This window comes from Malus sylvestris, chromosome 2 (assembly GCF_916048215.2).
Source record: "Malus sylvestris chromosome 2, drMalSylv7.2, whole genome shotgun sequence".
Classification (NCBI taxonomy): domain Eukaryota; kingdom Viridiplantae; phylum Streptophyta; class Magnoliopsida; order Rosales; family Rosaceae; genus Malus; species Malus sylvestris.
This window is the reverse complement of record NC_062261.1, coordinates 12,692,070-12,836,248: the sequence shown is the minus strand read 5'-3', so window position 1 is coordinate 12,836,248 and position 144,179 is coordinate 12,692,070. Positions and strand designations below refer to the sequence as shown.

The 144,179-nt window shown below is 38.0% G+C and overlaps 5 protein-coding genes, 3 long non-coding RNA genes and 2 pseudogenes across 13 annotated transcripts; 2 read left to right on the top strand and 8 right to left on the bottom strand.

Moving 5' to 3' along the window:
* The first annotated feature begins 4,027 nt into the window (after positions 1 to 4,027).
* On the top strand, positions 4,028 to 6,001 carry LOC126613932 (uncharacterized). Its single transcript, XR_007620231.1, has 2 exons — positions 4,028 to 4,174; positions 5,592 to 6,001. It is a non-coding gene; the product is annotated as an uncharacterized LOC126613932 (long non-coding RNA).
* Positions 6,002 to 10,342: 4,341 nt separating this feature from the next.
* LOC126613925 (methyl jasmonate esterase 1-like) lies at positions 10,343 to 12,089 on the bottom strand. Its single transcript, XM_050281539.1, has 3 exons — positions 11,579 to 12,089; positions 10,847 to 10,975; positions 10,343 to 10,752 (listed from the first exon to the last, which is right to left on the bottom strand). Exons 1-3 carry the CDS (start codon positions 12,044 to 12,046, stop codon positions 10,480 to 10,482), a joined length of 870 nt encoding a protein of 289 aa, XP_050137496.1. The 5' UTR covers positions 12,047 to 12,089; the 3' UTR covers positions 10,343 to 10,479.
* A 24,611-nt stretch (positions 12,090 to 36,700) lies between these two features.
* On the bottom strand, positions 36,701 to 38,878 carry LOC126601348 (uncharacterized). Its single transcript, XM_050268043.1, has 3 exons — positions 38,132 to 38,878; positions 36,750 to 37,810; positions 36,701 to 36,705 (listed from the first exon to the last, which is right to left on the bottom strand). The coding sequence occupies exons 2-3, from the start codon at positions 37,804 to 37,806 to the stop codon at positions 36,701 to 36,703; spliced, it is 1,062 nt and encodes a 353-aa protein (XP_050124000.1). The 5' UTR covers positions 37,807 to 37,810; positions 38,132 to 38,878.
* A 1,349-nt stretch (positions 38,879 to 40,227) lies between these two features.
* Positions 40,228 to 41,860, bottom strand: LOC126613928 (methyl jasmonate esterase 1-like). Its single transcript, XM_050281543.1, has 3 exons — positions 41,471 to 41,860; positions 40,637 to 40,756; positions 40,228 to 40,548 (listed from the first exon to the last, which is right to left on the bottom strand). Exons 1-3 carry the CDS (start codon positions 41,813 to 41,815, stop codon positions 40,276 to 40,278), a joined length of 738 nt encoding a protein of 245 aa, XP_050137500.1. The 5' UTR covers positions 41,816 to 41,860; the 3' UTR covers positions 40,228 to 40,275.
* Positions 41,861 to 50,517: 8,657 nt separating this feature from the next.
* Positions 50,518 to 53,300, bottom strand: LOC126613920 (methyl jasmonate esterase 1-like). Its single transcript, XM_050281535.1, has 3 exons — positions 52,659 to 53,300; positions 51,223 to 51,354; positions 50,518 to 51,045 (listed from the first exon to the last, which is right to left on the bottom strand). The coding sequence occupies exons 1-3, from the start codon at positions 53,142 to 53,144 to the stop codon at positions 50,773 to 50,775; spliced, it is 891 nt and encodes a 296-aa protein (XP_050137492.1). The 5' UTR covers positions 53,145 to 53,300; the 3' UTR covers positions 50,518 to 50,772.
* Positions 50,518 to 113,335, bottom strand: LOC126613923 (methyl jasmonate esterase 1-like). Its single transcript, XM_050281537.1, has 4 exons — positions 112,788 to 113,335; positions 112,404 to 112,532; positions 111,919 to 112,227; positions 50,518 to 50,736 (listed from the first exon to the last, which is right to left on the bottom strand). The coding sequence occupies exons 1-3, from the start codon at positions 113,271 to 113,273 to the stop codon at positions 111,955 to 111,957; spliced, it is 888 nt and encodes a 295-aa protein (XP_050137494.1). The 5' UTR covers positions 113,274 to 113,335; the 3' UTR covers positions 50,518 to 50,736; positions 111,919 to 111,954.
* Positions 73,976 to 77,526, bottom strand: LOC126613924 (methyl jasmonate esterase 1-like; annotated as a pseudogene).
* On the bottom strand, positions 97,169 to 98,807 carry LOC126601339 (ethylene receptor-like; annotated as a pseudogene).
* Positions 113,336 to 118,548: 5,213 nt separating the features above from the next.
* On the top strand, positions 118,549 to 121,862 carry LOC126613930 (uncharacterized). Of its 6 annotated transcripts, none has more exons than XR_007620227.1 (3): positions 118,549 to 118,649; positions 119,054 to 119,094; positions 120,712 to 121,862. It is a non-coding gene; the product is annotated as an uncharacterized LOC126613930 (long non-coding RNA). The 6 variants fall into 6 exon arrangements; XR_007620230.1 differs by having other exon boundaries at positions 118,988 to 119,094; XR_007620229.1 differs by having other exon boundaries at positions 118,938 to 119,094.
* A 9,055-nt stretch (positions 121,863 to 130,917) lies between these two features.
* LOC126613933 (uncharacterized) lies at positions 130,918 to 134,128 on the bottom strand. Its single transcript, XR_007620232.1, has 3 exons — positions 134,019 to 134,128; positions 133,348 to 133,369; positions 130,918 to 131,020 (listed from the first exon to the last, which is right to left on the bottom strand). It is a non-coding gene; the product is annotated as an uncharacterized LOC126613933 (long non-coding RNA).
* Between the last annotated feature and the right edge of the window lie 10,051 nt (positions 134,129 to 144,179).

Sequence of the window (144,179 nt, the reverse complement as noted above, 5' to 3'; positions counted from 1 at the left end):
TAGGTTTAATGGGATTAAGTCGGACTCACTCCGACTGACTCCCTTATTAGAAGTTCTTAGCCAAACCCCCCAAATATGCCAGGACTACTAAGACCCCCACGTTGCTTCGTATGACTTGCCCAAACCTTGTGCCTCGTTCCAACTTACAAGATCTCAATCCTCGAAAATAAGGATTTTTTTCATCTGGGTTCAGCGATTTGGGGTCTTCCACCATCTAGGTCTTTTGGTATCTCAAATCGCACACATACATACATCTCTCTCTCAGAAACGCCCTTAATTTTCACTTACCAACCACCCCGCTTTCGCTGATTCTTCCCCTACCAGTCGCGTTTCGTCATGGGAATTTAATTTTCTATTCTCATTTTCAGCGGACCATGATCTAAATCTGCTACGCTAGACAAGGTGAGCAATTATTTGGCATTGGGGATTTTGAAAGGTGTTTGGTTGGTGAGAAAATTGAAAGAGAAAATAAAAGAAAATGGAATGGCAATTAGTAAGAACTGGGGAATTACATGAAAGGAAATGGGATTTTGAAAGGTGTTTCGTTGGTTGATTTTTTGCAAACAAGATTCCATGAAAGCAACATATGTTCAGGCCAAGCTTGCTGAAGGAAACCATCAAGAGGCAGAGAGGATTGAGACGGATGGAGAAAAAAGGGGAAGTGGTGAGGCAGAGAAGACAGAGCATTCTAAAAAAAAGGTTTCTAGAAGAAAAAAAGAGGAAGAATTAATATCAATATTCTAGATATGCTTTAAAATAATATAATTTTTGAGTTTTGTTAATTATCCTGCTTCTTAGTCCAACACTGCACTAAATGCTTCACTAAACTAGTCCAGCTTAGTCTAGTCTACGCCAGTCTAGCTTACTCCTTGAAGCTAGTCCAGTCCGAAACAGTCCGATGCAACAAATGCACCCTTAGTGTTTGTCCTGGCTTGGGAGCCCGAGGATTTTCTCAGTGGTGGGTTTTGCCTCGTTAAATCCTACATCATGTGTGCACTTTTTATTTATCGTTTTAATTACATATCAGTATGATAGTTTAATATGTGATGTGAATGTAGATTTAATTTGAGAACAGAAAATTGAATTGGATTTTTAATTGGAACCTATTCACCCCCCTCTAGGTTAAACTAGTACCCATCCTAGAACTTTCAATTGGTATCAGAGCAGGTCACTAAAAATATTTAGTGAGATCTGTGGGTAGTCTAGGATGAATCGTGCTATAGGTTTAGTTTCTCATCCACCACATTTTGATGGTGACAGCTATGCTGCATGGAAGGCGAAAATGAAATCGTTTTTGTGGGCTCAAGGTGACAAGGTGTGGCTTGCTAGGTTGGAAACCGCACACACTCAAACAAGAAAACCTGTGACATACAAAAGATATACGTTGCTGAAAATGAAAGCATTTATCTATAAAAGCAAGCAACAAAAAAACAACCAGGTTTTCGAAATTCTACTTCTCCCCCTAAATATAAGCTTCCTACTTCTCCCCCTTTTTGTCTAGAAAGGTCAAAGGCCTTAGAGGTAGCCATCAGGTGCAGTCAGCAGAAGATAAGTGGAACATAACAAAATGTGATGGAGAAAGATTTCCTTTCTGTGAACTAGAACCTCTTTGGAAGAATAAAAGTGGGGACAAAATCGGGAAGGAAAAGAATACAAGTGCAATAGTAAAAAAAAGAAACATGAAAAGAAATGCATCTTTCATATTGTTAAGCTCCCCCTAAACAAATGCTTTAAAAATAATGAAATGAAGCACACAAATGATATGATTTTTTTTTTTTTTTGAATTGTATGAGAAGCATATAATTGTTCCAACAAGAATGAAAGAGTGCAAAACACATGTAGTTCTGAATCCTCATTCACGATCTAACATTGTCCCTAAAACATAACATGTATGAGTATAGTTGCAAGTATAGCCGAAAGTTGATACTACACAAATGTAATTAAGTCTTACATGACCAACTTAATTTAAACCCTTAAGCTCACAAGATATATGCTCGAATTTTCATTCAAAGTGTTTGGGGGTAAGTGTATACGCTCAAAAGATCTTTACATGAATGCTCTACCATAGGCTTGCAAATTGATCTCATCTCCACAAATAAAAAATTATCTTCTTTGGATCAAGTAGGCCTTTGTTAAGGGTGTAATGGGGCTTCGGGTACTGGGTTAAAGAAATGAAGGATATAGGAAACACAAAGTCTAAGAAACTAATAGAGTAGTTGGAAATGAAACCAAGAGAAGAATACAACAATTAACAAAGCAACTTGGCAGTAAATTGAGTGGTTGGATGAACAACATATAACTGCACAGTTGATTTCTGATGATTCTTCCTTTTCATTTACAATGACACACTTGATTTCTTATAATGTTGGCAACTCACTTGTGATTCATAGTGACTTCTTTTCCTCTTTTCCTCTTTTGCTCTTCATTTGTAGTTGGCTTTCTTCACAAAATTTGCATCTTCAACTTTTAAATAACCTTGAACTCTCTCATTTGAAAAACGTACTCTACTAGCTTCTTAGTAGGGTGGGGAATTTTTAATATAAGAGGCTAGGATAGGAAAATGTAGGTTTAAGAACAAAAGGCTTACATAAAGGCTCAAAATCGCTAACTAGGGGAAAAAATACAAGGCACTGACATATATGGCAATGGTGGTAAGTCCTAATGTCTACTATCGTCTCCAAAATAGAATAATATATGATACAAAGTTTTGAGAGGTCTCAAAGCAAGTTCTAGAGAAGCAAAACACATAAGATCGCACACATGGAAAAAAATAAGAGTATTAAAAATGTACACACTATATTTAGGCACAAAAGTTCTCATGGGTGCGGATTTTACTCAAGTTAAGCATGTTCAACTCATTAACATTGATATATTATCAACAAGAGGCTATTGTCCACAATAGGGTCAAACATATCATGCTAGGGTCATGTTATCAAGTAAACAAAGGTAGAACTCATATGAAATCATACTTTTCAATTTCACCTCACACAATTATTATTATTTTTTTCATAATTGATTGATTTTCAAAATCATTTCATTTCATATATTATGCATGATCGCGTTAATATCTTGCAAAGTTCGAGGAGACAGAAATTGACGGCCGCGTTAGTGTTGTGTCATTTCCATAGTGTTGTGTCATTTCCACTCGAAGGCTGAAGAGAGATCGAGTAGCAAAGCGTGGAGATAAACTGCCTACTAGTATGCGTGTCTAGTTGATGAGTTTTGTAAGTCTTTATGTACTTATTTCTCTTAGTGTTTGTCCTGGCTTGGGAGCCTGAGGATTTTCCCAGTGGTGGGTTTTGCCTCGTTAAATCCTACATCATGTGTGCACTTTTTATTTATCGTTTTCACTGCATATGAGTATGATAGTTTGATATGTGATGTGAATGTGGATTTAATTTGAGAACTGAAAATTGAATTGGATTTTTAAATTGAAACCTATTCACCCCCCCTTCTAGGTTAAACTAGTACCCATCCTAGAACTTTCAATAGGTACATCACAATGAAAGACGTGTATTAACTGATTGTATCTCAGGTTTATGTATATATAGGAAATGTAAAAACTATCATTTAGTTTTTAGTGTGTTATATATTTCAAGGAATTAATGCTGAAAGCAAAAATGAACTGTGATTATGAGACAAACTTAATAGCCAAGAACAAAAAACAAGATAGTAATAATACTTCACAGGTGATGCAGTTGGGGTTTTTTTTTTTTTTTTTAATTATTAGCCATAATTATTATTGACATTATTTAATTTTTTATTCAAGCAAATAAAATAGTGAATGAGATTGATCGAGTATAACAACATATTCTAGGAGAAGTTTTGGTAAAAAAAAAAAAATTAAGAAGATTGGTTAAAGATCGAAAGAAATAATAACTTCGAGGGACAAAATTGACATTTTCTGACATTGCTTCAAGACCCAGCGCATTAGAAGCACACAAAATAGAAAAAACAAGAATGAGTTTATTTGTTTTTTGTAAAGGTGTAAATCGAAACAAGTTGGTGGTCCATACTATGTATTTGCCTACAAATCCTAATAATTCGCCAAATGAAAAAGTTCAGTTGAACATTTTTTGGTTGTTTAATTGGATCCGTTGGAATAAGGTTGGAATGCTGCTGCTCTACCTCATCTCCACCGTAGCTGCCTTCTGGATTTTGTACGTTGGAAAATGTTCTATTCCTGGGCATGTTTGATTTTTATGATGTTTGGTGTGAGGGCATTGGTTGTTTGAATTGATCCTAGCTGATTTTGATTTAATTAATTCTTCAGTGTAATAGTTGATTGAGTTTTATTTTGGAGTTCGGAAAGAGAATTGGGTTGAATGTTACTTTATCTGCCCAAAAGATAAAGTTCTCAAGTTTCGATTTTCATGTATTTGGTTTTTGGTTTAGTGTAAACTTTGCTCAAAAGTCGGATTATGTTGAGGTACGATTTTTTGTATGTTGACTATCGGTTAAATTTTTGTATGTGAAAAACTTCCAAACATTTTCAATGTAAAAAATTTCCTAATTCTCGATGCCAAGAAAGGTTTGGACCCATGTGTCAGTTTTGATAAACCAATGTATTAGTTTTGATAAACCACTCCCTCCTTTTGTGAGAGTATTTCTCACCGCCTCGTGTGAGTAGTCCTCAATTCCATCAATCTGCGTCGCCGCCGTCCCTAGGTGTTGCTAGGGTAGGTGGCAGTCCTATGCCTCTCTTGTCTCTTCTTCCTTTCTTTGCTTTTCTGGTAGCTTGCCATTTTTCCCGTACTTGCCTTTCAAGATCTTCTCCTCCCTTTTCTCTTTTGGCCTTTAATCTTACCATTTTGAGCTCTAATTCCCAATCCTCCTTTTCCTCCATCCTCCCCAACCCATTCCCCTTCAACATCTCTGTCATCCCCTTCTATCTTTTCTTGTTCAATCCTCAATTCTGTTCGGGTACCATCTTTATTTTCCGTGATTTGTCACGGATCTACGGGAGGGTGTGTAGAATTTTAGCTTGGGTGTTTGCACCACCATCCTTGTTGGCCCTTGTTGGTCCTTCCCGATGTTCGCCTTTATTGGCGTTGTTGCTTGTGGGTTCTGTCTTCCTGCGTGCTTCTTTGGTTTCGTGGTTGCGGTACTTGAGATGGTCCTTGGAGGATGTGGCGACTTTGTTCTTCACCACTTTTGGAGTTCTTGATGGCGTGATCCAAGGTGCTCGTGGGAGGCATCAGATTGTGAAGTTCATTTTACAGTTTCTGGTGATCGCAACGGCGATTACAGCTGCAGGAATAGTAGTTTTTTTAGGTTGTCCTTTATTGTTGTTTTATGTGGGCTGGGCTCCAAGGCTTGCCTTGAGGCTTTGTTTTTTGTATGTTTGTGGCCTTTTCTTTTGTTGTAGTTAACTTGTGTGTGGGCCTTTATTGTACTTGTTTTCTTTGGTAATGAAATTTACCATTTGACAAAAAAAAAAAAAAATTAAAAATAAAGGTTTGGACCCAAATTAAATAGTTCGGGCTGGCCAAGGCCCAACGTTCTATTTAAAACGTAAATTGTTGTTGGGTATTTGTTTTATACAGGAATGAACAGTGGCGACCCAAATGATTTGAAAGTGCTTTTGGCAGGGCAAAGATGGCCAACAAAAATGACCTGTTTCACACTGAGGAAGTCTTAACTCATTCAAAGTTCTACAGTGAAATGCACTTTTCCATAGCAAAATCTGTAAATTTGAGAAGATCAAAGCTTAAGTATCCAAGTGGAAGCTCATCCTCTGACAAACACCACATTAACAATTTGGATGGAGGAGAATGAACTGAATTTGAAAGGTTTAATTATGAAGAAAGAAAGCTTGTATAAAAGACAGCAAAGGAATTGGAGAAAATTACACTCAGCTCAAGCAAAAAAAACCTTCTTAAAAGCTTTGTAGCCTACTTTTCAATTATTCCCTTTGTACTTTGAACATTCCCTTGTATTTATAGCTCTGCTACTTCCTTTGTAGTATCGATTTTCTTTATAAAACCCCTTTACTAGTGCATTGCCCGCAACTGCAAGAATTTGCCCGACAGGAGAACAAATAGCTAGAGAGAAGGTCGGAGTCTCGAGGAGATGGCTTGGTTGTTTGGGAAGGTTCTGGCTAAGAGAGAGATTTATATTGAGATCTAATCTCAAGTCAAAACAGCCACATATTTCAAATACATATAATATACATATATATATAAAAACATATGTGTGTATATATATATATATATTATAATTATATTCGGTGCGGTTTGGTATCACCAAACAAATATCGATGTGGTCCTGATCTCTGTATGAAGATTCGATAATTGTTCGATTTCGGATGCTGAATGGTTTGGTATTACTCGGTTTAGTTTTTTTTTTTTTTTTTGAGTCGGTTCAGTACGGTTCAGGTAGGATTCCGTTTTTTAGATTTCTTTTTCCAACCCTAGTTTTCTTGGACCACATTTGAATGACGAAACGCTTCAAGATATTGCAAGGGGAAAAAGAGATTCTTGGATCAATCAATACAAGGATGGGTAGTGCTATTCGCACACCCATTTTTACTTCTCACACACTCATTTCAATTTTTTCAACCTTTGAATCTAATGAATTGAAGATCAATGAAAAAAAATTAACAAAGATGTTTGAATAAAACTTATCCTGAAGTGGTCGAAAACAAAAATGGCGCACACATTGTTTTTCAACCCCAAAAACTGGGCCGGGCCATCCCATCCAGTTTACCACGTAGATCCGTGCGTGGTTGCAAGTGTCCGGGTTGTAAAACTTAGGTTGACATGGCCATGTTTTGGAACTTTTTTTGTCTAGTTTGTAATTAGAGGGTGGGATTTTCGTACATACACATTTGGGGTTGGGGCAGCCTAACTTTCTCACCTTTACTGGGTATTACTTTTCTCTTTGCTTTTATATTTCTGATAAATCGAAATTTTAGTACAGTAAATATTTTGTCTTTGTCGTATAAAGTTTGCGTTTACAATTTCAATTTCTCAATTACATGCTATGATATTCCTTTGCTCATACTTTTGTACTAATCATGTGCGCTTACTCTTCATATGACAAAGATTTCGAAGCACTGCTTTCTTTTCTTCTTATGAATATTCAGGGACCATGTTTTGTTAAATATGCTAAACTGAAACCTTGATCATTATTTTTCCCCTTTTCATAAAAGTAATTTTAGATAGGTTGGCGGTGTCTCAATATGGTAATATATAGGGGATGGAAAAATATTACGTGAGCTAGATCACTTGTTTCCTATCAAGGTCTGGATGAATTAGAACTGAATGGTAAGATGGCGGGGGTTGATGCACACTCTGGCTGTCTACCTCCAACGCAATTTGTCGAGAAGGAGAAAAAGCAAATTCATATATGTCAATCCATATCCTCAAATCCCATGTTATTTCTAGCCCAACCAGGGATTTCAACCACGAAACACACATTTAATTTCACTTAAGAGTTCAGCCCAGAAGCTGTATCACACTTTAATTTACAACCAGAGAGCTCACCATGTAAAATTTCTCCTTTCTGAGGAAGAAACCGTAAATCAGTACACCCAATACTTAAATACCATTGTCATTGCCACTTCTCAATCCACAATCATGAGATTGTACAAAATAGAAGGAAGAGCCAAGTCGAGTAAGAGATCAGGTGATAAATTTGTATAAAACGATGAGATCAGAATAAAATTGTGAGGTGTTACAACCTGTCCCTGATTTTAAGTATTTTAATCTTGAGGGTGTGAAATGACCAAAATACCCCTCAAAGGTTGTGTGTTGATTTTCGTAGACCTAACATTCGTGACACGTATGAGTTATATTTTAGTGTATTCTTATAGTACTCATTGTTGTGATCTTCCTCTTCTTCTTTTTCCCGATTCCCTCTCTTCTTTTCCTCTCACGCTTTCTTCCTTCCCGGAGCCACACACAACCATCACAGTTATTCCCAGCGAGTTTAACCCCATAGAAACCACCATCTTCGTCATCTCCAGCTCACCATGAGTTCAAAGACCCCGTTCTTGCTGGAAAACATGAAGCCTAGCCTCAAACCCTCGACTCCGACAGTGCTCGCGAAATTTTGACAAGGTTCTCTCGTTTGAAGCGTAGATGTGAGCAGTTCCAGAGGCCCTAGAGGACAGTCCCAGCTAGAGGAAGACTTCATTGATGACCATATTTAGTAGTCATAACAGTAATCACATCCGGCGTCGAGGTACATTCCAGCAGCTCTGACATATTCTTACTGAGTATGGTATTTACTCAACTTATTCATATATAAGACTTGTATTTGGGTAATTACGCTTAGAATTCTTTCTCATGCATGTAGTAGAGGTCTGAGACCTATTATGTGAGGCCCTTGGGGGATGTGTTGGAATAAATATGGTAATTTGCAGGTGTTTTAATTTGGGCTTATCCCTATTTTACGAACATTCTGTCAAATTTTCGGTAGGTTTTTTAATAGTTGATAACTTTCATTATGACTTCATGCATATCATTGTTTCGTCACCCATATAGGTGATGGCTAGCACACTTCGGTTTTGGTGTCCACTGGACATCGAGGTCGGGATGTGTCACAACTAGTGTAGTAGTTAGGGTTAGTGTAAAACATAAATATGTTTAGTTGTTCGGTTCAGTCCACTGTCCTAACTTTCGAACTTTAAACCAAACCATTATAATTCGATTCGGTTTGGTCTCTAATTTTATTCATTTTTTTCTCGGTTCAGTATGTTTTATGCTTCTTATCATTTCATACCACTGAAATATATAGTTTACCTTTATTATTCAAACTAGGTTATCCGAACTCATGTTCCTTTTTTTTTTGGCCTGAAAAGATTTTTTTTTGGGGTGGGTGGGTGGAAAACAGATACAAAAAAGCTCAGCCCAATTAAATAAACTAAAACGGGAATCCAAATCCCTAATTTTCGACTGCAAAAAGTAGCGTTCGTCACCGTCACCGCCACGAAAGTCTTGCCAGCAGCAACCTAGATAAAACGACTGAGTGGTGAAAACAAACAAGACATTGCCACACAAAAGTACCAAACGTGCAATCAGAAGCACACCACATCCAGATTTCTTCACCAAAGACGCAGAACCAAAAGATAGTCACTAGATCCAAATCTCATTCATGAATCGTAGTAAATATATACAAACACAATAACACATGGATATAAGGTGGGGCTAATGGGGTATGTAAAAATACCCTTACTTTGGCTGAAGCCACAGTACACCTGGCCTCGATGGAAATCCGGCAAGCCGTTTTCGGGGGAAGAGGGAAGGGGGATAGTGAGGGAGGGAAATAAAGTTGGCAACCATATTCGGCCTGAAGTTTGTAGATCAAAGCAAAGGATGGGGTGGGGATGGTTTATAGGGAAGGGAGGCAGAGAGGAAAAGTGAGGGGAGATGGAGTTTTGGGTTTGGAAAAGAACAGCCAGAGGAGACGGAGGGGTGGAGAAGAGGGACATGAAGTTCAAAAGTGAGACAAACTCACGGGAAAATTTGAGACAAAACTCAAGGAAACTGAGAAAAATCTCAGGGGAAAAATGAAAAAAAAAAAGAGAAAAGAGGATCAAGTGAAAGAAGAAAAAAGAAGAACAAGGAACTTGGACAAGGATAGCTACTGACACCAAAGTCAAAGGCTGAAACCGACGGCAAAAGAGTTTGCAACGTTGAGAAACCAGAGAAAGCGAGAGTCTCACGCGTTTTGTCTTTACTCTTGTCCGATTTTGAATTTCCTTGCAAAGCACTTTGTTGGTTTATAATGCTTTCCAATTACAGCTAATATTGACTTGACTTTTCAAATGTTTGAAACTTGTCCCTACGCCGAGTTGACCCACCAAGTAAATCGATTTCTTTTCGGAGGTTGGAAACTTGTCCTTAGGTAAACTTGAACCCCCCCAACCAAATTGATTTCTGCCTCCTTGAAACGGTGCTGCCAGCTTGACTTGGTGACATTGTTGGGATGAGGAGTCAACTTGATATCCTTTCCAACACAAACTTCTCTGTTTCTTTGATAACTTTTGGCCTCTGTTGGAATATTAATTCTAATGTAGCTTGTACATCGGGGAGATTAAGCCTAACTCTCCACAATACTAAATAAATTATGATCTTCAGTGGTGGCTGTTGTTAGACAGGGCATCACACAAGAAGATTTATTTTTTTTCAAACAGAATTGATAAGAGATTTACATGTAGTATTTCATGTTTTTTTATAGAATGATTACATTAGTGGATTAAATAGTTAGTTATTACGGGAAACAGAAATTAAAAGAGCTCAAATTCACATCATAGTACATAGACAAATTTACATAAAGTACTACATACCTCTTTGGCTAAAGTTCATGGACACGTATAATTCTTCGTACTTGTCACTTGAAAAACAATCTCACTTATTTGGATAATATTATAATACTTGTTTAGTACATTTTTTTGTTGTTACAATGGCGAGAATGAAAATTGACATATTTGAAGCTAGTATGCGTGAATTAGCCATGTCTGTGTAACTGTGTTTATGAATATTTCTCAGCAATATCTTGGAGATGGAAGAACAACTCCACGGGTTTTGATAGCATAACCATGTGATCGGAACCGTTTATCACTTTCACTTCATTTGGCGGATTGTTTTTTATCATGTAATTTTGCACATCCAATACTATCGCATGGTCTTGGCCGGACACAATGAATACTCTAGGAACTGCTCTATATTTCTCTTCCGTGAGCTTTATTACATCATAATTGTAGCGAGGAATAAATCTCACCAACGATAACGCTAGGGTTAAATCCTGCACATTATATAAATCACCAATCAATAGGGTTAAGAGAGCACGGTAGGGTTCTTATCTATTGCAGCGGACACACTTTAAGTTTACGACTTACCTGTGGTGGTGAGCGCTGGTACAAGCTTGTCGCCATGACCTTAGGCCCAAAGAGAAAGGAGGTTGCGGGGTTGTTGGTGCCGTTATCATATCTGAATTGAGAGTCAAGATAATCTAATCTTTTCCTAATCTATACATTTTTCAGAAAAGTATTTGTTAGTTACCTTTATAAATCTCATTCAGTAGGATTCGGAGTAACAACGAACAAGATATGTCTAAAATAAGTTTATTGAAGGGATCTATTGTAGGGCCTAATTCCCAATATATTTCAACGATCAAATTGTCTATCTTTAAGGTCTTCCCTCAAAATTTATCTTAAAAAAAATCACTCAAATCTAAAATTATATTTCAATGATCAAATTGTCTATCTTTCATTAAAGAATTGTATTCATTTATTTTCCTCACCATAATTTGATTGACTTCTTAATGGTTTTGATTTTATTTAATTTTTTTATAAGGATGATATATGAATTATGAACTAAAATATAGACGATTTGGATTATTGAAAAAAAAATTATATAATGGAGAACACAAAGTGTCTCTCATATAAGTTTCTTGAGGGCACCCTTAACAGAGATAGATATTGTTATGCCATAATTATTCATCACATTTCCTGATTCACAAGATACGATAAACAAGGTATAACATATAATCAATTTCAACTCATAGTAGTAAAGCACTACAAAAAAGACAAATAGTGCAACTCAATCTATGTGTGTATGAAATTCATTACCTCTTGATTTATAGTTGAGAAATTGAGAGTAGGACCAGACATGACCCCTGTGACATATACTGCGGCAGCAATTTTACGAGGGAACCTCTCCATGAAAATAGATATGACGGCTCCACCAAAGCTGTGAGCCACAAGGATAACCTTTTCATTTGGTGGTAGAGACACCATGAGCTTTGTCAAAGGCTCGACGTATTCCGATAACGAAGGGAGTTGCTGTACCTGGATCGGGTTGATCCCGGATGCTCCCAAGTCTAGAGCCGTGACATTGTGACCTGAGTTCTTCAGAAGAGTCGCCACCTTGTACCAGCTCCATGCTCCATGACAAGCTCCATGTATCAACACAAAATGTTTTGGACTTTGAGTTTGGTTGTGTATGTTGGAGGGTGGGGATGGGGCTGAGGTGCTACCTTTTGCTAAGCAAATAAATAAAAGGAAAATCGCAAGGAGCTTCTCTGTCATGTTCTCCATTTTCTGTATCACTAATGTTCAATTTCCTTGGTTTGCATCTTTCATCTTACTTTTATATGTAGAATTCGATCAGAAAACAAATAATTGACTCAAAAGTCAAAAATCTCGATTAAACAACTCGTCATTGACTCAAAAGTCAAAAGTCAAAAGCATTAAGTTGAAAAGTATTCCTTTTTTTCTTTTTCTTTTTCTTTTTCTTTTTCTTTTTGTGTCAAAGTTGAAATGTATTCCCAACTCCAATTTGCAAGAAGACTCTTTCCGGAATCCAATTTTTCTCCCGAAACTACCCATCTACCTTCAGCCCTCCCTACCCCTTCGTATCTGTTTCTCTTTGACCAGTTTGCCGACTGGCTTGCACATCGTCCAGCGGCGTTGACTGGCCTCAAGTTGCAGTGTTCGGGATGACTTTTTCGAGGATGAGTTTCGAAGCCGGAGTTGTTGAAGAATGGGTTGTTGTTGGCCAATACCGGATCTGAAACCCATTTGGTGCGACATCTGACATTAGAACGACACTCCGGCATCTGGAATTGAAGCTGCGTGGTGGTGTATCTACTGCTATGGTGGTTATGGGGTGTATGGCGGTGGCTGTGTGGTTGGAGAGAGAGAGAGAGGCGGTGCAGGTTTCACAAGAATGAAAATACAAATTTGGGATGGGGAAGAATGAAAATAGGAAAGGGGGATGGGGAAAATTAATAATAAATCGTATGAAAAAAAATATTAAATCGTATGAAAAAAAATATTAAATCTTTCTCACAAGGAAATACATCATTTTCGGATCTCTTTCACTAAATACATCAATCCAGATCCTTGAAATTTGATCTATAATAACTTTAGCTGTTGAACCAAATTTCAAGAACCCTAATTGGTGGAGTTAGTGGATTTAGTGGAAATGATCCAAAGATGATCCCTTTCCTTCTAACAAAGCTTTAAAAAATATAAAAGAACTAAGTTAGTAAATTATACTAAAAATACAAAAAGATAAATCACTTGGATTAGGGGTATTTAATAATTCGATTAGTTTTCGTTTCAATTCATGTGTTTTAGTAAAAAACTTATATAGATAAATACGATTTCTACTTCAATTCTAAAAAATTTTAGTAAACGGATTATGTAAGATCTCACATCGCCTAGGGGAGTGGATCATGTAAGCCTTTTATGTATATTCTCATCTCTACTTAGCACGAGGCCTTTTGGGAATTCACTGGCTTCGAGTTTCATCGAAACTTTGAAGTTAAGCGAGTTTGTGCGAGAGCAATCGCATGATGGGTAACCCATTGGGAAGCTCTCGTGTGAGTTCCCAGAAACAAAACCGTAAGGGCGTGGTCGAGGCCCAAAGTGAACAATATCGTGTTACGGCAGACTTGAGCCGGGGATGTGGTAGGGGCCCAGACCGGGATGTGACAATTTGGTATCAGAGCCAATCTCTGGCTGGGAGTGTGCCGACAAGGATGTCATGCTCCTAAGGGCGGTGGATTGTAAGATCCCACATCGCCTAGGGGAGTGGATCATATAAGCCTTATATGTATATTCCCATCTCTACCTAGCATGAGGCCTTTTGGAAACTCACTGGCTTCGGGTTTCATCAGAACTCCGAAGTTAAGCGAGTTCGTGCGAAAGCAATCCCATGATGGGTGATCTACTGGGAAGTTCTCGTGTGAGTTCCCAGAAACAAAATCGTGAGAGCGTGGTCGGGGCCCAAAGCGGATAATATCGTGTTACGGTGGAGTCAAGCTTCGGATATGATGGGGGCCCGGGCCGGGATGTGATAATTTGGTATCAGAGTCAATCCCTGGCTGGGAGTGTGCCGACTAGGATGTTGTGCCCCTAAGGGAGGTGGATTGTAAGATCCCACATTGCCTAAGGGAGTGGATCCTATAAGCCTTATATGTATATTCTCATCTCTACCTAGCACGAGGCTTTTTGAGAACTCATTGGCTTCGGGTTCCATCGGAACTTCGAAGTTAAGCAAGTTCACACGAGAGCAATCCCATGATGGGTGACCTACTGGAAGTTCTTACGTGAGTTCCCAAAAACAAAACCGTGAGGGCGTGGTCGGGGCCCAAAGCGAACAATATCATGTTACGACGGAGTCGAGCCCGGGATGTGATGGGGGCTTGGGCCGGGATGTGACAGATTCAACATGATTCTGAATTCACCTCAATTCAATTTCTCAATTCTCTCGTTCTCATTACAGATTGGTACATGAGACATAATATTATCTTCACTTAAACACTTGTGTAATTAATAAGTGTGAACATTTTCTATAAAAAAAACTTGAATATAATTTAAAATAAAAGTAATACAAGTTGTGATTTTTCTTGTTTTTTTATAACATTCCTCGTACATGAACTCCACTGCATTGAATTATATGCAACGAAAATGAAGTATGTTGATGTACAAAATCGGAGGTCTTGGAACAACATAAATCCGACCGTGAATCTGCAAGAAAGTAAAGAACACAAGATGTATTGTGGTTCACCCCAATGTTTGGGCTACGTCTACACTGATATTGTATTTCTCTATTTGTGAGAGGATTGTGAGGGAGAGATAGCTAGAATATGAGAGTGAGGCTTTTCTCTGAATCTCAGAGCTTGAGGATTGTGAGGGTGAGGAAACCCCTTTATAGACTAACGGCTCCTTTCTTTTTTACATATTTACCCCTTCATTTATTACATAATTACATTTGAGTCCCCCGAGTATTTATACGAGATCTAAATACGGAGACTCTAAGTATGGTACAAACAGTAGTCCCCCAAGTCTTCAATCAAAAGAGTCTTTTGGCTGGAGACTTGCAATTCAGTCCATGTGTGGGCTGCAGTAACTAGATGTCGTCTAGAACTGAATACTTGATATGAGGCGGTGCTCAATGTGAAATGATGCTCAATTAGAAGTAGCACATGTTGCGAGACTGCGCGGCTTGTGGCTTATGTTGCCTTGGTTGGCTCGGCTTGTGGCGTTAAAGGTGAGAGGGTCCCTTTTATAGAATAAGGGTTCGCTCCTCAGTACATAAATAATGGGTGCTCTCTAATGATGGTGAAGGAGTCCCTTTTATAGAATAAAGGCTCGCTCCTCAATACATAAGTGATGGGCTAGAGTTAATGCTCGCGGCAAGGTGATTGCTCAGCAGGTGGCGATGCTCTCTAATGATGGTGAGGGAGTGATGCTCGCGGTGAGGCGGTTGCTCAGCAGACGGCGATGCTCTCTAATGATGGTGAGGGAGTCCCTTTTATAAAATAAGGGTTCGCTCATCAGTACATAAATAATGGGCTAGAGTCTCCCAAGTATTTTTCATGAGGTCCAGTTGTGGAAGCCCAATATATGGTACATAGTGTAGTCCACCAAGTCTTCAGTTAATAGAGGTTGTTAGCTGGAGACTTGAAATTCAATCCATGTATGAGACGAAGTGGCATTGTTAGGAGGCGGTATTTGTATACCCTGCACTGAAGCTTTGTAGGTGAAGCTTTGCAAGTGAAGCTTTGAAGCTGGAGTTTTTATAAATGAAGCTTTTTGAAGCTAGAGCTCTGTAAATGAAGCTTTCGAAACTGATTGACATGAGTAATGCTCATGAATGTTTATGCTAATTAACATGAGTGATGCTTATGGGTGTTGACATGAGTGATGCTCATGAATGTTGACATGAATGATGGTCATGAATGTTTATGTATGATTGACATGAGTGTTGCTAATAAATGTTTATGTATGATTGACATGAGTGATGCTCATGTATAATTTTGGAGTACTAGACATACTTTTGATCACCTAGTGGGTGATAATAGTGGCAAGTTGCCGAATAATTTTAGAGTATTAGGCGTACTTTTGATCACCTGGTTGGTGATAATAATGGTAGGGTGCCGAATAAATTTGGAGTACTGGACATACTTTTGATCACCTGGTTGGTGATAATAACGGCCGGCTACCGAATAATTTTTTTGTAGTACTGGACGTACTTTTGATCATCTTGTTGGTGATAATAGCGGCCTGCCGAATAATTTTTTGTAGTACTGGACGTACTTTTGATCACCTGGTTGGTGATAATAGAGAGCCTAGCTCTTTTGGGCATATGGGGCTTTGCCCTTCACATAACATTCCAGCCCATTATTTTAGATTTGCTGGTTTTTTTTTAATTTTTTTTTTTTATGATTACCCTCTGATGGGGTTATACATAGTCTCCGAAAGATAAGAAAAATAAATTACATCATTAAAAAATAAATAAAGCAGTGGTTGGGGAACTACTCTCCCCTTCATGATGAAAGTTTCATCTTTTTCAGCATGTTGATGGACATCTTCTTGTCTAACAGAAAATGGAGACGGGGAACCTTGGTGAGCATCTTCTTATCTTTAATCATGTTATCCCGTGGGATAGTGGAATAGTGGAGCATATTAAAAATGCATCTTTGTAAAAAGCATCTTTGGCTTTTTCTTTGACTCATCACGACTGCTTTTGTTTCCCACTCCATTTCCTACAACTTTCAAAACGTCAAGGCTGGCAGAGCCTATCTGCAGACTTGCTTTTGCTTTTTTCTTTTCACTTTTGTGGGAGTGGTTGAGCTGTCTGATGGTTTGCAATGTTCTCTGAGACTGATCGAGTAGTGGGTTGTTTCATCATCTCTAATGGCTTAGGGAAGTAATAATGATAAAGCAAAATAATAAAGAAAAAAGAAAAAAGGTCTCATCTTTTTTTTTCAGATATTTGAGAACGAATAATGCTCTTTGGTATCGTCACCGCGTGCTCTCCAACTAGATCTGCGCCCATGGATGCTTTCGGGATGCTTCTTATGTGTAAAAAGCTTTCTGGCCATGTTGCCCTGGTTGAAATAAAAAAGGTGCGATAAGCCTCTCATGCAGCCACTGGATTTACAAGAAGGATGTTATTCCTTTTTCCACTTCTCTATATCTCACCCCATTCGTACCCGAATCAAACGCCTTTTATCCACCGAAAAACATGGTGACACCGCAACAAACCGGATATAACCTGGGATTCAGACGAGAGGGAGTGCGTTTGGATAGGAAGATGAAGTGTCTGGAGACCGCAATCTGGAGAGGAATGAGAGAGCTAGAGAAGCTCTCTGCGGCAGTCACGAAGTCAAATCCCCAATTGGGTTTTGCTTCCGAAGACGATTCCGGATCCGGGTCAGAAACCGAGTCCGGTAACCACTCGCCGTCAGCTTCATACTTCACCGTTAAGCCAATCGTCTCCAAGCCCGCGAACAAAGCCCGCGAACAACACTGTTATGCCCAGCAAAAAGACTGCTTCGACAAAGCCTGATGCCGCGCCCAGTTCCAGGTCAAAGCGACCAGCAGAGACTGAGCCCAGCCCAAACAATTCCAAGAAAGGTGTGGCGACGAGTTCGAATGTGGCCCCATTCCTTGAGTTCATCAAGAATGATTTGCAGGTTGATTTGAGCACCGACCAATTAGTTGAGAAGTTGACTTGATAAGATCAGGAGATTGAATAAGAAGCATTAGGCTGGAGAGGATGACGAGGACCCGGTGTTTTCGTAGCCCCATGGGCTTAAATGCTTTGAGTTGTGCAAAAGGATTTGGGGTTCTGAGGTTTAAAAAAGTGAGCTTTGTAGACTGAAGAGAGAGAGAAAAAGAGTTTGTGGTGTTTCGTTTACCCATTTCTAGGTTTCTAGAGAGAGAAAGATGGGACTGAGATTTTGGTTTGGTGTTTCTGCAGATTCACGGTGATAGTGTGAGATTTGATGAAGAAATGAAAGAGAACCGACATTGTTTTTTGTGTCGATTCCCATGGACGGCGCCAAATCTTGATGCATAAAACCTGAGGTCTTGGAACAATGTAAATCCGACCGTGAATCTGCAAGAAAGTAAAGAACACAAAATGTATCATGGTTCACCCCAATTTTTGGGCTACGTCCACACTGATATTGTATTTCTCTGTTTATGAGAGGATTGTGAGGGAGAGATAACTAGAATATGAGAGTGAGGCTTTGCTCTGAATCTCAGAGCTTGAGGATTGTGAGGGTGATGAGGCCCTTTTATAGACTAAGGGCTCCTCCCCTTTTTACATATTTGCCCCTTCATTTATTACATAATTACATTTGAGTCCCCCGAGTATTTATACGATATCTAAATATGGATGCCCTAAGAATGGTACAAACAAAGTAAAAAAGCCCAATGGTTATGTCATGCTCAGCAAAACCTAAAGGGAGAAAGAGTAGCTTAGGACCTAAGGTTTCAAACCTTACAATTGCTAGGATGGACAAAATCCTTGGTATTGGTCAGCACAAGAACTTACAACAGTAAGTGATAAATGAACTTGTTGATGCACAAAATTGGTGAGGACTGTGGTACAACAGAAAGTGTTAAGTTTGTGACCTTCGCTAGATTGCTCCGGTCGCTAGTGTAGATAAGTATGTAAATAGATAGGGACAGGGAAGCAAACACAAGATGTAAGTGGTTCACCCAGATTGGCTACGTCTACGGAGTAGAGGAGTTCTCATTAATTGTGAAGGGTTTACACAAGTACATAGGTTCAAGCTCTCCTTTAGTGAGTACTAATGAATGATTTAGTACAAATGACATTAAGAAATATTGTGGGAGAATGATCTCCTTTTATAGATGAAAGTTTCTAGCTTTGTTCTGACATTGACACATGTCGTGTTGTGATTAGCTTCCGATGTTGATACGTGTCGCGCTATGATTGGCTTCTGATGTCGACACGTGTCGCACTGTGATTGGCATTATGGTTGGAGGGAAACTCTTCTGGGTCCTTGACGGTATAATGTTGACCGATGCTCGATAGTTTCGGGATTGGTCAAGTATGGTACAAACAGTGCTCCCCTAAGTTCCCGAGTAAGGGAAGCTCCTCGGTTGGGGACTTGCAAAATCCAAGCCGCTGAGTAATCACGAAACTTCTAAGTACCGAAGTGTGGTATCGTCTTCACTTGCCTTATCTGTCTCATAGGTAGATATGGCATCTTCTCTGGAAGTACTCTTTCTCCATCCAAGGGTGGTATCTTTAAACGGTGGAAATGAATAAGGTAATGTATAATTTCAGTTGAAGCTTACTTGTAGTTTCAGACTTAGTCAAACGCGATACAAACCAATGTAGTAGGAGTCCCCCAAGTCGTCGAGCTAAGAGATCTGCCAAAAGAGGTGACAGACAAGGTAAGCAATCAGAGCTCCAAGAAATCAGTCCTAGATGAGAAGTTTGATTTCGAGTTCCAGCTGATTGTTCTCATTCTCCCTATCTTGTAGGTAGCATGAAGGATAAAGAGAAGAAAAAGGAGAAGAAATGATATGAGATACTTTAACTTTTGAATAAGTAACTTTCCACAGGCTTATTCTTGAACTGGGCTGGAGGGTTTTCTGGTTTCCTTCAGAGTATAAGGCCGACTCAAGAATTTGAAGGTCAAAACAAGTCCATCAAATCAAGAGTGCGTTCGACCTTGATGATATGAGATACTTTTATTGTTGACAAAGTAATAGATGAATCGACGAATGTTTTGTTGCACTTGTCTCCACATGCTTTCTTGTATCCTTCTCACTTGCCCTATATGTTCTTCAGGCAAGTGTGGTATCTTTTCTGGAATCATAAGATGTTGACAATGAGTACTCGAGAGCAATGTCAGGTAAGTAATCAGGTAAGGAGTTCCAGGTAGTCAGTTCCTGACTGGAAGCTTGATTCTGAATGCTGACTGATTGCTCTCTTTCTCCTTGTCTTACAGGTAAGAATAAGGCTAAAGGAAAAGACAGGGAAAAAACATGATATAGGATACTTTTGCTTTTGAAGAAGTAACTTTCCACAGGCTTATTCTTGAACTGGGTTGGAGGGTTTTCTGGTTTCCTCCAGAGTATAAGGCCGACTCAAGAATTTGAGGGTCAAAGCAAGTCCATCAAATTAAGAGTGCGTTCGACATTGATGAATGAGATACGTTTGCTGTTAACAAAGTAATAGATGAATTGGCCCGTGTTCCGTTACGCTTGTCTCCACATGCTTCCTTGTATCCTTCTCACTTGCCCTATCTGTTCTTCAGGCAAGTGTGGTATCTTTTCTGGAAGCATAAAATGTACGTGGTTCACCCAGATTGGCTACGTCCACGGAGTAGAGGAGTTCTCATTAATTGTGAAGGGTTTACACAAGTACATAGGTTCAAACTCTCCTTTAGTGAGTACTAGTGAATGATTTAGTACAAATGACATTAGGAAATATTGTGGGAGAATGATCTCCTTTTATAGAGGAGAGTTTCTAGCTTTGTTCTGACATTGACACGTGTTGTGTTATGATTGGCCTCATGGTTGGAGGGAAACTCTTCTGGGTCCTTGATGGTATAATGCTGACTGGTGCTCGATAGTTTCGGGATTGGTTAAGTATGGTACAAACAGAACTCACAACAGTAAGTGATAAATGAACTCTTAGGTGGAATTTCTATTGTATTTCTTTTCTTCATATTTTATATTTCAAAAATTTTACAATTTGATGATTATAAAATGCTCCGAAACAATATAATTTTTTTTTTAAATTAGGCAAGCAAAGAGAATTTATCACTAATAAGTCTGTCGTACATATCTCGGTAAGATAATGGGATCCTTGTGATTATATGATATGGGGTCCATGACCAAGGTCTAGTTAGTCCTTCTAAATATTTCTGTTAACAAGACTGATATTTGCTGATTTTGCTCTCAATAGGAGTTTGCGATCGGTGGCACGTAGCTGCATAAATAATTAGATCCACTGTTTCAAAACCGCTATTGTGAAGCCCAAACTAATCCCAAATGTCTTGTACACAATGTGTGGTCTTTTTCTTGAAAAAGACATTATTGCCTCATTAAATGGGCATGATTCACAAACATTCTCACACGCAGTTCAACATCTATGGAGGATCGAGCAATTGATTACGACAATCACCAAGTTCCCTTGCTCGTGGCATGGAAAAGTCAAAGGCATTAACCAAATTCTATTTTTAATACATTCCCAATTGAATATGAACTCAAACAAGTAAGGAATCTTCATCACTATCAATCAAGAATGCTATAAGTATCTCCTAAATAATGTCTTGGAATAATTGTTTCCTCATCCATCCTACGGCTGTCTCACTTTAGCCAATAAAAACCTTGCAACGTACAAGGCAAAACACTACACTTAGGCTAGTCACCTCCCTATAAATACTTTATTGCCACCAACTTTTGGTAAAGCTTTTGCCACACAAACAAGCCCTAAACACTCACTTTTTTCAAAGCTACTGACTTAAGCATCGAAGATCCATTGACCAACTCCTTAATCTCTTGGATATGTGTGGCTTTGGCCATGATCAAATGTGTTGATTGTTTTATAGGTACAAATTTGTCAAGACCGGTGGATTCTTACTGCCACAAATTGGTGCCTTAATTGAGAACCCAATTTAACGCTTGAAGAAAGCTCTCACATTTACTCTTCGAATTTCCTGTTGTGTAGATTTTCTCACACGTTCCTACTCTTAGAATTTCTTTTGTAAGTTCTTTAAATAGCCTTAGGAGAAAGATACAATGGCGGGAAGTTCCTAAACCACAACAAACAGAATCTCATACTTTTAAAGATTCAGACTGGATGGTGGAGATTACGATGTGGTCTCATGGTGTTAGAATACTTCTTAGTTAACACGCAAGGACATAGTATATTCTAATATCCCTGATTATCAAATAATCATTTAGATAGGTATACCACATCTACTCGAATTGTTTCAATCCATAAAGTGAATGCCTAAAACGAGTTGAGAGAGTGCTCTGTTGACACACCCCGACCGAAGTTGAGACATGCTGGCCGTCACGTAAGGGTGACGTAGCCAAGTGCGCAACAGAAGTGATGATAATAATAAGAAAATACGAATAAATAAAAAACCAAAACTAAACTTATCTAACCAAAGATAATATCTAAGTATGTGAAAGTGACCAAGTATAAGTTATACACATATCAGAGCATAGGTAAAACGAAGGTGCAATCGAACTAAGTACTAATTATACAAACAGGGAGAAGATCCCTACTTATCTAGTAGAACATCAGAACTGCCAAGTAGTCATTGTGAGCCACCAAAGATGAAAAGCTACCTAGAACCTGGAAGGGTGCAAAATAGAAGGGTGAGTGGGCAAAACAAAACTTTAGAAAACACATTTCTCTTTCTAAAAGTAATAACCCCTCACTGTAAAACCCGTATAGCTCCTAGAAAATAATACTACATAGGTACAAAAACCAATAACAAGAGTAGCAAAAACTGAAGTATGCCATGTCATAATATCTCAGCAATAATAAATGTAAGCCAGGTGTGAAATCAGTCTAAACTAGCATCGCAGTCGAAGTCACCTAACGTGACTTGTACGACTGGATCTATAGCTCATCAATCTAGGCTAGCACACGAGTCGGAGTCACCTAGTGTGACCTGTACGACATGTTGGGTATAAATATGTATGCTCAAGTGGTATGATCACATGAAAGCTGTGCGATAAATTGCATGTTACTTACGAGTCGGAACCACCTATTGTGGTATGCATGACAGGCTGGCACCAAACTTAGATCCAAGGTAAGCGTGCTGTGCGGTAGATGAACAATCACGTGAAGGCTGGCTCTGGCCCTGAGCATGAGCACTAGTACCGGGGTGTAGCCATGATAAGCTCTAACTAAATGTATGCATACCAATGCAATTACAACCCATTCAATCACATAATACTCACATGAAGCTTACCCGAGTCTCCGCAGCATCACACAATACAATTCACAAGTGTAACAATACATTATTTAAAATGCAACTCATTTACGACATGGTATTCAAAGCACAAATCATTTAAATAAAAAAACGTTCTGGAAACCGTAACATATATATATATATATATATATATATATATATATATAAAGCAAATGCCCACTCACTGATAAGTAGCAGGATCGTAGCCCCTAGCCTTGCTTGTCCACGTTCGTCCTCGGGGTACGTCTCACCAACATGCAAAATAACTAATTTAACATTAATTTGATAGCACATAAACAAAGTCTAGGTTTAATTTCTCATATGTTGCTCAAATGGGGTGTTTGAATATACCAATGCAATCTACTCGACAACATGAACACCCTCATATTTTTAGAATTTTTTTTAACACTGGACGTGCCCTTACACGCAGGCTAAGCGTAGGCACGTGCTGTTTGTGTGACTGACGCCGTTAGGAATATTCCGTCAGTTTGATAGAATATTCCAATAAATGTAACTGACGGTACCTGACGCCGTTACAATATTCCGTTAAATTTAACAGAATATTCTCTTTCTTCTCCGATCACTCCATCGGTCTCCCCTGTACACTGCCGTCTACACTCGCCGATGTCTGGAAAATTTTCTAAAGCTTATAACTTTGTCATTTCTCAACCAAAATCCATGAAATTTATATGGATTTGAAGGTCTTGAAGAGTAGAACACATTCGTACCTATTAGGAGTCCAAAATCCTATGAGGAATAGTCAGAAAAATCCTTAAAAAAAACCGACGAACTCTGCAACTTCGTGAATTTGCCTATTCCAACATCCAAAATACTCCAAAACTACTCCAAAGTGCTAAGGAAGTTGAGTGGATACCTTTCCAAGCCTTAAATCTCTGAAATCTCACTAGGATCACGTCGGAGCAACAAGGCACCTTGCCGGAGCTTCGGGTTTTCAAGTTCCCGTCATCCGTTCGATAGCTTAAGGGTATCACTAGGATCGTGAGGTCAAGGTGAGTATGTTGGCACCAGTTTCGAGCTTGATCCATAAGAGTTTGATAGTTTTGTGAGCTGTGGGTCTCGGGTGTACGGAAGGAGAATAGTCGAGAAGGAAAAAGATGGAGAAAGGTGTACGTGTGTGTGCATATGTGGGTCTGCCTGATTGGGCAGTAGAGATAAAGAGAGAGAGTTATAGTTTTTAGTTGGTTCATCCACAATTAAGCCAATTATCTGATTGGGCTAGGACATATAGAAACTAAAATGATTGGTGGGTAGGGCTAGGTATACTCAACCTTAAAATATATTTCTACCCATTTACGTATTTAATCGTTCGTAATTTTTTCATTACGTTTCCAATTCGAGTATAACTCGCGTCATCGCACTCATGACGTTGAGAACGATTTAATTACGATGGTGAGGAAATAATTTAAAACTACATATGTACATCTACGTCACTAAGCCAATGAGGGCAATATCATCACTTTACACACTAGGGGAGGAAATATATATAATAATTTGGGATGGGTCGTTACATTTGTAGTCTGGAACTATTTGAATCAGTCCATGTAATTCTTTGGGAACTTACATATAAATATTCGTATAAATATCCCTATGGAGAAACACTTACCACATTCATAATGCTGATATCATAAGGCGTGCATTACATGGTATTATTTCATTCATTTCATTACACTTCTTTCCTACTTGTAACAGGTTTCCTTGGATGATATCGTTGCTTTTCAGTTATGTCGTTTAAGTGAAACCTCATTGATGATAATCTCATTCAAATTCCATATTTCGCCTAAACTAGTATATTGGACCAAGAACTTTAAGGTCTCGTTTGGCAACTCAGATTGTACTGACTATTTCTGTCGGATAAGATAAATAGCCACTGGACAGTATTGACTAAATTAGTCGGGCGTTTGGTGTAGCATTAGACTAATAACCATATTATTTATATTGTGTTTGGTACTATACCGGATAGGAGGAATTCAAAATATTAATACTTTTAAGATAAAAATTGATGATTAATGGAAAAAAAATTTACACAATCACGACCACCAAATGGGTCAAATTAAAAAAAGAACAAAATCTTCCTTTATTTAAATCAAACTTATTTACATATATTGTTTTTTGGTTTATTTCTCTTTTTAGAGGGTTTTGATTCTTCACCTTGCAGAAAAGAAGCACTTTGCTTCTCTCATTCCTAAAGCAAAATGAAATGGAGACAGGCACTCTACAAAGTCCATCAACGCCCTCAGATGTAGAAGCATACCCTAAAGCCTGTTTGCGTCCTCTCTCTCATCGAGTCCTACATCGAAGCCTCTCAAATCTCCACATCTTTGTCATTTGAAGCATCCCCGCCGATGTCAAACGGAAGCCAAAACAGGAATGCAGCAGCCATCGAAGCATCGAAACAATAATGTGCAGCAGCTGTGGTGAAGGGAAACGCAACGAAGATAAAGATAATCTCGGTCACTGCTGCCGTTGTTGTAGGACGGCTAAAACCATTTGAGTTTTGTCAGTCCATTACGACTCTCCTCTTTCCTCCACTTACGTTGTTCGCTGTGATCAGAGAATGAGGAGGAGGAGAAAAAGTTGCAGGAGGGCGGAACAGAGAAGGAAGAGGAGGATAAGTTGGCAGAACAGAAAAGGAGAAGGAAGAGAAGAACCTGGGAAGAATAGAGCGAGAGAGGTGTGCTTCTACCCGACTAAATAATATAGTGGTTTTGGGCGGTATAACTAAGCAGGTATCAACCGGATAAAGGAGGTGAGGCCGAATTATTTAATCTGGTGGCTATTTAATCCAAACGGACACCAAACATTGTACTCCGTAATATTAGTACTATCTGGTGTCTTATACAGTGTGCCAAACATGGCCTAAGTCTCAGTATAATCCGAATTAATCTGATGAGATGGAAATTGATAAGACATGGATCGAGTATGGATTCATTTTGTGTCATATTCTTCCTTTGCATGTTCTTCATGAACATTGATGTTCTTATCTTCCCCTGATAAGGGGAAGACTACCTGATCGAAGTGACATCCGCAAAATGAGCGGTAAAGATATCGCTTGCAAGGGCTCTAAATAGTTAGTTCAAAAGAGAATCATAATCGACAAAAAGATTGACATCCTTCATTGAAAAACCATATTGCTACATTGTAGCAGCACAACTTGACACATAAGGTACACACCAAAAATGCCCTAAGTACGAAACATCATGTTCGTACCCAGTAATCAACTATAACACCAAAAATAGTTGGGTGGCATTGGGCCTCAGTGGACCAACATAGATTCATACAAGATTGCATAGCCCTAGGCAGAAGCTGAAAGCTTGGTGTGTTCATTAAGGTTCAGGCGGTCAATTTAATTGCGCTTTATGAACACTTCTGCGACGCTGGTTTTAGGTGAACATAGGGAATTCGATGTTCAATTTTAAACCCAAAAGACATGCAATGCTCTATTGAAACATCTTCGATATAAACTCTCCAATATTATCTAGGTTTCTAGACTTTATGAGATAATTAGGGTGGTGAACCTTTAACTAAAATTGGCCACGAGGTTAGCAGTAATGTGTGTGGGTAAACATGTGACCAATGTGGCTATACATCAGCCAAAACCATAACTATTTACATAGTCCGTATTTTGTTTGGATTAGCCTAAAATCATTCCCTTGAATCCACTATGAAAAAAAGGTCATTTAGTATCATTGTGAAAGATAATCTAGAAATCAAATTTCTTAAAAACGAACAAGCTTGGCAAAGTGTGCTTGTAGCACAAAATTCTTACGTCAGTTAAGGAGATGTGTCTGATAATATGTGGCATCATTATTTGACCTAAGTACCTCAAATGATCGTGCTAAAGCAAGTAAATCACCCTCCAGGCCAGTTATATGTGGCGCATCCAATTGGGATGCAACCTATTTGCCCCAAAGCCCAGCTTCTAGCTTCATAATTTTATAGGTGGTGCAAAGATCTTCCATTCTATTTTTTTCAGTGGTTTCATTAATGATCATTGTTCTCTCGAATATTGTTAAAACTCAACGACGTTCTTCTGAGACAATAAGAATATAATGCCCCTTTAATCGTAGTTCAGTATCATTCATACAACGAAGAACTATATCAAGGCCCTTAATCAGGATTTAGGTATGAAGTTAGTGTGCATAATAGCACATTCATCCAAACAACTAACACCCCCACATTTATACCTAATGATGGGTTTAACTGAACTTGGTCACATGTATTGAAGAAATATGATTCAATCAATACCATTATTCAGAACTAAAAACGAACACTAAACTAAAAATCTAGAAACATAAGAAATTATTCACAAAGTAAACCAAAATTAACTAAGGGGTTCGTCTAACATTCATTTTTATGTTAAATTTCTGCTATTTCAAATGTGTTTAGGTAGAGCAAAATTAGTCTCACACATTGATTACTGGAATGGTACTCCACAACAATATTAATAGGGGCACATGCAAGTGTGTGACCAATGATCTCTTCTATCAAAATTGTAACATCACACATCGCCTAGGGGAGTAGATCCTCTAAGCCTTAAATGTATATTCCCATCTCTACCTAGCACAAGGCCTTTTGGGAGCTCATTAGCTTCGGGTTCCATCAGAACTCCGAAGTTAAGCAAGTTCGTGCAAGAGCAATCCCCGGATGGGTGACCCACTGGGAAGTTCTCTTGTGAGTTCCTATAAACAAAACCGTGAGGGCGTGGTTGGGGCTCAAAGCAGACAATATCGTGCTACGGTGGAGTCGAGCCCGAGATGTGTTGGGGGCCCGGGTCGGGATATGTTGGGGGCCAGGGTCGGGATGTGACAATTTGGTATTAGAGCCAATCCCTGGCCGGAAATTTGCCAACCAGGATGTCGGGCCCCTAAGGGGGGTGGATTGTAACATCCCACATCGCCCAGGGGAGTGGATCCTCTAAGCCTTATATGTATATTCCCATCTCTACCTAGCACGATGCCTTTTGGGAACTAACTAGCTTCGGGTTCCATCGGAACTCCGAAGTTAAGCGAGTTCGCGCGAGAGCAATCCCAAGATGGGTGGCCCATTGGGAAGTTCTCGTGTGAATTCCCAGAAACAAAACCGTGAGGGCATGGTCGATGCCCAAAGCGGACAATATCGTGCTACGGCGGAGTCGAGCCCGGGATATGGTGGGGCCCGGGCGGGGATGTGACAAAAACGGAAATAGGTTCTACAGGGACGAAGTTCGGGATATTGTCCCTTATTCTTGAAATTTTGGGTCTTAGATGCCAATTAAGCTTCTGTCCTTAATATGTTCTGATTCTACCACTGTTTGTGGCTTGGGTTCCTTACCATGTTGTGGCCCTATTCAAAATTAAATAAGTTAGACTTCGTGAGACACTTAGCATTTGCTTCGAGCAAAAGGAATGATTCGAGCCAGTATAAGCACGATTGATGATATATCATTAGATGAATTGTTGTTCTTTTCAGTGAGCAACATGATAGTAATCAAATCCAAGAATTTGGTAAAATTCCGCTGTCAGTGCTGCTACTTCGGAAGCAAGTTAGAGAATGGAAGGACAAGGAAAACATTCTCCCGTCAAAATTCAATCGAATTCTATAAACATTAGAATTATACCTATTCATGGACACAAATGTTTTAATCATGTTTTGTTTAAGGCAAGGTACTTTTGTTTGTTCGAGCATAAGTCTTCAAGTGAAGATCATGATGGTGGCTTATTCAGCTCTTCCATACCATTATTGGCTTCAATGGATTCTCAGCTTAGTCATAGTCAAGTGGAGTTTCACGTCTTATATTCGCATAAAGTAGTTTCCGCAAATGGAGGGAACAAGATTGTGGTTGGAGCTATGGTAAATAAAGCCTCTATAAGCATTCAGGTTCCAAGACATGTTTGGTTATTAATCATGGAGAACTCCTGGTCCTCTACATGAGTGCTAAGTGTTATGAAACTTCAAGTTTCTATGGCACTTTATTTGAAACTTCAGGTTTGAGTTGAAAGTATAAACTTCAGGTTCACAATACTTACAAGCAAACACATATATATAAAGCCACTGAAAACAAATATAATGATAGTGTGTAGCTTCGGGACATTCTTTGCTTGAAAGTATAGGGAAAGACCCTAAAAAATATGTGGAGCATTAGGTCTAAAAATAAATTATTATTTTATTCGCCTGGACTACGGGCTAGTCAGTGAAAATAAGTGGGTTGACAGAACCCCATGCCCATGTATCATGCTAATAATGAAAATGTGAAAACCAAATCCGGCTAAATTGGGTCATGTGGGTTAAGTAATTAGTGTCATCAAGAAAAATAAACAGAGAAAGCCCAATTCAAATTGGATTGGCGGTCTGTTTTCAGGCCCAAATAAATATTAGGGTTGATGGCCCAATATTTCTTGTTTCTGCTCTAGACTAAACGTTCAATTTGGAGAAAATGGGGCTAAAATCCCAGAGATTAGAAAGGTAAAGCCTGGCGAGCTGCAAGGGAGAAAAAAAACCCAGATCCAGATGCATAGAGGCGTTGAGAGCGGCCTTCTCAGGCTGGGTTAGCAAACCGGAATTTCCAGACGGAAAAATTCAACGGCGACATTGTGTGTGGTCGTGGTCTGCAACTTCAGATGCAGACATGGTGATCTAGTCCACTGTTGTTGAAGACGATAGCAGTAGTACAATATAATTGCGAACAATAATTTGTGTACAATATATAATTTGGTAATAAAAAGTTAGGGGGTAGTAAAAAGTTACAGCTCATGCTCAATGGTAAATGTTTCATGCAGTCAGGCTGAAAAATATCGACAAATTAGAAGGTGTCTTAGAAGAAATAGATTGCGATGATGAATCTTGTGAACAGGTTTGTAGGAGTTCCTCTCTACTATTGGATTTCCATCTTTAATGCATTGTATATTTTGTTCAACATAAAATAAGAAGTTGATCAATAGCAAGTATATTAATTCAATAAAATAAAAAGTTAATAATAATAAAATGATTTAAACATAATACCCCTCTGATTGATTGAAAATGGACAGACTTTCTTTATCGAAAAAACGTGTTGATAACATGTTGTGGCCTATTTTATTGAAAAGAGAGACATTGTAGTGGAGAGAGATGGAGAAGGGCTAGAGGACTTCTATGAGTGTTATTCATCATGCCTTGTACTTTTATTTATAGTAAATTGAATATGATTCATTGCCTTGTAAATAATACAATAATAAAGGGATATAGGATCTTCTTCTGTGTGTTATTCATCATGCATTGTGTTTTTATTTATAATAAACTGAATACAATTCATTGCTTTGTAAATAATACAATCATAAAGGAATATAGGATCTTCTAGTATCTTAAATACAATTACTAATAATTTACACAATCACACATATGTCATAATTAATATAGTAAATACATATATATCATTACTGAAGTTTCGAAGGGTATACAACTGGGTGCTGAGCTTTATGTACTATTATTTGACGAAAAGGACTGATAATTACTATTCTTGTTCACACATAGAATTGAAACGAGATTTACGCGTAGTACTTCATGCTTCTATTTTAAATAGATCAATAAAGTTAGTAAACTAAATAATTAGTTGCTATTTGAGAAAAAATTAGCATATGATTCGAACTTGCACTAGAATATATATACATATTTACATAAAATGCTTCATGCTTCTTCAGCTAAACCTCATGGACAAGTATAATTCTTTATACTTATTACTTGAAAAAACAATCTCACTTATTTGGATAATAGTATAATACTTGTTCGGTACACATTTTGATTCTTCTTGGTTACAGTGGCGGGGGTTGAAAATAGCAACTTTGTTTAGTTTATTAATTTAATTATTCATACATACATTATATATAGTATTATTGACACACCCTAACCCGAAGACTAGGACGTGCTGGCCGTCACGTGAGTGTGACGTAACCATAACGCAAGCGGAAACGATTTAATAATAAAATACGAGTCAACGAAAACCACTAATTGCAGTTATTTACAACCTAGCATTCTATGTGCATAAGAGTGTACTAAACACACATAAACAGAGCATAAGCGTCTAGGTGCAGTCAAGTAGGACCATAACTATTTTACAACACCCTCGGGTGAATCCTACATTTATTTAGTCTGTCAGAACGCCGAAGCAGTCCTCGTAGGCCACCAACGCCTCAACTATCAACTAGAACCTGGAGGGGCGAAAAACAGAAAACGTGAGTGGGCGAAAATAAGCTTTTCCAAATCATTTCATAAATCCACAATTATAACCCCTTTTTGGAAAACCTGTATACTTTCCCAGAAAAATAGTATATAGCATATATATCTCAACTGTCTCAATCATCAATCTTATAACAGATTCAATAAAGAATGTACCATGCCAATTTCAACAGTGTAGTATGAATGCATTAACATAATATAATCAGGTAAAAGAAATAATCAATCGGAGGCCCTCTAATAGCCCTGAACGATTGAACCTAGAGCTCAACATCTATCAATCTCACTCTGCCGGAGTCACTCCGCGTGACCTGTCCGGCCTTCTGCACATAAGTCGGAACCACCTAATGTAGTCTGAACGACTCATGGTAATATTCGCTCTAGTGCTTCTCTCATCAATCATCTGTATACAATAACCTAAGGTCACCCACCAGTCATAATCTCACTAACACTCTACGACTGGCCCGTCGTACCCACTCCGCGTGGACTGTACGACCAGCATCTACTTGGATCCAAGGCGAGCGTGCGATGCGGTGAATACTATAAGCACTAAACCATGGTGCAGGATATGAGCTCAATATATCATCATCATCAACATAACAGTAATTAAATACTTACCTGTGCGTCCACAGCACCACCTTACATATATGCATCATACGACAGTTCATAATATCCATAATATTCTATGCATGGCAATCACATCATATTTCATTTTAATATACTTTTCATTTAAATTTGATTTCTGGGGAAATCGAGTATATAGGTATATATAAAAACAAATGCCCACTCACTGGTATGTCGCTGGGTCGTAACCCCCTTGACGCCCCTGGATGTGCTCGTCCTCGTTAAAAGTTCCACCTAGAAGTGAAATAACTTAAAACAATCATTTAACGCACATTTAACGCACCTAAACCAAACTAGGTAATTAATTCTTCATACGATGCTCAAATTGGGTATATGAATATACCAAAGTGACCTACACAACCTCAGGATCATCCCCAAATTTTTAAAATAATTTTTGGAGTCCTCACGCGCCCCCACGCGACTGACGTGGCACGGACCTACGCGCGGCCCACGCGCGGCCACGTGACATGCACACTGACGGCTACAGTGAACGGCGTTAGGGAATATTCCGTCAAATCCTAGCATATTCCGTTAAAAACTAACGGTTTCCGTTAAAGTTAACTAACGGCGTCGGAATATTCCGTCAAACTTAACGGAAGATTCCCTGTCTTCTCCGGCGAGTCACCGGTCGCCGGCGACTGTTCGCCGGTTTCTGGAAAATTTTCAAATCCACTATTCTCCTTCGTTTTTCAACCAATTTCTTCGCATTTTATACAAAAATGAAGCATTTAACAAGTACTATCACGTTGGAAGGGTTTTAGGGCCTAAAAACTACTAGATCATACCTTCCAAAATCTTCCAAATTCGGCCAAACGTCGAACTGGGTCACTTCGACGTCCAAACTTTCCAAACTTCACACCCCGAGCTTCGTGGGAACCTCCTAGAGCTCCCTATGATCTTAGTTTGGCCTAAAAATCAACAAACACAAAGTTCATGAATAGTGTCATTTCACGGGCTTGAGTTTTCTACGTGAAATCGTGGGAAATCTTACCTGAAAACAATACCAATGTGTTCGTATGGTCCTCACAAACACGATGCTACCTTCCTCAACCTTAACTTGTGAAGTTTTCAAGGTCTTGGGTGTTTGTCCGAGAGTTTGAGAGAGAATGAGGGAGTGTGAGAGTGACTGAGGGAAAGATGAGGAAGAGAGAGAGAAGGAAACATGGATCCAGAATTGAGGGAATGATTTAGGGGGTAGGGTCCCACCTAAAGTCCAACACAGATAATTTAACACATACTAATATAATTCTAACCCTAGTTTAGGATCTTAGTGTAAAACAAATACCAAATTTACGCACCTTAATCCCGTTTAAGGGCGTTTCTGTAATTTCACGTCCTCGGTATTTAGTAATTCTGGGACGGGCTGTGACAATCTCCCCTCCTTATAGAATTTCGTCCCCGAAATTCCAATCACTAACCAGAACATCAAAAGTCATAGAATAACCTCGGATACATATCTCTCATTCGTTCTTCTGTTTCCCATGTAGCTTCTTCAGCTGAATGGTTTCTCCACAATACTTTTACCAAGCTCACGGTCTTATTCCTAAAAGTCTTATCTTTCCAATCCAGTATAGTCACTGGTTCCTCATCATACGTCAAATCCGGATTAATTTCCAATGGTTGAGGAGGAATCACATGTGAAGGATCTGACACATAATGCCGAAGCATCGAGACATGGAACACATTATGTACCTTAGACAACTCTGGAGGTAGCTCCAACCTGTAAGCAACTTCACCAATCCTCTCAGTGATCTCATAAGGTCCAATGTACCTGGGACTTAGCTTTCCTTTCTTTCCAAAGCGAACCACACCTCTCCAAGGCGATAATTTCAGAAAAACATAGTCGCCCACATTATACATTCTGTCCGTGGTATGTCGATCCGCTAGGCTCTTTTGTCTATCCTGGGCCACTTTCAGGTTAGACTTAATTACCTGAATATTCTGAGTAGTCTCATCCACAATCTCTGGGCCCTCAAGTATTCTTTCACCGACCTCTGACCAACATAATGGAGTACGACAAGCTTTACCATAAAGTGCTTCAAATGGAGACATTCCAATACTCGAATGAAAACTATTATTGTAGGCAAACTCCATCAAATCCAAACGATCATGCCAAGAATCACCAAATTGCATCACAGAGGATCTCAACATATCCTCGAGTGTCTGAATAGTTCTCTCCGACTGACCATCTGTCTGTGGATGATAAGCTGTACTGTAAAGCAATCTAGTACCCAAAGCTTCTTGAAAAGCTATCCAAAACTTAGAAGTAAATCTTGGATCTCGATCAGAAATAATATTCACTGGGACACCATGATACTTTACAACCTTCGATATGAATAACTGAGCCAACTTATTTAAAGAATACTTCTCCCTTACTGGAATAAAATGTGCTGATTTGGTAAGTCGATCTACAACCACCCAAATGCCATCAAAACCATTTTGTGTACGTGGCAGCTTATACACAAAATCCATCGTTATATTCTCCCATTTCCACTGGGGAACGGGAAGTGGTTGCAATCTCCCAAACGGCTTCTTTCTTTCAGCCTTAACCTGCTGGCAAACAATACACCTACTAACATACTCCGCAATCTCCCTCTTCATACCCGGCCAATAATAGAATGGTCGAATGGTATGATACATTTTAGTTCCTCCTGGGTGCATAGCATAAGCCGAACAATGTGCTTCATCCAAGATTTCTTTCTTCAGTTCCTCATTATTAGGCACATACATCCTGTTCTCTTGCATAAGCATACCATCTGATCCTCGGATCTTGAGATCTTTCTTCTTCCCTTCATTTCTTAAATTGATCAATTCTTGAATTTCTTCATCCCACGATTGAGCTGCAAGCACCCGATCAATTAAAATTGGCTTGACTTGAAAATTGGCAAGAAAAGCTTCACTTTGCTCTTCCCATTCTAACTCTACTCCAGTAGATCTCAACTCTGCCAGAAGAGGAACACGACTGGCATACAAAGCATTAAGTCGCCCTTGAGGTTTTCTACTCAGAGCATCAGCTACCACATTTGCACGACCCGGATGGTACTCAATCGTGCAATCATAATCACTTAACAATTCCAACCATCTTCTCTGACGAAGATTAAGATCATGCTGAGTGAAAAGGTACTGAAGGCTTTTATGATCGGTAAAGATCTTACATTTCTCGCCATAGAGATAATGTCTCCAAATCTTCAAAGCAAACACAATAGCTGCCAACTCAAGATCGTGAGTCGGATAGTTTCTTTCATGAGTCTTCAACTGCCTAGAAGCATAGGCAATCACTCTACTATGCTGCATCAAAACACAACCCAAACCATTCAAAGAAGCATCACTATAGATCTCGAAGTTACCATTATCATCAGGAAGTACTAACACAGGTGCATGAGTAAGGCAATACTTCAACTGCTGGAAACTTTGCTCACAACATTCATCCCACTCAAACTTAACATCCTTCCTGGTTAACTTCGTTAATGGCAAGGCAATCATAGAAAAGTCTTGAACAAACCGTCTATAATAACCTGCTAAACCAAGAAAACTCCGCACCTCAGTGACCGTTCGAGGTTGTTCCCAATTTTCCACTGCTGCTATCTTTTGAGGATCCACTTGAATTCCCTGAGCTGATACCACATGTCCCAGAAATGCCACTTGATCCAGCCAAAATTGACATTTACTAAATTTGGCATATAATCGGTGTTCCCTCAATTTCCTTAACACCAAGTTAAGATGTCGAATATGGTCTGATTTCGACTTAGAATATACCAGGATGTCATCAATAAAAACAATAACAAACTTGTCAAGATATTCCTGGAATACTTCATTCATCAATCTCATGAAAGCTGCAGGAGCGTTCGTTAATCCAAATGGCATCACCAAAAACTCATAATGCCCATAACGAGTCCTGAAAGCTGTTTTATGAACATCCTCATCTTTAATCTTTAATTGATAATACCCAGACCTCAAATCGATCTTAGAAAATACACAGGCACCTTTGAGCTGATCAAACAAATCATCTATACGAGGCAAGGGATAACGGTTTTTAATCATCACCCGATTCAATTGCCTGTAATCAATGCACAATCTCAAAGTTCCATCTTTCTTTCTTACAAACAACACTGGAGCTCCCCAAGGTGAAGAACTAGGCTGAATGAAACCTTTATCAATTAACTCTTGCAATTGAATTTTCAACTCTCTTAATTCCGCTGGTGCCATTCTATAAGGAGTCAAAGAGATAGGGTTCGTACCTGGAAGCAAATCAATCGAAAATTCCACATCTCTATCTGGAGGCAACCCAGGTAAATCATCTGGAAATACATCAGGATAGTGTCTGACTACTCCGACTTCCTCCACACTACCGGAATCAACATCATTTAACACCACATGTGCCAAGTATCCCTGACAACCCTTGGATAACAATTTCTTTGTCCTTATGGCGGAAATAACACCATGCCTCACCCCACTTCTTTCACCCACAAATGTAACCTCGGGTAGTCCAGGACGAAGAAAAGTAACTGATTTCCCGTAACAATCTATATGGGCGCGATTATAATGCAACCAATCCGCCCCTAAAATCACATCAAAATCCACGATGTCTAACGGGATAAGATTAGCAGGCATAATGACATTATCTACCATCACTGGACACCCAGAGTAAAAACTATCAACATAACATTTATCCCCTCTAGGCATAGCAAACTCTAAATCAAACCCTAGAGGTGAAGGATGAGGTTGCGTTATTTGAGCAAATGTATGAGAAATCACAGAGTGTGTAGCACCACAATCAATCAAGACTCTAGCAAAATGACCAAGAACATTCAACGTACCCATAATCAAGTCTGGATGGTTCTGAGCATCTTGCAGCGAGATGTGGTTAACACGTCCCTGAGCTGGCTGTCGTCCTCCACGACCTCTGCCACTCTGGTTACCTCGTCCCTGATGAGTACGTCCTTGACCTGTCTGGACAGGCGGCCTAAACGACCCTGTACTACTAGCAGCAACTCCGCTCTGTTGGGGCTGACCCCCCTGATACCACTGAGATCCGCTAGCTGGCATAGACGGATATGAAGTATAACCTCCCTGATCCTGAGAATATCCACTCTGAAAATAAGGATCCTGAGAATAGTGATACTGTCCCGGAGCATAAGGAGCAGCATCACCCTGATAGTGATAAGCACCACCACGACCACCCTGGCCATAACTGCCTGAATTAAAGTTCTGTTGAGTCGGTGCTGAGGTTGGCATAACAGGCTGCTGGGGCCTCTGCTGATTCTGGGGACAATACATAGCTCTATGTCCTGTCTGACCACATGTAAAGCATGCACCACTGCTTCTCCTACATTCCCCATGATGTCGGAAATTACAACGGCGACATAACGGAGGACCCGAACTACCAGTACCACCAAAGCCTCTCTGACCAGAAAATCTAGGTCCATTACCAAACCTACCACCTCCTCTCCTCGGACCTGTGGCACTAAATCCACCACTGGAAGAACTCGAACTCATTCCACTTTTCTTGAAATTCTGCGTCTGACGAGGTCCTGGAATGGAAACACCTTTACCTTTCTCATTTTTCTTCTGACCATTACCCTTATCCTCTTCATCCTCACTGTCCGGAAGATTATCAGAGTCTTCCATCCTGACCAGAATCTCAAAATACTCATGATAATCGGCACAGGGAAGTGCATTGGCAAACGTTCTGTACTTCTTCTTAGATCCTAGCTTGAAACGACGAAGCATTTCTGCTTGATTACCCGCTAAATCAGAATCATAACGGGATAAATCAGTAAACTTCCTGTAGTACTCATGTGCAGACATATTTCTCTGCTTCAGACTGGTGAATTCCTGTTTCTTGCGATCTATATATTCCGGAGGAACAAATCTCTTCATAAAATTTTCCTTAAATACCTCCCATTCGGCTGCCCTTTCAGGTGCCATGTGCCTCGACTGATTTATCCACCACGCAGCTGGCTCACGGCCCAAAAACCAGGTGGTAGTCTCCACCCATCTATTAGCTGGCAGGTTTCCCTGACTTTGCATCACTTGAAAGGTCTGTTCAATTCGATCCAACCACTTTTCTGCCCCTTCATAACCTTCATTTCCCTCAAAAGTTTCCAATTTCAGATTATACATCGTCTCTACGGGCGTTCTCTGAGGAGGACGGATATTAGCCTGAAAAGCTTGAGCCATTGCTGCCCCTAACTGAGTTATATCGGGGAAATTAGGCTCAGCAGCACGGCGAGGATCTCTACGAGGCGGCATAATTCTGACAGAAAACATAACAAAATCAATAGAAGAACTCATTAGTTATACAGGACTGCAACCTATGCTCTGATACCAAACTGACACACCCTAACCCGAAGACTAGGACGTGCTGGCCGTCACGTGAGTGTGACGTAACCATAACGCAAGCGGAAACGATTTAATAATAAAATACGAGTCAACGAAAACCACTAATTGCAGTTATTTACAACCTAGCATTCTATGTGCATAAGAGTGTACTAAACACACATAAACAGAGCATAAGCGTCTAGGTGCAGTCAAGTAGGACCATAACTATTTTACAACACCCTCGGGTGAATCCTACATTTATTTAGTCTGTCAGAACGCCGAAGCAGTCCTCGTAGGCCACCAACGCCTCAACTATCAACTAGAACCTGGAGGGGCGAAAAACAGAAAACGTGAGTGGGCGAAAATAAGCTTTTCCAAATCATTTCATAAATCCACAATTATAACCCCTTTTTGGAAAACCTGTATACTTTCCCAGAAAAATAGTATATAGCATATATATCTCAACTGTCTCAATCATCAATCTTATAACAGATTCAATAAAGAATGTACCATGCCAATTTCAACAGTGTAGTATGAATGCATTAACATAATATAATCAGGTAAAAGAAATAATCAATCGGAGGCCCTCTAATAGCCCTGAACGATTGAACCTAGAGCTCAACATCTATCAATCTCACTCTGCCGGAGTCACTCCGCGTGACCTGTCCGGCCTTCTGCACATAAGTCGGAACCACCTAATGTAGTCTGAACGACTCATGGTAATATTCGCTCTAGTGCTTCTCTCATCAATCATCTGTATACAATAACCTAAGGTCACCCACCAGTCATAATCTCACTAACACTCTACGACTGGCCCGTCGTACCCACTCCGCGTGGACTGTACGACCAGCATCTACTTGGATCCAAGGCGAGCGTGCGATGCGGTGAATACTATAAGCACTAAACCATGGTGCAGGATATGAGCTCAATATATCATCATCATCAACATAACAGTAATTAAATACTTACCTGTGCGTCCACAGCACCACCTTACATATATGCATCATACGACAGTTCATAATATCCATAATATTCTATGCATGGCAATCACATCATATTTCATTTTAATATACTTTTCATTTAAATTTGATTTCTGGGGAAATCGAGTATATAGGTATATATAAAAACAAATGCCCACTCACTGGTATGTCGCTGGGTCGTAACCCCCTTGACGCCCCTGGATGTGCTCGTCCTCGTTAAAAGTTCCACCTAGAAGTGAAATAACTTAAAACAATCATTTAACGCACATTTAACGCACCTAAACCAAACTAGGTAATTAATTCTTCATACGATGCTCAAATTGGGTATATGAATATACCAAAGTGACCTACACAACCTCAGGATCATCCCCAAATTTTTAAAATAATTTTTGGAGTCCTCACGCGCCCCCACGCGACTGACGTGGCACGGACCTACGCGCGGCCCACGCGCGGCCACGTGACATACACACTGACGGCTACAGTGAACGGCGTTAGGGAATATTCCGTCAAATCCTAGCATATTCCGTTAAAAACTAACGGTTTCCGTTAAAGTTAACTAACGGCGTCGGAATATTCCGTCAAACTTAACGGAAGATTCCCTGTCTTCTCCGGCGAGTCACCGGTCGCCGGCGACTGTTCGCCGGTTTCTGGAAAATTTTCAAATCCACTATTCTCCTTCGTTTTTCAACCAATTTCTTCGCATTTTATACAAAAATGAAGCATTTAACAAGTACTATCACGTTGGAAGGGTTTTAGGGCCTAAAAACTACTAGATCATACCTTCCAAAATCTTCCAAATTCGGCCAAACGTCGAACTGGGTCACTTCGACGTCCAAACTTTCCAAACTTCACACCCCGAGCTTCGTGGGAACCTCCTAGAGCTCCCTATGATCTTAGTTTGGCCTAAAAATCAACAAACACAAAGTTCATGAATAGTGTCATTTCACGGGCTTGAGTTTTCTACGTGAAATCGTGGGAAATCTTACCTGAAAACAATACCAATGTGTTCGTATGGTCCTCACAAACACGATGCTACCTTCCTCAACCTTAACTTGTGAAGTTTTCAAGGTCTTGGGTGTTTGTCCGAGAGTTTGAGAGAGAATGAGGGAGTGTGAGAGTGACTGAGGGAAAGATGAGGAAGAGAGAGAAAAGGAAACATGGATCCAGAATTGAGGGAATGATTTAGGGGGTAGGGTCCCACCTAAAGTCCAACACAGATAATTTAACACATACTAATATAATTCTAACCCTAGTTTAGGATCTTAGTGTAAAACAAATACCAAATTTACGCACCTTAATCCCGTTTAAGGGCGTTTCTGTAATTTCACGTCCTCGGTATTTAGTAATTCTGGGACGGGCTGTGACAATTATGGTGCATGCGGCGCAAGCTAGAATGGCTGAATTAACCATGCATGTATGTTTATGAACATTTCTCAGCAATATTTTGGAGATGGGAGAACAACTCCATGGATTTAGAGAGCATGACCATGTGATCAGAACCGCTTATCACTTTCACTTCATTTGGCGGATTGTTTTTTATCATGTAATTTTGCACATCCGACACTATTGTATGGTCTTGGTCGGACACGATGAATACTCTAGGAACCGATCCGTATTTCTCTGTCGTGAGCTTTATTACATCATAATCGTATAGAGGAGTAAATCTCACCAACGATAACCCTAGAGTTAAATCCTGCATATTATATCATTCATCAACCAATATGTTAAGAGAACACGAATTCAGTTCCTATCTATTGCAACAGACACACTTTAAGACTTACTTGTGGTGGTGAGAGCTGGTACAAGTTGATCGCCAAGAATTTAGGCCTAAACATAGCGGAGGTTGCGGGGTTGTTGGTCCCGTTATCATATCTGACCATAAAGTCCAATCCTTTGGTAACCTATACATTTTTGAAGAAAATTATTTGTTAGTTAATTTCCCTTTTATTTCTCATTCAGTATGATTCAGAAAACAATGAACAAAAGATCGGATACACACACATATAGTCTCATTTCACTGAGAGATCCAAATAAGTTTATTTAAAGAATCTCTTGCAAGGTTCAATTTCCAATATATTTCAACAATCTAACTGTTTATCTTTAACGTATTCCCTCAAAGATCATTCTACATCGCCCAATCTAAAACTAGATATACAAACTTTGAATTAAATGGTTACCATTTCATTGGTTTTTTAGGAATTGTATTCATCTACTTTCTTCACTGTATGTAAATTGATTGATGCCTTAATGGTTTTTTATTTGTGTACTTTTTTGCTAATATGATGTATGCATGATGAACTACAATATATAGATGACTTGGATCATTGAAAAAAGTTACAAAATGCACACAAGGTGTCTTCTAAATAAGTTTAATTATGGAACCTTCAATAGAGAGGGATATAGTTATGCCATGCTTATTCATCACATTTTTTATTCACAAGATACGATGAATAAGGTACGGTATATGGTCAATTACAATTCATAGTAGTAAAGCACTGTAAAGGACATATAGCACAACTGAATCTGTGTGTGTGAAATTCATTACCTCTGCAATTATACCTCTCCATGAAAATAGATATTATGGCTCCACCCAAGCTGTGAGCTACAAGGATTACCTTCTCCTCTGGTGGTAGTGACACCATGAACTCCGTCAAAGGTTTGATGTATTCCGATAACGAAGGGAGTTGCTGTACCTGGATCGGATTGATCCCTGATGCTCCCAAGTCTAGAGCTGTGACATTGTGACCTGAGTCCTTCAGGAGAGTCGCCACCTTATACCAACTCCATGCTCCAAGACAAGCTCCACGTATCAACACAAAATGTTTAATCCCAGTTGGAATTTGGGGTTCGTTGTGAAAGTTGGGTTGGGGTTGGGATGGGGATGGGGATGAGGTACAATGTTTGGCTAAGCAAATAAATAAAAGAAAAACAACAAAACGCTTCTCTATCATGTTTCCCATTCTATATCATTTACTCTCTATTTCCTTTGGTTTGCATCTCTCGTCTTGCTTTTATATATAGGAATCGATCATAAAACTATAATTGGCTCAAAAGTAATTAGCAAAGTCAAAAGTATAAATCCCAACTTTAATTTGAAAGTTAGTTTCCTCACTTGTAGCTACATATTTAGTAAACAACCTAACTGTAGCACTCGCCATTTATGAAATGCTGCAATGCACCGCAATTCATTGTTAGAAAACATTTCACGTTGAAGGAAGTACATATAAGCCGCGTTCCAACTGGAAAATTAATATAATTATGATCCATTAATTTCTTTTTCTTTTTGAGTAATGTATGGATGTAAGAGCATATGGTTTGGCAAGTTTTCGTAATTCGTCCATCGTGTTAGATGGTTCGGCCAATTTTTGTATCGGACAATACTTGAGTCCTCAATGGGGAGTACTCAATTTACTATCTTACATTGCCCACTAGAATTTTACATGTCAAATGAATTTCTGAGAAGACTCTCTTTTCATAACCAAACACCATCCATCTTCTTCCCCCCTTCTTGCCTATGTGCAGGCAACCCTCCCTCTGTCTTCTCCGGTGATCCCGCACATCTCTTCCCCAATGAGAACAGTCTCTCTCTTCTCCGGCCAGACCAACCCTACATCCTTCACTTCTCCGATGAGCCCACCCCAATCCCCCTCTCTTCTCAGGTGAGTCCACCCCAAATCCTCTATCTTTGTCGGCAAGCTCGCCCCAATCTTCTTTCCCCAGCAACCCCAACTCCACCCATCTCTCCTCCGGCTACCTCAACTACCCCAACTTCTTTGTTCGCCAGTGAGTCCACCGTCAACCCTCTCTTTGACAGCGACCCCACCTAGTCCTGTTTGACAGCGATCCCACTCCAGTCCTTTCCGATGGGGTTGGTGTTGGGGTGCACGGAGAAGACAAAGGCTTGAGGGTGAGGAAGAAGATTGGTGTTTGGTTACAAAGATAATATATGTTTGGACAGAGTTTTAGAGAAGAAAGGTGGGCTATTCTCTTTGGGCCACGTTATGAAGTTCGTAAATTGGGTACTCTCTAGTGTTGTCCTTTATTATTTGTTGAAGGGCAATAAGTTTACACTCAGCTTGCTCTTTGCACCCATATTATTTTTAATTAAAGTATTAATATCTCTTTAAATTCAAATTTACTACCTAAACTATCCTCACAAACCTAATTCAATATGTAAATTTATCTTTACACCCATTTGAAAAATAAAAAACCTCAAAGCATTCTCTTCTCAGACGTTATCTCCTTCCAACAGTTGCTTGATAGAGTTTTCATCACCTTCTACAATGTTGCTCTCGGTAAATTCCAGGTTGCTTTGCGCCAACTATATAGATTTTCACTATTTCCATTAAGCAATAACTGCAGGCAATCAAATAATTCATTTCTGGGGAAACGTATAATTGACATTTGATGGCAATGGTATGAAGTAATCTGCAGTACCATGAAACAAAACAATAGGAGGAAGGAGAGAAGCAACATTTCTAACATTATGGTCTTGAATCATGAGTTCTGGAGAAAAAAGTTGCAAAGATTGTTCTTCTTCCATATGTTGTGAGAGGTTTTGAAGTCACAAAAATTAAATTCAATTCTCGAACTAAAACTATGAGAGTATAAGAGAATATGTATGGTCAACATTTTAGGAGACCAAGAAGTCTGTACCCTTGAAAGATTGAATGATATAATACCTCGATAGTGGAATTGATCTACTAAGTTAAGTAAATTTTACCTGTTTGAAATCAAAAAACTCAGAAGTAACAAAAATACATGAGAATCAATTCGAAGGAACTTTATTTGGTGAGAAAACTTATTGTTTATTTGTATTGGATATTGTCATTTTTGGTGTAAGAGAAAGAAGCATGAACGTAAACATAAAAACTGTATTCTGATCATTTTTTTCATAACATGATTTGTACTTGTTGCTGTCGTTAGGGTTTGATTATGGGTGTGCGTTTACTAATAAACCTTGTTTTTATTGCTAGTCGTATCTTGTACTTGAAGGTAATTATGCAATAGGATTATAGTGACATTTCATATTATTAGGAATTTTGGGTTTTTATTGGATAACAGGTAGTTTCGAATTTCGGGATTTGTTTGAAATATTCAATAACTTGGTTTCTAATATAAATTGGATGTAAAAAGAGGTTATATGAGTTTAAATAAAATTTTCCTTGCTGTTATTGAGGGGGAAAATGGTTCAAATTAAGAAAGGCCTTCCAAAATGTTATTATTTAATGAGCTGAAATTACAACAATGCCTACGAATATTTACAAACATATAATGGTAGTACGTACACTTCGCAACGGAATGAAAAATTGTGAAAACCATATACAATTAGTATTATATTATGTTTCCAAAACAACATGAACGGCTTGAAGAATTGAAAACTAGATTGGAAGTGCCTTCCAAAAATATAAGGCTTAAAATAAGGTTTTTTTAGCCAAAATAGTCTATGAGATTGGCATGAGATTTAAAATCGATAGAAGTGGTCTCTAAGTTTGTCAACCATCAATCTTTTTGGTCATTCCGTGAAATTTTTTGTTAAATATTGACGAAAATGACAAAAATAACTCAATCTAACAAACAATTGGCCAAAATGATTTGATAAAGTTGAGGGCATTTTTGTCATTTTATCCTTGTTTAGTGGAGATTTAGCACGGAATGACCAAAATGATTGATGGTGGATAAACTCAGAGACCACTTCTATTGGTTTTAAATCTCAAGAACCAAAGTGAGGAGTGATGCCAATCTCAAGAACATTTTGGCTAAAAAGCCACAAAATAATGAACTCCAATTTATCCTGCAATTATACACGATTTTGTTTCCACAGTAGCACGAAGCGCTATGGTGTTTTGCAAATATCTATTCACACAGAATTTTGTTTTTGCACTGTTTATTGCATTGGAAACTACAAATGTCTCATTTGGCACTCCAAACTGTCTATAATTAGGAAGAAAAATATACTTGTGAGGAGTGTAGAATGAGATTTTTGGAGTGCTGATAACAATTATATATATATATATATATATATATATAATATTGTCTAGTCAAAAGAGATAAACACCTAATCAATGACAACCAACGAAGACGATGTCCCCACCAAGATTTTGAAGATAAATTTAAAAACCCGCTCTGATACCAGTTGATGCTGGACAAATCAAGGGATTCACTCAATTAGGGGAACGAAACGCGCTCGACGTCGTTACTCGTGGATTAACTCAAGAGGACTAAAAGCCCAATAGTTAATTTTGGAAGGATGAAACACTTTCTTAGATTAATTTTTTTATTTTATTTTTTAAATTAATTGATTGACTGTCTAGATCATATAGAGCCCTTTAAATGGAGAGAGATATCTTACAAAGATACGGTAGATAGTTAATGGGAAATTTGGAAAAATAACCAAATTTTAGATCCCATATAGAATTCTAGCCACTATTTTAATTTTATGATAATTATAACCAAAACGTGATGTAAAATTACTAATATACCCTTAATATTAGGGTATCTCACAACAACTCAAACACACTTGACACACTTAGATCGGTTGGATGACTCAGTCTAGGTTTCCATTACATGAATAGGTCCGACATTCCCACAAGTATAGTTTTCCAATGGAAAAAACCTCTCATATCTATGTACATCACATTGTTCTTCACAAACAGAGGCTCCAAATACTCTAGCATTAATTTTCGCCCACATAGGAGCATCACCTTTCTTGTCATCAAGATCAGCTACCTCCAAATCTAAATTGGTCATCCTACGAGTGAGAATTGATTGTACTAACGCCGGTTGTCTGCTCTAGGCGTTTAGCTCGGCAATGTAGAGGAAAAACTGAGCTAAACAAATGGTACCTTTCAATATCCAGAACACTGTAAAAACACCGCATGCTTGAGTCGAAAAGCTCTTATCTCTATAACCCAGGGTTATGATGGTAGAACAAACACAATAGAAGGCATCCACAAGGCTCAATTTCTCAACAGTATCTAGGAAGATTGTGCCACCAATATGAGTAGCAAAAGAAGGATAAAGACCACTATACATTTGTACCTCAGCAATCATACATATCACGAACTTACAAAGCCACTATCAGAATACTCAACAACATGGTGCCAGAGTCACTTCTCAATTTGAGGTTGTTGCGCAAGCAATATATTTGATGTTGACAACGTTCCTGACTGACAAACATCAAGATCTTCAAACTCCAAATGCTCCAGCATTTTCGCCCTCTAGAGCATCCACCCTCTCGTTACTTCATGTGTACATCGGCTTATGTCTTTGCACCACCACAAATGGCGTCTTCCTCCTATCCACTGCTTCTAAATCCTGCTTTAAAACTTCCAATTGCTTGTTTCCTTCAACAAAATTGGTCTCAGTTGGAATGTACACAAAATTTACCGACCCAACATCAAACGAATAGTAAAGATTTCGTCTAGTTGGGGCACTTGTTCCAATCGGTTTAGATGAGTTTCCAAGCATGTTGAACTTGAGACTGTAAGGCACCCACTACGGTTTCCATGCATGGCTGTAATGACCAATCATACTTGTGATTGCCAATACAAAGTTACAAACATGGTATGAATGTAAACTATTAGAACACTGCATGCATAGAATCACATATACATATTACAACATTTATACGTACAGATAGTATGCTAACCTGAAGAAGGGCTCGCCATTGCTGCAAAGAATGAAAGGAGATATTCTACACTCAACAGTTAAAAGTTCCAGCTTATAATAAGGTTACGCTTAAAAGGGATGGTGCTGTGAGTGCAGGGACCTCCCAATATATAGCCAATCATCCTTGACATCATGCCTATTAACTGATACCTCAGATATTCCATACTAATTAGGATTTCGATATAGTCCTACTTGATATTGAACTATTGTCAAAACTTGATAAGGTTACTTGAATATAATTGCATGTTATTAGGACTCTTAATCTCAGCCAAGTAAGAATGTGATTTTCTCAACATGGTAACTCATAAACTGAGTTACTAGTTTGTCGAGAACAAGAAGTCATTCTCCTTGACACTCACAAACTTACATTCTCCCACTTGAGTGTCCAAGAAGAATGACATTACATTGGTTAAGATTAAGGTGATCACCCTAGGCACTGCAATTAAACCTTTAACAACCTGTCACTTACAGCTTCGAATACTGAATCATAAATGCAGTATGTAATTCATTCTACATATGCACTTTATGATTACAAGTATCTAATCCATGAGCATTGTGTTGTTTGACAAAAATTCAAGTGTTTCAGGATGATAAATAAAATTCAACTCCTGAACTGAGCCTCATGCAAAAGCATGGCTCATATTATTTCAATAAGATAATATGAGAACAAAATATTATGAAAGCATCCAATTAAGCAAAAAGAAACATAACAGAAAACAATAAATGGGTGTACTACTCCTACTCATTAACAGAATTAAAATCCTCTCGCATTCCCATATTGTTGACATGTTTCTTGAACACTCATACTGGTAAGCCCTTAGTCATTGGATCGGTTGTCATTGAATCAGTCCCTATATGAACTATGTTGATTAGCCTTTTTCTGACTTCATCTTTCACACGCAAATACTTTATGTCCATTAGTCTACAAGTGATGAACCTCTTATTGTTTCTGGAGAAGAAAACTGCAGCCTTATTGTCATAGTAAATAGTTATAGGTTTTTCAATTGAATCTACAACCTTTAATCCCATGATAAAATTCCTCAACCAGATTGCTTGTTTGGTGGCAGTGTAACAACCAATAAATTCAGCCTCCATTGTTGAGGAAGCAATTACCTTTTCCTTGGAACTTTTCCACGAGATTGCACTAGCAGCAAGAAGAGAAACATATCCACTTGTAGATTTTCTATCATCAACACAGCCAGCTAAGTCTGAATCAGAATAAGCCACCATTTCCAAATTCCCAACTTGATATACCAGTGCAAGATTTCTTGTTCTTTTTAAGTACCTTAGTACTTTCTTTGCTGCAGTTCGGTGATAATTCCTAGGATTAGACTGAAAAACGCCATAGAACACTAACTGCAAACCCCAAATTAGGCCTTATGCACACTTGAGCATACATGATATTGCCAACAAGTGAAGCATAAGGCTTATCTTTCATTCCATTCTTCTCAAGATCATTTTTAAGGCATTGATCAGTACTTAGCTTGTCATCCTTTGCAATGGGAAGCTAGCCACTTGCATATTTTTCCATGTTGAATCTCTTCATGATTATGTCAATATAGGACTTTTGAGAAAATCTTAGCATTCTTTTGAATTTGTCTCTCTCAATTTCAATGCCAAGAACAAAATGCGCCTCACCAAAGTCTTTCATATCAAAACTTTCAGTTAACATGCTTTTAGTTGTGTGCAAGAAAGTTAAGTATGAGCTAGCTAACAAAATATCATCCACATACAATACCAAAAATATGAATTTCGTGCCACTGACCTTGAGGTATATACAGTCATTAATCTTGTTTTCTTCAAAACCAAAAGCAGAAACAACTTGGTCAAATTTGATGTACCATTGCCTGGATGATTGCTTTAACCCATAGATCAATTTGTTGAGTTTGCAGACCATAGACTCCTTCTCTTTCTCCATAAAACCTGGTGGCTGAACCCTTACTATTTCTTCATCCAAATCACATTTGAGGAAAGCTAACTTTACATCCATTTGATGTAATTCCAAGTTGAAATGGGATGTTGAAGCCATGATCACCCTCAGGGAGTATTTGGATGAAACTGGTGATAAGGTTTCATTATATTCAATACCCTCTCTTTTTGTAAAACCCTTAGCTACGAGTCTAGCTTTATGTTTTACAACCTTTCCTTCTGCATTTCTTTTGGTTTTGAACACCCATTTGCAACCAATGGGTTTGGCATTGCACACTTCCAAACTTGGTTCTTTTCCATAGCTATAAGCTCTTCAATCATTGCAGCACGCCATAAATCTGCTCTTAGGTTGTTGATAGCTTGATTAAAAGTGAAAGGATCATCATCATCTCCGTTGTTGTATTCAATCTCTTGTAAATACACAAAATCAGGTAAGATCACAAGTTTTCTTTGCCTGTTTGACTGTCTAATAGGCAATTGCACCTGTTGCAATGGTTGAGCAACAACAACCTCAGAGACTTAGCGCTCAGGGACTTGGTGTTCAGAATTGCAATCATGAACTGGTGATTGCACTGCTTTAGGAATAAACATAATACTCGCTGGCTGAGCAACTTGGAGAACAGTGGGGAGAGAAAAGGAGTTTTCTTGATTCACAAGCAATGGTGCATCAGTTGTTGCAGAAGGTTGATCAAGGTCATTTCCAATTTCTTCAAAATCTGAGCTGTTGTGCTGCACCGTTTCTTCTTCCAGATCCTTAACTAAATGAGAATTTTGCATTGTTAGTGTCCTGAATTCTAGTGTGAGAATCAGGACAATAGAATTTAAAACCCTTGGATTTGTCAGCATATCCAATAAACCTGCAACTTATAGTCCTCGGATCCAACTTTCTCTCTTGAGGATTGTAAAAACTTGCCTCAGCCCTACATCCCCAGACATGAAAATGATTGAAACTTGGCCTCCTACTTGTCCAAGCTTCCAAATGTATAACGTTGACAGACTTGCTTGGCCTCCTACCTGTCCAAGCTTCGAAATGTATAACTTTGACAGACTTGCTTGGAACCCTATTGAGTGTACAGAAAAATTGGAAGTTTAGACCTCAAAAACATGGATCGAATCATGTCATTCAAGGTCCTATTTTTTCTTTTTGCCACTCCATTTTGATGTGGAGTCCCTGGGGTAGTATACTGAGCAATAATCCATGATGCTTCAAGGTAAGATGCAAAGGCTCCCTTGTTGTCTAGTCTCTGTAAACCTGCCAAAATACTCACCACCCTTATTCGATCTCACTATTTTAATGTTCTTTTCAACTTGGTTTTCAACTTCAGTTTTGTATATTTTAAAACAATCAAGAACATAAGACTTTTCAGATATAAGGTACACATAATAATATCTTGAAAAATCATCAATGAAGGTGACAAAATACGAATTACCACAGATTGTTTTATTTGGGAAGGGGCCACACACATCTATATGAATTATCTCTAAAAGTTGGTTGTTTCTTGTGGATCATAATTTTCTGGTATTGGTCATTTTCCCTTTGAAACAATCGATGCAAGTTGGGAGTCTTTCAAAACTTGATAAGGTTACTTGAATATAATTGCATGTTATTAGGACTCTTAATCTCAGCCAAGTAAGAACGTGATTTTCTCAACATGATAACTCATAAACTGAGTTACTAGTTTGTCGAGAACAAGAAGTCATTCTCCTTGACACTCATAAACTTACAATGAAGCCTTGAATACATGCATAACATGACATTAAGGATATATTAGTACTTTTACATCAAATTTTGGTTATAATTATCATAAAATTAAAATGGTGGCTGTAATTCTATATGGGGTCCAAAATTTGTTTATTTTTCCAAATTTCCCATAGTTAATAGTAGGGGTAGCTCCTGGGCAATCCAATAAACAGAAACTAAAAACATAACTTTGAAGTCACTTTGTACTGCAGTCTAGTGATTCCTCTTTCCTTGTAAGTGAGAGGTCTTTGGTTCGACTCTCGTCGAATGCGAATTTGAACCACATTATTATTGGCCCATTATAAGGCTTAATACACTGTCTTAAACTTTTAATATAGATAATATCGTTTATTTTAAAAAAGAAAACATAACTTTGAAAAATGAGAAGCGACCACAAGTCAAGCTAAACGCAGTGACCATGTTTGTAGTAGTGCGTCATGCCTCTTGAACTAAAGTTCATGGACACGTAATTATTAGTACTTAAAACAATCTCATTTATTCATTTACATTTTGTACTATGGTGCATGCAACGCAGGCTACCTAGCATGCCTGAATTAATCATGTCCGTCCATGTCTTTATGAATACTTCTCAGCAATACTTTGGAGGTGGCAGAACAGCTCCACTGGTTTAGAGAACATGACCATGTGATCAGAACCGTTTATCACTTTCACTTCATTTGGGGGATTGTTCTTGATCATGTAATTTTGCGCATCCAACGTAATCGCATGGTCTTGGTCGGCCACGATGAATACTCTACGAACTGATCCATACTTCTCCTTCGTGAGTTTTATTACATCATAATTATATAAAGGAACAGGTCTCACCAACGATAACGCTAGATTTAAATCCTGTCCATTACAAACATAAAACAAGGAAAAGTTTAGCTAACCAATATTGGAAAGCCCGAACTTATTTTTTGAAACTATTAGCTCTCTACTCTTACACTACATCTTATATTTCTAGTGTGTGTTAAGAGAACACGATAAGGTTCTTATATATTGCAATAGACACACTTCAAGACTTACCTGTGGTGGTGAGAGCTGGTACAAGCTTGTCGCCATGACCTTAGGCCCTAAGAGAAAGGAGGTTGCAGGGTTGTTGGTCCCGTTGTCATATATGTATTGAGAGTCCATAACGTCAAATCCTTTGGTAATAACCTATACATTTTTAAAAAAATTATTTTTTAGTTAATTTCCCTCAAGTAGGATTCCAAATACAATGAACAAGAGATCATGTTAAAGTGTTACGTGTGACAGATATTTAAAGAAAAATGTCATATTCATTCATCACATTCCTTGATTCACCAGAATGAGGTTTGTACAACATATCATCAATAAACTGGGTATACAGTAAAACCTCTATAAATGAGAATGTTGGGACCGAGAAAAATTATTATTTTAGAGTATTTATAATGTATAAAGAAATTTTTTTTTTGGTGATATTAAGATAATTTAAGAATAAGACGATCGTCACTTAGTTCTATGATTTAGTAGTATTTTCTTTCACTTGTAAGTGAGATGTCTTAGGTTCGATCTTCGCCAAAGACAAATTTAAACTACATTATTGCTAGCTCATTACGAGGCTAAGCACATCTCATCCACCCTAGTGTAAATAATATTGTTTGTACAAAAAACAAATAACAAGAAGATCAAGTAAAAGGTCGTACCCAGTGCACAAGGCTCCCGCTTTACGCAGGGAAGGGAGAGGTGAATGTCGGCTAGCCTTACCCCCATTTATGGAGAGGCTGCTCCCAAGTCTCGAACCCGAGACCTACCGCTCATGGGCGAAGGCACTTGCCATCGCACCAAGTGCGACCTCTTAACAAGAAGATCAAGTGTTTTAAAAAATTAATTTCCTAGAAGATAAAGTACTCAACTCGTTCATCTATGACATCTCATTTAAAAAGAATTAAAAATTCTACATTGACTGATGAGACAACGGGAGCATTTTGCCAGTATAAAATTGAGCATATCTCTTCCGGTTAAAAGATTTGCAAACAATGGGTTCGACAAAAATATTAGTTGATCACTAAACACTCTTAAAAGTTCAACATGATATTTGTCGGATGAGATGAAAGATAACAATGTTAAGAGGTTCAAACCAGCAAAGTATTCCGAGTTTGAAAAAGTATTGTATGAGTGGTTTCTCCAACATCAAGATAAAGTGAATATGACTAGAGAAATGATCTTAAGTATGTACGATGAATTGTATGTGTTATTTCTTTCATGTATTTTATCAATTATTATTTTATATATTTGTTGTGCCTTAAACGATTTTAAGAAAAAATATTATCTTATGCATTTAGCGAGTTTAATTATTATCGTAGTACACTGAATCTAATTGGAATTGAAATTTTTTATTATTTAACCGAGGTTATTATTTTATCAAACATTCATTTATCAAGGTTCTAAAGTATTAAACAGAACTTTTAGACATTTAGTATAAATATGAAGTTCATTACCTCTGCATATGTAGTTGAGAAATTCAATGTAGGACCATACATGATAGCCGTGACAAATACTGCAGCAGCAATTTTATGAGGGAACCTCTCCATGAAAATAGATATGACTGCTCCACCCAAGCTGTGACCCACAACGACAACCTTTTCATTTGGTGGTAGAGACACCATGACCTTTGTCAAAGGCTCGACGAATTCCGATAACGAAGGGAGTTGTTGTACCTGAATCGGGTTGATCCCGGATGCTCCCAAGTCTAGAGCTGTGACATTGTGACCTGAGTCCTTGAGGAGAGTTGCCACCTTATACCAGTTCCATGCTCCATGACAAGCTCCATGTATCAATACAAAATGTTTTGGACTTTGAGTTTGGTTGTGAATGTTGGAGGGCGGGGATGGGGTTGAGGTACTAGCGTTTGCCAAGAAAATAAATAAAAGGACAAACAAAAGGAGCTTCTCTGTCATGTTCTCCAATTCCAATTTCTGTATCATTAACTCACAATTTCCTTGATTTGGTTTGCATCTCTCGTCTTACTTTTATTTATAGAAATCGATCAGAGAACTAATACTTGGGTCGAAAGTCAAAAGTCTTGACATGAGCCATGACATGTATGGTATTCCCAACTCCAATTTGCTAGAAAAGTAGTTTCCTAACTCAAAACTCTTTTAAAAGTGGGACTCTCTTTGGATTTCTGTTGTTTTATGTTTTTTGCACAATATTTATAATATTAGCACGGGAATTGATTTTAAACTGTGAAGTGACAAATAGTTCGTAGAAAGTCCACTTTTGAGAGAGTCTCCTTAGCATTTTTCTTGGTCAAGAACCAAATGGCGCCTTATGTGAAATGATGAGTAAGGTTTGTTTAAGTTTAAAATATATGCGTCGTGATTCAATGCTAAATTAATATTGTCCTCACTTAATCACTCGTGTAATTGTATGAAGGCCTTCTACAAAAGACGTCGATTCAAATAAAAAGTTAAAGTAATATAAGTTCTAATTTGTGTTGTTTGATCGGTGGTGTGAGACTTTTCACGTTATTCAACATGGTTTAATGGTCTGTGACTTTTTCTGTACTGCTACTACTAATATCATTTCATGCATCAACATTGGACTCTTCAGTTGTCAAATGCTGCAAGGCACCGCATGTCATTGTTAGCAACAATATTTCACGTTTAAGCAAATATATAAGCCACGTTCCAAATTAATTATGGACTTTAGAACATGTGACCTAACATATATCTCTTGAAATCCAAAAATTTAAGTGCAATTTTTTAAAATGAAATGATGATAATGGATTAGGCGAGTCGAGCTACGCATAAGTAGGTCTGGCAATTTCTGACACGACCTGATAACCCGACACGACACGACACGAAATTAATAGGTATTTGGATCGACATACCGAGAACTGATAATCGACTCAAAAGCCAAAAGTCCCAAGAACTTTTATATATAGAAATCCCGAGAACTGATAATCGACTCAAAAGCCAAAAGATGATATATAAATGTGGTATAAAAACATGATAAGAATAGCATTACTGAAAACGTTAAGTTTCTTGAGAGAGGAAGAAAAGATGTGCACTCAACCTGATCTAGTTTTTACTGTGACGCGGCCGGGAAGCAAATAAAAGGAAAGCGAAAGAGTTAGAAGGAAAAATAAAAAAAGTGGGAGAAAACTTATCGTTATGTTGAATTGAGACTTTCCTTTCTTCTTCTTTTTTCTATTTTTTTCTGTCTTATAAGTTATAGTAGTTGTATCTATCAACAACACTTTCACACACTTCCATTGAATTTTGATGTTGTTATGGGATTGTACAGGTGTGTATTGCGCACTTAAATTATTGGATTTCAAGCTATTATATGTACGTCACATATCATCTGAAGTCCACATTTAAGTTGGAACGTGGCTTATATACTTGCTTGAGCGTGAAATGTCGTCTAATAATGACATGCGATGCCTTCCAGCATTTGACAACTGAATAGTCCAAGGTTCATGCATGAAATATATTAGTAGTAGCTGTAGAAAAATAGAAACTTTGTACATACTATTAAACCATGTTGATTTATGTGAAAAGTCTCACACACCGCCGATCAAACTAAATAAATTACAACTTCAATTACTTTAACTGAATCAAGGTCTTTTGTATAAGGTCTCCACACCCATTAATTATTGAAATATTTGGATAAAGTTAGGGAAATCAATTTTTTAAACCAAAGTTTGCAAATCAAATGATGTGATTGTTGCTGATTAGATTGTTACTTAAGCGTTGATTAACATGCTTATTTCCTATTGGTGGTACATCATTTGGTTTAAAATTTTGGTCTCCTTAGCATTACCCAAAATATCTCGCATCTGTATCTTTGAGAAAGGAAGAGTTTAAATATCATAACCCCACTCCAACTAATACCGATGTCTTTTGTGAAAACCCTCACATGTTGGATTGTGCATGTAGTAATTACGACTTTTGGCCCGTCTCTTTGATAATTCGACATTAATTACATGAGTGATTAAGTAGGAACAATATTAATGTGATTAGTGGTGAACCACGACTCATCTCTCTTAAACTTAAAAAAACCTTAATCATCGTTCATGTACGGCAATGTTTGACAACTAAATAGTCCAATGTTCATGCATGAAATATATTAGTAGTAGCTGTAGAAAAATAGAAACTTTGTACAGACTATTAAACCATGTTGATTTATGTGAAAAGTCTCACACACCGCCGATCAAACAAAATAAATTACAACTTCAATTACTTTACTTTTAATTGAATCAAGGTCTTTTGTATAAAGTCTCCACACCCATTAATTATTGAAATATTTAGATAAAGTTAGGGAGATCAAATTTTTTAAACCAAAGTTTGCAAACCAAATGATGTGGTGGTTGATGATTGAATTATTACTTAAGCGTTGATTACCGTGTTTATTTCCTATTGGTGGCACAAAATTTGGTTTGCAAATTTGATTTAAAATTTTGGTCTCCTTAGCATTACACAAAATATCTCGCATCGACTGTATCTTTGAGAAAAGAAGAGTTTAAATATCCTAACCTCACTCCAACTAATACTGAGGCCTTTTGTGATAAAACATCCACATGTCAGATTGTGCATGTGGGAATTAACAAGTTGGAGATATAATCGGTGTTGTTGTAAGTGGGCTTTTGGCCCGTCTCTCTAATAATTCGACATTAATTACATGAGTGATTAAGTGTGGACAATATTAATGTGATTAGTGGTGAACCACGACTCATCTCTCTTAAACTTAAAAAAACCTCAATCATCGTTCATGTACGGCGATGTTTGGTTCTTGACCAAATGAAATGATAAGTAGATCAATTTTTTAAACTATATGATGTGTCACTAACATGAAATAAACACGTTAATCAACACTTAGTAATAATCTAATCATCAGCAGCTGCATCATTTGATTTAAAATTTTGATTTTCCTAGCATTACCCGCAAATCGTTTACAAGAATTAATTTGTTCTGTTTTTCTTAAAATAATTGTAGGAATTTCTTACAACAATTTTGATAGTACTATAAACTTAAGGGTCACGTTTTGAAATAATTTGCGGTATTTAATTAAATTGTTGAGCTATCAAACTAAAAAAGAGATAGGTTTTGGTGCTTATTAGAAGAGTAATGCTAAGTTGATCAATTTTTTACATTACATTTACAAAGATGTATCACCTAAAAAAAAAATAAGCACGTTAATCAACACTTAAGTAATAATTATATCATCAATAATCACATCATATGATTTTGCAAAATATAAGTTAAATAGATGATCTCCCTAACATTACCCTTATTAGAAAGATTGTATTTAAGATGACTACATGGTGCACTTATATAAGGATAATAAATAATCAAATAAGTTATGGCCAAGAAATAATCAAATTGTCTTGTTTGGACATAATACTCTACAAACGGATCCATATTTTTCCTTAACAGAGTTTAATTTCCTCACGGTTGAAGGGGAAGAATCTCACCAATGACATAGCTAGTGTTACATCCTGTTAATACTGAATAAGATATAACAGAGAAATTGAGGAAAAGTAAAACCTAATATTCAGTTCCAAATATAATCTACACATTCATAAGATGCATGCATGCAGAGTCGGAGCCACAGTGGGGTCAATGGGGTCGCACGACCCCTTGGAAGCCATGGAAATAACCTTAGAGGTCCCTTGGAGCTGCTGGTGCGACCCCTTGGAGCTGCACACCACATGTTCGATGAAATGTCTGAAAGAAGAAAAAGACTTCGGTTGCAGGTTCTGTGTAGAGTTTCTGACCTTTAATTCCCACTTCACAGAGACGAGAGAGAGAGAGAGAGGGAAGGAAAGTCCTCGGGGTGGTGGTGATGTAGACCTTCGTCGGGGTAGTGGTGTGGGTGTGCGTGGGTGTGGATTCGATCGGAGAGAGTGAGAGAGTTAAAGAGTGAAAAAGAGAGAGAGAGAGAGAGAGAGAGAGAGAGAGAGAGAGAGAGAGAGAGAGAGAGAGAGAGAGAGAGAGAGGAGAGTTCGGGGAGATGAGAAGGAGGACAATGGGGACTTGCCCCGTGGCAAGTTGTGATAGGTAGGAAATCCCAAAAAGGGATCCGGATAGGGTAAGTAAGTGGGGACCAAATTGTAAACTTCACTTAACTGTAGGGAAATTGTGAAATTACAAGGAAATCTTTGGGGAGGGGTTTTACAGAAGCCCTTCTCAACACTTAAAAGCAAACTGCGTGCTTTTAATCAGGTTTGGCTCTATAATTGAACTTGTAACCATGCCTTTCCCTATGACGGAATTGTGATATGCTTTGCCAGATATTCACAAGGAATTCATTTTTCTTTTTCCAATTGCAAAATATTAGTGAACAAGCTGTTTCTTCTATGAGAGATCCAAGCATAATGGTTGGGTAGATGCAGATGAGGAAATCAGCAGTTGCTGTATTTGGCACAGTAAGATATTAACTCTTACATCTAAATTGAAAAACATGAAAATTTCCTAGTTCTCAAGGTCTCACGTGCATGCTCAGATACATTTGTGCTTCATATTTGTGTGTTTGATTCCGAGAAGGCCGACAAGTTGAAGCAATCTCTTCCTCCATGTTTGAACGTTCAGGACCTTTGAACAAGGATTTTGGAGTAGCTGGTCGCGCTATCCTACCAAGACCCGATGAAATGACGATATGCATGTCGTTTCTGTTAAAAAAAAATTTCGCGCTGCGCGCGCTATCCTTATTGACCCCCCAAACATTATTTCCTGGATCCGCCACTGCATGCATGCCTGCATCTGCATGCGTCAGAGAAATTGAGGAAAAGTAAAACCTAATATTCAATTCCAAATATAATCTACACATTCATAAGATGCATGCATGCCTGCATCTGCATGCGTCAGAGAAATTGAGGAAAAGTAAAACCTAATATTCAGTTCCAAATATAATCTACACATTCATAAGATGCATGCGTGCCTAAAAGTGTCTCTTTCATTCTTATTTCATATAACAAATTTTCACTAAACTAGAGGCGTAGGCATTGTTTAAAGGATGATGTGGCGATTCACAGTTAGATTTTTTTTTTTATTATTATTAAAATGAAATTTAACTATCAATCACCACATATGATATTTTTATTTTCTTAAATTTTTTAAAAATGTTCTTTTTGCCTGCACTGGGTATAAGATGATGCTGTAACTAGAGGCGAAGCTACATAGGGGCAAGGAGGGGCGGTCGCCCCTTCTCTTGCTGAAAATCAAGTGTAGAAGCAGTGGTTCCACCCCTCTGATCCCTTCGTAAGTGATGAAGTTGGTCTGTTTTTCTGGGTTCCATTGCTGCCATGCAGCTCTACTGCACAGAGCTCTATTTTTTTTTTCTTCTTAAAAACAAGCCAAACGACCTCGTTTGGGTCCTGATAAAAAAAAATAAAAACTCCCTTCAGTGGAACGACATCATTTTAGTTATTGAAAAAAAAATTAATTAAAGGGGGACCACATGTCCCCCGTTGCCTTCGCTCTTCCCCACCCCGTTCCATTTACTCCTTTCCCACTTTGAAAACCAATCAGAGAGGAAATCCCGGCAGCGCAACAGCCCGTTGGCCTTCCTTGCTTCCAGATTTCAAGCTAACCCAGCCCAGCCGCCAACCATCCTCCAGCCAGCCGCCAGCTTTGGCCCTTCTCTCCAAATTTTTAAGCAAAATTTTTAATTTCCAAATTTATGCCATCCCTAACCTAATTGATTATTTAATACAAAATCTTGTTTAATTGATATAGAATTATAGAGTAATTAATTAACATAGTTATTGATTATTGATATGAAATCTTATGAGTATTGATGAATGAAATTGTTATTTAGGGTAAAATTTGGATTCTTGATTATTGATATTGAATTGAATTGAAATTTTGTTACTAAATAGTCATATGATTATTAGTATTGATTAATTGAATTGTTGGTTTAATTAGTTAGTAGGCATAAAGTATATGAAGATGCATAGTGAATTTTCATTTTTGAAAGGAATTAGTGATCTTTCAAAGGAGTTGGTGAAGACCGGAAGGTGTGCAAGCTACAAGTTAGTGTATAAGCTTCTTAAATTGACTCTGGTGTTACCGGTTGCAACTGCTTCGGCGGAGAGAGCTTTACTGCTATGAAGATTGTGAAAAGACCATTGCGTAATAAAATAGGATCGAGACCAATGGTTGAGTGATAGCATGCTTGTTTACATTAAGAGAGATGTATTTACTTTTATTGGTAATGAACCTATTATGCGAACTTTTTATCGTCGGCAATTGTAACTTATTTGTATTGATAAATTATGGACGATACTATTATATAAACAGATTTGGTTTTTGCCATATTTTTTTAACCTTGCATTCTTTTAAATTCGCACCTCCCTCTGACAATTCCTAACTTCGCTACTAGATGTAACATGTATATGCAAAATAATTTCTCACATTTGTATCATAATATTCGCGGGCCCTAAATTCCCCACAAATTAGGGTGATATTTCATTATGTAAAACAATAATAATAATAGTCACTCAGTACTACGGTCTGATGATATTTCTTTTCACTTAGAAGTGAGAGGTCTTAGGTTCGAATCTCGTGGATGGCAAATTTGATACCAAATTAGGCTGGCCATTGTGTGGCTTTGCCAAACTCTTTCTCCTTTTAATGTAAAAATATCGATGTATTAAAAAAAATACTACTAATATTAATAACAGTTTTTTTTTTTTTTAATAAGACTACTTCTGCTGGAGAGAGCTGGTACAAAGTAGACGAGAACTTGAGCCCAAAATCTACCATTATCTTTTCTAAATTGGGAATCATAAAATTAATATTACTAGTAACCTGTAAAAGTTCAAAGACATAATTAGTGAATATTAACAATGGGCCATTCAATCTTATCAGACATTTAACCATCCTCGTGGTGATAGGGCACTTGCATGGTGACACATGTGGTAAAAAATACTTAGGAATTAAACTCTTGTGATCAAAACCGTTAGCGACAAAACAAGCAACAAAACAAAAGTAAGATTTCTGTTAAGAGCAGATGTAAATTTGTATTTCAGCTCCAATCATCCTATGGGAGCTCATATAGGAGCTCGGCAGATATTACACACCCCAAGCAACCATTTTTTCCCATCTCTCGGTCAGACTACACAATCCGACCAATTAACCCAGTTAAACCCAACAAGAAGCAAAGCACCTTATAAATCCCAACCAAAAATCCAATATCCATTCACAATACATGTTCAAGCAACAAAAATACACAAAAAAAACATCATGGTAACCTTAAATTAACAGAACGAAAAACAAAAACAACCACAATAGATAATCCAAAAAACAAATGAAAATAAAATAAGAAAATTAAATTAAATTTGAAGGAACAACAATACCCGCCGATCGAAAGGAGAAAATTTCATACAAAAATACACATAAATTTTAAGGAACCCAGAAACAAGGAAGAACTTACATTTGTTGCTGCAATGGGAAGTTGAAGAGGAGAGAGAAGGCAGCGTAGATTTAGAACCTTTGGTTAAGAGAAATGGCATTTTTCTGTAAATTTTCTCTCAACGAGGTTTGAATTGCAGCATATGATTGATGATCAGCTTTTTCAGATCATCAATTATCACCGTATGACGGCTACCCAGCTCCCATATGAGGATTGGAGCTGAAATACAATTTTACCCCTGATTTTAACAGATTTCTAACATAAATCTTATTTTGGATTAAGTTTGCTAGAGGTCTTAATATAACCACAGAAGTTTAATTTTTATTTTTTTTTTACTACAGGGATTATGATGTTAGTGCTCTATGACATCGACGATGATTAATCCAATTTGGCCTTTTCTTGTTATGTGTCAACTCTTGCAGGCTTTGAGAGATGTGACGAATGAAAGCTCAAAGGTAGAGAACAAATTAAACCAAGTCTCAGCCCAAATACATAATTAAAATACAGCTTATAAAAAAATAAATTACTCAGAGATTATATAGAATCTAAATCAGCCATCTAAATATGAAAGCTCAATGAATTCACCCTCGCATACACTGCATCAGACTCTCCGGGTGAGAAAGAACTCGCCCATGAGTTCACTAACTCAAACTCGATCCATAGCCCGTAGTGTTGTAATAACCAAGCTTTCTTCCCATAGTTTGTTTTCTTTTTTCAATCTAACAAACAACTTCTTCGCATAATCGAAACAAATGGTGGTCATTTCCAGAAGTTGCAGTAGTTTATAAAGATTCCTTAAGGATGTATTAACTTCCAAATATTGCAATAACGCTTTCCTCTCACCCATTTTTTCGGTGACATTAGTGTGCATGGAGTTGTACCAAACCGTATCATGAAATTCAAATGTAGGAGTAATTTTCATAGCTTTAGGACGCTCATGTGTGGTAATGTGTTGTGGAGTGCATCCATGTTTGAATTCTAGCACAACATCTTTGTTATCACAATTCACAAACCATCAATATGTTGCTGTTTGTTTGATCAACACAAGACTCCAGATTTGAAGCACTATGAGAGGCCAAAATATCCCTTGTGGAATCTGATTTGCAAACCCCATCTTGACGTAGACATGTTGAATTCTTCGGTGATACAAATTCAATTTTTTTGTCTTGAAAAAGTTTCTCGGCTGTCATTCTTCAGGTTCACTTCTTCATTGTCAGCATATTCATAAAAAATTGGTTGTTAAATCCAATCAAAGAACCAACTATTTGATCAAACTTGAGTTCTTATCGCAATCAAATTCCATTTCACTGTTTTGAGGTTCTTCTGCTAGTGCAATGCCAAGTTTATCTTCCTTGCGCCTAATTTGATAATAAGAAGGCAATGAAAATTCAACATCAAACTCAAATTCTTCATCGGGTTTGTAATCTTCCACACAGGCCCTCGCAACCTCAAGCCAGTGATGAAATCTCGGCATCCCAAACTTCCATAATTGATTTTTGTTCCCTTGAGGTGAACGGTGTCATGGTTTGTAAAACCACCTCACTTCGGCCTCATGATCAGAATAGTTGCGTCTTGGTCCACCAAGCTTCATATGAGCTTCTTTGTTACAACACATTCCTAATTTTGGTGTATTTTTATTTTTAAAGATGTGAACTGATCAAAAGGCCCCTAGAAGGGTAGATATTGACTTTAGTCTATTCTTGTAACACTTGTTGATATGAACGCGGGAGAATAAACACAACGGATTTTGGAGTTAAAACCAAGATTCAAAAGATTAAGGGCATTCTCATAAATTCACGTAATGTTTGGATACTTATTTTACGCTGTTGGGTTTTTAGCCCACTGGGACCCACTCTCTCTTCTCCCTACGCTTACATTCACTCCCTCTCCCGACTCATTATCACTCTCTCTCTCCCCTGTTCTACACAGAGGAAGAGAACAGCGGAGTGCCATTCTGCGGTGAACCAAGTCACTAAACCACCATCATTTTCATCTCCTACTCAATCCCAACACAAGAACAACCTTTATTTCCCTTAATTTGAAGCATAACCCTTTGGAAACTCGAGCTCCGACGAGGCCTCACTTCTACGGCAAAGGTAGGAGTTCTAACCACCACCAACCTCCTTCTCATGTTGAGTAGTTTCAGTTTGATTTATTGCATGGGTCGATTGTTTTTTTTTTTAGGGAGCTTTAACGAAAAGGGTTTGGGCCAACAAATATTTAACCAAAAACCATCAAAAAATGTTATTTAACCAAAAAGGCTCAAAGTTTAATAAAAAACCATCCAAAACTATTGTCCACGGGCCAAACTTACAAGCCCAACCCTCTACAAATCTACACTTCTGTAAATACCCCTAAATGATTCGATATTGTCCTGACTCTTCACCAACCTCAACCCAACACGAAACCGGCATAATAACTCCTTATCTTCCTATCAAATTGAATTCCCCGTTTCAAAAACAACCAAATCAAAGTTCAAATCAAAGTTGAAAAATGAAGCATTCATCGGAACAAAGACGCCGAAACTAGTTCAAAGAAGTTTAATGGCAGAAATTGGCGGAAAAGTGTATGGAAAAAAAAAACCAAAACATAACACTGTTTCTGGAAAAAAAAATCAGATACAGTGTTTGTTTTGTCTGTGCACAAACAAACATTGTATCTGGAAAGAAAAGAACCAAAATCCAGAAACAGTGACTTAAATTCCAGAAACAGTGACTTAAATTCCAAAAACAGTGACTTAGATTCCAGAAACAATCTATGTTTTAACCTTTGACTTTTTTTTTTCTTCATGCATCAGTTGATTATATCTAAGAAGCAAGGTGCTTATTTTGCTTTGAATTCAAATACAATGAATTTCACTATTTCTTTTCTAGCTTACATTTAAGAAACAATGTGTCTATTTCATTTGGATCCAGAAACAATGACTTAGATTCCAGAAACAGTAATTTATCAAAAACAGTGATTTAGATTCCTGAAACAGTGTTACTTAAAATTTAGAAACAGTTTATTTTTACAGTCCAGAAACAGTGACCCGTCGTTATTATTGAATAGCATGCAGATCTCAAATATATTTTCTGGAGAAACAAACGATGAACTCCACTGACGACGAAAAATTGAAAAATAGTATCTTGAATACACTATGAATAATAACAACGATCACATTTCAACGAAATAATACAAAATATAAATTAAATAGCATAAGGATCTATATTTTGTTTCAAAGAAAAAAAAGAAGAAAGTCTGCAAAACAACGATGAACTTTGTTAATGACGAAAATCTGGAACTCAACCTAAAAAAGTTAGGGGTAAAATCGACAAATCATAATTTATTATAGTTGGACTACTTTAATATGGGTCTTATACTAATTATTAAACAAAACTTATAACATGGTTTTTTATTAAAACTAAAATTTTTCAAGTCATTTTCATTAGTTTTTTTTTATTTTTTATTATTAAGTAGATCGGGGAAACTAAACTTTCTCCAGTTTCACCACAAGGCCACGGAAAAATTTGGCCAAAATTTATTTTTGGGATAGATATAAATAGGGATTTTATATTGTCATTTTAAAATTTAGGTTTCCTTGTCCTTGTGAGCCAAGGTCTAGTTTGATTTATTTTCTAATATTGCACAATTGTGTTCTTATAAATACCTCCTTGCAATGAAGAATAAAGTATTGAAATTACCATTTATTTTCAACTAAAGGTAGATCTGAAAATAATTATCTACGTACTATATATATAGACACACACACACACTGAAGTTTTTAAGAGCATCTCCAGTGAGTGGCTCTATATGCGATTGAAAAAGTTGTGGATATAGCCCATTTTAGAGTTATGAGGAATCTATGTGGCTCTATAAAAGAATCTCTCCCCATAAGGGGTTATTTACTTTCAGGCTCTATATGAGGCTATATATATTTATTTATGTAGTAGTTTGATTACGCGATAAAATAATTTTGTATTAACTTTTCTTAAGTTGATTTTTGGACTTGTTAGCTCAAAAAAAATTATTAACATTTCAACCTTAAAAAATCCAAATTCTGACAAAGTTAGATTTAATCACTTATGAGCCGTTGGAGTAAATTATCGTATCTCAATCTTATTCGTTGGTCTGCTTTTCTTAAATCAAACAAGATAAGATTTCATCTTATAACTAAATTGTAATACCCTTGCAATTTAGGTATGTTGATTGTTTATGTTTTTGTTTAGGTCTTTAAACTTCCAATGTCATTTTTATAAGTAGTGTGTTTATATTTGGAAAGTAAAAAAATTAAGCCTTTTCAGTAGAACTTCTTATATCATTTTATATCTTAAGAATTAAATATACATATAAAATAGAGGAGGACCTTTGGAACAAAAAAATGTAAAGAAAAAGAATTATAAAAAGAATAAAAGAGAGTATAAGTGCATTCGCAAGTGGGGGGAGAGCGGTAAAATTTGACTCACATGGTTAGCTACTTTTCTCTCGGGACCCACTGCTTTTTGGGGCTAGATGTAACCTAATTTTTTGCTACCCAAGGAAGGAAATTGCTAACGTAAGTAGTGGATCTAGACCCATTTTCCAACTCATTGGGGATGGAAAATTTTCACTTAAGACTTCAACTGTAGTAGGTTCATGGAGGATAAGGCCCTCATTGGAGATGCTCTAAGGGTATACAACTAGGTGCAGAGCTTTATGTACTGTTATTTGACAAAAATGATTGATAATGACTATTCTTGTTCGCGAGAGATTTTTCAGTGTAACCAGAATAGGAGTGGTACACTACAACCATTATACAAGTGGTGAGATGCTGTGTTAAAAATTTAGCAACTTAAAAAATAACTTCTTTCTACTTATATAATGACGCATGGTGTACTATCTCGTATTCCGAAGACACTGAAAGCCTCTCCTTCTTCACACATAGAATTGATGCGAGATTTATCTATGTTCTGACTCTTCAAATCTCATCCTCATGCAGAGTAATAGTTATGTGTGTGATATATTCTACTTCTCAGCAATGACATTATACCTACTTATTCCCTTTCAGCCACGGACCCAGCTGAAATTCAATGAAAGGACGTAGATTTATTTGTATCTATGGACTCTGTTTTGACACATGCAGGCAATAAGTTTGCTGTTATTAAGGGGAAAAAGGGTTCAAATTACGAAAAGTGTCCAGAATCTTATTATAATTATTTAACAAGCTGAGATTACAGCAATGTCTAGGAGTTTTTACAAACATACAATCGTAACGCACATATTTGTAATGGAATGAAAAAAGTGTGAAACCAAAAATAGGTATGATAATACTGATTCTGTTTTCGCAACAGCACTAAGAAGAATTGAAAGCTTGACTGAAAGTGTCTTCCAACAATATAAGGCTTGAAAATACGAGCACAAAATAATGAACTCCAATTTATCCTGCAACTATAGCTGTGTTTTGCTATATCTATTCACACAAAAATTTGTTTAATGCACTGTTTATTGCATTGAAAACTACATTTCCACATGTTTCCGACGATATATGATTGTCTGGGCAAAAAAGATAGGGAACTTTAACGAAAAGCACACGGTACTGTTCACTTTAACGAAAAACCACATTTTTACACTAAAAAGTCAATCATGGTACTATTCACTTTACCCTTTATTTTGTCCTTATCATTAAAACTCAAAGTTTTCAAGCCTTTTTCATTAGTTTTCCTAAAAAGATAACACCAAATCAGTTTTGACGGTCAGGGTGAGTTCGGTTAAGTCACATAATGGGTAATCTAAATTGATATCGAATTCGCCGTCTACAATATTCGAATCTAAGACCTCTCACTTACAAGTGAAAATGAATACTACCATACTGTAGCACTCACCAGGATTTTGAATATAAATCTGAAAACCCTCTCTGGTGCCACTTGATGCAGGACAAAGCCAAGGTCTCGAAGAGAGGGGGGGTTAAGAATTGGGGATTCACTCAACTAGGACAACGAAACTCGCTCATTGTCATTAATCGTTGATTAACTCATCATCACCAAAAGTCAAATACTTAATTTTAGAAGGATGAAGCACTGTATACTTAGATTAATTTTTTTTAAATTAACTAATTGACTGTATTTTGAGTGCATATAGAGCAGCCCTTTAAATAGAGATATAGATTACAAAGATGGGATAGAGAGTTAATGGTAGGGGATAGTTGCTAGGCAACCCAAAAAATAAAGGGAGCATTTTCGCTCACCACCATAAACTATGGTGTATGCTCATCACCATATTTATCACCGTTAAATAAGTTTGAATTTCGAGATTCATGTAGTGGATAGCAGGGCCGGTCCTGAGTTTTTGGGTGCCCAGTATGAAAGTTCAAAATGTGCCCTTTTTTAATACAAAAACATATGTTAAAAAAAAATATTTAACGAGGGCTGGAACCCAGTCGAAGCTAGGGGCCTAGGTCCTTACGCCCAAATTATATTACTTGAGAAAATGACATAGTACCTAAACCTCGACAATCAAAAGTACAATTTACAACAAAAGCAAAAGACTTTATCCAACTCTTTTGAGTACACAAGTCATTTCCTATCATAAATTTCACCCGTTCGTAATTTTCGACCATAGTAGTGTGATGAAAATTTTCAAGAGAGTTTGTCCTTAGGATACGTGAAATTAGTTTCTCAAATTGGTCATTTTTCTACAAGTAAGTCTCTCATTTCTGTATTAAGACCATCTCAAACTTTTGGATCATAAATGTTTAAATGGAAAATAGGTTCAGGAGATTCAATATTTTTCTCTACACCAATATGATCATCATCAACATTTAAATCCACATCACCACCATTTTCATGATCTTGAGACTCATCACCAACATTTTCCTCTAAATCACCACCATTTTCTTGGTCATTAACATCTTTCTCCACATAACCACCAATTTCATGATCATGAGACTCCCCAACAACATTTTGCGACTCTTCACCAACATCATTTTCTCTCAAATTTTCAACTAACTCATTCTTTGTAGAAAAAAATTTATTAAGAGATCCTCTTATTAAAATTATCATTCCAACACATATTATATATTATAAAAACACTAACATCTATTATATATTATAAAAGCAGTAACACATAACATACGGTCTAACATATTATAAAAGCACTAACACATATTGTTTATACCATATTTAGGGCCTCGTATATTTGGGCCTTGGGCCTTGTATTTGGGCCTCACACTAAAGCCCATACTTTGTAAAAGAGGAGGAGCCCCTTATTCTATAAAAGGGGACTCCTACCCTCATTCTAGGGGAGGCCTCACTCTCACTCTCAGAGGCCATTTCTGAAGCCTCTCACCCCCTCTCAAAGCTTCCTCTCACCCCCTCTCAAAGCTTCCTCACACCCCCTAAGCTCTAAGCTCTATCTCTCCCTCTTCATCAGAGAAATACAATACAATCAGTGTGGACGTAGCCCAAACCTTGGGGTGAACCACGATACATCTTGTGTTATTTACATTTCTTGCAGATTCACGGTCGGATTTACGTTGTACCAAGACCATCCGGTTTTGTGCATCAACATTTGGCGCCGTCTGTGGGAAACGACACGAAAAGCTGTGTCAGATTCTTTCTCAATTTTTCATCTCACCACCGTGAATCTGCAAATCTGCAAAAACCGAAAAAACCAAAGGAATCAAATCTCTCCTCTCTCTGTCTAGTAGAGCCTTCAAGACCCACACGGACTCCAACCCGTCCAAAATTCCTGAACCATCACCAAAATCCCAACTCCAGAAGAAAACAAGCTTTCTGTCTCTGCAGGTGCGCCAATCCATTGTGCCCCAGTAGCAGTTTCGAGGCTCGGAGATGGAGCCAAGGATGGTTTCGAACCAGGCAGCAGCAACATCTCCAGATCTGGAAGAGCGCGAGCCCAAAGAATGGGTGGCCCAAGAGGAGCCCGAAGTTCTCATCACATTCGGCTCCCTGCCATGTGGCGGGAATGATCTTAAGAGCATTCGGTGCAGTCGAGAGGTTTTCAACACATGGCAAGCTCAGAGATCCAAATCTCTCATCTCTTTCCGTATTTTCTAACCCAGATCTCGCCAGTAGCGTATTCGGATCTCGGGTTCCGAATTCAAACCATCCAATCTGCCGCCCGAATCAGTTGATTGATCGCTGTTGCTGTTGGGTTTGCCTCCCATTTACGGATCCAATTGAGCTTTCGCGGAGCTTTAACCACATACCCAATTGATCTGGTCAAGTCCCCGCCGTCATCGTTCCACGGACAACCGCCTGTCGTGCTTTTGACACTAAGGCCGCTGGTGCTAGCTATGCCACCAGCTTCACCGTCGATAAGCGCCGCGGGATCATCCTCACCAATCGACATGTTGTCAAGCCTGGACCTGTAGTTGCAGAAGCTATATTTGTGAACCAGGGGAAGAAATTCCAGTGTATCCTATATACAGGGATCCAGTCCATGATTTTGGCTTCTTTTGTTATGATCCTAGTGAAGTACAATTTCTTGTTATCCTCTGTTTTCCTCCTCTTCGAGGAGTTTCAGCAAACACCTTGCGTGCAAGGAGAAGGAACAAAGAAGAAACAGAGGGCGAAAAGAGTTCAATAGCTGCCAAGACCGGAGCTATCTGTATTTGCTTGCAATAGGATGGAGCTGGGTAGTACCACTGCACATGATTTGCAGGTGCAAGTGCAGGTGCAGGACATCAAGAAAAAGAGGGAGTGCAGCAACATTAGTGAGGAACAGAAAAAGTGGAAGCTCCACTCCACCTTCCATCATACCCAACAACAAAAGAAGAGACAAAAGGAATAACAAGAAAGTGGAACGGGTTTGGTGGGAAATATCCCACACCCCATTGTCGGCCAAGGAAAGAAAAAGAAAAGAAAAAAAGAAAGAAAAGAAAAAAGAAGAAAGAAAGAAAGAAAGAAAAGAAAAAGCAATGTCTGGAGAAAGCAAAATAAAAAATAAGATGCAGTGGGAGCAAAAGTAGAAAAGAAAAAGGAAAAGGAGGAAAGGGTCTGAAGAAGTTTGTGGAGATGGCATGCGCCAATTGCACACCAGTGAAGCAATCCAGCCACCATGTCACTAAGAAAGCAAAAGTAGAAAAGAAAAAGAAAAATAGAGGCTCTCCTCGAGAGCACATGGGGACAACGCAAAAGAAAAAGAAAAATGAGATCTTACTAAAGCCAAAGAAGATGCTCACACTTTCATCATGCATGTTCCTATTTTCTGAGAAAGCTACGGAAAGACCTAGAAGGAAGATAAAGGTTTCCTTACATTAAAGTGATGTAATTTATTTTTCTTATCTTTCGGAGACATCTGTATAAACCCCATAAGAGGGTAAAAAAAAAAAAAAAAAAAAAAAAAAAAAAAAAAAAAAAAAAAAGAAGAACAACGACAAGCCCAAAATAAATGGGTTGGACTGGAATGTTGTGGAGGGCGACGACCCATAAGCCCAAAATAACACCAACCAGGTGATCAAAAGTACGCCCAGTACTTCAAGTCATACATGAGCATTACTCATATCAATCATACATAAACATTCATGAGCATCACTCATGTCAACATTCATGAGCATCACTCATGTCAACATCCATAAGCATCACTCATGTCAATCAACATAAACATCCATAAGCATCACTCATGTCAACATCCATGAGCATCACTCATGTCAATCAACATAAACATGCATGAGCATCACTCATGTTAAATCAGCTTCAAAGACTTCATTTACAGAGCTCTAGCTTCAAAAACTTCATTTACATAGCTCTAGCTTCAAAAGCTTCATTTACAAGAGCTCTAGCTTTCAAAGACTTCATTTACAGAGCTCTAGCTTCAAAAGCTTCATTTACAAAAGCTCTAGCTTTCAAAGACTTCATTTACAGAGCTCTAGCTTCAAAAGCTTCATTTACAAAAACTCTAGCTTTCAAAGACTTCATTTACAGAGCTCTAGCTTCAAAGCTTCACCTACAAAGCTTCACCTACAAAGCTTCAGTGCAGGGTATACAAATACCGCCTCCGAACAACCACCACTTCGGCCCATACATGGATTCAATTTGAAGTCTCCAGCCAACAGACTCTATTGACCGAAGACTTGGGGGACTACATTATGTACCATATATTGGGCCTCAACTGGGCCTCATGAAAAATACTTGGGGGACTCTAGCCCATTATTTATGTATTGAGGAGCGAGCCCTTATTCTATAAAAGGGACTCCCTCACCTTCATTAGAGAGCATCGCCGCCTACTGAGCAACCGTCTCACAGCGAGCATCAACTCTAACCCATCACTTATGTATTGAGGAGAGAGCCCTTATTCTATAAAAGGGACTCCTTCACCTTCAAACGCCACAAGCCGAGCCAACCAAGGCAACACAAGCTACAAGCAAAGCGGCCTCACAACATGTGCTACTTCTAGTTGAGCATCATTTCAGATTGGGCACCGCCTCATATCGAGCATCAGTTACTTCGGCCCACACATGGACTGAATTTCAAGTCTCCAGCCAAAAGACTCTCTTGACTGAAGACTTGGGGGACTACTGTTTATACCATATTTAGGGCCTCGTATATTTGGGCCTTGGGCCTTGTATTTGGGCCTCACACTAAAGCCCATACTTTGTAAAAGAGGAGGAGCCCCTTATTCTATAAAAGGGGACTCCTACCCTCATTCTAGGGGAGGCCTCACTCTCACTCTCAGAGGCCATTTCTGAAGCCTCTCACCCCCTCTCAAAGCTTCCTCTCACCCCCTCTCAAAGCTTCCTCACACCCCCTAAGCTCTAAGCTCTCTCTCTCCCTCTTCATCAGAGAAATACAATACAATCAGTGTGGACGTAGCCCAAACCTTGGGGTGAACCACGATACATCTTGTGTTATTTACATTTCTTGCAGATTCACGGTCGGATTTACGTTGTACCAAGACCATCCGGTTTTGTGCATCAACACATATGAAATCAAATAAACCAATTAATCAAGAATTCAATTCATCAACAACAACAATTCTATACATCAATTATCATATAATTCTATGTCGCTTGCAAAATTTATATTAAATTATGAATTAATAATTTAAATTTAAAAAATTAGTTTACCTCAAAATTCAAAAGGGTTGGTGTCTTGGTGAATGACAATAGGCTAGCAAGGACCTGTGTTGTGGCTGAGAAGGACAAGGACATGTGGCTCAGTGGCTGTCGGGCGGCAGGGGAGGGACCAGGCAGTGGGAAACAATGAAGTGGGTGGTGGGTGAGGGGGGGGGGGGGAAGAACAGACATGGCTTTGATAATTTGTTTGTAAAAATTACCTACACATAATATAACAAAAATTTCTTATTAAAATTATCATTCCAATACATATTATATATTATAAAAACACTAACATCTATTATATATTATAAAAGCAGTAACACATAACATACGGTCTAACATATTATAAAAGCACTAACACATATGAAATCAAATAAACCAATTAATCAAGAATTCAATTCATCAACAACAACAATTCTATACATCAATTATCATATAATTCTATGTCACTTGCAAAATTTATATTAAATTATGAATTAATAATTAAAATTTAAAAAAATTAGTCTAGCTCAAAATTCAAAAGGGTTGGTGTCTTGGTGAATGACAATAGGCTAGCAAGGACATGTGCTGTGGCTGAGAAGGACAAGGACCTGTGGCTCAGTGGCTGTCGGGCGGCAGGGGAGGGACCAGGCAGTGGGAAACAATGAAGTGGGTGGTGGGTGAGGGGGGAAAGAACCAAGGTTCTAAAAAACGCTAGGCGCTAGTCGGGCGGCGGGCTAGCGCCTAGCGCCTAGGCGGCTAGGCGGGGTCTAGGCGGGCGCCTAGGCGGCCTAGGCGGATTTAGGTAAATTTATTATATATCTTGTAAATAAGTTCATATTGAAACTTATAAAAACAAAGTATACTTGTATGAAATCCATAGATAAGATAATAAAAAAATGATAAAATGCAAAAAATGTTTTTAACAATGTCTCTCCAATTGATAGGATTTTTTATTTTATTTTTTAATGAATTATATGGTATAAGTCTATAAGATGAAAATTCATATGATAATAAGTATGTACTACTTAATAAATATTTTTTAAAAATTATTTATTATATAGTGAACCTAAAAAAAAGGTGAAAGTGTAAACATGATGGATTGTAGTCTGGTGGGAACGGCACACCAAAAAAGAATGTGGGGCACACCAAACAATATTCAATCTATGTTCTTCACTGTACCTGACAAGAAGTTAATTAATTTTAAAAAAAATAAAACAGAAAGTGGAGTGGTGTCACGTGGGAGAGTGAGAAGAGAGAGAAAGTCATTTATGTCATCTTCTTCCTTGCGTCTTCTTCTTCTTCCCTTCGTCTTCTTGAAACGCAGAAGGCAGAAAACGCAGCTCTCTGCAACAGTGCAGCGACAAAATGTCTAAAACGCCCAGACCGCCTAGGTCATCAAGTCGCCCGTCTAGGCCGCCTAAGCACCGCCTAAGCTACCTCCGCGCCCGCCTAATCCTCTTGCCGATTTTTCTCCCGATTATGGGCTAATCGGAGCGGCTGACCACCTTGTAGCGCCTAGGCGCCGCCTAGGCCGATTTTTAGAACACTGGAAAGAACAGACGGCAGCAGGAGGGGGGGGAATCGGGAAAAAGGGAATAGGGTTAATGGTGTGGGGGACAGGGGACGAGTGGTCCCCTTACATTGTTTTTTTTTTAAATTTTTTTAATGACCTTTTTTTCAAATGCCCAAAACCGGGGGCCCTTCCCATTGTGTCAACCTTGGGCCTCTTGCCCTCTAGTCCCTATTTTGGGCTTTGAACATTTTTTTTAATATCTAATTATTTGGACTTTTTTTTTTCGGTGCCCCTTCAATTTTGGGCCCTGGACAATGGCCCTGGTTGCACTGGGCCTTGGCCGGATCTGGTGGATAGGCACAAATATCAAAATTCAAACACATCTAACAATGATAAATAGGATGGTGAGCATTACTACCACTTGAGGGTGGTGAGCAAAAATGCACTCATAAATAAAAAAATAAAAACATAACTTTGAAGCCACTTACTACTACAGTCTAGTGGTGTTCCGAGCTGTGCTTATAAGTGAGATGTCTTAGGTTCGATTCTCGACGAATGCGAATTTAAACCACATTATTGCTAGCCTATTATGAGACTTAGCCCATTTCTGCACTCCTTTAATATAAATAATATCATTTATTAAAAAAAAAACATAACTTTGAAAGATGAGAAGCGACCACAAGCAAAGCTAAACTAACTAAGTGACCATGTTTATAGTAGTGCGTCATGCCTCTTGAACTAAAGTTCATGGACACGTAATTATTAGTAATTAAAACAATCTCATTTATTCATTTACATTTTGTACTATGGTGCATGCAACGCAGGCTAGCGAGCTAGTATGCCTGAATTAATCATGTCCGTCCATATCTTTATGAATACTTTTCATCAATACTTTGGAGGTGGCAGAACAGCTCCATTGGTTTAGAGAACATGACCATGTGATCAGAACCGTTTATCACCTTCACTTCATTTGGAGGATTGTTCTTGATCATGTAATTTTGCACATCCAACATTATCGTACGGTCTTGGTTGGCCACGATGAATACTCTAGGAACTGATCCATACTTCTCCTTCGTGAGTTTTATTACATCGTAATTATATAAAAGTAAAGGTCTCACCAACGATGATGCTAAAGTTAAATCATGTCCATTACAAGCATAAAAAAACTGATGAGTCTATTTTATATTATATATTTAACCCTATTCTTAGTATATTTTGGATATTATTTTGGAAGAATTTTGATACTTTGAATTGTATTTCCAATGTAGGACTTTCGACTTCCTCTTGAGCAAAACATAATCAAATGGACGAATTTTGGAGTAATTCCAGTTGGAGAACGTTCGTGAGTCGCTTAGCTTGATCGTGTCAAAATATCAGATTTTTCCACCAAACGGTTATTTTCTGGCAATAAAATAAAGGAGCAGTGTGCAGTGCTGGAATAATGACGTTTTGGGCTTAAATTGCGTTTTTGGAGCCCAAGATGACCTCAGATGAGTTCATGGCTTTCTGGAGATGTGTTCAGAACGTCCTAATCTTTAAAACAAGCTATCACGGGCCGGATTTGGAGGAGATTTGGGGTTAAAATGTGGCTGAACAAGTACTTGGCAGATTCTCCTAGTTTAATTATGACTTTATTTTCTAAGATATTTTATTTATTATTTAGTTTCCTAGTTAGAGTAAAGGACTTTGTTTTAGGGTTTGTGCGATGGTTGAGGATGGGATATAAGGGTTTGCCGTTCTTAGTCTTTAGGGGGCTTTCTTTGATACAATTTGAGAGACAGAGAACTTTGCTAGGGTTCTTGAAGATTTTCTACTTTAAGGTGTTTTCTATCCTTATTTTTAATAATATTTCGTTGTATGATTGTTAGTAACTAATTTTCGTCTGCTAGGGCGAAGCCTTGAGCCTTAGCGTGAATATGCAGTCTCTATTCAATTGCTTATGATATTATGCATGTTTACTTTGAATTATTAATTAATGTGCTTAAACCGTCTCTATATTTTAATGCTTAGCTACCATTAGGATGTTGAGATAAGTAATCGGATGCAATTCGGTCGGAATATCACCGGAGGATTGAGTATTGCTTCTTGTGGTTAATAATTGTAATTTCACCTAAGGCGAATATCACGTTCTTAGGGGTTGCATGGTTTTTCAAAAGGTTTTCATAAAACTTAATGAGTCTTGCATGTTCATATTTGATTTGAATATCACAGACGGATTGCATATTAGATATACGTTCTCGCTTGAACATCACGAGGAGAATGTGCATAAGGAAAACCTAACCTTCAAAGTTGCATATGTAATTCATAAGTAATTGGTAAAATTACATAGGATTGTTAAGGGGACGGTGGAACCCTAGGCTTTTAACTTTATTTTCAAACTATTTTCTTTAGTTTTTCTTTGTCAATTTATTTAGTTGCTTTTATTAAATTCGTTTTTATTATTTAAAATTCAAAAAGCAACATTTTTCAAAACCTTGTTTAAAATAGTTAATTAAGAATTAATTTAAACATAAATTATTCATTCAATCCCTGTGGAAAACGACCTTACTTGAGCCGCTATACTACTACAACCTTGTACTCTTGCAAATATTTTTTTAAGTGTTTTTATCCCTACTTTTGCAGGTAGCGGTAAAATCCCTATCACTAACCAATCTTGGAAAGCCCCAACTTATATTTTAGAAATATTAGCGCTCTACTCTTACACTACACCTTATCTTTCAAGTGTGTGTTAAGAGAACACGATAAGGTTCCTATATATGGCAATAGACACACTTTAAGACTTACCAGTGGTGGTGAGAGTTGGTACACGCTTGTCGCCAAGGCTTTTTGGGCCCAATGAGAAGGGACGTTGCAGGGTTGTTGGTTCCGTTATTATATCTGAATTGAAAGTCCATAGCATCATATCCTTTGGTAACCTATACAAATGTTTAGAAAATTACTTTTTAGATAATTACCCTTAGGATTTCGAAAACAATGAACGAGAGTTCATGTTAAATTGTTACCTATGACAGATATTTAAAAAAAAATGCCATATTTATTCATTGCATTTCTTGATTCACCAAATGAGGTTAGTATGATATATGATCAATGAATGAGGTATACAGTAAAACCTCCATAAATGAATAATGTTTGGGAAAAAAATTTATTATTTTAAAGAAGTTATTCGATAAATGAATAATTTATAACTTTTAAGATAATTTAAGAACAAGACGATCAAGTATTATAAAAATTAATTTCCTAAAAAATAAAGTACTTCTATGTTTTATGTACATGCAACATAATCTCTTTATATATAAGTAATCTCTTTAGACTCCTTACAATTATCACAGCTTGTTCATCTACGACATGTCATTTGAAAGGAATTAAAAAAATCTACATTGACTGATGAGATAAGCAGAGTATTGTGCGAGTATAAAAATGAGCATATCTCTTCTAGTTCAAAGACTTGGAAACAAAGGGTTCAACAAAAGTATCAGTTGATTTCTATCAAGCAACCAACAGTATCAAACGCTTTCAGAAGACCAGCATAGTATTTGTCGGATGAGATGAAAAATAACAATGTTAAGAGGCACAAACCAGCAAAATATTTCGAGTTAGAAAAAATATTGTATATATGAGTGGTTTCTCTAATATCAAGTGAATATGACTAGAGAAATGATCCTAAGTATGTATTATGATTTTTATGTGTTATTTCTTTATGTATTGTATAAATTATTAATTTATATATTCATTGGGCCTTCAAGGATTTTAAGAAAAATGATTATCTTATGCATTTAGCAAGGTTATTATCTTAGTACTCTGACCCGACTTGGGATTGGAAAATATTATTCTTTAACTGAGGTTATTATTTTATCGAACATTCACGTATCGAGGTTTTACGATATATAGCGGAACGTTTAGACTTTTAGTATATATGAAGTTCATTACCTCTGCATATGTAGTTGAGAAATTGAGAGTAGGACCATACATAAAAGCTGTGACATATACAGTATACTGCAGCAACAATTTTATGAGGGAACCTCTCCATGAAAATAGATATGACTGCACCCCCCAAGCTGTGACCCACAAGGATAACCTTTTCATTTGGTGGTAGAGACACCATGAGCTTTGTCAAGGGCTCGACGAATTCCGATAACGAAGGGAGCTGCTGTACCTGAATCGGGTTGATCCCCGATGTTCCCAAGTCTAGAGCTGTGACATTGTGACCTGAGTCCTTGAGGAGAGTTGCCACCTTATACCAGCTCTATGCTCCATGAGAAGCTCCATGTATCAATACAAAATGTTTTGGACTTTGAGTTTGGTTGTGAATGTTGGAGGGCGGGGATGGGGTTGAGGTAATAGCTTTTGCCAAGCAAATAAATAATAGGAAAAACAAAAGGAGCTTCTCTGTCATGTTCTCCAATAATATTTTCTGTATCATTAACTCTCAATTTCCTTGATAGGGTTTGCATCTCTCGTCTTACTTTTATTTATAGTAATCGATCAGAGAACTAATACTTGGGTCGAAAGTCAAGAGTCTTGACATGAGCCGTGAAATGTATAGTATTCCCAACTCCAATTTGCTAGAAAAGTAGTTTCCTAACTCAGAGCCACATATTTTGTCAAGGAGAAATGCTAACAAAACTCTCTTAAAAGTGAGACTCTCTTTGGATTGTTGTCGCCTTATATTTTTAGGAAAACTAATGAAAAGGGCTTGAAAACTTTGAGTTTTAACGATAAAGACAAAATAAAGGGTAAAATGAATAGTACCAGGTTTGACTTTGTAGTGTAAAAATGTAGTTTTTCGTTAAAGTGAACTGTACCGTGGGTTTTTCGTTAAAACTCCTTATACTTTTTGCACAATATTTATAGTATTGCCACGGGAATTGATTTTAAATTGTGAAGTGACAAATAATTCATAGAAAGTCCACTTTTGAGAGAGTCTCCTTAGCATTTCTCTTGGTCAAGAACCAAATGGCACCTTACGTGAAATGATGAGTAAGGTTTGTTTAAGTTTAAGAGATATGCGTCGCGATTCAATGCTAATTATATTAATATTGTCCTCACTTAATCACTCATGTAATTGTATGAAGGCCTTCTACAAAAGACGTCGATCCAATTAAAAGTTAAAGTAATATAAGTTCTAATTTATGTTGTTTGATCGGTGGTGTGAGACTTTTCACATTATTCAGCATGGTTTAATGGTCTGTGACTTTTTCTGTACTGCTACTACTAATATCATTTCATGCATCAAAATTGGACTCTTCAGTTGTCAAATGCTGCAAGGCACCGCATGTCATTGTTAGCAACAATATTTCACGTTTAAGCAAATATATAAGCCACGTTCCAAATTAAATATGGACTTTAGAACATGTGACCTAACATATATCTCTTGACCAATCCGGATCGGCTTCATCCTTCTCCGACTTCACAGTCCGGCTTGGCTCCCACTTTTTTTCAACGTGATTTTTTGCGCTTCTCCCCGAAGGTGAGTAGAGCTTTTACTCGAGTGTTCACACCACCTCCTTCCTTTGGTTTGCCTTTGTTGGCACTGTTGTTAGTGGGTTTTGTCCTGCTAGCTTCCTTCGATTTATGGCAGCTACTACTGTGGTGTGCTGTGGAGGAGTTTGGGGCTCTGTTTTGGGGTCCTGTTGTCACTGTGTTTTCATCCAGCTTTGGGGCTATCGTTTGGTTGCTTTCCGATGGTTGCAAGGGTTGTTCGTTTGGTAAGCGGGTTGACGGCGGAGGTAGGAAGCTGCTAGGGTTTACTTTGGTGTTTTTCCTGTTCAGGCCTCAAAACTATGTTTTGGGCTATTGGGTTACTATAGAGGTCCATATTTTTGTTTGTGTGTTTCTTGTATTTGGGCCTTCTCTCATGTAATATGTTGTGTTATAAATAAAGTAAGCCTTTGTCCAAAAAAAAAAAACATATATCTCTTGACATCCAATAATTTAAGTGCAATTTTTTTAAAATGAAATGATGATAATGGAAAAGCAAGTCGAGCTACGCATAAAGCTTGGTCATCGGACTACAATAGTAGAAACCTTACTCTCTAAGCCCGCACAATGAGGAAAGAAAGAACCAAACCCCATGATTAGCCGTCAACTACAAGTAGGCTACTTCCTTCCTGCTCAGAGTGATGAGAAAAGGCTAACTCCCTGATAGAACGACCCCCCTACGGTCCCCTATCTCCGAATTTATTAAATAAAGAAAAGTAAAAATAAAACAATTCAAGCGGGGGGACAGAGCCAAAATCCGCTAAGAGAAAAACAAAGAAATATCAACGAAAACAAACAACAAGATGAAACTCAAAATCATGAGCATGGTGGCAGGTGCAAAATCTACCAGCACAAACCGCCTCAATGAAAGTTAATACTTTTGCAAGCATCAAGGACCAAACTACCAAAACCTAAAATTAGGTCGTGAAGAAAGGTTATGAATGTAAGCAGAAGTTGCATAAGAAGGATAAGAGTCTCAATATAAACTCCCAGAATGATCCACACCCTAATTAGCCAACCAATCGGCAATTGCATTACCATCTCGAAAAATATGAGTGACGCGAACGTGCATACGAGAGAGAAGAGCAAGGCAATTAATCCAATGAACACGTAGACGCCAAGGAATCTTGCAAGAAGTAGGTGAAAGAAAAAGGACCACTAAATAAGAATCACATTCGATCCACAAATAATTCCAACCGTTTACCCAAGTCAAATCCACGGCATGAATAACTGCATGCAACTCTGCTTCTAAAGAATAAGCAATTCCAATGGAAGCTGCAAAACAGCCTAAACAACTACCAAAATGATCTCAAAAAAATACCCCAATACGCGCTAAACAAGGAGCACCACAAGCCGCACCATCAATGTTAACTTTAATCAAAGAAATAGAAGGTGGCAGCCATAGAACCTCATGAATACGAGGAGCTTTGGCTAGACAACCTTTAGCTCCAATGGCACGAATAATACAAAGATCAGATACTAGGGGTGGGCAAACGGGTACAAGAACCGTGGGTAGGGGCGGGTAATTCAGGTTCGGGGCGGGTACGGGGCGGGTCCAATATTTCTAAACACAAAACGGGGCGGGGCGGTTCGGGTATATGAAATTATAGGGGCGGGGCGGGTCTTAAAATAAAAGGGAACGGGCCCCCGACCCAGCCCGTTTCTTTCCCTCATCCCTAGTCTTCTCGATCTCTCTTCCCCGAAACTTTTCATTTCACTCATACCGGACCCATTTCTTTTCCTCATCAGTCATCCTTAGTCTTCTCGATCTCTCTTCCCCGACTCCTTTCATTTCAATCATACCTCGAGATCTCCTTCTAACTCGCTCCCAGCCTCCCACCGTCGTAGCTCTGTACCCCGCTACCATCATCATCAGACCTCTATCTCTCCTGATTTGCTCATGTCTTCCTCGCTGCGTCCGCTGCCATGTCTCTCTCTCCCTCTCTGACGAACTCAAAGGAACGGACGAAGTCGAACAACTCGAAACGACGCCTCATCCGTCTCACTTAGACCCATATTTGCAGTGCATGACCCTGCTCATAGTCCTCTTTAGTTTTAAGGTATTGCGTTTTAGGGATTTAGGATTGAAAATTAAATTAGGGTTTTCTAGATTTAGGGATTTTGTTGGGTTCTTGAACCTTGACCTCTGTTATGTTCCAATTTCAAATCTATTATTGAATTGAATTTGAATCGACTGTGTTTGAAACTTCTGTTGAATTAAATTGAATTTGAGCAGGAGAAGAGGCATATCTGGGTTGGGCAGCGTCGAATCTCATTGTGGGTGGCGATTTGGAACTGGGTTTGGTGGGTTTGGATCTATGGTGAGGTGGGCATGGGCGGAGACGGCATTGAGTGGCGGTGGTTCGGGCAGTGCTATTGAGTTGCAGAAGAATACGAATAAGGGGGTGTGGGCATGGGTGGATGTCGCAACCTCAATTGAATTTTTTCTGGTTTTGTTTGTGATTAATTGCTTGTTTATGATAGTTATTGATGTCATCCCCTAGTTGGTAGTGCCGTGGTAGAATCATAGAATCTGTGCAATTGCAATATGTGCAATTACTGCAATCTGTGGTTTGCAATCTGTGTCGGTGTAATGGTTGGAATGTAATCTTTGAAACTAAATTTGTGCTACTGTAATTGTTTTTTCCCAAAAAAAAAAAACGGGGAACTGTGGACCCGGCCCGAATCGGCCCGTTTCAAACGGGCCAAGTTCGGTTCAATTCCTGTAATGAAATATGATGTACCCGGCCCGACCCGTTTCGTTTAAGCTCCGGTTCCTTCAAAATTAGGCCCGGCCCGTGCCCAGCCCTATCAGATACAGAGTTTCGTATGGTACTAGTGCTCAAAGAATCAATCTCAGTCAGCTGCAACTTAATATCACGAACAATAGTGGAAACATGAGGAGATAATTCCTCAAAACGCAATGCATTGTGGGCCGCCCAAGTAGATTAACAACCCGCGCCAATCATCCCCCACCATAAAACTTGAACTTGAGAGCCAAAACCATGTTCAAAAGGATAGGAAAAAAAACTTAAAATGTCATAAAAATTATGTCCACATGAAACCAACGCAAACATGAAGACCAAATTTGGTGAGAATAATTACAACTGAAAAAGAGGTGAGAAGGTGTCTCAATTGCCGAGCGATAGAATAAGCATATAGATGCCAAAGAAAATCCTCAATCTTGCAAAAGAATATCAGTGACAAGCTTACCATGCATATACTTCCATAAAATAATTGAATTACGAGGACGGTAGCAAGAACGCCAAACCCAATTGAATTACAAGGACGGTAGCAAGAACGCCAAACCCAATTACCCAAGTAACCAGAGGTTGTTTACTTCTTTTAAAATCATAAGCCCGAGTAAGTTTTAAATGACCATTAGTAGTATCATTCCAAACCAATAAGTCATCCACTCCAGGATCCATAGGCAAAGTAATAGAGAGCAATTTATTCCATATTGAGTGCGTCCGATTAAGGAGGAAAGCAGGTTGACACCAGTGGCCATTATATATAAAATCAGAAACTTTAGATTTCAATGACTTTCGCATAGACATGGGAATATCCAAAGCATCCGCAATGGGTTCAGTTAACCAAACTGCATGCCAAAAAGAAACTTTGTGACCGGTACCAATAATCCAATGAGATCTAGAGATAATATCTCCAAAAAGAGGGCACAACCCAGGCCATATGGAGGAACATTTATAAGACAAACAAGGCAATCCCAAACAATTAATAAAGCGGCCTCGAAAAAAAATTGCAGCCATAGAGGAGGTAGTCAAAATGTCCCAAAACTTCTTAAGAAGAAAAGATTTGTTTAAAGAAGCAAACTTACGAATACCAAGACCCTCTTCACTATAAGGAACACAACACTTTTTCCAAGAGACTGTCGAAAACCCTCTCGAATCCGCATAACCAGTCCAAATAAAATTACAAGCCCAAGAACGTACTTGAGCTAGAATAGAAGCAGGCCATGAATATATTGAAAAACTATGAGATAGCATACTGACTACTACATATTTAACCAGTGTGAGGCAACCCGCCATAGATAGAAAGTGACCATTCCAATGTGACATACGTTGCCGCATCTTATCAGTTAGACGCTGGAAAAAAAGAACGTTTGGGTCTTCCACGAAAAAGAGGAACACTTAAATAAGTCAAGACAACTCACCATGAGAAATCCACAACGAAGAAACAATTAAAAAATGACGTGGCAGAGCATATTTTCTAATGTAAACACAAGACTTTGGCTTGCTAATAAATTGGCCAAAGTTAACACCGTACTCATCCATGAAAGCCATGAGGTTTTGTAAACTTCTCTTATCACCTCTACAAAACACAAGGATATCATCAGCAAAAAGAACATGTGATGGAGCCACTACCCCGCGAGGAGAGGAAATAGAATTAGTACGGCCTGAAATTACGAAGTTCAAGGATTCCTCTACTAAAAACCTCTCCAGCAAGACAAAAAAGAAGAGAAGAAAGTGGATCCCCCTGATGAACCCCTCGTGAACAACCAAAAAAGCCAATTGGAGATCAATTAAAAATAAATAAATAAATAATAGACAAACGTGCTGAGGCAAGAATAGCATCAATCCACTTGAAAAACGTTGCATGAAACCTAAAAGCTGATAGAACATTTGTGAGAAAACTCCAGCTTAACGTATCAAAGGCCTTAGCCACATCAAATTTAGTGGCCACATTCCCACCATAATTCCTATTATCAAGCAAATTAATACCTTCTGAAGCTAATAAAATACAATCTGAAATATTCCTGTCTTTGAGAAAACGAAACTGGTTTGGCAAAATTAGAATTGAGATTAGGGAGAATATAACAAGACAGAAAAAACAAGCGAACTGCTCTCACAACATCAACACCAACAAAAGCCCAAGTGGCACGAAAAAAATGCCCACCAAAACCATCCGGACCAGGAGCACTATTAGGATCCATAGAAAATGCTATGGAACGAACTTCATCAAAGGTAGGGACACATCTAGTAATGAATCATTTTCAGAGGCAGAAACCATAAGAGAAATCAACCTTGAAACCATACCTATATTAGTAGTGGAGCCATCATTAAAGAAAGCAGTAGAAAAATGATAGACAACATGAGATCGCAAAAGAATCAACATTAAAGCATGCAAAATTGATGAGTGTGAAGCCCATAATACATTATTTCTCCCACTTGGGCAAAGACTCAAAATTGCAAGTTTAAACACTAAAGAAATTGGTTTTCATATAACAAAATATAGGCTTGTGTTAATGTCTAATTAAGAAACCAAAAGTAGGTTACAATGAAACATTTTCATAAATAAAAAGCTTATGTAATCACTACAATTTTTATTTTATTTAGTGTCTGAGAGAAGACTCACATATGTGTTAAAAAAAATTAGGTCATAAATTAAAATGAAACCCAATAAGAGAATGCAAACTCAAAATTTTATGTTTTAATTCTAAAACAAAGTCGATTAAAATAAACACTTAGTTTAGATATCTCAATATCATCAATTTTAACAGTAATTTTAATCCAATTTAGAACTCAGAGAAAATTAAGGCAAAAGATTGACAAATTTACCTACTCATTATCGATTCTGCAAGATTCATCATGGAAGTAGTCGAGGTGTGGAGGATTGAACCAACTGCAAATTGCATGATTGTTACACCTTTGGGCATAAACAAACCATTCAGAGAAAATACCTGCATTGCTAGCCAAAGCATAAAACACACAAAATACATATAATTTCGACAACTTTGGCCAAATGAAAATATGTTAAAAGTACTTTATGATTTGCTATAATACTAATTTATAGTTGATGAGTGATTTCTTGAAATTCCCTTTGGGACAAAAGTACTCACCATATAAATTAGAATTCTGATTTTTCAAAATAATCATTTAGAACAGTATTAAATAATCCATTTTGTTGGATATTCAATGATTCTCAAAAGATTAAATTAGACACAAGAGTATGTCATTATTGACATTGAACAATAAAGTTCTCGAAAGAGGAAACATGGTTATTCAGTTATTCGATAGGGGCCAAAATGATCAATTAGTAAACTAATGCCACTTTCCAATTTTGTCTCAAAAGACAATAATCATCATAATCAGAATTGATGATCAAACAAAACATTGGTTTTAGCAAAATAAACCAATAAATCATCAATAAAAATTTAATCAATGTTACTTAATAAAATTCATTAGTATTGAGAATTAGTACCTTTAGATGTGCACAAATAAGTGAAAATAATGTTTCAGAAAACAACCAACTGTTTGAAGTCCCAAAATTTGGCATATGTACCACCTTAGTTTGCAAATTCACTAAAAATTCAACTCTTGTTAGACTGTCATGAAAATTTTTAGATATTATCTAGAAATATATGGCCACTATTTCGAAAAATTTCAAAAAATTTTAAATTTTTACAAGTGAGTAAAAAATTAATTCCAAAAGAAATGTGCTGCAGAAATTCTGCAGTACCCAACCTGAGATTAAAATTCGCTGAATATTCATTTTTCATCCAACGTGAATGAAATTTTTCAGACATAAAACAGACATACAAGGATGATATTTCCCAAAATTTCATAATTTTTAAGATTCTAAAAGTGTAACAAAAGCAAATTCGAAATGGAATGTGTTGCAGAAACGGCAAAAATTCTGTAGTACATACCCGAAACTAAAGAATTTACCAAATATTCATTTTTACTCTAATGTACATGAAAATTTCCAGAAATGAAGTAGACATATAAATTTATTCTTATAAAAAATTTCATAATTTTTGAAATTTTTAAAATGGGCCAAAAATACATATCGAATGGGAATGTGCTGCAGAAACGGCAGAAATTCTGGAGTACATTCCCAAGAATCATTAATTCACCAATAACTCATTTTTCATCCAATTCTGGTGAACATGTACAGGTTTAAAATAAATATATCAATGTATATCATACTTAAATTTCATGATTTTAGGAGTTGCGTAGGTATATCAAAATAATATCACAAACAGATTATGCAGCTATTCCAGCAACATAGTATCACACTTAAAGATTAACCAAAAATCCATTTCTTGTACAAAAAGGGTGAAAATTTTTCTGTGTATACAATCCATTATATAATATAACATGGTAATTTTCACAAAGTTTGGAGTTAGGAAAATCTATCAAAATCGTAATTAAACAGGACACGTTGCAAGGTATGCAAAACTCCATCAGTATTTCCTAAGCTCTACCAAAATTTCAGATTTATTCATAATTTAAATAAAACCAATTTACAATCTTTAATATGCTCAAAACACTAAAATTTCTTAAATAAATTTGTTGAGTCACAAAATAGTTGGTTTGGACAAAATAAATCAATCTATATGTATCAAAATTAGGCTTATATAAGGAACAATATCTCAACATTATTAATCGATCTCAACCATTAGTCATAAAATCCAAAAGAAATCACAAGCTTTGTAGGTGCATGATACATATCCAAATTTAAAATATGGAAACATGAAATCCGAAATACGTAACTCCTTCTTAATTCTAAAAGATTCTTTATAATAGATTTTATTAGTAAATGAAATGAGTTAATTCAAATCAAATACAAAACGGGTAAATTTAATTGCAATATTAATCTAGCTTAAATTTTCATAATAGTTGTATTGTGATGCACAACCCAAATAAAAGGAGACTACTAATTTCCCTTTTAAGAAAACGTTTTAAAATAATTTCTCTTTATATGGGTAATATCAATAATTATGAAAATACTTTTAATCTCACAATAAAACAATTAGTGGAACATATTTTAAATTTAGAATCTCCTCCAATTTAGATGATAATTACCAATTAATTTTAAAATCAATTCCATAAGGAAATCTACATACAAGACCAAAATAAATTAGTCAACATTAAATTAAATTGATTAGGAGATTGCTAACATAATTAGAAAATTGCAACATGTCTAATGCAATTCTTCCCTTCAATAGAATATTGTGGATGCAAATTTCTTCCTCCTTGATCTTGGACAAAATTGCACCTACAAAACAAATAACACCTTAGATCAAGGCCAAGAACCTCATGCGCCCACGATGAATGGGGGGGGGCTTTGGTCGAAGAACCTTCGATGCCAAAGTTAGAATTTTAAGGGAAAAGTGTTTGGAGAATTTTAGAGAATTTTGCAAGAGAATTGGAAATGAACTTTGAGGAGAATAATGGGGTTTAAATATGAGAGTGGTCAGCCTCCTTGGGTGAGAGAGGACCGGCCACCTAGCTTTATTTGTGGGCTAGGTTCTTGATTTGTGTTAAATTGGGAGTTATGGAATAATTTCCTAATCAATTAGCTAATTAATAGAATAATTACCTAATTGATTAGCTAATCAATATAATAAAAAAGAGTAGATTTGGGAGTTACCTTGTGGAGAAGGTTGGATGAGGATGGATGAAATAGGTTTTGAATTGTTACCTATTTTGGGCGCTTTTGACTTGGTTGATGGATGATTGGCCGCTGCTCGCGCGTAGGAATCCTGATGTGTCTCAAGGGTATTTTTGTCTTTTTTACCCAAAAATTCACGTGTCGCCTTGTGATTATTTTTGGCTCCACAAATGCCCCCACACTTGTTTGGCTACTCGCAGGAAAGGGCAACAGGTGTAGAGATTTTCTTTCTTTCAGAAACTTTACAGGATATTTGTTCCCCCTCCTCTAGCAATCTTCTACATCTTGCCTGTGCAAAGGACCGTCTTTCGTTGCTTTCTTCGTCTTCACCGTGCCGTAGGGGTGGTGCGGCACATCGATTGGCAAGGGCCAGGAGTCGGCTCGGCATGGTCCAAGGATGTGTTGCGGCAGGGACCACTGCTTGGGCTGCTCGGCTTGGCTATAGCCAAAGACAACTTGTGTAGCTGGGGCCGCGGATTGTAGCGCTGGGGCACAATGCTAGGCGAGCCACATGGCTTATGTCCTTTGGGCTCTTGGACCTAACATGGGCCAGGCCGGCGATTGAGAAAAATGAAGAGGTCGCGGGCCTTATGGGCTGCTAGAATGCTGGGCATGCAAGCCTCCTGCCGGTGCCGAAGTAAAGGTTCTGTCATGCCCGTAGTGCCGAAGTATGTACCAAGACGTCTGTTGGAAGCTAAGTCTGGTTCACCTTTGGAGAGGCTTGCTGAGATCTGTGTGGTTTTGAAACCAGATCTGATTGAAGACATAGATGCTTGTGCCAAGTTTGCTGATGGCGTTAGAAAGGTTATTTGCCCAAGTTCCTTTGCGAAGCATACGATTCAATATATGAGGATTACTCTGCTTGCTATAATGCAGATGTAGGAAGGCTGCCAAGGAGGTGGCGTATACTATGGCAGCTGAAGCTTATTCCTCGGCCGAGGAAATCAAGAGGTTGGATTCTAAGCTCGTTGCTTTGAAGAGGTCTAATATTTCTGCCTCCACTTTTCTGCAGCTCGAGACATCTCGCCGAGAGATCGTTGACTTGAAAACTAGGCTTGACGCGATCCAAGTTAAGTATGAAAGTGCAGAGAAGAAGATTGGATGTTACATACCTCAGATTCAAGATCTTAAGTTTGCAGTTTCTGAGCTTCGTTTCGCTGCTTATGCAAAGGATGAAAAGTTTATTTCTGCTTATAATCAAGTGATCCACTTCAATAGAATTGTCAATAGGCTTGAACCTCAAGTGTTGGAACTTCAAGATGTACTAAAGATCAACGAAAGTTTGAAGAAGGGAGTGGATGAGTTGCAGCGCGTCCGTGTTGGTCTGCTCAAGGAGAATGAATAGCTCAAGGGTGAGAATGATGGGCTCGAGGTTTCGAGACCTTCTCTATTTCTCCAGAAGACATGCTTGCTTTTACTTTTGAGGCTTCCATTGGTGAAGTAATTGGAAAAGTTGATGCCCAGGCTGTGGCAGCCGGGGGTGAAGCGCTGGATGATGCCGCTGCTAAGAGCGTCGCGACTGCTGAAGGTGTGGCGACCGAGTAGTCGTGGGATGTCCAAGCTGCTGAAGTGTAGTCTTCTAGGTAGCCTTTAGGATTTTCTTTGTTTTTCCTTGTAGCTCTTGTTTTGCTTGAACTCATTCGGCCTTTGCTAGTTATTTATTAACATGTTTCCTTCGCCTTTATTCATCTTCGCTTATTTCGTTCATGCCCTAACCTTTAGACTTTGTAGACCAGTGGCAGACTTGCTACTTTTCTATAAGGAGACAGGCCTATGTAGCCTATGCAGCTGTAGGTGTTGGTGTAGAACTTTGCAAAGTTGTTAGCCATAGGGTTGGCAGCCAGATGCCTTACTTACAGAAGAAGACAAGTTCGCGTAACCATTAGGCTGTTAACCTTGGCTTTCTCCAATTCTGTAGGTTGCGTAGTAAGTATCATAACACTTTAGGACTTGGTGTAGGTTGTTTCGCGCTTGGCAGAGGTGAAGCTTATCAACTACGTAGCATGTCGGTAGTGGATAAAGCTTCGTGTATGCGCACTAACTTGTTTAACCTTTCACAAGAATGTGCGGTTGTATAAGTCTAGCACGGTTTTACTGCTCGAAGGGCAAGCTGTAGGCAGTCTTCCGAAAACCGTAGGTTACCTTAGTGCACTCGGTAGCAACTTTAGGGTTCCAGGGCAGCCGTCCATCGGATGTACTGCATAATGTACCCCCTCCGTCTCTAGGGCCCGGTTCCCCACGGATTAGGCCAAGAGACCCAAAATCCTTCAGTTAGCTAAGCCATGAAAAAAAACCATTGTGCCTACTTCTAGGAATCCCGGCGCAAGCCATTGTGCTTCTAGTTATACTAGGGCAGCCTGGCTCATCCACATCTGGATAATTTGAGTGTAGAGTTTATCCTCCCGTCTTGGAAGGCTGACTCATGTGGGTGTCGGGGAATTGGTTTACCCTCTCGTACTGGAGAGCAATTAGTTTACCTTCTCGCACTGAAGAGCATGGTTGGTCCCTCGGGGGGGTGCAATTCTTGTGATGAGTCCCTAAGAAGGGCGTGGTCTTCTTTTGAAGTGCATGAATGATCAATTGTTGTAAGTATGCAGCCGAGCCAAGTTGTGATTACTTCTAAATTCCTTATTAGAAAAATGAGTGAAACGAACAAAAACTTAGCTGTAAGGTAGAAACTGCATAACAACTGGATAGTCATCGGCTTGTGAGGTGGTGCCCGTCGAGCTGCTTGAGTCTTCGAGCTTTGATGTAGCGGGAGGTCACATATGGTACTTCATCAGATTGTAGGTGTTCCACTGCTTTTCGATATCTTTGTCTTTCATGATGGCGATGATGTAATTTCCTTTGCCGCCTACTGTGTTGATCTTGTACGGACCTTCCCAAATATGATCCTCTTTTTTTAGCCTTCTCTGCAGGCAGTGATGAAGGCTTTTCTTAGGACTAGATCTCCAGGTTGGAATTGCCGGATCTTGGCCCTTTTAGTGTAGCTGGAGAGGAACTGTTGTTGGTAGGCTGCGATGCGGGTGATGGTCTGCTCGCGTTTCTCCTTTGCCAGATCTAAGCTTGTGGCCATCTCCTTACTGTTCTGATCAATGCTTGGCAGTAGAGTGTTGATGCTTGGCACGATAATGTTGGGAGGAATGATTGCTTCTAAACCGAATGCAAAAGAGAAATGAGTCTCACTGGTTGCTCGTCTTTTGGTGGTGCGATACGCTCATATATATTCGAGGAGTTCGTCTGGCCATTTTCCCTTCTTGTCGGTAAGGGATTTTTTGAGGCAGTCGAGGATCGTCTTGTTGGATACTTCGGCCTGCCCATTGCCTTAAGGATATCTCAGCGTGGACATGTGCTGCTTGATGTCATACTTTTGGAAGAACTTCACCAAATCTTTGGCCACGAATTGCGGGCTGTTATCGGTGATGATGGACTGAGGGATGCCAAATCGACAAATGATGTTCCTTCATATGAAGTGCTCTATGTCCGTCTGAGTCGTGGTTGTCATGGGCTCTGCTTTTACCCATTTGGTGAAGTAGTCAGTTGCCACGATCATCATGCTTCTGCCCCCAGTAGCAGACCGCATAGGTCCTACCAGGTCGATTGCCCATTGCATGAAAGGCCAAAGACTCGTCTGCGGGTGTAACTCGCTGGCAGACAGTGCTGGTACCGGCTTGTAGTGTTGGCAGCGGTCGCACTTTTGTACTAACTCCTTAGCATCTTGGTGCATGGTGGGTCAGTAGTAGCCTGTGTTAAGAGCCTTTTGTGCTAAGGATAGGCCTCCGGAGTGGTTTCCACAAACGTCTTCGTGGATTGAGCTTAGAACCTTCAAGTTGTCGGGAGGCGCTAGGTAGCGGAGATGTGGTCCAGTGTAGGATCTTCGGATGACAATGCTGTTCCACATGTAGTAGCGTGATGCCTTTATTTGGAGTATTCTAGACTCCAACCTTTCCGTGGGGAGTGTGCCGTTGACCAGGTAGTCTATAATAGATCTTTGCCAGTTGGAAGTTACACTAACCTGTGACACCTCGACTGCCGGCTCCACCTCTATGCTTGGCTTGTCTAGATACTCCACCGGAATAGAACGTTTGAGTTGGTGGTCAAGAGCGGAGCCTAGGCCGGCTAACGCGTCTGCGTGAGCATTGTCCGCTCGCAGAACTTGAGTGAGAGTGTAAGTCTGAAATGCCTCAAGTTGCTTGTGTACCTTCTCTAGGTATTGCGCCATATTTGGATGTTTTGCCGTATACTCCCTAGTAGTCTGGTTGGTGATTAGCTGGGAATCAGAATGAATTACAATCTTTTTCACCGCCAAGTCTTTTACCATTCGGATGCTTGCTAGTAGGGCCTTGTTCTCTACTTCCTTATTGGATGCTTTGAAGCTTAGAGTGATTGCTTGCTCAGGCATCGAACCGTCTAGGGTGACAAGGACCACGCTTGCTCTCGAACCTTTGTAGTTGGATGCGTTGTCGACATGTAAATGCCAGAAGTCTTCATCGGGTGGAGCAAGCGTGGCTAGGGCGTTCTCGACTACCTCCAGGGCGTCGTTGGGCCGCTTTATTGGGTCGCCTAGGCTAGGCGTGAAGGCGTTGTAGGGAGCCGTGGAGCTGGGGCCATGTTACACGTAGCAGGAGATGCTCAACAGCCGGTATCGAGCCGCTCTAGAGCTAAATTATGGAGCAATGGTCGACTAGGACCGTGTGACGCGCAGCAGGAGGTGGAGCTCAACTGCCGGTACATGTTGCTCCTATGTAGAATCTTTTGGGGCGATGAGAACAAAACTTGTTTCCGAGTGTCATTTTAGTGTTCGTCTGCCCTTGGTGTGCCTTTTGAGCTGATTTGTTGCGTTCATCAAAAAACTTTGCACCGCCAGTGTCTGCACCTTTATCGTCGCGCATCTGGATTTGGTGGATAACTTAAGCTTTCGGGGTTGCAACAATTGTCGCCAAAGTTTAGCTTTTGAATTTCTGGTAGCTGGTTTTCGCATCGAGGATAGCTTTTGAACTGTGGAATACAGGTAGTCGAGCCTAACTCTTCTCGTATGATGGTAGAGCTTATTGCTGTTTCAGATACCGTCAAACATGTGAATAAGTCCTCTGCTGTTTCCGGTTTGGATAGTAGGGTGGTGATGTCGGGTACTTCTTCAAGTCATTGAATGTGCATCGGCGAGCCTCGTCCCAAAGTGCATGTTTCTCTGCCAGAGTTAGATATTCTTTCATGATCAATTTTTTGTACAGCCGGTGGTCTGCTGGAAGTCATTTTTTGAAGGTTTCTCTAGCTATTGAGTCGTTGCATCCGACTATCCTTACCTTCTCTGCTTTGAAGCGACTCATTTGGGTTCTTCTTGACGTTGAACAAGTGGTCGGACTTCTTCTTGATCAAGCGATATGATGAATATTCTTTGATGAAAACCAAAGAAAGTTTGTCGAAACTCCGAATGGATTATGGCGGCAGGGTGTAGAACCAATCTTGAGCCTCGGCGAATATTTTGCACATAAGATCGTCGTTGTTTCGATAGAGGATCATTGCGCTTCGGTAATACTTTAGGTATCCCTCCGGGTCCCCATACCCTTTGAAAGATGTGAAATGTGGATTACTGAACTCGCGTGGAGGCTTTGCCTGCTAGATTTCGTTCGTGAAGGGCGACCTGCTTATGTTGGTCATGTCTTGTCGTAGTGCCTCGTCGGTGACCTCATTGCATTGGAAATCGCTCAATTGCTTGGTCAAGAGTCTCTCTACTTATTCCTGAATTTACCTTTTTTGGGGTAGCGGAGCTTTCGAGTGCCCCCAGTCATGATTTACTGGTCTAGGCTGCTATTCCATGTGTTTGGCTCGTCTATGCAGTGGATGCGGTGTATGCAGTGCGTTCCTAGCAAGCGAGCGATTTCTTCGCAGGCTGCCGGTTGAACTTGAGCGAGATTGAGTGACTGCTTCTCTCCGTTTGTCGTGTTGCCTACTCCGATGTAAGGTGGAGGATGCTCATTGCGGGCTTAGCCGCGAATAAACACTTCACCTGAAAGGTTGCTCATGTTAACTATTGGAGTGTGGCCCCAACCGTGAATGTATGCTCTTCTATGGGCCTAGTCGAGAGTGCACGCTCATTCGCGCGCTAAGACGGGAATATACGTTATCTCGAGGACCCAGTCGGGAGTGTACACTACCCAAACGCTCAGTTCGTGGCTGGTCGAGTGGCTGCTTGCTAGGACGTTGCTGGAGAGGTTCTTCGTCTGCCCTTGTCCTACTTCGGGACACCTCGCCTAGGGCACGTTGCATCTCGGTGCGCTGCAAGAGCTGATTCACCAAGGTCGTTTACTGTGCAAGGGCGCTCGTCAAATTTGTGACTTGTATAGACAAGTGTTGTTCACCATTTGGATTGGAAAAGCTTGTAAGGAATATGCCTCATTGAGCAGTGGAAGTGTGGTAGGCTCCGGGCGCAAGTTTTGAATTGGGGAATGTCAAATCTGCAGAGAAATGTGGTGAAAATACCTCTGGTTTGATTGTAGGTCCTGAAACTTAGAGTCGAGAAGGTTGTGCTACTCTTTGGCCGACTTGGGCTGCTTGGGGAACCAGAGGAGCAGGTTGGGCCGCGAGAGCATACTGGGTCGCGGAAGCAGGCTGGGCCACTGGAGTGGGCTGCTCGGCGAGAGCAGGCTGGGGCACGAGAGCATGTTGGGCCGCGGGAGCAGACTGGGGCACGAGAGTGAGCTGCTCAGCGGGAGCAGGCTAGGCCACGAAAGTGGGCTGCTCGGCAGGAGCAGGCTCAGCGCGTGATGCATACGAGTGCGAGGCTTGGGCTTGGCTTGGCAACGCATTGGGATCGCGTTGGGCTTGGAGTGACATGGCTTGGGTCGTGGCTTGGGTGTCGTGGGCCTTGGATGGCACGACTTGGGCTTGGGCGCGTGCAAGCTTGGATGGCACGGCTTGGGTCGTGGTAGTGATGCCATGGACCTTGCCGCAGGTGGTTATCGTGGTGATCACCGCGGTGGTTGCCATGGTGGAGCCTCGTAGTGGTGGTGCTGCTCCGCCTATGACCACATGTAGCCTCGTGGATCGCCGCGGTCCCATTTCTTGAATATTGGAATTTTCACTTGTGGAAGTTTCTAAATTTCTAGCCATTGTATTTCTCTTTTACATTTTATCAAAGAATCTTTGCAAATTAAAAATTCTAATAATAATAACGTACGAAAAATATTCAAATGGACTAGAAAATAGAGAAAAACTTTTATGCAAGAGTCTTCTACGAGTATGTGACTTTGCTCTCAATGAAAGCACCAATTTGTGGATGCAAATTTCTTGCTCCTTGATCTTGGACAAAATTGCACCTACAAAACAAATAACACCTTAGGTCAAGGCCAAGAGTCTCACGCGCCCACGATGAATGGGGGGGGCTTTGGCCGAAGAACCTCCGATGCCAAAGTTAGAATTTTGAGGGAAAAGTGTTTGGAGAATTTTAAAGAATTTTGCAAGAGAATTGGAAGTGAACTTTGAGGAGAATAATGGTGTTTAAATAGGAGAGTGGCCGGCCTCCTTGGGTGAGAGAGGACCGGCCACCTAGCTTTATTTGTGGGCTAGGTTCTTGATTTGTGTTAAATTGGGAGTTATGGAATAATTTCCTAATCGATTAGCTAATTAATAGAATAATTACCTAATTGATTAGCTAATCAATATAATAAAAAAGGGAAGATTTAGGAGTTGTGGAGAAAATTGGATGAGGATTGATGAAATAGGTTTTGAATTGTTACCTATTTTGAGCACTTTTGACTTGGTTGAGGGATGATTGCCCGCTGCTCGCACGTAGGAATCCCGATGTGCCTCAAGGGTATTTTTGTCCTTTTTATCCAAAAATCCACGTGTCGCCTTGTGATTATTTTTGACTCCACAAATATCATTAGGATTACTGATATTAAGAATAACAGTAAGCGAAAGCATAAAATCCCAGAAACTAATAGCAAAAATCCATATTAATTCGTAGGATAATTTGTATTGGAAAACAATTATAATTCATGTAATTTATACAAAAGCAAAATTGATACAAATTGTAATTCAAATTAAATCTTACCCAAGTTGTCTCCTGACAAGAAGCTAGTCATTCTCGTCGGAAAGTGCCGAGAGGGCCAAAACCATAAGGAAAAATTCGAGCTTCAAATAATAGGTTGTAAAGTAGTGCTCGAAAATTATATAACAAAAAACCCAAATTAAAAAATTATTTTTACCAAAATATAAATAAAAAATAATTTATCTCATTTAACTAACACCAATTTTATATATGTTATTAACCATGAAAAATCATTGCACACCAACACAAAATTGCGGAAGCATCAAAACCAATTTTCATGAGATGGAACCCAACTAAAACGATAAGGAAATTTTTTTTAGTATGTGAATCATCTTCAATAAACAAATTTGCTTATACCTTTATATCAGACCCTAAGCTTGTTGTGCGGCTCTGATACCACATGTAAGATATTTCTGAAATCATAAGAACAACAATAAGACATTAGGATCACGGATTTGATAAACCAAAATTACAATAAATCAATTATAATTTACTTAGGGATGTGATATCCACACACCCCTTTTTACTTCTCTCACATCCTTTTAATTTTCGGCTGTTGGATCGGATGAATTGAAGAAGATCAAATGACATAAATTAACAAGGGGTGTGAGAAAAGTAAAAAGGGGTGTGTGGATAGTACACCCCTTTACTTATCTTTGGAATACGGAAGACATGACTCTTGCGGATGATAAAGGAGTCTTCTACTTTCAGCAAGCAGAAGTGTTCCAGGAATAATAGGGTTTGCTCGGAATGGAATGTGTGTTTTGTGAAAGTAGGGACACCCTTAATATAGTGATTAGGGTTCCCCTAATTCCGCCTATTATAGTAATTAGAGGAATACACCAAATCACCATTTATTCTTAATGTTGTCCTACCAAGGCATGTACAATATGTCTTACTTCATTAGGGTTTTAATTAGTCAACTAAATATATCTTGGTTCCATGATTCTTGCTAACCAATATTGAATCACGTTAAAAGCCAAATATCTTGAAGATCAAGTTATTTATCTTTCAAGTAATTCGATTCATAATAATTGACAACTCAACATGAGTCTTACAGTTGCTGCTCTTTAATATCGTTTCAACCATGAGGTACTGCTCAGGTGTCAGCTCAGTTTCCTGCAGCAAAGAAGAAAGAGCAATAATTGCATGCATGGGAGTTCTCATCTCATGGTTCATAACAGCCAAGAAATCATTGCGAGCACGAATTGCAGAAAGCAAGAAACAGGCAATGAACATCTTTAGATAGGCAATCTGCTCTTTTTATTTTAGTGCCCTTAAGTTTTGCAAAAATCTTACTTTACTACACTTCTTTTTTTCTTCTCACTTTCATTTCTAAAATTTGATTTTTCTGCCACTTTCATACTTTTGTTAGTCATTCTTTTAACTCATTCATTGAGGGTGCGGTTGGTACGCAGACGGGACGGAACGAAGGTGTAATTTTTGAAAAAGACATGGGGTATATTTGTCTTAAAATGGTAAAACATTGTGTTCCACAGACGTGGAACAAACCCGTTCCAGGGGGGAGGTGGGACGCAAAAACACCCAAAATCTGTTCCGTAGAACAGTCCGTTCCACCCATTTTTGACGCACCAAATGCGGGACGGAACGCCTTGTCCCGTCCCGCTACGTACCAAACGCATCCTAACTGATGAGGAGGCCGTTGTGGCCTACCAAAAAAGTGCGAAGTGGAGTTCAAATTAATTAAATATTAATTAGTTATAAAAGGATATGAAAAAACGTCTCCGACTCCTGCCCCACTCCATTTCTTTGTAATCCCTCCCCCTCTCTCTCTCTCTCTCTCTCTCTCTCCTCCAAGCCCTCTCTCTCCACTTTCTCCGTTACTCCCGCCGAGGCCATCTGCGACTGGTGGTTGTGTTATCTGCGAAAGTGTCAAAGCCAAGCCGATTCACAATGCACAGTGGCTGACCACGAATCCAATTTAACCCAAGTTGCGACCCACGACGTCTCCTGGCCCAAGAAACATGCCTGACACGCTTTATTTGTTAGATCTGTGAAGTTTTTAGCTCCCATTACATCTGCTTTACCAGCGACTGCTTTTACGGCCAAGGAAATCCCCGGTAAGGCTATGCACGATGATGACCCTGGAGGCTTGATTCGGGTCTGCGAGTTTGGTCTGCACTTGGTTCCAACTGAAATTCATTACAACTTGGCATAAGTGAGTTTATGAGGCAATCCCTGGGACTGAGAACTGCAACAACCAGTCAAAACCACCCAGATCCAGATCTAAAAATTTGAGCCTCTGGGGATAAAAGGGGAAGAAAATATTGGGCTCTTCAGCCACAATCTAGTGAGAAGGGGAATTTACAGAGAGAAATCTAGAAAGAAGAAGGGTTATGTGAAAATTGGGAAGAATGGAGGTATGGGTGCAATGGTGGGGTGGCGTTGGCTGTGGTAGGAGTCGAACAGAGGAAGGGGGACAGAGTTTTTTTTTTTTTTTTTTAAATTTTATCAACGGATTAAATTTTAATATTCATTCAATTTGTCACTCCACGTGGCAAATTTGGTGCGGTTTTTAATATACCTCATCATCGGTTAACAGAAAGATTAACAGAAGTTTGAAAGTAGCTGAAAAGTCAAATTTTAGATATCAAAGTGTGACGAAAAAAAAGTAAGTGTAATAATGTGGAAATTACCCTTTTATTTATTCTTTGTTTTATAAGCTGTTTTTCTGTTTAATTACCCTTTCTATGTGCCAAGTAATACAGCATTCAGAAAAAAAATGCATTTCAACTCCGAGCAATCAAATACAACTCATATAATAGGTTCCTGAGATTTGATATAACTTCACACTAAACAAAGGGTTATTGTAAAAGGTTAGATAGAACATAAAACATCGACAAAAGAATGAACCTTTCCATAAACAAACATTTTTTCATGGGACATCATAGGTACTTAAACATCTTCAAATATGGATCAGAGGCAGAGCAATAGAAAAAAACTGTATTTTAAAATTCCGTTCAGGGATTTGGATGTGGATAGATTTATTACCATTTTCATAAGGATTGTAGTTAAAAAGATATTGGTTGTGGTTTTTTACCTGATCAGCAACTACTTCAACCAATTCTAACTCGTGGACGTGCCATTGCCTAGCACTGTCTGAGGGAAGAATCAAGACCATCAAAGCATAGCGTTTTGTTGAGAGCTCTGGCCAATCATTAATTTGGAAATTAGAGAGTTGTAAAAGGGGCACACGAACTGCAACTTCCCCAGGAATGTGCTTTCCTGCAAGTTGCCCCAGTCGTGCCACTGGAGAATTAGTTGCTACCAAATACTTGATTGACCACAGGAAAATGAATGGGCACAGTATATCCTACTGGATTCTGCTGACGGAGTGTATCAGATAGTTGAAGCTCTAACCCAGTACGCGTCGACATCCACACGGCACACTTTTCCAATGCCAGAGTTCTACCTAACTCGACAAGTGTAGTTTTAAGTACAGTATGTCTATCAAGAGTGCTTCTGGTTTCATGGGTCAACATCCTGACATGTCGACCTGTTTCCTCCTGTGGTCAAAGAAGGCCTATTTCTCTATCGAGCTCTGCAGCCTTGTTCTGCAAGAAATAGCGGCAACGACATGGATGGTAGAGGGGTTGCCAAGCCAAGACCACCCACGTCACTGCACCGCCATCCCCACCACCACCACCAACCGAAAGAGGACAAAAAGATAATTCCAAGGGCAAAGCCCTCGGAAAGTCCAAACAACCGAGAGAAAATTCTGCTAGCAAATATGCACACCATCACTACGGGTGCCCAGGAAGCCGCCGCCGGGAACGCTACATGTGCAACCCCACCCAAGAAACAGAAGCTACATGAATCCAAATAAACGAAACCTCCGTTAGGCATGACCGCCACCAACCAGGCAAGAAGAGCAAAAAACCAAAAAAGGCAAGTCAAATACCCACAAAAACAACCCAAAGACCAACACAAAGACCAACCCAAAACTGCAGATCTAAGCCCCAAACAAGGGAAGAGCCTTGTATTGCAATAAAATGAGGGAATTGGGTCAGAGGCTCGCAATATAGCCATGAAAACAGGTTGCGCACAGAAGAGTGAGGGGAGAAGGTGCTAGGCAGACCAAGGAACAGAGAAAAAAGAGAAAGCAGCGAGGGGAGGGGATCGGGGGCGTGAAAAGAAAAGAAAAAAATGTGTGGGTTGCAACAAAAGGACATGGGGTAGGAAGCAATGGGTGGAGAGACTAGGAGGAGGGGGATGCTAGAAGGAGATAGGAGGGGCTGCCACCGACCCAAGCTTAAGCAAGGGACCGACGGCTGAAGGTTTGCAAAGTTAGGGTTTGTGGTCAGGTTAAGGTTTACATATGGTTGATCAGACAATACTTGAGTCCTCAATGGGGAGTACTCAATTTATTATCTTACATAACCCACTAGAATTTTACATGTCAAATGAATTTCACCCAAAACTCTATCTTCATAACCAAACACCATCCATCTTCTTCCTCTCTTCTTGCTTATATGCAAGCAACCATCCTTCTATCTTCTCAAGTGATCCCGCACATCTCTTCCCCGATGAGAACAACCCCTCTTTTCTCCGGCCAGACCAAACCTACATCTTTCACTTCTCAGATGAGCCCACCCCAATCCTTCTCTTCTCAAGCGAGTCCACCCCAAACCCTCTCTCTTTGTCGGCGAGCTCGCCCCAATCTTCTTTCCCCAGCAACTCCAACTCCACCCATCTCTCATCCGACAACCTCAACTACCCCAACTTCTTTGTTTGCCAGTGAGTCCACCGTCAACCCTCTCTTTAACGGTGACCCCATCTAGTCCTGTTCGACAGTGATCCCACTCAAGTCATTTCCGATGGGGTTGGTGTTGGGGTGCACAGATAAGACAAAGGCTTGAGGGTGAGGAAGAAGATTGGTGTTTGGTTACAAAGATAATAAATGTTTGGACGAAGTTTTAGATAAGATAGGTGGGCTATTCTCATTGGGCCACGTTATAAAGTCCGTAAATTGGGTACTCTCCAGTGTTGTCCTTTGGTATTTGTTGAAGGGCAATAAGTTTATACCCAGCTTACTCTTTGCACCCATATTATTTTTAATTAAACTATTAATATCTCTTTACACTCAAATTTACTACCTAAACTACCCTCACAAACCCATATCAATATATAAATTTATGTTTACACCCATTTGAAAAATAAAAAACCTCAAAGCATTATCTTCTCATACGTTATCTCCTTCCAATAGTTACTTGATAGAGTTTCCATCACCCTCTACAGTGTTGCTCTCGGTAAATTCCAGGTTGCTTTGCACCAACTATATAGATTTTCATTATTTCCATTAAGAAATAACTACAGGCAATCAAACAATTCATTTCTGGGGAAACATATAATTGACATCTAATAGCAATGGTATAAAGTAATTTGCAGTACCAAGAAACAAAACAATAGGAGGAAGGAGAGAAGCAGCATTTCTAACATTCTGGTCTTGAATCATGAGTTCTAGAGAAAAAAGTTGCAAAGATTGTTCTTCTTCTATATGTTGTGAGAGGTTTTGAAGTCATAAAAATTCAATTCAATTCTCGGACTAAAACTATGAGAGTATAAGAGAATATGTATGGTCAACACTTTAGGAGACCAAGAAGTCTGTACCCTAGAAAGATTGAATGATATAATACCTCGGCAGTGGAATTGATCCACTAAGTTAAGCAAATTGTACCTGTTTGAAATCAGAAAACTCAGAAGTAACAAAAATACATGAGAATCAATTCAAAGGAAGTTGAGAGCAGCTCTATTTGGTGACAAAACTTCTTGTTTATTTGTATTGGATATTGTCATTTTTGGTGTAAGAGAAAGAAGCATGAACATAAACATAAAAATTGTATTCCTGATCATTTTTTAATGACATGATTTGTACTTGGTGTTGTCTTTAGGGTTTGATTATGGGTGTGCGTTTCCTAATAAATCTTGTTTTTATTGCTAGTCGTATCGTGTACTTGATGGTAATTATGCAATAGGATTATAGTGACATTTTATATTTAAAATTTAAGTTAGAAAGAGGTTATATGAGTTTAAAATAAAATTTCCCTTGCTGTTATTGAGGGGAAAATGGTTCAAATTATGAAAAGCCTACCAGAATGTTATTATTTAATGAGCTGAAATTACAACAATGTCTACGAATATTTACAAACATTTAATGGTAGTACGTACACTTCGCAGCAAAATGAAAAATTGTGAAAACCATATACAATTAGTATTATATTATGTTTCCAAAACAACATGAACAGCTTGAAGAATTGAAAACTAGATTGGAAGTGCCTTCCAACAATATAAGGTTTAAAATAAGATTTTTTAGCCAAAATAGTCTATGAGATTGGCATGAGATTTAAAATCGATATAAGTGGTCTCTAAGTTTGTCAACCATCAATCATTTTGGTCATTCTGTGAAATTTTTTGTTAAATATGACAAAAATGACTCAATTTAACAAACAATGTGCCAAAATGATTTGATAAAGTTGAGGGTATTTTTGTCATTTTATCCTTGTTTAGTGGAGATTTAAGACGAAATGACTAAAATGATTGATGATGGACAAACTCAGATACCACTTCTATTGGTTTTAAATCTCAAGGACCAAAGTGAGAAGTAATGCCAATCTCAAGAACATTTTGGCTAAAAAGCCACAAAATAATGAACTCCAATTTATCCTACAACTATACACGATTTTGTTTCCGCAGTTGCACAAAGCGCTGTGGTGTTTTGTGAATCTATATATTCACACAGAATTTTGTTTAATGCATTGTTTATTTCATTGGAAACTACAAAAATCTCTTTTGGCACTCCAAATTTTCTATAATTAGAATGAAAATTACACTTGTGAGGAGTGTAGAATGAGAATAATTCCCTATATATATATATATATATATATATATATATATATATATATATATATATATATATGTTGTAGCCTATTTTATTTGACAAGGGGAAAGGGCCGGCGGCAAGGAGAGAAAAGAGAGAGATGTGTTTGTAGGAATGTAGGGGAATGTGTGTGTAAAGGATGTGTTATTTCCCCTACGCAATGTCTTTATTTATAGTAATAAGAGGGAGAAGAAATCCTTCATCCCCAAGGAATACAAGTCCATATAGGAAAGAATAACTAGAATCAAATCTAATCTAGGATTTACACAATCACACATAAACTAGGAAAGTTCACAACACTCCCATTTGAGTGTGTAAATACTCAAGGTAGATTTAGCATCATGCAAAAGTTGAGGAAGTCAACTCGTCAGCACTGATTCTGGGAACAACGATATTCGCACTAAGGTAGGAACTTGCGTAAGGAAGTAAGTCTCACTAAAAACCCCTAAGGCTATGGCAAAAACCCGAGTAGGGACAAAATCCATAGTCTAAGGAAAAATGTGTGAGAAATGTAAAGTCAAAAGAAACGTCTACGAGACGTCATTAGGGATATGATCAACCCAAGCCGGGTGCCTCATTAAAACCTAGTTAAGTAGCAAAAACCCAGTGGGAAAAATGCTTCTAATCGTAGGGAAAAAGAGTACATTAAGATCAAGCAAGCATACTTCAGGATACTCCTCCTGAGTTTGACACAATTCCTAAGAGAATTAGTAATGTTACAACTCATAAAGTTTACGCATACTAATTCCTTGAACAAGCTTCTGAAACGTTGCCTTCGGTAGTGATTTGGTGAAGAGGTCGACTAGATTGTCTTGTGAACAGATTTGCGTGACTTCAATCTTCTAATGCTCTTGTTGTTGATGTAAGAAGCAGAACTTCGGCACAATGTGCTTGGTGCTGTCTTCTTTAATGTAAACCCTTCTTGAGCTATTCGATGCATACTGCTTTGTCTTCATAGATCGTCGTCGGGACATCCACGACGGGGTAAAGATCACAGAAGCTTCGAATATGGCCCACAACTGCTATCAACAAAAAACATTCCCGAGTTGCTTCATGTAGGGCGAGAATTTCAGCATGGTTAGACGAAGTGGCAACTAAGGTATGTTTAGTTGACCTCCAAGAGATTGTGTTGCCTCCTACCTTAAAGACATAACCCGTTTGAGAACACGCCTTGTGCGGATTAGATAAGTATCTTGCGTCGGCATAACAACCAAAGCGAGAATCGACTCGAGAAGTAGGTGGTGCGGCATCACTCGAGGATCCGTAGGCATAGAACAAGCCAAAATCCGTAGTACCCTTAAGGTAGCGGAAGATGTCTTTAACACTAGTCCAGTGTCTGTGTGTTGGTGCATTATTATATCTTGCCAAAAGATTAATAGTGAAGGAGATGTCAGGTCTAGTGCATTGAGTTAAGTACAATAAAGTGCCTATCACACTTAGATAAGGAACTTTAGGCTCCAAAATCTCTTCATTATCCTTATTCGAATAGAAGGGATCTCGTTTTGCATCTATTGATCGAACGACCATAGGAGTACTCGAAGGTTTTGCTTTATCCTCGTTAGAGCAGCACAACACCTTATGGATGTAGTTCGTTTGATGTACTAAGAGTCCATCTGAACAATGCTCTATCTCGATATCAAGACGGTATTGAGTCTTTCCTAGATCTTTCATCTCAAATTCCGACTTCAGGTGCACGACAGTTCTCGCGAGCTCTTCAGGAGTTTTGATAAGGTTCATGTCATCGACATATATTGCAACTATCGCAAAACTGGAATGTGACTTCTTAATGAACATGCAAGGGCATAGTTCGTTGTTCACGTATCCCTGACTAGTCAAATACTCACTTAAACGGTTATACCACATTCTTCCGGATTGCTTCAAACGTAGAGTGAACGCCTCTGTCGAATTGAGAACGTGTTCCGGGGTTTGGAAATATTTGATCCAGTCAATGTAAGTTCTTCGGGAACTTTCATATAAATTTTCGTATCAAGATTCCCATAGTGATACGCAGTTACTACATCCATCAGCTGCATACTCAGTTTTTCAGAAACTACCAAGTTGATAAGGTAGCGAAAAGTAATCACATCCATAACAGATGAATAAGTTTCGTAATAGTCAATCCTGAGGCGTTGTGAGAAGCCTTGAGCAACAAGACGAGCTTTGTAACACACAATTTCGTTCTTCTCATTATGCTTCCAAACGAAAACCCACTTATAGCCAACAGGCTTCACATGTGGAGGAGTATGAGCTACAGGTCCAAACACCTTACATTTCGCAAGCGAATCGAGTTCGACTTAGATTGCTTGTTTCCAGTTTGACCAATCAGTTCTACGTCGACATTCATCAACGGAACGGGGTTCAATGTCATCGCTCAACGTGATCTCAGTAGCTACTGCATATGATAATGCATCGTGGACGACCATCTCATTTCTACACCATACATCATCTAAGTTAGCATAATATAATGACATCTCACGATTCTACGAGAAGGAAGATTCGTTTCTTCAAGGACGCTTCCGTAATCTAGAATTTCCTCATGAATTTGATAGAATGAGTAAGTGACAGTCGGATTCACGGTAGGCTCTTCAGGTGCCTGTGCAATGGGTTTCCTCTTCCAGGGGTGTGAATCCGTTGAACTAAGAGGTCTGCCACACTTATGTGTAAGGGCATATGATTGGCTAGCCGCTAATGTAAATGGATCACCAAAGTTGGCTTCTTGGGTTTCCAGGAGGGAAATCCATCGTACATTTGGTACATCCATCTTTGCAGGCACATTCGCAGCTAGAATATGTGATCTTGTCACTCGCACTAAATTGGTGAAAGCATCTGGCATGCTTTGAGCTATGCTCTGAAGATCTAATATGATTTGCACTTCAGTTTCAAACTGAGCGGTGCGATGATCTAAATGAGACAAAGTGGGAGTCATCCACGATAATTCGTGTCATTTTTCAAGAATGTTGATATTCTTATCTCCCCTTAACGACGGGAAGACTGTCTCATAGAAGTGACAATCGGCGAAATGAGCGGTAAACAGATCACTTATCAAAGGTTCTAAGTAACAAATGATCAAAGGAGAATCATATCCAACATAGATTCACATCCTTCAACTATGCCCTATTTTTGTACGTAAGGGCGGTGAAATCGGCACATAAACCGCACAACCAAAAATGCGCAGATGCAATATGTTGGGTTCGTATCCGGTAACCAACTGAAGGGCGCTATATGGTTGGGTCGCAACAGGCCTCAAGAGGACCAACATGGCTGCGTGCAATATTGCATGGCCCCAAGCAGCGATCGGAAGCTTGGTACATATGACCAACGATCGAGCAATCATTTGTAAGCGCTTAATGAATGCCTCTGCCAGGCCGTTCTGGGTATGAACATGGGGTATTGGATGTTCAACTTCAACCCCACCGACATGCAATAGTCATCAAAAATTTTAGATGTGAATTCTTCAGCATTATCCAATCGAATAGATTTGATCGGATAATCAGGGTGGTGAGCCCTGAGCTTGATAACCTAAGCCAACAGTTTGGCGAATGCAGCGTTCTTTGTGGACAACAAGCACACGTGTGGAAGCGTCAACCAAATCCATAAAATATCTAAATGGTCTGCATGGAGGGTGAATCGGTCCACAAATGTCCCCCTGAATCCTCTGTAGAAAAATGGGAGGATTCGAACGAATCTTGTCATAAGAAGGCTTAGTAATAAGTTTTCCCATTGAACATGTTTAACATGCGATTCCTTGAATTGAACCTGAACTTCATGTTAGTGGATGCCCGTGTGATGATTTAAGGATACGGCGCATCGCTATTAGTCCAGAATGTCTCAAAGGATCATGCCAAAATGTAATTCCATGCACGGTCCAAGAGGTAAGGCCGGCCACATAATGGCTCTCTATGGGGCGTATGGTCGTAGTATACAGACCACTCGAGATACACTCCATCTTCTCTAGAATACTCTTCTAGCCATATTCGTAGGAAGTTATGCACAAAAATTTAACTCTGTTTTCTACGTGGGTTTCAGCGTGGTAATTGTTATCTCTAATGTCCTTAAAACTCAACAACGTTCTTCCGGAACGTGGAGAATAGAGTGTCTCATCAATAGTCAAAATTGTACCATTAGACAACATTATACATGCCTTACCGTATCCTTCGATCAGGTTGGATATGCCTGGGAGGGTTGTCAGAGGTGCATTCTTAGGTATGAAGTTAGTGAAATAGATGCGTTCACGCAAAATGGTGTGCGTGCTTGCATTATTTGCTAGACAACTAACTTCCCCACTAGTTATACCTAGAATGAAAAATTAATTTGAATTGGTCACATGCATAAAAGTTCTAAAAACAAATATCCATTCAAAATAATTTTAAGTATTCAAGGACGAAAATTAACCAAAAAACATAAGGTGGGGTTCGGCCACTACTGTGGAATTCGGCCCCATTGTCTTATTTTAACTAGAAAAATAGTTTATGTCTAAGATTCTAATCTTCCATGGGGGTGATAGCCTCTTGAAAGTCAGAAACCTTTATCTTGGTACTCTCATGTTCTTCCACTTGCATAAAGTTTGATTCAAAATTCTAACGACGAGAATGATATTCAGCTACAACCTTCTGGGGAGCTCGGCAAACACGGGACCAATGGTCCTTTGAACCACAACAATAACACATATCCGTATCCATGGTTTCAGGTGCTTTGGCCTTATTCTTAAAGTTTGGGGCCTTGAGAACGAGGTTAGGGCGCTTCTGGGCTTTGTTTCCTCCTTTAGATGGGCCTTGGCTCTGTTGACCTTGACGAGGTGGTTTCTGGCCGCCCCTGGATATGTCTTCGGATGAAGATCACGGCAGTAGCTTTCTTAGCTTCGCCAACCGGGTTGTCCATCTCATCTTCAATGGCCGGACGCAAATTCTTTGCATTGAGGTGGAGCTTCACATCTTGGACCCACTTGAGGTAGTTCTTTGATCGGATCATATTTATATATATTTTTACTTCGAATTCACTCGTCTTTTCTTAGTTAGTTCCTTATATTTTTGAGCTATTTACGTTATTTTTGTGTTTATAGGATTTGTTATGCAAAGAAAATAAAAAATAGAACAAGTGAAATTTTATGTAATAAATTCGTCAAAACTGTCTGTGTAGATCAGCTTTTAAATTAAATTAAAAATAATAATAATGATAAGTCATGATGATGTTTGAAACATCATCATGATCCATGTTGTGAAGAGAGAGAAGCACGGTCCACACGAGCAGAGGACGAGAAAAAGCAGAAAATAAAGATGTAGATGGGGGAGAGAGGCGCAGGAAATGGGGGAATAAAAGGGCAGGTCAGAGAGAAGAGGGGGGAGACTGACAGAGGTCAAAAGCAGAAAATAAAGAAGAGACAGACCAACAGAAACCGAGAGAGAGAGAGAGAGGGGTGAGAGAGACTGACGGGATCAGAAAACAGAGAGCAGCACGGGAGGACTGACTGGAGGGATAAACAAATATAGAGCTCAGAGGCAGGGGTTCAAAGGCTGGGCAGACAGAGCACTGAAGCACTCTTCTCTCTCGGTTTCTTCTTTCCAAACTTATATTTTATTTCTGTTCTAATAATGTGTAACTAAATTTATTTTGGCTAGATGTTAATTCAAAGCCATGAATATATTTGTAATATGAATTGATTACCTTCAGTTGTGATTTCTGAGTTGTGATTTAATTTGCTTAACTGTTTGATTGATAGCTTATTTTTGTATGTCGATTAAGAATGCATACTTAATTTACATGCATGAATTTGACGCTAGAATATAAGGGAGTTTCACCTAATCGTTATGAACTTATATTCACAAGTAGTGAAGGTTGCTAGTCACAATCACGTTAAGTAAATTCTTGGCATAAGTTTCATGCAAATCATAGTAACGAGTGCCTCGTCAATGCTTATGTTTTTCATAGAACTTAATGATTCTTGCTTGTATCTCTATTATGCAATTCATGTAGGGAACTTGTAGGGAATGTTTTGGGTTGTCGTATGCAATCATCCAACCCAATAACTTGTGGAAAAACTGAGGGTTAATTAGTGCAATTCACGGTTAATTTGGGGCGTTGAGATTTACAATTTATTGAAAGAACAACTGAAAATCAATTTAGGTTGCATATGTGTCATGTGTGGAGAAGAACCCTCTAGCTAGTCCGTCACCTATCCTTTCACCTTAATTTCATACTTTTGTCAATTCTGTAATTTATTTAAGTTTAATTTACTTCTCGTCAAAACCAAACCCCCCCCCATTATTAAATTATATTATTTAGTTAGTTTTCATTGTTGTTAGTCTTCTAATTCAATTTCCGTCCATTTCAGTTCCTAGTGTCTAATTAGATTGTTTTCATTATTTTGAGTCATTCTAAGTGTGTTTCGAGTTATTAGAGTTTTTAGCCTAGTTTTGTGTCCTTGAGTCTTGTTTAATATTTTTAAATTAATTTAGAATAGTTTAGCAATCCCTCCTAATCCCCGGCCTAGAACGATACCCTACTTACATCTATACTACAATTGTCAAAAAGAGGGTTGAATTTTGTGTGCTTATATTATTCGCATCATTCTTTCGAGAGACCTCCAAAGCGGTAAAATCGAGTTTGTTCAAATTCGACATATTCCTATCACAAAATAGATGGACAAGATGTGGTTAGTGCAATGGAGAAAAATATCAATCCATTCATATAGGAGTAGAACATTCAGGTTCTAATAGACATGTATTGGTTAAAATTCGCATGAAAAAAACTTCAGGTTTTCATCGGTGATGTTTTTAAGGAATACTTCAGGTTTTCAAACAAGGTATGTTTCTAGAAACTTCAGGTTTCGAAATAATTATGAATGGGCCAAGCCCAAGTAGGCTTGGGTTTTAAACCAAACACCCCAGCATGCGCTGGTTGAACTTAGCCGAGGAAGACGATCGGCGCCACCGCTTCAGTTGGTTGTGTCTAGGTGCAAAACTCACGGTAAAGAACCGTGGGTTCGACGACGACCCATAAAGTAAACGGAAAGTGGAGACTCTCAAAGTTTGTGTTAGAAACCCTAGGAAATTTAATCGGAATTTCGAAGAAAAACCAATGAGATTCGAAATGAATCTCAACCAAAACTCGTCGGGGGAGGGGGGAAGTGACGATCTTCAGGTCGTCAGGACGAGGACCCAAAGTCAAGATTGGGTTGCAGGCCAGCCCACCTGCGAAGGAACGAGACGCCATGGATGGCATCGGGTTTGTTTTAGGTTTCAAACCAGGAGCCCATGGTTCCGGCTTATGGTCTCGCGGCTCAGCCACACAGGCTACATGCCTGGGCGAGGGCTCGAGTTGCGGCTCAAGGTCAGGGGTTCGAAAAACCCTTGTGTTTTCCGATTTTAATTCTTTTTCAATTCAATTCAATGCATATTAATATATAATTCAATGCATGGACATATATTTGATGCAATTCATGGCAATATCAAATTCACATAATTCAACAATTATGAATATAATGCATACATAATTTATGTAGAATCTAAAATTCTAAGAACGTAAAGTTGGGTCATGCATTATGGTGAATGTTCATGCTATCAGGGCTGCAAAAATATCGACATAAAAACAGTTGTTTTGGAAGAACCTAATTGCGTGATGATATGGATGAACTAGTTTGATGCAGAAAGCTTCAACGTTAGATTCCTAAGTGCAACGGTAGAAGAGTGCTGATAATGTGTTGTAGCCTATTTTATCTGACAAATGGAAGGGGGCCGCTGGCAAGGAGAGAAAAGAGAGAGAGATGTGTTTGTAGGAATGTAGGGGAATGTGTGTGTAGAGAATGTGTTATTCCCCCTACACAGTGCCTTTATTTATAGTAATAAGAGGGAGAAGAAATCCTTCATCCCCAAGGAATACAAGTCCATATAGGAAAGAATAAGTAGAATCAAATCTAATCTAGGATTTACACAATCACACTTAAACTAGGAAAGTTCACAACAATATCAATATATATATATATATATATATATATATATATATATTATTGTCTGGTCAAAAGAGATAGACACCTAATCAATGACAACCAACGAAGACGATGTGCCCACCAAGATTTTGAAGATAAATTTAAAAACCCGCTCTGATACCAGTTGATGCTGGACAAATCAAGGGATTCACTCAATTATGGGCAATGAAATGCGCTCGACATCGTTACTCGTGGATTAACTCAATGGGACTAAAAGCCCAATAGTTAATTTTGGAAGGATGAAACACTTTCTTAGATTAGTTTTTTTAAATTAACTAATTGACTGTCTAGATCATATAGAGCCCATTAAATGGAGAGATATATCTTACAAAGATAAGGTAGAAAGTTAATGGGAAATTTGAAAAAATAACCAAATTTTAGGCCCCATATAGAATTATAGCCATTATTTTAATTTTATGATAATTATAACCAAAACTTGATGTAAAATTACTAATATACCCTTAATTTTAGGGTTTCTCACAACAATACTTAACACACTTAGATAGGTTGGATGATTCGGTCTAGGTTTCCATTACATGAATAGGTCCTACACTCGCACAAATATAGTTTTCATAGGAGCATCACCTATCTTGTCATCAAGACCAGCTGCCTCCAAATCCACATTGGTCATCCTACGAGTGAGAATCAATTGTACTAACGCCGGTTGTCTGCTCTGGGATTTTAGCTCGGCAATGTAGAGGAAAAACTGAGCTAAACAAATGGCACCTTTCAATATCCAAAATACTGCCTGCTTAAGTCGAAAAGCTCTTATCTCCATAACCCATGGTTGTGACGGTAGAACAAACACAATAAAATGAATCCACAAGGCTCAATTTCTCAACAGTATCTAGGAATATTGTGCCACCAATATGAGTAGCAAAGAAGGATAAAGACCACTATACATTTGTACCTCATCAATCATACATATCACGAACTTACAAAGCCACTATCAGAATACTCAACAACATGGTGCTAGAGTCACTTCTCGATTTGAGGTTGTTGCGCAAGCAATATATTTGATGTTGACAACGTTCCTGACTGATAAACATCAAGATCTTCAAACTCCAAATGCTCCAGCATTTTTGCCCTCTGGAGCATCACCTCTCTCATTACTTCTTGTGTACATCGGCCTATGTCTTTGCACCACCACAAATGGCGTCTTCTTCCTATCCACCGCTTCTAAATCCCGCTTTAAAACTTCCAACTGCTTGCTTCCTTCAACAAAATTGGTCTCAGTTGGAATGTACCCAAAATTTACCAACCCAACATCAAACGAATAGTAAAGATTTCGTGTAGCTGGGGCACTTGTTCCAATCGGTTTAGATGAGTTTCCAAGCATGTTGAACTTAAGGCTGTAACACCCACTACGGTTTCCATGCATGGCTGTAATGGCCAATCCTACCTATGATTGCCAATACAAGGTGACAAACATGGTATGAAGTCTTGAATATAGTAATAACATGACATTAAGGATATATTAGTACTTTTATATCAAATTTTGATTATAATTATCATAAAATTAAAATGGTGGCTGTAATTCTATATGGGGTCCAAAATTTGATTATTTTTCCAAATTTCCCATGGTTAATAGTAGGGATAGTTGCTAGGCAACCCAATAAACAGAAACAAAAAGCATAACTTTGAAGTCACTTTGTATTGCAGTCTAATGAATCTTCTTGCCTTGTAAGTGAGAGATCTTTGGTTCGACTCTCGTCGAATGTGAACTTGAACCACATTATTACTGACCCATTATAAGGCTTAGCCAACTCTCTTAACTCCTTAGTGTAGATAATATCGATTATTTTAAAAAAGAAAACATAACTTTGAAAAATGAGAAGCGACCACAAGCCAAGCTAAACGCAGTGACCATGTTTATAGTAGTGCGTCATGCCTCTTGAACTAAAGTTCATGGACACGTAATTATTAGTACTTAAAACAATCTCATTTATTCATTTACATTTTGTACTATGGTGCATGAAACGCAGGCTACCTAGTATGCCTGAATTAATCATGTCCGTCCATGTCTTTATGAATACTTCTCAGCAATACTTTGGAGGTGGCAGAACAGCTCCACTGGTTTAGAGAACATGACCATGTGATCAGAACCGTTTATCACTTTCACTTCATTTGGGGGATTGTTCTTGATCATGTAATTTTGCGCATCCAACACAATCCCATGGTCTTGGTCGGCCACGATGAATACTCTACGAACTGATCCATACTTCTCCTTCGTGAGTTTTATTACATCATAATTATATAAAGGAAAAAGTCTCACCAACGATAACGCTAGATTTAAATCCTGTCCATGACAAACATAAAACAAAAAAAAGTTAGCTAACCAATACTGGAAAGCCTGAACTTATTTTTTGAAACTATTAGCGCTCTACTCTTACACTACACCTTATGTTTCCAATGTGTTATAAGAGAACACGATAGGGTTCCTATATATTTCAATAGACACACTTCAAGACTTACCTGTGGTGGGGAGAGCTGGTACAAGGTTGTCGCCATAAACTTAGGCCCAAAGACTTGGGAGGTTGCAGGGTTGTTGGTCCCGTTGTCATATCTGTATTGAGTGTCCATAAAATCCCTTCCTTTGGTAACCTACACATTTTTTAAGAAAATTATTTTTTAGTTAATTATCCTTAAGTAGGATTCAGAAAACATGAACAAAAAATCATGTTAAATTGTTACTTGTGACAAATATCTATTTTAAATATGCCATATTCATTCATCAGAATAAGGTTGGTAAGACATATGACCAATAATTTGGGTATACAGTAATATCAAGATAAGGTGAATATGACTAGAGAAATGATAGCAGAATTTTTTAGACTTAGTATATATGAATTTCATTACCTCTGCATGTACAGTTGAGAAATTGAGAGTAGGACCATACATGATAGCTGTGACAAATACCGCAGCAGCAACTTTATGAGGAAACCTCTCCATGAAAATAGATATGACGGCTCCACCCAAGCTGTGACCCACGAGGATAACCTTTTCATTTGGTAGTAGAGACACCATGACCTTTGTCAAAGGCTCGACGAATTCCGATAACGAAGGGAGTTGTTGTACCTGAATAGGGCTGATCCCGGATGCTCCCAAGTCTAGAGCTGTTACATTGTGACCTGAGTTCCTCAGAAGAGTCGCCACCTTATACCAACTCCATGCCCCATGACAGGCTCCATGTATCAACACAAAATGTTTTGGACTTTGAGTTTTGTTGTGAATGTTGGAGGGCAGGGATGGGGTTGAGGTACTCGCTTTTGCCAAGCAAATAAATAAAAGGAAAAACAAGAGGAGCTTCTCTATCATGTTCTTCAATTCCAATTTCTGTATCATTAACTCACAATTTCCTTGATTTGGTTTGCTTCTATCGTCTGACTTTTATACATAGAAATCCGTTCGAGAACTAATAATCGACTCAGGGGTTATTAAACCAATTATTTGGCCTTTTATTGTTATGGTCAACTCTGGCAGGCTTTGAGAGATGTGACGAAGGAAAGGTCAAAGGCAGAGAACAAATTAAACCAACATTAGCACGATTAGAACACAGCTTACAAATATAACACTAACGTAAATTCCTGTCCACTGTAACATAATAAATAATAATCATCAAGTCTCAGCCCAAATACATAATTAAAATACAGCTTATAAAAGTATAAATTACTAAATGAAATAAAAATTGATGATTGGATTATTACTTGAGTGTTAATTAATATGCTTATTTTTTATTGATAACACATCATTTAGTTTATAAATTTAGTCTCTCTAACATACACATCGACTTATAAGTCAAAAGTCTTGAGTTGAAAAGTATTCCCAACTCCAATTTGCTAGAAAGTAGTTTCTAACTCATAGCCACATGGTAATGTTAATAAATTATTACTAAGTATTGATGAACGTTTTTATTTCCTATTAATGGAGAGATTTTTTAGTGTGACCGGTACACGGGTTGGTACACCACGTGTCACTATACAAATGGTGAGATATGTGTTTTAAAAAGTTAATAACTTAAAAAATAAAATTTCTCATCACTTCTATAAAAACACGTGATATACCACTCGTGTTCTGGTAACAATGAAAAATTTCTCATATTAATAACACATTATTTAATTTGTAAATTTAGTTTGAAAATATATTAGCATACAAACGTCACTGCTGCCGCTCCATTATATAAATGGCGTTTATCTTGATCAAGCTAACTAAACTAGACGAAATCTAAGTATATACATTTTGTGAAAGATTAAAAATCTAATAAAACCAAAGAATATAATGTTTGAAAAGAATACTGCTAGAAACTTAGAGTTGGGGAATATTGTTAGATTTCTAATGCTACCAACCCCCACCCACCGTCATCAACGTCATCATCATTACGAACCATTATCATCGCCTCACAACATATATTGATTGATATCACTATTAATTAAACTGACACATTTTCTGATAAACATCAATACGAGTTTTACTTAACACCCTTAAACTTATCTCGAATCTCACTTTTGTTCCTTTATATGTAAAGAAAGTTACTTTTAAGGGTGAAAGTTAAACCTTTTAACCTTCTCTCCAAAAACACAAAATATAATAAGTCATCGTCATATATCTTTAGCCAAAAAATAAAACGTTAAGTTTCTTGAGAGAGGAAACCCCTATATGTCGGATTGTGCATGTGGTAAATAAAAGGAAAGCGAAAGAGTTAGAAGGAAAAATAAAAAAAGTGAGAGAAAACTTATCTTTCTGTTGAATTGAGAGGTAATGGGTTTTGACTTTCCTTTCTTTTTTTTTTTTTTTTTTTTTTTGTCTGTCTTATAAGTTATAGTAGTTGTATCTATCAACAACACTTTCACACACTTCGATTGAATTTTGATGTTGTTATGGGATTGTACAGGTGTGTATTACACTTATATTATTGGATTTCAAGGTATTATATGTACGTCACATATCATCTGAAGTCCAGATTTAAGTTGGAACGTGAAATGTTGTCTAATAATGACATGCGATGCCTTGCAGCAGCATTTGACAACTGAATAATCCAATGTTCATGCATGAAATATATTAGTAGTAGCAGTAGAAAAAGAGAAACTTTATACAGACTATTAAACCATGTTGATTTATGTGAAAAATCTCGCACACCGCCGATCAAACAAAATAAATTACAACTTCAACTTTAACTTTTAATTGAATCAAGGTCTTTTGTATAAAGTCTCCACACCCATTAATTATTGAAATATTCGGATAATGTTAGGGAGACTAAATTTTTTCGAACAAAATAAGAGTTTAAATATCCTAACCCCACTCCAACTAATACCGAGATTTTTTGTGATAAAACCCCTATATGTCGGATTGTGCATGTTGTAATTAACAAGTTGGAGATAATATCAATGTTGTTGTACGTGGGCTTTTGGCCCGTCTCTCAGATAATTCGACATTAATTACATGAGTGATTAAGTGGGGATAATATTAATGTGATTAGTGGTGAACCAATATTCATCTCTCTTAAACTTTTTAAAAAAAAAACCTTAATCATCGTTCATGTGCGGCGATGTTTGGTTCTTGACCAAATGAAATGTTAGGTAGATCAAATTTTAAACTAGATTTGCAAACTAAATGATGTGTCACTAATAGGAAATAAGCACATTAATCAACACTTAGTAGTAATTTAATCATCAACAGCCACATCATTTGATTTAAAATTTTATTCTTCCTAGCATTACCGCAAATCGTTTACAAGAATTAGTTTGTTCTGTTTTTCTTAAAAAAATGTAGGAATTTCTTACAACAATTTTGATAGTACTATAAAATTAAGGGTCACCTTTTGAAACAATTTGCGGTATTTAATTAAATTGTTGAGCTATCAAACTAAAAAAGAGATAGGTTTTGGTGCTTATTAGAATAGTAATGCTAAGTAGATCAAGTTTTTACATTACATTTACAAAGATGTGTCATCAATAAAAAATAAACATATAAATCAACACTTAAGTAATAATTATATCATCAATAATCACATCATATGATTTATAAAATATAAGTTAAATAGATGATATCCCTAGCATTACCCTTATTAGAAAGGTTGTATTTAAGATGACTACACGGTGCACTTATATAAGGATGATAAATAATCAAATAAATTATGGCCAAGAAATATTCAAATTGTCTTGTTTGGAAATAATACTCTACAAACGGATCCATATGTTTCCTTAACAGAGTTTAATTTCCTCACGGTTGAAAGGGAAGAATCTCACCAATGACACAGATATAATACTGAACCAAATAAGATATAACAAAGGGACTATGATTCCCTCCCCTTTTTTTTCCATTCATTTCCTTTTCCTTCTCTTACGTTCTTTATTTTGTCTTTCTCTTTTTATAAAAAATAAATATAAGATGTTGACATGGTTTAACCGTGATCGTTCAATTAGGAGAGAAGGAAAAGGGAGAGAAAAAAAGAGGAGAGAGAATCCTACTCCAAAACAGAGAAATTAAGGAAAAGTAAAACCTAATATTCAGTTCCAAATTATATATATACTAAAACTCAATTCGGCCGACACTGTTTTTCACTGTTTGTGAACAGTGAAATGGCGGAAATACCCTTTGTTTCTTCTCACTCCCATGTTCTGTTGTTGGCTTGGTACAGCAAAATTCCGGTTTTACCCATTTTGGCCACGCGTCACTCATCGTTTAACCCTCTGTTTTTGTTCCTTTTCCCGATCCTTCGTTCGGCTTCCGCTTCTTTCTTTCTTGGCCACGCATCGATCATCGTCAAAGGTTCCCTAGGACTTCCTTCCTGACTTTTCCTTAAGTTTCCATTTCTCTCTCTACGGTCTTCTCTTCTCTCCTATCCTCATTTGTCACTCTTCCTCTGATTCTTATCCTCCACTGAAACGTCGGAGACCAAAGCTTAAATATGGTTCTTGACACCGTTTGGACCTCGCAGGCTCGCATGTTCTCCTCTCTCTCTCTCTCTCTCTCTCTCTCTCTCTCCACTTGTATTTGGCTTATGTGGTGGCATTATGAGATCTGGTGGTAGGATCTGACGATCAATGGTGAGTTTTTTCATCTGGGTTTTTGCCTCATTGTGGATGATTTTTGCCTTTTGCTATGAAATTTGATTCGAATTTTTGAAAAGTTTAATGCTTGATGTAAATCTGCATCTGGGTTTTGTGTGGTAGATTGACTTAACCTCTCATATTGTGAAGGTTTTCTTGGCGTTAAAGGTATGGATTTTTCTGTATTGTTGGATTTTCTGTGTAGTAAATTGAACCCGGTTTGTAAAAATTTCAAAAGTTTGATGGATTAGGAATAAATTTTAAATCTTTGTCATGGTTTGATATACAAATGGATGATCATGATTAATTTTTGGGTTTAATTTAGCTGTTGATGATTGTGGATGAGTTGTGAAACTTCTTTTCTATTATGTGATCTGTGCCTGTTATGTTTTTCTTATCTAGATTATATTTGATTGAGGTCATGATGATTTATGGGTATTTTTAAATATGATCCAGGTCTGAGCATTCTGGTTAGCCGGTCTGCTTAGTTGAATCAGCTAAGTTTCATGTCTAACATCGACGTACAGCTTCCCACTGCCTTTGGTATGTTTTCTGTTAATTCATAACTCATTTGAGTGTGTTTGTGCACTTGAATGCATGTCTGTGTACCTAGATGCCCGAGAGATCATTTTTTTAAATTGAATTCAATTGGATAAGTTTTTTAATCGAAAACCTGGGTACCTAGATGCTCTAAAGATCATTTCAGTCATCAATACAGTACTGTTGTAATTTAGTAGTTGTGCAGTTTGAGAATTGGTGTGTAGTTGTTTGTGGAATTCAAACAATTTATAGGTTACCGCATTCACATCTCATAAGGAGATATTGACATAGATAAATGCAGTAGATTAATGTGACCATCTAAAAATATGCACTGCATTCTATCACAACTCATTTTAATAACATTTATAATCTCATTTGTCATGCTAAAATTTTGGGCCTCTTTTCTTTTAAAATTTTATGCGTACCGAGTGTAAACATTGTTGATAATGTCATTGTTTACAATTCACAGTCAGTGGACATAACCTAGGGAAAGAGTGAAAGAGTATGCATGTATTTCCTCTGTTATGGGTGAGTCTCAATTAACCAGTGCATATAGTTTGCTTCATTCTATCACTACTCATTCGAATAACATTTATAATCTCATATGTCATGCTAAAATTTTGGGCCTCTTTCTTTTAATTTTTTTTGCGTACCGAGAGTAAACATTGTTGATAATGTTGTTGTTTACAATTCACAGTCAGTAGACAGAACCTAGGGAAAGAGTGAAAGAGTATGCAAGTATTTATTAGCTCAAATTCATATATTGCAGCTGATTTCTATCCTGCAGCAATGCGCGGGCATTACTATCTAGTTATACATATACTAAAACTGGCTTCCCCTAGCACTGTTTTTAACTGTTTGTGAACAGTGAAAGGCGATAATGCCCTTGGATTTTCTTAGCTTTTGTCGTGATTTTTCCTTAGGAGTGCAGTGAATTCCCGATTCTACCCATCCAGTCCACGCGTCCTGCACCCTTTCTTTCTCTCCGTCGACTCATCTGTTTCACTTTACCTTTCGGCTCTCCATTTTCTGCTTTCCTCATCTAGGTTTTCCCTCAATATTTTCCTTACGAACGTGCCAATAGAAGTTTCTTGGTGAAAAGAAATTCTTGACAGTATTACCAGTGCAAAAGGTCCTTCATATTCTCACTCATTTCTTCATCCTAAACCCTTATGTCCAAAATTATTCGGTAATTTCACATTTTTTTTATTTGAGTTTGCTGGGATTTATTCGATTCAACTGGGGTGGGTTTTTCAGTTGTGTGGATTTTTTTTTTATTAATTTAGATTTCTGGGTTTTTTTTTTGTTGGTACCGCAATGATAATTTCGTTCAATTTCAATTTCATTTTCTGATCTTTGTTTTAATTTTGGATTTAATCTAATTATTTGGATTCTTATTCAATAAATTTGTGTAAAGTAGGTTTTTTGCTGAAGAAGTGGTTGACCTTTTAATTGTGCCTGTTGTGTTAGTGGTCGTTGCTGGACCGGCAAGAAAAAAAATATGCTATGCATAACGACAGAACTGCTTTTTTGCAGCAAGGACCAAAACATGTAGAGGTGAAGGCTTAACTGTTTGGGTATTTCTCCCCTAGACCTAATTATTCTTATTTAAATGGAGTCTACTTTTACAGATACGAATTTGTATTATGTTATTCAACTGTCTGTCGAAGTCTTTTAATGCAAGCAATTAGATTTTCTTTTTCAATGAATTTGGGGGTGGGGGGGGGGGGGCGTTCATTGATAATCTGGGTTCCATTGTTTGGTAGCCAAGAAAACGTAGGAAAATAAATCTTAATAAAATTCTGTGACTTTTTGCTTTTGTGTCCAGTAAATTGAAATCTTTGGCTCAGCCGAGCTGTGTATTAGTTAGGTTCAGTTGCATGGATTTTGTTTTTAAGATCAGCAAACAGTTTGAGATTGAATTTTTTGTATTTTTTCATTCCGTAGTTATGTTAGTACTTATTACTAGATGGACTCTAAGATCTTGGATCAAATTAATGGTGCACATCCCTGCGAATTTTTGTTTATATTGTAGAGTAGATATATTCGATCCTCGGTTGTTCACGGCATAACTTGCTGAGTGCTTTTGTAGTTTAGCTTTACTAATAAGAAGTGTTATTGCAAGTGTGAGATTGCTTTCTCTTTGTCATACACTGATTTCGTAAATTGTTGTCCAAATATGTGTAATGGTTGATTATGGCTTGCATATGTTGTTCTTCGATTAGTAGTCAGGGTTGTTAATTTCTCTGGTTTTTTGGTTTGATTCTGATAATTTTTACAAATGATGTAATTATAAATTACAAGTGACAAGTATGTGCTGCATCAATCGGCAAAAGGAATTAAGCAAAACTGTACTTTCATTTTAAATTTGACTGGTTGTTCAACCCAAAATCTGGGATTGTTGTTTTTATGGTTATAAAAGGTGAAGATTAGAGGAATTTAAATGCTTTAGTTGAAGAAGGAAAACTCTACATATTCATGTATGACCCATATTGCTTCCTCTCTCTTTCACCTATCTGATCCGTTGGGAGTTTGATGTCCACCATTACTAATATCCGTATCTGCTGCCATTGTACACACACATATATATATAGTTTCTTATTCTTTTTAATTAATAGTTATTTGAAGTAATAAGTGAGCACCTATTGTGAAGTGGCCCAACCCCACATTCATTCGCAAATCTGGCTTATAGAAAATCCTGTCAGACTCTTCCTATTGCTTTCCCATGCCTCTCTTCTCTAAAGAAGAAAAGTGTGTTAAGACTAAAAACTAAGCATTTCAATGCTTTTCTGATTGAATTGCATTCCGTTTTGAGATTTATCTCTGAATCCTGCCAGTAGCTTAGTTGCACAAGTAGGGTTGATTAGTAAACTATATGGGAAAAATCCAATGCAGCATAGTTTCACAGCTAGAATCTTAACCTTCTATCATATGCGATAACTATTAATTATTCAAAATCTTGCTAACTAACTTACCTGTGATTATCTTATGTGCATTCCTCTAAATCAAGGGCAAAAAACTCAAGGCACAAAAGGGTTCCATCAGCAAACTTTTGAGACCCACAATAGCAGGAAACATGTTTCTTCAAGCGAATGTTTTCAGTTTTTTGTTTGTTTGATTTCTTATATGAATATGTTTTGTTCTTTGTTTGCAATCGTGATTATTAAAGTGATGTCTGTTTGTGTACGTCGCAGGTCTAATGTATTGGAAATGCTTCGACTGATCAGGGGATGTAAGGGATGTAAGTGGTAAGGTAGTGGGCTCAAAATTTATAGTATGAGTTTTCTTTTTAATTCTGTATTCATGTCGTATAACTGCTTAATTCAAGTTTGGCATGTCAGTTTTTATATTATTTTCGAATTTGAATGACTTCGTAGTATTAAATTGTTGGTGGGGGGTTGAAATGAAGGTGAAAATATGATGTGCTTTGTCCAGCAATTATGTTTGCACCTTTTGAATTTCTTTCCTTATATGTAGGTTTAATTTAGAAATTCCTGCATACTTTTTTTCTCCGGATAGTGTACTGTGTGTGGACAGCTTCTGAGTGGAATGGTTGTGTGTCATTAAATAACATGATGTTATCGTGGTTGTGGCTGGGTATATGATGGCCCAGGTGATGCAACATGAGAAGATAGTGGTTTTGTACAGGCATGAATTATGGTCTGAGAGTTCTATTTTTGGGATTTCCTCCCTTATATGTAGGTTTCGTTTAGTATGCGATGGTAACACAAATGGGTAGCAGTTGGATTATTTGGGACTCAATGTGAGACATAAAGACGGAGGAGGAACTTATTCTGTTTCTTATTGCAAGTCTATTAAATTTGGAAAGGTTAAATGTTTTTAGTAAGCTTTGGCAGATTAAATACAAATAATTGTTTAGTTTGAGATCTGGGACCATGGCTTCTGGCAATCCATGAAACCAGGTGGTGGGGGAAAGCCATTCAGGTATTCAAATATGAAGTTGTATTAGACCGAATTGGTTTGAGCATGATTCAAGTCTCAGTACAGCTGGATATTTGTTTCCTCACACAGATTTTGTGCATACCTTGATGCATTTTTTTCATAGAAATTACTGGATTAATTCATCCTGAATTCACTTTTGTATAATTCCACCTACATGCCTTGTTTTAATGATTAGTCAATGGATTTTGTTAAAAGTGTTACATGTAAAGATTGAATACATTGAGAAGTCACTCTTCTGTATCTGGTCAAGAAGAATTACAATACCTCATGAAAGTAGCCATTACGTTTGAGGAAAATTTTTACTTATACCACAAGCCAGGTACTTATCTAAAACATATTTAATAAACTTGATTGTCTCTGTTGCGACTCTGTTTGCGTTATGAATATCAATGGATTCTAAGTTTAGCATGTATTTTTTTTTACTCCCACAGCTACAGTTCTCTAAGTATGCATACAAAGGAAACCATGATTCAGAACAGTGTATATGTCTTTGTAAGCTAATCCTACCGGTAATAGAACTACGCCCTTTATCTCTGCTTGCATGCTTTTTAACATGGAGAAAAATTGAATTTTAATGTTAGAATTAGCATTCTTCTTGGTGTTCAACTACCTGGAAAGGGTCCTTGGGATTGTATTTTGGAATTAGTGTTTTTGATTCAGAACAAAAGGTCAATAATCAATATTATACCAACATACATCTAATAGCTCAAATTTATATACTACAGCTGATTTCTAATCTCACAGCAACGTCCGAGCATTACTACCTAGTATAATCTACACATTCATGAGATGCATGCATGCCTGCCAAAAAGCGTCTCTTTCATTCTTATTTTTTTCTTATTTCATGTAACAAATTTTCTCTACAAGGAAACTAGAGGCGTAGGCATTGTTTAATAAAGGGTGATGTGGCGATTCACGGTTAGATTTTTTTTTTTAAAAATTATTAAAAGGAAATTCAACTATCAACCACCACATATGATACTTTTATTTTCTTAAATTTATTAAAAATGTTATTTTTGCATGCATTGGGTATAAGATGATGATGCAACCAGGGGCAAAGCTACATAGGGGCAAGGAGGGGCGGTCAGCTTCTATGGTTCCGCCCCTTTGGTCTCGTCGTAAGTGATGAAGTTGGTCTGTTTTTCTAGGTTCCATTGTTGCCATGCTGCTCTACTGCACATAGTTCTATTTTTTTTTCTTAAAAACCAGGCCAAAACGACGTTGTTTCGCCCCCGTTGCCTTCACTCTTCCCCATCCTGTTCCATTGAGTAATACTATTCATACTATGTTTTTGTATCACATTTTCATACCACCTTAGGTGACATTTGATATGGACAATCACATCATTTGAATTAATTAGATTTTTAATTTTAGTTTATTATTTAATAAAATAATAATTAAGAAAAATTAGTTAATTAAATGATGATTGTGGTATATGAGGAGTCTTTCTCCTTCATTTCCTAGGGTTTTGCAAATTTTTCAAATGATGTGGTTGTCTACATCAGATGCCACCTAAGGCGTTATAGAAATGTGGTATAAAAACATGGTATGAATAATATTACCCCGTTCGATTTACTACTTTCCCACTTTGAAAACCAACTAGAGAGGAAAAATCCCAGCAGCGCAACAGCCCGATGCCCTTCCTTGCTTCCAGACTTAAAGCTAACCCAGCCCAGCCGCCAACCATCCTCCAGCCAGCTGCCATCTGTGCTCTGTGGCCCCTTCTCTCCAAAATTTTAAGTAAATTTTTTTAATTTCTAAATTTATGCCATCCCTAATGGAATTGATTATTTAATACAAAATTTTGTTTAATTGATATAGAATTATAGAGTAATTAATTAACATGGTTATTGATTATTGATATGAAATCTTATGAGTATTGATGAATGAAATTGTTATTTAGGGTAAATTTTGAATTCTTGATTATTGATATTGAATTGAATTGAAATTTTGTTATTGAATATTCATATGATTATTAGTATTGATTAATTGAATTGTTGGTTTAATTAGTTATTAGGCATATAGTATATGAAGATGCATAGTAAATTTTTATCTTTGAAAGGAATAAGTGATCTTGCATTGCAAAGGAGTTGTTGAAGACCGAGAGATGTGCAAGCTACAAGTTAATGTATAGGCTTCTTAAATTGACTCTGGTGTTACCGGTTGCTACTAGTTCGGCGGAGAGAGCTTTCTTGCTATGAAAATTATGCAAAGACCATTGCGTAACAAAATAAGAGACCAATGGTTGAATGATAGCGTGATTGTTTACATTGAGAGAGATGTATTTACTTTTATTAGTAAGGAGCCTATTATGCGACGTTTTTATTGCCGGCAATTGTAACTTATTTGTGTTGATAAGTTATGGACGACACTACTACATAAAAAGATTTGGTTTTTGCCATATTTTTTTAATCTTGCACTTTTTAAAATTTGCACCTCTTTGACAATTCCTAACTTTGCCACTAGATGTAACATGTATATGCAAAATAATTTCTCACATTTATATCATAATATTTGCCGAAGCTAAATTCCCCACAAAGGGTGATATTTCATTATGTAAAATAATATTAATAATAGTCACATAGTACTACGGTTTGATAGTATTCCTCTTTCACTTGAAAGTGAGAGGTCTTAGGTTCGAATCTAGTGGATGACGAATTCGATACCAAATTAAACTGCTCATTGTGTGGATTTGTCAAACTTCCCCTTCTCTTAATGTAAAAATATCGATGTACTAAAAGAAACAATACTAATAATAATAATAACAGTTTTTTTAATTTTTTTAAATTTTTTAATAAGACTACTGCTGGAGAGAGCTGGTACGAAGTAGACGAGAACATGAGCCCAAAATCTGCCATTATCTTTTCTTAATTGGGGAATCATAAAATTAATATTAATAGTAACCTGTAAAAGTTCAAAGACATAATTAGTGAATATTACCAATGGGCAATTCAATCTTAGCATACATTTAACCATCCTCGTGGTCATAGGGCACTTGCATGGTGACCCATGTGGTAAAAAAAATCTAGGAATTAAACTCTTGTGGTCAAAATCGTTAGCGACAAGACAAAAGTAAGATTTCTGTTAGAGGTTTGTTAAAAGCAGATGTAAATTTGTATCCAATCCTCCTATGGGAGCTCATATAGGAGCTCGGCTGATATTACACACCCCAAGCAAACCATTTTTTCCCATCTCTCGGTCAGACTACACAATCCGACCAATTAACCCAGCTAAACCCAACAAGAAGCAAAGCACCTTATAAATCCCAACCAAAAATCCAATATCCATTCACAATACATGTTCAAGCAACAAAAATACACAAAAGAACATCATAGTAACCTTAAATTAACAGAACGAAAAACAAAAACAACCACAATAGATAATCCAAAAAACCAAATGAAAATAAAATAAGAAAATTAAATTAAATTTTATGAAACAACAATACCCGCTGATCGAAAAGAGCAAATTTTATACAAAAATACACAAATTTTAAGGAAACCAGAAACAAAAATTGCAGGAAGAACATACATTTGTCGATGGGAAGTTGAAGAGGAGAGAGGAGGGAGCGTAGGTTTAGGAATTTTTTATTGTGACGGGAATACGAGTGGTACATCACATGTTTCTATGTAAGTGGTGAGAATTTTTTTTTTTTAAGTTGTTAACTTTTTAACATACATATCCCACAATTTATATAATGACACATGATATACCACCTCGTGTGCCGGTCATATTGAAAAATCTCTAACGTTAAGAGAAATAGCATTTTTTCTGTAATTTTACTCTCAACGAGGTTTGAATTGCAGCTTATGATTGATGATCAGCTTTTTCAGATGATCAATCATTACCGTATGACGGCTACCGAGCTCCCATATGAGGATTGGAGCTGAAATACAATTTTACCCCTGCTTTACTTTTAGATTAAACTAGAAATTGATGCATGCGCATTGCTGCAAGATTAAAGGAACTATAAGTCATGGTTCTATCTCTACCTTTCCAAAAGCATTTAAATTGAATTTCTATCAACAATCAGAAACAACATAATTGTAAACATAAAGTTAGGTGATCTAATGGTTAAAAACTATGTAAACCGCCTAGTAGACATCAAAAAATAAAATGTATACGAAAATTAAGGACTCGATTCAGCTCGGAGTTCACAAGATTAACTAAAGTAAATCTCCCCCTAAAGATGTTATTTCTGCTATGCATACTGATACCTGTGTTGGAGCAATAGTAGAAAATATGAAAAATAGCAATATAATTCCAAATGATAATAATCATAAAGAAATTCACAACATCAATTATATATGACATTAATATAAACAACTAGAGAGAAAGTTAGAATAACTGACAAACTTGGAGATTGAGGCTTACATAAATGCAATGTCCTAAAGATAGAATTTCGCCCATACTCTTATGCTTGTAGTTCGATAGGCGTCAATCTCCCAGGATTCAACAATCTATAATCCGAAGTCAAAGCACTTCAATCTTCGGACTCTGGCGAACTTTATATATTCCGTACTCTCAAGACACGACTCGGAATTTGACACACAAATCATTTGAGAAACAAAGTGGGGAAACCCTATTTCTCAAAAGTAAAAATTAACTCTAATTTTCTATATCTAATACCAATGGTTTCATGGGTTTATATAGAATCCAACTTCTACTTATTAAAGAGATGTAACTTGTCATCTATAAGTATACATCACTTATCAAGGGAATATCACCTAAACAACATAACCTTTCTAAGAAATTGGTTAACACAATTTTTCATTCAATTATTAAAATTATATATTACAATATTTCATATTATAATATATAATTTCCAACAATTATATTGGAATTGTATCATGCATTTAACAATACAATTTGAACGCCAACATCAAAGATTATGTTATATATCAATAATCAAATAAAAATCAGTCCCTCCAAGACATGCCTTTTTTCCGTATAAAACCGTAGTGTCTTTGACTTAGGGTTTAGGGTTATTACTTTCAATTTTCTTAACATCTTCTTCACATTCATGCATTTAAATAAAGAAATCCTCAAATGAAAGTACATTACAATCCGGATAGGAAGCATATTGGCTTCAAAATGTTGTATGGAATAATCTTATGCATGTATTATGATGGTTTGCGAATAAGGCAAAGAACAAATTAGAAGGAGTAATTTGCATGTAAGAGAGATAATATTCTCTTATTATGAATGAGTTTTAAGGTGTGAAGAGGTTAGAGACCTTCTTTCAAATACCTTAAATGTGGGGAGTCTATTTCCTAGCAAATTACATAGTAATTAAGTCCTAATATAATTTTGAGGACTTGACATTTCAAACAATGTCAAACAATTACTCTCATATGAAATACAATTTCATCATATGGATTGTGCACACTATTAAAGATAGTCAACCTAGTAGTGGATCCCATTATTAAAGGTTAGACTAGAGAGTAAGTTGATCATCGAGGGGAATGAGGCTAAAGCCAACATAACTAATGAATCAGCCGGGCGGAAACCTAACTTAGTTGATTGGAGATCCCATGGTCTAAGTTCAATAGGCAAACTAGTTGGGTATGATTCAAAGAAGTTAACACACTACGTACCTCATTCCTATGATGGAAGAAGTGTGTTGTCTGCAGAAGTTTCAGGGTGTATATCTATACTTAATGACAGTGATATCTTATAAATAAGAGGAATAGAGAAGACTATTCTTAATCAGTGGTCACCTATGTGAGAGTGGAAGTGGGTCGCTTCTATGAGAATGAGATGGCTAAATTCTCTAAAGCTCTCATGAATCCGGGATTTGTTCAGGACCAAAATGAACACAACCGTATGAACCGTAATATATTAGGATTAGTGATGTGTGTTGCTTATTGTCTCGGTTTACTGCTGCGGTGAACAGTTCAAGATCTTCTACATCCACTGTGTCACCAAGTAAACCCGATAAGTATTCACTAGGGTAGGTTCAAGTCCAAAAGACACCTCTCCCGATGCATCTCTTGTCCGCCTGTACTCTCAAATTCTTCCTAATTTTTCATTCATGTGGGGGATTGTTGGAAATTATATATTATAATATGAAATATTGTAATATATAATTTTAATAATTGAATGAAAAATTGTGTTAACCAATTTCTTAGAAAGGTTATGTTGTTTAGGTGATATTCCCTTGATAAGTGATGTATACTTATAGATGAAAAGTTACATCTCTTTAATAAGTAGAAGTTGGATTCTATATAAACCCATGAAACCATTGGTATTAGATATAGAAAATTAGAGTTAATTTTTACTTTTGAGAAATAGGGTTTCCCCACTTTGTTTCTCAAATGATTCGTGTGTCAAATTCTGAGTCGTGTCTTTAGAGTACGGAATATATAAAGTTCGCCAGAGTCCGAAGATTGAAGTGCTTTGACTTCGGATTATAGATTGTTGAATCCTGGGAGATGGACGCCTATCGAACTACAAACACAAGAGTAAGGGCGAAATTCTATCTTTAGGACATTGCATTTATGCAAGCCTCAATCTCCAAGTTTGTCAGTTATTCTAACTTTCTCTCTAATTGTTTATATTAATGTCATATATAATTGATGTTGTGAATTTCTTTATGATTATTATCATTGGAATTATATTGTTATTTTTCATATTTTCTACTATTGCTCCAACAACCTGCTTATGAGAAAGAATTTAGTAATTATGTATGTGTTCTATGGATATTTTATAAACTAATACAAATTTTGAAGAAGCAGCAGAGTTTGCAATTTGCAATTACCACATAGATAACAGAAGGCAGACAGGAAAAGAAGAAGAAGAAGAAAGAAACATAAAACAATAAAAGAAAAACAACCATTTCAAGGAGAAAGAAATAGAAAACAACAAAAGAAAAACAACCAAGGAAATGTTACTTTTCAATTCTTAATAATGTCATCCCTACGTTCAGTATAAAGATCAACTGAATTTGCCTATTGAAAATTTCCAGAAAATCTGCTATAAAATGTTACCACACATTAGACTTCTTAATTGCATTCATCGTATGTATATGGAGATGGGAAGGAGGAAAAACGTTTGCAAATGCTATACTGACCTGCCCTGCAATACTGAATCTTTCAGATAGCCACATTGTCTGTTTCAACATACCAACACGAAAAGAAAGAAAAATACCTTAACAAATGCAGTGCATACTCAGAAATATGTAAAGTTCCAAAAAAAAAAAAAACATTATATTTTAGAAAATTGTGTTCAAATTTCAAAGTTGATATAACAAAGGCAGCACTAAAACACAATAATTTAGAACAGAAAAGGAAATGCAACTAAAAAAAGTTAACCAATGAAATTATGGAGAAACATGCACGAACCTTGGAAGTAAAAAATCGGCTATATCTGGGAAGCCTTTTTGCTGAATTCTTTAACAATCTAACGCGACTCAAACACTGAAGCTGAAAAGAAAGAAAAAACATTCACCCAGTGGACTAAGTTTTAAACACAAACCAAATACGAAGTTGCATTTACACCATTGCAACATGCTATCACTACGGAATTCTCATGTAAAACCATACGACACAGAATATAGAGTGAATGAACAGAAGTGAAACACTAATATAAACTAATAATGTCTAAATTACTTTTACAAACTCTCTATAATAGAGATATCCAGTCCAGTTTGTTAGATATTTTGGTCCCAAGGTATTGCACTATCTTTCATATGACTAATGAAAAATACGCAAAATTGAAAAGGTATGATAAGCAGAAAATAGAAGGCTGGATGGGAATGGGTACTCCTTTTACGGTTTGTTTTGTTGAAGGATTAATTACATTTACCATTTCACACATCATTCAATGTATCCATACAAAATCACTTCTTGGTATAGAAGCACCACATCGTAACTTATCTACCTCATGAAAACAACCACGTTCAGTTAAGGGTGCGTTTGGTACGCAGACGGGACGGAACGGGACGGGACAGGACGGGACGGAACGAAGGTGTAATTTTTGAAAAAGACATGGGGTATATTTGTCTTAAAATGGTAAAACATTGTGTTCCACAGACGTGGAACAAACCCGTTCCAGGGGGGGCAGGTGGGACGCAAAAACACCCAAAATCTGTCCCGTGGAACAGCCCGTTCCACCCATTTTTGGCGCACCAAACGCGGGACGGAACGCCTCGTCCCGTCCCGTCCCACGTACCAAACGCACCCTTAAAGAAATTCCCTAGACTGTATCTTAAACTACTTCTTAACTTTGTCAACCATACCAATCTAATAAAAAAATCATGTTTCATTCAATCCTTATTAACTCTAACTTAAGTATTTCAGCGTGCAGATTATAGAAAAATCATAACAGAACAAATAAATGAATTAAAAAACAGTGAAATCCAAATATACAAACTAAGTTTTATGCAATAATATAAAATGAGCACCACTCCTAATCCTAACCTTAATTCTCAGAACACCCAGATTCTCAACACCAATTGACAATCCAACCATGAATTTCCAAAAGTCTCCCAAATCCCAATCTTGAGCATGCATTAAATCCTATCTAAAACTTGAATTCGTTTTTACAGAACAAAAAGTAGAAACATTGGGAATGCCTAATTTCCTAAACTGGCTCTTGCTTTCTCACTCTTCAGAAAAAAAATATACAAAAAAAAAAAGAAAAAAAAAGGGAAGAAGCCTGTGACTCGCCTTCCCAAAATCTTCCTAACAATAGAGAAATAACCACTTCAACAAAACGTGCAATGTCACCCCACAATGTGATTCTAACATCCTCTTTTGGGGATCACCATATATGAAATAAATAAAATACTTTAATAAGAGGTGTAACAATTGGAAATTTATTAGTGCTTTATTAACATTTGTACCTGATATTTTCAATATACATTTCATATTTGTCTCAATTTTTTCATTGGCCACCATTTTTCCTTCCAAAGGTTGGTGCTGCAATAATGTGTCCCAAAACATATCGCAATCTGACAATTAGCGTTGTGAGAATATTAAAACTCGTAGAAATTTTTGATAAATACATATTGTATATTGGTGCATATTTTTCACGGATATCTAGATTATTACCTTTGAGAATGTCGTTCTTAACTGTGCGAGACCACAGTTGGGAATAACTGAGAAAACAAAAATGATATCATGGAATGTGTGGATGAACATCTGACAAATGCTTAGAACTATTTTTCTTGCATGTTTATTAATGAAAAATTAGATTAAGTCAGCAAAAATCTCCACCATTGTTGTTGCTATGACTGCCACTATCCCTGCCACTGTTGTCGTTGCCACCTCCTCTACTATGTCCTTTTTTAATCATGACTTAAACTATGAAGAAAATATTTAAGAGTTCAATATTCCCATTTTGCTGGCATTAGGATCCTCTTTTCCCATTATACAAAATCAGAAGGTTAGGAACAAAAAAAGAAAGGGTAAAAACATGGTGATCTTATTTTGAGGTAGCTTATGAGCTCTGTTAATCATTATTTGTTGGCATTTTCGTCATGGTACTTTGCAATTTTTGCTTCAATAGCAGGAACATCTATTCCTTCGATCAAGTCAAATGCTACAAAATGATTATTCTCTTTGTAAAACTAACATTTCACAAAGAAATAATTGTATAAGCAACAGTGATGAGCACAAATTATACTACTTATTTTGCCCGAAAAATTACATTTTTCCTATGATATGTTGGATTTAAATGAAAAAATTTACATGTCTTTGTACCATTATGGCTAGGGAAAAGAGATGACTGAATTGCAATATAAGTGGCTTGCTTTCTTTTATCTTTTGTTTAAAAAGTAACCATTGTATAATTGGCACACACAAAAGACTTGTTAAACTCCATTATTAAAAAGCTAAATTTGTTCTCACTTAAACTTTATCTAGGTTTGCCCTTTTGTCCAAGCAACATTTCTATCCTTTTGCAAGCAAAGGAGGTTGCTTGTCAACCTATTAGTGCAACAAATTTGTGCACGTGACTACCAGGCTGGTTTTTCATGAACTCGAACCGACAAAAGAAAGAAGAATTTGTATTGTTTTATCTCATTTTCCTAGACTCACAACCGACACACCATGGCAGTAGAGGAAGAGAGAAAGAAATGAGTAGGTCACAACCAACACACCGAATTTCTGTTTCAATCTCTTGTTTGTGGGTTATCGGTGGATGAATGGTATGGGCATATTCAATTTTCATACTTGGCTGCCCGTTCCGTTCACTTGGGCAGTTTGGTTACTTCAAGATTTGTTGGAAGTGGAATTGGAAGATGAAATATCAGTTACTAATCAAGCGGAGAGTGAAAAGAGGCAACATGGGTGCTTGAGTGTACGAAGTGGCTGGTGAAGAATTCAATTCTTTTCCGCTTCTTATATGCTATTTTTGATCAATAAATGAATGTTAAGGTCTCGACGGTTACGAAAAAGAAACGGCTGATTGGAGGAATCAAAGAGGTAGCCTGGTCATGATTGGAAGAGGCAAGGAAAAATAGAAAAAAAAACAGGGACTAAGGGAAGAAGGCAGACTAGAGGTGCGGCAAAGCAGGGGATTTTTCAGACTTTTTCTAAACTAAATTTTCTTCTTATTTCTTAAGGATTTAGCACCAATTTCGATTATGTTTCGGAACTAATTTCATTTTTCTAGGGCTACGATGCAGCCTAACCATGATTGCTTAATGTTTCAGTTTAATTATTTATGAATTTGCATTCCCTTGAGTATCATTTTGCTGTGCTTATGAACTTGATTTTAATTCTTGTGATTAGCTATCACTTGGGTTTGAATCGAGTGTATCTGATGCGAGTTAACGCATATGCCATGTTGTTAATTCGATTTTAGCGTCTTGCAAATGGTACCATGAATTCCTTGTTGTAGATGCCATACACTAGGTTTCATGCGGTCTTTTAGTTAGTTCCCAAATTGTTAATGAACTTGTGTGTGTGTTTAGTAATCTAGATACCATAGATCATTAGCACATAAGAGTATACGTAGTAATCTAGATCCATGGATACTATATGAATTAGAGGAACTAGATCGTCAAGTTGGATGTTTATTCGTTAATTTAGTACTGTTGGAATTAAGTAGGATTGGTTATGGCGAATTGGATGCTCTAGTGTTTTCCACAATTGAATTATAATTTGTTTACTTTGTCGTTGTCATCACTTAGCTAAGTTCATTTCATTTTATTTACATCACCATTTCAAAATTCTTATTCAAATCATCAATTTTTCTATTCCAATTCAAGTGAAACTTAAATTTAGTTAGATAGTTAGAATTACATTCAATCTTAGTTGGAACGATCTTGTGCTTGCCTACTATATTATACCACGATTCGTACACTTGCTAGCATTAAAATTTGGACTTAATCGGGTTGATTTCGATTAATCTAATTTTTGACAACAAACAGTTAAGCTGAAAACTTCCTCATGTCCTCCACTTCCTCCAAGTAATCATTGTATTCTCTCAAGGAAGAAAAGCCTTCTTCTCATTTATAATCTACACACGAAATCATCTCTGTCGAAGATGCATAATAGAACTGTTATGCATGTATTGGGTAATAGCACATATTACAGTGCTTTTAAACTAGATTTTAAGAAATGAGCACTAACAATCAGTTCCAATACTTAACATATACCAAAAAATTCCACAATATCAAAATCCAAAAGCTTATTTCACAAAATTTATGAGACCCAGATCAAGTTTCTTGATAAAACTAAGAATAACTCCACGAATTAGCTTTAACAAAATCCAAAATCCCAGATCAAAATTCTTGATAAACTTTATAAACCCCAATTGCGACAATATACCCAATTCCAAAAAACAGAGAGTACAAATACATCAAATTTCGCTCTTAAATTCGAAGGAGGACAAAATTAGGATTAGAGTTTCACGGTTCTTACCCAAATTTGGCCAAATTCAAGCCTAGCCTCAACAATTCCAGTTTGTACAACATCAAATCAGCATCACCCAGACGAATGTTAAACATGCAACACGAAAATGAATCAATTCGCTAGAGTAACAGGGTAAATACAGGTTTACTGTCTAAAACATAATATCTTGTTATCTTCTTAAATTATCTTCCATGATATTGTTCTGCGTCTCCATATTTCTTGTTTAACCGTTTTTCCATTAAACTCTTCATTGAACTGTTCATAAACAAACTAAATTTTGCTGCTAAAATTATTAAAAAAATAATGGTCAGTTTGAAAGTCATCTTGCTTGAGATGCTTATTTTATTCATTAAAAAAAAATATAGTATAACAATTGACAATTGTCCTCTGATTAGTCACAACACATTTTTAGTACAAATAAAAGTTGGTACTTCATTGTTCTGAGGCCCAGGCTGTTTGAGCAATAATAAAAAAAAAATGAAATAATAAAAGAACTCAATGATAATGTGCAATCCATCTGTTAAAAAAAACAGCTAAAATTATTTAAGAATTTCAGTGTGCAATCCAGATACATAGCCATAACATTATCCAAAAAAGCAAGGGAAAGATAAATGCTAATCAGGCAGTTAACTATCATTGTTATAATCTCTAATTAAAATAATAAAACAATAGTTTCTCACCGTCTCATCAAGCAACACAGAATGCAGAGATGTGTATTTTTGAACATATCCGGGTATTGTTGATTTCCATATTCTGCCTACCGGACTTTTATTTTGTCTGCTTTTGAATAAATATTTAAATAATCAATAATTTGTTAGACAGCGTAATCGTAGTCCAAAGCGGCACGATTTGGAATAAATCCGTCCAGATTTTTGGGATTACTCCTTCTCTGGAGAGGAATACTTGGGTACGAATCCATGGGTTTAATGCTTAAATATCACCAGCTAACTTAGCTGACCAAGTTTGAAAAACAAAATCTGATATCGCTGCAGAAATGTCATTGGAAAATCAAAGTGTTCAAGCAACTTTATTCCCCAAAAAACCCCTTGCCAAAAATAGCAAAGAAAATAAGAAAAATTAAATAAAAATTAAGAAAAAGGTAGCAAATTAAGCTGGGAGTTACACACACCTCCGCAACCACCTAGCTAAGCTAGATATATTCTTCTCTTTCCAAAGAGGAAGCCCCCATTTCGCGATTGCCGAGCGTCCTTCGCAGTAGTAACAGCAAAAAAACTCAAATAATTCTAAAACCTCAACAAATAAAAAAAGGACCAACACAAACACTCAAATAAAAATTTCATCAATTTGTTTATACTCAATCCGCTATTCCTATTTCATTTTGAATTCTCTGAAAAAAATACAGTAATCCATAAAAAAAAATTACCCAAATGAAAAAAAGAAAAAGAAAAAAGAAATAGAAGCTTTCAACAGAGAGATTGCCTCAACAACGGAAATATTCAGCGAGCGAGAAAAGAGACGAAGCGGTGAGTATGAGGAGAGGATTTGGTTTTGGTGGGTTTAGTGGAGGATGAAAGTAAAAGGTCGTGATTCAACTTGCAAACCACGCAAGGAAAAGATTGAGCGAGTTTAAAGATATACGATTTCGATTTTCCCTTGAAAATTGGAACGATCTGGATTTCCAAATGATGATTGTATGCATATCCGAGTGTTAGGACCTGACAGTTGGGCCTTGCTCCTCTCTTTCAGTCCCGGGCCTTTTGTTAATAATTACATTGTCTTGTCTTTAAGCCCAAGCCCCATATCTAGGGTTTCCCTTTCTTGGCTTGATATATATATGTTAATCTCAACCCCAGAGGGTTTATGAAATGAATGAAAGTAGTCTTCTTCCCTTTTAGCCTTATTCTTCTCCCTTTTCTTTCTTTAAATTCCTGCACTGTTACATTTATTTAATATTTCAGCTCTCATTGCCGATTGGACGTACCAATTGGTATCAGAGCCCGTCGATAGATGGGCAAAAACACACCATTAGCTAGCTCTGACCCTGACGCCACCACCGCTGCGGTGGATGTTCATCATGAGCACCTCCGTAACCAGGTTGATCATGTGTGCAACACCATTGCAGTTTTGTAAAACTAGCAAGCTTCATTCCAGAAGTCGCTCGACCAACTCAGTGACTCCAACACGGCCTTCCAAAATACCATGACCTCCCAGTTCGCAGCCTTCCAGTCCTTGATGCTTGAGCAGCTGCACCTTTTAAAATCAGCCATCCCACCGACCCCAACCACCATCGTACCACCTATTTCCACCCTAGCCACCACCTTACCATCCACTACAACCCCCAACCCTCCGCTATCCTCTACACCCAACCTCTAACCATCTTTCCGCTCCCTCTTTCCTCCACTGACTACCTCCTACACGGGCCTGGGCCTTTCTAACCCATCTTCTTTAAACCCACTACCCACTTACACTCCCTCAACCCGGCCCACTCCATCCCCTATACCATCACAAACAGGCCCACTCACTCTCAACCAAACCGAGGATATTCATCCATTTTCTCACCCCACCCTTCCACCCTGGGTCCATCCTTTTCCCATTCCTTCCATGTCACACCGTCCCCCACCCTTACTTCTACTACCCACACCCACCCAACACCATATACTTACCAACACCCTCCCAATAACTTCAAATCCATCAAAATGGAACTCCTTCATTTCAATGGGGAAGACCCTTATGGGTGGTTGGCCATGGCCGAATACTATCTCGACTATTACGAGGTGCCCGCTCAACAATAGGTCATTGTGGCTGCATGTAACTTTGGGGCCGATGTTTCCATTTGGATGCGAGGTTTTGAACAACGTTGTGGACGAGATAACTAAGGCCTTTTCGTGGACTTGTTACTTCAACGTTTTGGCGATGGTGATAGAGCTAATATTGAATCACAGCTCACCCACATACAATAAATGGGCACTGTGGATGACTATATAGCATAGTTTACCAAACTCTCCTGTAGGGTGATTGATTGGATAGAAAATCAGCTCAAACATGTTTTCTTGGGGGGCTTAAAAGAGGATATTCACCATGATGTCCTAGCTTTTGAACCCGATTCCTTACACCAAGCTCAAAATTGGCTAAAATTTTTGAAACAAAAAATTAATCCAAAAGAACCTCTCGCCCAAATTTCTCTCGGCAATACCTCCCCTCTAGCTTTCCAAAACAATCCAACCCCAACTCCATCCCTGCCATTTCATCCCCAAAACCCCATCAACCTCAAACCGCTATTTTTAAATGATTAACCCCAACTAAGGTTCAAGAAAAAATTCGCAAATGTGAATGCTTCCATTGCATAGAACCTCATGTCCCAGGACATAAATGCAAAGTTCCTATGGTTGTGATGCTTGATGCCCCTGCCATTGAGGATGATTCTACTGAATTTCATGATTGCCAATCGGAGGAAGAGCTTCCTCCAGACCCCCCATGTCAAATGCTAGAGCTCTTTCTGCTCCCTGAACTTAGCATAGGTCAACCAATGAGATTGCAAGGCTCCATTAACTCCATTTCGATTACGGTCTTGATCGATTCCGGAGCTGCTTGCAATTTGCTCTATACGGATGTTACGCACCACCTAGGCCTACCAATTGAACATATTGCCCCAGTTCATTTCACCACAACCTATCACACTTAAGTTGCTGTATCCTTGCAAGTTCATGATGTTGATGTAAATCTGCAAGGCTACACCCTTCGAGGTTCATTCCTCATTTTGAACATACCTGGCTCTGACCTTATTTTGGGGTCCGAGTGGTTGGAGTCTCTTGGTTTTATAAGGTGGCACTTCAAACATAAAACAGTGATATTCAATGTCCAGGGCCATACCCACACTCTTTAGGGACTAGTTAAAGCCACCCCACCTTTTCGCACATGTCACTCACTGCAACCCACTTACCCAACCACCCATCCCATTCCCCAACCAACCTCACCCACATATACCTCTCTCTCCCCACCAACCCATACCCACCCAGCCATTATTTCTCTCCTGACACAATACCACCATCTTTTCGCCATACCATCTGGTTTCCCACCCCAACGCCACATAGACCATAAAATTCCACTCTTACCCAACACTACACCTATCTCGGTACGTTCCTATCGATACCCACACTCCCAAAAAGCTGAAATTAAGAAACAAGTGCAGGAACTTCTACAATCGGGTGTAATTCGAAACAGCAATAGTCCATTTTCCTCCCCAATCCTCCTTGTGAAAAATAAGGATGACTCTTGGCGTCTTTGTATTGACTATCGAGCTCTGAATGTAGCAACCATCAAGGACCATTTCCCCATCCTAGTTATGGATGAGTTACTTGACGAATTGCATGGGGCATCCATATTTTCCAAGCTTGACCTTCGGTCAGGCTACCACCTGATCCACATGTGTTCCGAGGATATCCCAAAAACAACATTTTGAGTTCTTGGTGATGCCATTCGACTTATCCAATGCTCCGTCAACTTTTCAAGCTTTGATGAATTCCATTTTTAGGCCATACTTGCGTAAGTTTGTCTTAGTTTATATATATATATATATATATATATATATATATATATATTTTTTTTTTTTTTTATTTTTTTTATTTTTTTTTATTTTTTATGATATCCTTATCTATAGTCCTTCATTGGCTACTCACCTTTGCCATTTGGAGATTGTTTTTCAAGTTTTGTCTACTCACAGCTTGAAGGTAAAGCTTAGTAAATGTTCCTTTAGGCAAGCTACGATTGACTATTTGGGCCACTCTATCTCGGGCCATGGTGTGGCAGTGGACAGTTCCTAAATTCAAACAATCACAAAGTGGCCTCAACCGCAGTTTCTCAAAGGCCTCTATGGGTTCTTAGGTCTCAGGGGTTATTATCGGAAGTTCGTCTGTCATTATGGCCTGATTACAAAGCCTTTGATTGATATGTTAAAATAGGGCAATTTCTTATGGACAACAGTCCATTGCTACATTTGACAAGCTCAAGCATGTGCTAGTAACCACACCCGTGCTTGCTCTCCCCCATTTCACCAAACAATTTGTAGTGGAAACAGATGCATCGGGTATGGGTATAGGTGTTGTCTTATGCCAAGAAGGACATCCAATAGCTTACCTTTGTAAGGCGTTGTTCGGTCGGAATCTCGATCTCTCTACGTATGACAAAGAAATGCTTGCCATCGTCTTTGCTGTGCAGAATTGGCACCATTATCTCCTAGGTCAACAATTTTGGATTGTGACTGACCACAAACCCATTAAGTTCTTCCTTGAGTAGCATATAACGACTCCACAACAACACAAATGGCTTGTTAAGCTTCTTGGGTATAATTACACAGTGGACTACCGGCCGGGTTCCCAAAACGGAGCCCTGGATGCACTTTCTCACCAACATGAGCTACTGCCACTTATAGGTTTGTCTTCTCCAGTTTTTTTATTGTATATTGGACCTGGAACAATCATATGTTACAGATCCACAGGTTCAAACACTCTGGCCATCATGGCTCCAAACACCAAACAGTAGTGTACGAGGCTTCACACTTGTTAATGGTGTCTTTCATTACAAACAGAGAGTTTTTATCCCTCTTACATCACAATGACGTCCAAAAAATCCTAGAAGAATTCCATTTTTCGCTGCAAGGTGGCCACTCCAGCTTTCTCTGTATTTACAACCGAGTCTCTTGCAACTTTCTCTGGCCCGACATTTGTAAGGATGTAAAGAATTTTGTATCCACATGCTCAAAATGCCAACGCCATAATCATGAGAATATTCACCAGCAGCGGGTCTTTTGCAACTGCTCCCCATTCCCGCCGGCATATGGCAGGACATTGCACTTGACTTCGTCATACTGTTTTCCAATGGCTACACAATCATTTTGGTCGTTGTCGATCTCCTCACTAAATATGGCCATTTTATTTCGATAAAACACCCATACACGGCTGCATCCATTGCTGACACATTCATCAAAGAAATCTTTAGTCTCCATGGCATGCCAAAATCGATTGTCTCGGATTGTGACCCAACCTTTCTAAGTCATTTTTGGCAAGAGTTTTTCAGCAAATAGGGCACCAAATTGTGTTGTAGTTCCGCATACCACCAGCAATCTAATGGCCAATCAGAAGTCTTAAACCGCACACTCGAGCATTTTCTTTGATGCTTTTTAGTAGAGCGTCCTCAAAAGTGGGTTACCCTCCTTCCCTTGGCTAAGTGGTGGTACAACACCACGTTTCAATTTGCCATTAAAATGTCGCCCTTCCAGGCGTTGTATGGACTGCCACCCCCAACCATTCAATCCTACATACCAGGTACTACGACCGTTAACTCGGTTGATGTGGCGTTGTAGGATTGTGACAAGTTCCTCCGTCTCTTACGTGCTAACTTGCAGCTTGCACAGAATCGAATGAAACAAGTTTACGATACAAGCCAAATTGAACGCGAATTCAATGTGGGTGATTGGGTCTATCTCAAGCTCCAGCCCTATCGCTAGCAATATGTGGCCACAAGGCAATTCAACAAACTTACACCTAAGTTTTATGGCCCATTCCAGGTGAAAGCTCGCATAGGTGCTGTGGCTTACCATTTGAATCTGCCTCCTGACTCCAAAATACACCTAATTTTCCATATCTCTTTGCTAAAAAAGAAGATAAGTGTTGCCATCTCTCCAACTCCAATCCTGCCCCCTATTGACTCTACAGGTCACTTGCATTGGCAGCCTGAGAAGATTTTGGATAGAGGGATGTTCAAGAAGAAGAACGTTGCAGTCACAAAATGGTTCATACAATGGTCGGGCTTTCCAGCTGAAGACGCCACATGGGAAGAAGTCGATGAGATCATCGCACGCTATCCAGACTTTCGAACTTGAGGACAGATTCCTTTTTAAGGGGGGGGGAGTTGTTAGGACCTGACAGTTGGGCCTTGCTTCTCTCTTTCAGTCCCAATCCATAGCTAGGGTTTCCCTTTCTTGGCTTGGTATATATATGTTAATCTCAGCCCTAGAGGGTTTATGAAATGAATGAAAGTAGTCTTCTTCCCTATTAGCCTTATTCTTCTCCCTTTTCTCTCTTTAAATTCCTGCACTGTTACATTTATTTAATATTTCAGCTCTCACTACCGATTGGGCATACCACCGAGCCATAAGGGAACCAAATTTAAAGAATTATTTGGAGATGAAAAGCCTAATGTAAACCCTAATAAAAATAATGGGGAAGCTACTTGACCAAATGGAGTGAAAAACAACATAAACATCGGGAAGCCACTCGACGCACGAAGAGAACACGATGATGGGAGATGCGTGGGCACAAAGGGCATAACTGTCTTTTTATTGTAGATAAGCTGGTAGAAAACGCTGAGAAAGAAATAATCCAATTTGGCCTTTTCTTGGTATGTGTCAACTCTTGCAGGCTTTGAGAGATGTGACGAAGGAAAGCTCAAAGGTAGAGAATAATTAGGGGTGTGCTGTCCACACACCCCATTTTACTTCTCATACACCTCTTGATAATTTCTATTCGTTGATATTCTTCAATTCATTCGATCAGACGGCTGAAAATTAAAAAGGTGTGTGAGAAGTAAAATGGGGTGTGTGGATATCACACCCCAATAATTAAACCAACATTAGAACAATTAAAACACAGCTTACAAATATAACACTAACACAAATTCCTGTCCACTGTAACATAATAAATAATAATCATCAAGTCTCAGCCCAAATACATAATTAAAATACAGCTTATAAAAATATAAATTACTAAGAGATTATATAAAATCTACACAGCCATCTAAATATGAAAGCTCGATGAATTCACCCTCGCATACACTGCATCAGACTCTCCGGGTGAGAAAGAACTCTCCCATGAGTTCACTAACTCAAACTCGATCCATAGCCCATAGTGTTGTAACCAAGCTTTCTTCCCATGCTTTGTTTTCTTTTTTCAATCTAACAAACAACTTCTTCGCATAATCGAAACAAATGGTGGTCATTTCCAGAAGTTGCAGTAGTTTGTAAAGATTCCTTAAGGATGTATAAACTTCCAAATATTGCAATAACGCTTTCCTCTCACCCATTTTTCGGTGACGTTAGTGTGCATGGAGTCGTACCAAACCATATCATGAAATTCAAATGTAGGAGTAATTTTCATAGCTTTAGGACGCTCATGTGTGGTAAAGTGTTGTGGAGTGCATCCATGTTTGAATTCTAGCACAACATCTTTGTTATCACAATTCACAAACCATCAAAATGTTGCTGTTTGTTTGATCAACACAAGACTCCACATTTGAAGCACTATGAGAGGCCAAAATATCCCTTGTGGAATCTGATTTGCAAACCCCATCTTGACGTAGACATGTTGAATTCTTCGGTGATACAAATTCAATTTTTTTGTCTTGAAAAAGTTTCTCGGCTGTCATTCTTCAGGTTCACTTCTTCGTTGTCAGCATATTCATAAAAAATCGGTGGTAAAATCCAATCAAAGAACCAACTATTTGATCAAACTTGAGTTCTTATCGCAATCAAATTCCATTTCACCGTTTTGAGGTTCTTCTGCTAGTGCAATGCCAAGTTTATCTTCCTTGCGCCTAATTTGATAATAAGAAGGCAATGCAAATTGATTTACTTCCGGGTCTGAGACTCGTGGTGCTTCAACATCAAACTCAAATTCTTCAACGTCATCGGGTTTCTAATCTTCCGCACAAGCCCTCGCAACCTCAAGCCAGTGATGAAATCTCGGCATCCCAAACTTCCATAATTGATTTTTATTCCCTTGAGGTGAACGGTGTCAAGGTTTGTAAAACCACCTCACTTCGACCTCATGATCAGAATAGTTGCGTCTTGGCCCTCCAAGCTTCATATGAGCCGTTTCTAATTTTGGTGTATTTTAATTTTCAAAATGTGAAATGATCAAAAGGCCTCTAGAAGGGTAGATATTGACTTTTTGTTGACCTTCCTGCTTGTGACGTATGAGGTGTTATCTTAGCCTATTCTTGTAGCACTTGTTGATATGAACGCGGAAGAACAAACGCAACGGATTTTGGAGCTAAAACTAAGATTCAAAAGATTAAGAACATTCTCGTAAATTCACGTAATGTTTGGATACTTATATTTTACGCTGTTGGGTTTTGAGCCCACTGGGACCCACTCTCTCTTCTCCCTACGCTTACAATCACTCTCTCTCCCGACTCATTCTCACTCTCTCTCCCCTGTTCTACACAGAGGAAGAGAACAGCGGAGCGCCATTCGGCGGTGAACCAAGTCACTAAACCACCACCATTTTCATCTCCTACTCAATCCCAACACAAGAACGACCTTTATTTCTCTTAATTTGAAGCATAACCCTTTGGAAACTTGAGCTCCGACGAGGCCTCACTTCTAGGCAAAGGTAGGACTTCTAACCACCACCAACCTCCTTCTCATGTCGAGTAGTTTCAGTTTGATTTGTTGCATGGGTCGATTGGTTTATTTATTTATTATTAAGTAGATCGGGGAAACTAAACTTTCTCCAGTTTCACCACAAGGCCACGGAAAAATTTGGCCGAAATTTATTTTTGGGATAGATATAAATAGGGATTTTATATTGTCATTTTAAAATTTAGGTTTCCTTGTCCTTGTGAGCCAAGGTCTAGTTTGATTTATTTTCTAATATTGCACAATTGTGTTCCTATAAATACCTCCTTGCAATGAAGGATAAAGTATTGAAATTACCATTTATTTTCAACTAAAGGTAGATCTGAAAATAATTATCTACGTACTCTATATATATAGACACACACACACACACACATTGAAGTTTCTAAGAGCATCTCCTGAAAGGACGTAGATTTATTTGGATCTATGGACTCTGTTTTGACACATGCAGGCAATAAGTTTGCTGTTATTAAGGGGAAATGGGGTTCAAATTACGAAAAGCCTTCCAGAATCTTATTATAATTATTTAACAAGCTGAGATTACAGCAATGTCTAGGAGTTTTTACAAACATACAATCGTAACGCACATATTTGTAATGGAATGAAAAAAGCGTGAAACCAAAAATAGGTATGATAATACTGATTCTGTTTTCGCAACAGCACGAAGAAGAATTGAAAACTTGACTGAAAGTGTCTTCCAACAATATAAGGCTTGAAAATACGAGCACAAAATAATGAACTACGATTTATCCGGCAACTATACATGATTTTGTTTTCGCAGCAGTGTTTTGCTATATCTATTCACACAAAAATTTGTTTAATGCACTGTTTATTGCATTGAAAACTACATTTCCACATGTTTCCGACGATATATGATTGTCTGGGCAAAAAAGATAACACCAAATCAGTTTTGACGACCAAAGTAGAGGGTGAGTTTGGCTAAGCCACATAATGGGTAATCTAAATTGATATCGAATTTGCCGTCTACGAGATTCGAACCTAAAACATTTCATTTACAAGTGAAGAGGAATAACACCCTCCAGGATTTTGAATATAAATCTGAAAACCCTCTCTGATGCCACTTGATGCAAGACAAAGCCAAGGTCTCAAAGAGATGGAGGGTAAGAATTGGGGATTCACTCAACTAGGACAATGAAACTCACTCATTGGCATTAATCGTTAATTAACTCATCATGACCAAAAGTCAAATACTTAATTTTAGAAGGATGAAGCACTCTATACTTAGATTAATTTTTTTAAATTAACTAATTGATTGTATTTTGAGTGCATATAGAGCAGCCCTTTAAATGGAGATATAGATTACAAAGATGGGATAGAGAGTTAATGGTAGGGCATAGTTGCTAGGCATAGGGGTGGGCATTTGGAACCGAAAACCAAAACCGAAACACGAATCGAATTGAACCGCACCGAACGGTTTGATTTTGCGGTTTTGAAACGGTTGCGGTTT

What these genes read in the sequence shown, in the direction of transcription:
- LOC126613925 (XM_050281539.1), bottom strand. Translation starts at nt 12,046, where the DNA reads ATGGAGAACATGACAGAGAAGCTCCTTGCGATTTTCCTTTTATTTATT. An exon ending in TCTCAACTATAAATCAAGAG is followed by an intron (nt 10,976 to 11,578) that starts GTAATGAATTTC and finishes AAAAATGTATAG; the next exon opens with ATTAGGAAAAGATTAGATTA. An exon ending in ACCAGCGCTCACCACCACAG is followed by an intron (nt 10,753 to 10,846) that starts GTAAGTCGTAAA and finishes TATAATGTGCAG; the next exon opens with GATTTAACCCTAGCGTTATC.
- LOC126601348 (XM_050268043.1), bottom strand. Translation starts at nt 37,806, where the DNA reads ATGCCGCCTCGTAGAGATCCTCGCCGTGCTGCTGAGCCTAATTTCCCC.
- LOC126613928 (XM_050281543.1), bottom strand. Translation starts at nt 41,815, where the DNA reads ATGGGAAACATGATAGAGAAGCGTTTTGTTGTTTTTCTTTTATTTATT. An exon ending in CACTACCACCAGAGGAGAAG is followed by an intron (nt 40,757 to 41,470) that starts GTAATCCTTGTA and finishes AAAAATGTATAG; the next exon opens with GTTACCAAAGGATTGGACTT. An exon ending in ACCAGCTCTCACCACCACAA is followed by an intron (nt 40,549 to 40,636) that starts GTAAGTCTTAAA and finishes TATAATATGCAG; the next exon opens with GATTTAACTCTAGGGTTATC.
- LOC126613920 (XM_050281535.1), bottom strand. Translation starts at nt 53,144, where the DNA reads ATGATACAGAAATTGGAATTGGAGAACATGACAGAGAAGCTCCTTTTG. An exon ending in TCTCAACTACATATGCAGAG is followed by an intron (nt 51,355 to 52,658) that starts GTAATGAACTTC and finishes AAAAATGTATAG; the next exon opens with GTTATTACCAAAGGATTTGA. An exon ending in ACCAGCTCTCACCACCACAG is followed by an intron (nt 51,046 to 51,222) that starts GTAAGTCTTGAA and finishes TGTAATGGACAG; the next exon opens with GATTTAAATCTAGCGTTATC.
- LOC126613923 (XM_050281537.1), bottom strand. Translation starts at nt 113,273, where the DNA reads ATGATACAGAAATTGGAATTGAAGAACATGATAGAGAAGCTCCTCTTG. An exon ending in TCTCAACTGTACATGCAGAG is followed by an intron (nt 112,533 to 112,787) that starts GTAATGAAATTC and finishes AAAAATGTGTAG; the next exon opens with GTTACCAAAGGAAGGGATTT. An exon ending in ACCAGCTCTCCCCACCACAG is followed by an intron (nt 112,228 to 112,403) that starts GTAAGTCTTGAA and finishes TGTCATGGACAG; the next exon opens with GATTTAAATCTAGCGTTATC.